The 121,896-nt window shown below is 48.5% G+C and overlaps 1 protein-coding gene and 2 pseudogenes across 3 annotated transcripts; all 3 read right to left on the reverse strand.

Moving 5' to 3' along the window:
- Positions 1-1,713: 1,713 nt before the first annotated feature.
- Positions 1,714-3,643, reverse strand: LOC149335347 (uncharacterized; annotated as a pseudogene).
- Positions 3,644-27,683: 24,040 nt separating this feature from the next.
- On the reverse strand, positions 27,684-120,720 carry LOC149335348 (uncharacterized). 3 transcript variants are annotated; one of them, XM_089552027.1, is made up of 5 exons: positions 120,630-120,720; positions 108,691-108,830; positions 74,226-74,342; positions 73,307-73,419; positions 27,684-27,854 (listed from the first exon to the last, which is right to left on the reverse strand). In XM_089552027.1, the coding sequence occupies exons 3-5, from the start codon at positions 74,311-74,313 to the stop codon at positions 27,714-27,716; spliced, it is 342 nt and encodes a 113-aa protein (XP_089408153.1). In that variant the 5' UTR covers positions 74,314-74,342; positions 108,691-108,830; positions 120,630-120,720; the 3' UTR covers positions 27,684-27,713. The 3 variants fall into 3 exon arrangements, with proteins under 3 accessions (XP_089408153.1, XP_089408152.1, XP_089408154.1); XM_089552026.1 differs by lacking the exons at positions 108,691-108,830; positions 120,630-120,720 and adding an exon at positions 97,659-97,921; XM_089552028.1 differs by lacking the exons at positions 27,684-27,854; positions 108,691-108,830; positions 120,630-120,720 and adding exons at positions 45,727-45,903; positions 97,659-97,921.
- Positions 101,677-102,233, reverse strand: LOC149335349 (mitotic checkpoint protein BUB3 pseudogene; annotated as a pseudogene).
- Positions 120,721-121,896: the final 1,176 nt, after the last annotated feature.

Genomic DNA, 121,896 nt, shown 5'->3' on the forward strand with positions numbered 1-121,896 from the left:
TACTGCTGCCGTCAGCCAAACCCTGCCGTGCCTCGTTGGATGCTGCCAAACAACGTTCGGCGGACTGTGCCTTCGATTGCGTCGGTTTTTGCTTCAAAGCAGGCGTTTGTGCGTTGTAAATGTAGTGATACCTTCGATGACGTCATCATGCCCCCCCCCCTCTTTCCCCTCCCCCATTTGGCGTTGTGCGCTGCGGAGAAGCTTTAAGGCTGTCGCTGTTTGAATCGTCGATGACGAAACCACTTCAAATGCTACCCCCAAAAGGACTTCGCATGCTTTACCTGCAAGTTTCGCACATTCGACCCTCTTAATCTCGTCGATTTCTAAAACCTCTGTAGTTGCCCTTTAAGGACCAGCGGTTATCTCGCCTACGTGGACGACGCCCACGAGCACACCGAATCTCGGCTCCTTACTGCTGCTGAGACAATTTGTCTCGCATCTGCCATGGCGAAGGAGCTTCACGCCACCCACCGCGCAACCTCTGCTCTGAACCGCAAAGACGAAGCAGCCACGTACTCGTGAGGAGTGTATCGTCCTTGAGTGGGACAAGAATGAACAGCCAGGTTGCCAAAAAACAGTGAACCCCCTCATTTATTGTTCGGTGTTATTTATACCCGAAGGTGGAAGGCGGTTAGTGCACGCAGAGGGCGAGGAAAACACGTGGCACTGCACAGTACTGTAATGATCGGAGGCCCAGCCAGCGGAGAATGGCGAGCCAGTCAGGCGCCGTCAGGTAAACGGCCGAAAGCGCTGCTGTTCGGAGGAGACGAAAGAGACACTGCCTGGGGGCGGCTTCTGGCGACGGTGTTGGCGTGGACAAAGGCTCTAATCCCCTTCGCCGGCGATGCTGAATGCGGTTCTGGTGCCGGACTGCGCTCCTGGGGACTGGCAGCGGAAACAGGCGAGCCAATCGGGCGCCATCAGGCCACTTTGGCCGAAGCGCTGCTGCTCGGGGAAGACAAAAGAGACACTGCGTGGGGCAGCTACTGGCAACGGCGTCGGCGTACACAAAGGCGTCTAATCCCCTTCGCCGGGGAGGCTGAGTGGGCGCTTCTCCCGGATTGCCGTGGACCGACGGACGAGACCCAGTGGAGACGACGGCGGGGCGACGGCGCCGCCAACTCGGGCCCCGCGTGCGCCCTGAGGAGCCGACAAAGCGGAGAGGCGACACGGCTGATTTGTCCCTCCCACCGAACTGAAGAGGTCACCGGTGAGCGGTCAGCGCTCGCGTCCCCATCAATCAAGGTCATCACACAGCAGCAACGACCTTTGGGCCTGGTCGGCCCGCGGAAAACCAACAGTTCGCGACTGAGAGACGCCAAGTTCCTCCTTGCCTGTGTGTGTGTGTGTGTGTCTGTGCGGTGTGCGCGGCCACGTGAGGAGGGCGGAGCCTAGGAAGACGCTGGCGGCCCATTGGACGCTCAACCAGACATCAGATTCCCTAGCCGGGTGCCTGGGGAATGTGAACTGCATTTAAGTAGCAATCTGTGGGGTGCCAGGGATCCTCCCCCATTTTCTGACTTTGGTCTCCTTGCTACTGTACATGATGTAAAATAAACCTTCAAGCTTGCTATTCCTCCCGAAGGCTTCTCTCCGTAGTCTGCTTGCTTCGCCCTAATGCGGTGAAGGCCCTGGACCCGATCCCCGAGCACATCAGTACCCAGATAACTTGCAGACCACGATCTGGTATGATACATCCTCCGGCTCAACTGTTCAGCGCCAAACTCGACATCGTTGGCTTGTCTGCCGGAATCGCTGGTAGTAACGCAGACGCTCCGGTGGCCGCATTTGTTGTGTCGTCCTTCGCGGTGGTTGGACCGATGGCCGCTGAGTTATTTAAGCCGGATTGCCCGTTGCCAATGCCTCTTTGTGCTGCAACGAGAGCGTCGGTGTTGTCGGTGTAGGCGCAGTGACTGTTGTCTCCAGCCCTTGTGACGAACTGATATTACACCGTTCCCTCGTTGCCAAAAGGTGCCGCCGGTTGCGCCGAAGAGCAGCACCGTTTTCTGTGCGCACATAAAAGGCTCGTGGCCGGACCGGTCCATTCACGTTTTCTTTCCGTGCCCAGGACTTTCCATTCAAACGCACCAAGTCGTTGCTGAGGCGAGGTACAGCGCACTCCTTGCGACTTATCCGGCTGCGTGTCTTCACCTGTATCACCGGCATGGGATTGAAGTCCGGCACTGGTGTGCGCAGCCGCCTCCCTTGCAGCAGCTCGCCTGGAGACCGGCCATCTTCGGTGGGACTGGCCCTGTAATTCAACATGTCCATCCAGAAACACTCATTTGCCGCTTTCGATTTCATCAGAATCCGCTTCACGATTTGCACACCCTTTTCTGCAAGCCCGTTAGGTTGGGGATATTCCTGGCTAAATTTAACATGCTTGCAATCATAAAGCCGTGCAAAAAGAAAAAAACTCGTCAATGCTGAACTGTGGGAAAAATTAACATGCAGAAAACGAAAGTAATGTTCAACAGTCTAGCAAGAGAGCAGCAGTTCGCATTGGGTGGCGTGGTGCTAGAAGTAGTAAGGGATTATGCCTATGTAGGGCAGGTAGTGACAGCTGCTCTGGATCATGAGAGGGAAATAATCAGAAAAATAAGAATGGGGCGGAGAGCATATGGCAGGTTCTCTCAGATCATGGATGGCAGTTTACCCATATCCCCCAAAAGAAAAGTTTACAACCGCTGTATCTTACCGGTATTCACCTATGGGGCAGAAACGGGGACGCTAACAAAAAGGGTTCAGCTTAAGCTAAGGACAACGCAGCGAGCTAATAAAGGAAAATGATTGGTGTAACGTTAAGAGATCGGAAGCGGGCGGAGTGGATGAGGGAACAAACGCGGGTTAATGACATCCTATATGAAATCAAGAGGAAGAAGTGGGCTTGGGCAAGGCATGTAATGCGAAGGGAAGATAACCGCTGGTAGCTAATATATCTGTGGCATTCGGTTTGCAGCCTTCGGGCTGCGGCCGTGTATCTGTATTTTTCAGCCAGCGTCCGTTCCGGCGGACGCGGTTGTTGCGACGCGCGTCTTTGCTCTGTCCTCTTATCTTTCAACTCTCTTCTATCTGCACGTGGCAGCGGTGGTGGCTCGGCTTGAGCCAGTTGGCAGGCCCGTGCACTTTCCTTTTCATCCTTCTCTCAGTCGCAACCAACTAACCAACCCTAAGGGTAACTGAGTGGATACCAAGAGAAGGCAAGCATAGCAGGGGGCGGCAGAAAGTTAGGTGGGCGGATAAGATCAAGAAGGTGCCGGGGATACGGTGGCCGCAACTGGCGAAGGGCAGGGTTAATGGAGAGGCCTTTGCCCTGCAGTGGGCGTAGTCAGGCTGATGATGAATCTCTCGATCACCGAACTGGCTGTCATGTCGGGCAACAACTTAACACTTCTAACTTTGAAATCACGGTAGCGCAGTCTTCCTCGCTTTCTTCTCGTGTGAACACGAAGTTGTTGAAAACGTCCAAGCCTTCCTCACCCGCAACGCTGAGCAGCAGGACCGTCTTTGACGCCTCTGATCTTGGTTTGTCATCGCATGCCATGGCTCGAAGAAAAAATTCGTACTTCCGACGAAATAGCTTCCAACTCCGTCCTCCGTCCGTTGTCAAACGCAGGGGTTCCGACTGCCTTACTTGCTCCATTGCATCCCACTTCTGGCGCCATGTATCGTCCTTGAGTGGAACGACAAAAGTGAACAGCCAGGTTGTCAAGAAACAGTGAACGCCCTGATCTATTGATCGGAGTTATTTATACCCGAAGGTGGAAAGGGGTCAGTGCACGCAGATGGCATGGGAAAAGCACGTGGCAATGCATAGCACCCAGATGATTTGCAGGCCACGATTTACGATCTGATATGATACAAGGAGTGCTCCAGCTGGTGCTGTGACGGTAAGCTAAATTAAGTCCATAGCGGGTAATCTCAATGTAACGGCTTTTCGTGTAATGTGATCTTTCTGACGGTGTCAGTCCGACTATATCAAGTCGACGAGGGCTGCGTCACCGCCGGAAGCGGTCTTGCTGGAGCCAGGGTGAAAAAAAAAAAATGCCCGTGGACCTATTTACCTATTACATTTACCTATTATTATTAACCAATTTACATGGTTAGCAATGCGATAGCATTAAAAGCTGGTGGCGTGTTTACTGAAAGTGAAGTAACTTCTGGCTGGGGACGTCACTTCTGTCCAGTGGAAATGTTCCCGTCTTGTGAAGTCAGTTTCCTCCAGCCAATAGGAATGCTGCTGTAGAAGCAGCACTGGTCTCGCGCAGCACCGGTGGCAGCGGCCGTCCATGAAGACAACACCTAGCAGCATCCTGCCTGGGCTCCCTCCTCGCGCTGGACCCTCGCGTATGTTCCTGCTGGCTCAAGGCAGCGCATTGAACCGCGACACTACTGCCACTAAATCAGTCCATGTTTTCCTCATCACGGCCTCATACTTGTTGACGCGACTCTCCCCTATGGTGACGTCAGTTCCTTCCAGCCAATTGGAATGCTGCCGTCTTATGAAGTCGGTTCCCTCCAGCCAATGGGAATGCTCCCGTCTGGTGACGCCACTTCCCTCCAGCCAATGGAAACGCTATGGTCTTGTGAAGTCACTTCTCTGCAGCCAGTGAGAATCTTCATCATCATCAACCTTAATACGCCTACTGCAGGGCAAAGGCCTCTCCAATGTCAGTGGAAATGCTCCCGTCTTGTCACGTCGGTTCCCTGTAGCCAATGGAAATGCTCCCTTCTGACGACTTCACTTACCTCCAGCCAATGGGCATAATCCCGTCTTGTGACGTCACCTCCTTCCAGCCAATAGCAATGTTCCGGTCAGGTGATTTCAGTTCGATCTCAAAATAGGAGAATTTTTTTACCAGCGAAGCATTTTAAAACTCGCGGGCGATCATACGATGTGACGCTGAAAATGGGCGTTCGCAGTATTGTTTGTACATTTCATTTTTACATTGCCGCCTTCACATTGCGTCTTTGAACTTGACTTCGCCTCCGTTTTCGTTCCGCTTCTGCGTGAGCTTCTGGTGGGTGAAGGTTTTTCTGACCGCTCACCCACCGGCGGATGTTGGTGAGATCCATTTACTTTTAACGCTAACGCTCCTGTTTTGTAGAAAATCCGGCTTCGTCGTTGGTGTCCTCGTCGGCACCACTTTTTCGCCCAGGCCCACGCCGTTGGGTGGGTGGGTGGGTGGCGCTTCTGGAAGGTGGCGATTTCTCACCCCGAGGCTTCAGCCCACCACCGTTTCGCAGGGAATGTCGCAAAGCAGTGGCGTCCCTTCCGGCCGAAGAGTTCTTCATAAACGTCTTCATGGACAACATACATACAGTATTTCTCAAAAATATGCAGCCCATCACCGCGAAGCGGCTGCTTGAGCCGATGGTGGCGCCCGTCTCCCACGCGCACTTGGCACCTGGGTATGGAGCGTGAGGGTGAAAGACTTCCGCGCTCTTGGGCGGGCGAGGAAGTCTGAGTCGCGCTGGCTGGACGACAGTAAGTGCGGCGTTCGCGTTATTACTTCGTTCGCAGCGCCTGTGCGGGGGCACTTGCACTGGTGCACAGTGGAGACTGACCTTCGGGCCGCGCTTCCAAGCGGGCGCGCGCGGTGTGAGTGGCGAATCTGTTCCGGGCGCTCAAAGATAAGCCGTGGCTTCGACTTCGTGCTAGTGCCGACTATGCCTGAAGAAACTACGAAGATCGAGAATATTCCACGCGTGCTTCGCCAGCGAAAAAAACGAACCAGGGTTCAAGCCCACTTAGCAAATGTCAGCCGTCCATGCGCTGCACTCGATTTCTTTCAGGCTCCTTTTCTGTGGTTTGCGTCAGTTGTCGTGAACTTTTCATATCTTAGCTTCCCGCAGTAATCCTTTCCAACTTACTCTGGTCATGCCCATGTGCACTGCACGCAATACAATCAGTTACTGCCGGCAGCCCGCTGAAACCAATGAGTGCGAAACTCCTTATTTTCACATATCGAATAAACAGTGGCCACACTCCGTTAACGTAGTTGGGAACTCTCGTGCCATTTTTGCCGCGAAGATGAATGAGAACCTTGGAAGGAAAAGCGTGGGCGTAAGGCACAAGCGGAGACTGGTTGCCACGGGAACCGCCTGGAAGGCAGTTACTCCGAAAGAAGGGGGAGAAGGATGGTTACCGTAGAAGGATAGAGGGTAGTGTGGCGAGAGGGGATGAATGTAGCACGGTCCTGCTGCTAAACCAACACCCTCTTGTCAAAATTCTTCAGAGGGTGTTGGCTAAACGCGCCGCCTGAGGAGAAGGTCACTGGTGACGCCGAGCGCCTATATAGCGGCGGACTGGACAGGACCGCTAGTCGAACAGGGAGTATGCGTAATAAACATAAAAGAGCGCTCTGGAGCAATACAGATATATGAAGTCACTCTCGTATTCTCTACCTCAACATATCGTAAAATATACCATCGTGCGAGTTTTCTTCTCCGTCTCTCTCCTAATGTAGTTTTTGCATTTGGAGGCTGCTTACTTAGAATCTCGGGGCGCGTAATTAACGCTAATGAGATATTTGCGAATACAGGACCTATCTGCCCAACGAACGTTGTGGAAAGCGGGAATGCGCTCAGACTGCACACGCAGTATTGTCGCCTCTGCATGCAGAACAGCGCCGATAACAAGAGACGATGATTATAAGTTTACAGCTTCGTGACTATTGCGCAGAATACGGTATACAGCCGCGTTTGGGCCGTGCGTGTAAATGCTGTTCCCCCCAAAATGGCACCCGGGCAACTGAAAGAAAGCAGGCATACAGCGCTGACATTGTGTATGATTTTCCTCGTCAAGCACATTCCGCATGGAGCAACAAACAACGCACTCTTCATAATATGATGAAGATGCCATATTTCCTGAGTTCCTTCATCAGCGAGCGGAAAACAGGGCCAGATGAGAGCCTCCTCTCACCTACGGCCGTGGGTCCCACGAGCGAAGCACCGATTCGAACCGTCAGCCAAACCGTGATTATGGTCCAACGACAAATCCCACCACTATACGCATATGCCTTCGCTTTAATTCTAAGTGAGAACAACTTGAGGTGACGCGACCTTCGGCAATAAAGGGATCTACCAGTCTGGTAAATTTATTGGAAGCAGTTCTGGCTGGACGTCGCACATAATCCATAATTTCAATGGGCTCTCTCCGTAAAGGGTCCCCCAGACCCACGCTGAATTGTTTTAAAACAAGGGTGGCCGCACAAACAGTATACACATGCATAATCTCGCCTACACTGTAATCGCTAAAAATGAGTAGAAAAATTACGCTTTCTTGCAAGAACAGCACCCCGTCAGAATCCCGAAAAAAAAAAGTGCGGCCTCCACGCACGTGTCTACACACGCTTTACTCAAGGTTTGGTGCTGCTGGCAGTAATGTTCTTTCTCTTTTTTTTTGGGGGGGGGGGGTTAACATATTCAAATGCTCTGCCGCAATTCATTTCCGCAAGAAGAGCGGAAAAATATATGCGCATAGCTGGCCCCTAACCTTCTTTGCACTGTTTAAGGAAAGTGATCTTCACTCTAGAAAATAGTAGTTCGACCGCTAGAGGTCTGCCAAAGGTCGAAATGGATATTTTTCAACCTTCCTGCCACTGTTCTCGTGATAGTATGGTAACGCTACGGAATCCCCAGTCAAGCGGACTAGCAGTTTCGGCGACAGCCAAGCATGCTCTGTTGCCGTCTTTCCAATCGCGGCGGAAAGGTTACGTGGCACTGGTATGCTCCCGTCTGCTAAAAAGCAAAGCAGTCGAGCGCGACTGAACGTGAGCTTCAAACCGAGATAAAACAGTGCAGTCTGAAAACTAAAAAACACGAAAACAAAAGAGTCGCTGCGGCCTCAGCTGCAGCACGCGCTATCAACTCTGCTATCAGGCCTCCCGCTTGTTCCCGCCCGGCGGACGAGAATTAGCGAGACTAGGCCTAAGCCTACCTGGCCGAGACAAGGCGGCGGTTCGCCGTTACAGCGGTGTTCGGATGTCATTTCGTTAATTACTTGTGACGTAGTTCGAAACTGGCATTAATTATTGGACTAATGCGCCCTTTATGCATCTCGTCGTAATGTGACCCCAGCCCCTGTTTGTCATTTCTGTCAAGTTGTGGCTTGAAAAATTCTGAAGCTCCAGCTACCACCGGCGCCTGACAACGTCGTGTTCGTGTGAGCTGTTCGCCTGACCGTCGCCATTCACGGTGGATATTCTGTTCTGCGGCGGAAGAAAGAACTCTTGCCAACGTGCCAGTGCCGGCTTGTCTTCGAAGTGCGGTGTTGTTGGCGTGATATCTTCAATGTGTGAACACGATCGGTTTGCGTGAACTAAGCCTTCCCCAAAGCTTCAACCTCAGCAGCAAGAGTGGTAAGTGCGATGGCATCTGGTCAGTTCTGTAATTGGCATTGCTGAATACGCGAGTCTTGCAACAATCGAGAATTTTATTAGCGTAGAAAGTGCTTTTAGTGCTCACGCGAAGAACCCGTAACGACCTATATTTACTCCGTGAGATTTGTTGCCCAAATCGCAGAAGCACTGGTGAAAGAAAGTGACAGATACAGTCATATACCGCTGAGGGTGGTCGCGTGGCTGTGGCCGATGTAGAAGTGAAACTCAGGCCTTGACGCGATCACGGCTGGCCTCTTCTAGAAAGCACGGATGGAAGTAAGCGCCGTAGTTCTTCACTCAGCGAGTACTGCAGGTTTTCAATTTAGAAGCACTGTTCTTGCCGGTGTTAACACCGGGAAGGTTAAGGATGTTTCAAGCGAATGAGTGGCGCGACGCCGCGAAAACTTTCGTACTTCTCGGAACATCGTCACATTGGCCCCTGTAGCTGTCGCGGCCGCTCGGAACACGTTTTTCTGCTTCGGGGACAGAAATTGCAAGCGTTTTCGCTTGCATGCATGTGAAACAGGCTTTAACTGTGTGAAGAAGTCATTTTGTTACCCGGTGCTGAGGGAGAAAAGATTGTGTTTTCGAAAGCCATTTTCATCCACATCGAAGAAGCCTTCAATTTTAAGTTCAACCACCGGCGCTCGCTTGAGTCGCATCTGCATGCGTTCTGTTACTCACTCTTGCATATCGCTCGCAATAGCGCGCATATGTTGAGAAGCAGGGTCTTTGTTTCGCCGAGACTTGAGCGCACTGATGTTACTGCTGACTACCTGCCTAAATCTGATGTTTCATTCTAAGTGCACGCCACTGAGCACGCATCGCAATTATCATCCAATAATTAGTATGCGCACGCAGAGAGCCTTCGCGACGTTGTCCCAGTTAAGTCCTTGTCGTGAAATTTCCAAGAGTTTGGCGATTGCACACATGACCGTATCCTATGTCGCGCAAGGTGGCATTGAATCGTCGCGTTAGAAAAGATTTTTGGACTCGTAATTTTTTTTTATTCCTTTTGAGTTCGGTCGCCTCAAGAAGCAGAACTGCATTCATGCATGTTATCGTAGATGCGATGGACTGCCAACGCTGTTGGGAATCATAAGATTACAGAGAAGCTTAGTGGCGTTTATCTTCACCCTCGGCATTCCTATTCATCGCTGCCAACGTGCGGCCTTTGCGTTGTCATTCTGCCACGCCTTTCATGCACCCGCCAGAAGAAACCAGGAGGCTGGCAAGGTATCGCAGTTCTTCGCAGGTGATTACGCTTTTTTCGGGACTGTTCGCGAAGGTGTAGAGCCTTTGTCAAAAATGCACACCCCAACGAGTTTGCTTCCTTGCCACGCAGTATGGATCGCTCGTGCAATCCAAATCTTTCTTGGGCAAGGAGGAATCTCGCCTTCGTCTACCCGAATTTCTGGTTTTCCTGGAATGCCAGGGGGTCCACTACTCGGCTTAGAAGCGCACCTTTCCTGCTGGATATTCATCGGCGTCGGCTGTACAGTATAACGAAACATGAGGGTTCGCTGTCGTTTAGGCCAAACTGCACCAAATTATTTCTGCTTTCATGTTCACTTAAGCTCTTCAGTGAAAATTACCGACGATTACGTTACTTCCTAATGTGAAATTTGAGCGCAGCAAATAAGCTGTTTCACCTTTTCGATAGATTGAGGCAAAGAAATCGAGCAACACATGTATGCGCTATCACAGAATTTTTTTTTTTAGCAGACGGAGGACTTCCATCGGTCGTCTCGCTCATGGCTCAGAAAGAATTGGCAGATAATTTCGCAGTGGCGAACGGCAGCGGCAATTTCTACTCGGGCGGTGCACATATACAGATCCGCCGCCACCGATCTGGCTCTCTGATTGCCACCGCACAGGGCGAACGGCAGCGGCAATTTCGGCTCGGGCGGTGCACATATACAGATCCGCCGCCACCGATCTGGCTCTCTGATTGCCACCGCACAGGGGTTGCATTGGAGGAGGAGCGAAGAAAGGAATTAAGTTCGAGCCGGCGCTTTGACAACCGGAGACTCGCAGGAAGAGGGGGGAGGGGGGCGGCGTGTACACCCAGCGGCAAACGATGGGGGCAGAAGCGCGCGCAGCAAGCGGACAACACGATAAAGGGAGGAGGGAAGAGATAGGAGCGACTGACTGATGCCGCTGACGCCGATAGTGAGTCAACCCCAGCTGCGGATGAAAGGGGGGCGGAGCTGGTTACGAGGCCGACGCCGACGACAACGCCGACGACGACGCGAAACCCAGGAACGGACGCCAAAGAGCTGCGCTCTAAAATGGCGCGGCAGAATAGTGCGGACCGTGGGGTGATGGTCCAGCGTCTAGCTAAGCTCCCGCGTATTGGTCAGTCTTCCTGCGATATTGAACCGCGTTAGAGTACTTTAGATTAGGCCTCGAGCAATCATCTTCGGACTGTGTACAACATTGTGTTCGGCGCGTGCATTCGGCGTCGCCACCATGCAGTGGCATGCGCTTGGTTGGTTCGCTTTTCGGGAAAGGAAATGGCGCAGTGCTTTTCTCACATCTCGGTGGACACCCGAACCGTGCCGTAAGGTATGCGGGTCGTATGCAGTCCAAGTGAACGGACTTAAGGATGTTTCAGGCCGCTCTGAATGGGCCACAAGCAGCTCCGGCGGATACTGCCGCTCGCTTGCGCCGAGGATAGAGGGCGAGAAATCGATGCCGCTCGCCCTCGGGTGGTCAGCGGTAACCAGTGAACACCAGTGTTGTCGGTAACGCGTTACAAGTAACGGCGTTACCGGTAACGCGTTACTTTTTTCGGTAACTTAGTAACGTACTCGTTGCCATTTCGGACCTGTAACGGGCAACGTACTTACGTTAACATTTTTCGGTAACGTGACGTGTCACGTTACTAGTTACTTTTTATTTCAATTGTTCCCCTCCGCCTCTTTTTCAAAAAAAAAAACGCCGAAAATGATGGTGCAAATAAACAAAATCTACCGGTGCTCTCGACGACCCTTGTTGCGGCTAGCATGCATGCCAGAAAACACCTGCCCTTGACGACGCACTCAACCAAAAAAGAAAGCACGAACACGCAGTCACCCACTTGTATTCACCCCCAAACCACCCACACACACAACTCTCTAAAGAGTGGACGCATGCCAAGCCACCAATGAACCATTTGGAGAAATCTTTAAGTGAGTTTCTGCGTAAGCTTGTTTTTCAACCAAAATGTATCGTTCCCAGGCGACACTCTCGCATTCTTGGTGGAAGCAGTTCCCTCTTGTGAGCAAGCTCATGAATGTCGCCAGTTCACTTCAAGTTGGCCCCAAGAGAGCCATAGAAAGAGTACAATGATACAGCACAGAAAAGGGGATTGCAGTCAACCATTTGTTTCTATCTGCAACTGCGGCTAAGTTTTGCGAGCGAAGCTGACCTTGAACACCTTGACGCAAACACTCAGCATTTTTGCAATAATTATGCAGGTTCAAGTAAAAAAAAATTGTTTATGTGCGCAAATATATTTTTCTGAACTATGACATTTAAGCATTTCGTTATTGCTACACAATTTCCGCGTAATTTCGTAAGCAGAAGCACACCAGAATTACTGTAAATTTGTTCAGTTCAGCTATGTTTTCTTTGTGAAGTTGGAATTATATGAAGTATCAGCTTTATAAAATTGTTATCTTGAGTTCTTACAGCGAGGAACCACTGATTAAAATTTATGGCCATGGAGTAACGGCAAAGTAACGTGAGATCCTTTTTTCGGTAACGGTAAAGGAAATGCGTTACCTTTTTTTTGTAGGTAACGTAGGGCGGTAACGCGTTCTTTTTTTGTTAGTGTAACGAGTAACGCATTTAGTTACTTTTTTCGGTAACGCCTACAACACTGGTGAACACCTAGTGCGGCGTTCGCTTTGCCCGCTGCGTCCATGTCTTGCGGCCGCCGCGCTACGGCGCTTTGCGCGAGTGAACGCAGTGGCCAGGGCGATGCTGCCCGGCGCTGTAATGATTTCTAGCGGCCGTGAACATCCACGTAGCCGCTGCAGCACAGATCATCGGAGCGCTATTTCATTACCTTCTCATTTTTGCATTCCGGGCTCATTCACATGGCTCGTCTACTTTTATACACTTTTTTGTTTTTCAAAAGAACGGAAAGGAAAAATTTAACGTCCATTACCTCGCTAACAGGGACGCGTTCATCACCTCGCATCTCGTGGCCGTGGCCTTTACGCGATTCCGACTTAGCGGTTAATGTTAAGGGTGATAACTTTCACGTTACCGTGGACCCTAATGAGGACAGTATCCACTTGTGCCTCGACAGTGTGTACATTGAAGTTGGCACTAACGGGCATGAGACAGCATTGTCGACATCATCAAAAGAGGCCGATGCTGTGGCGCCATATGCTCTGTGTCGCTCCGCTCCCGCGTAACATGGACATGACTTCACATAAAGGCATAAAGGCCCGGGTTCGCACGCTTGAGAGGCAATATGGATCTAAACAGGGCGTCTACTACGCAGACATCACAGGGCCGTCGGCCGCGGGATTCTGCACGGCTGTCGTAGTCCCCCGGGGAGTGAATGTCGATGGCCTATCGTTTAGGGCCCCGAATTCAACGCGAGCGGAGGAAATAGCAATAGCTCTCGCTGCCACCGATCCAAAATCGAGAACGGTTAGCACAGACATTCGCCGGGCCTGTGAACGCTACCTTGCAGTGGAAATATCACCTCTTGCCTCCCAAATTGTAAGACGGGCTCTCGCCGATCCAACTCGTTCAAATGTAATCTGGGCTCCTGGCCACCAGGGTCTACGAGACATTGAGGCCGCTGATGCGGCCGCCCGAGCGATCACACACCGGGCTCCTCATTCTAGCTCTCCTGGCTGAGTAGCTCATAAACCGCTTCTGCGGTCCCGCGAAATCTTAATTCATTACTGCGACAGCCACCGTCTCTACCCAACACCTGCCAAGGGGCTGAGCAAAGCGGAGGAGCGAACTCCACGGCACCTGCAGTGCAGACAGGAACTCTTCTCTGTTCTGCCATCGCCAAACACTGATCCATACATAGATGGGCGCTGCCCGCACTGTGGGGAGATATACGATAGCTTTGACATGGTGTGGCCATGTGCTCAGAATCCTCACCTTCCCCCACACCCACATGAGAGGCATGGGAGACTGCCCTGCGTTTAAACGTGTCAAACTGCTCAGAGTGGAAAGCCTAACACACTACGGTATGGCGTCGTACACTTTTTTGCTAAGGATCCGTCGGATAAGGTGTGTGAGATCTCGGCAGTCTTTTATAACAAAAGCTTAACGGCGCCGGAGCCTCGAGAGGAGTAGCAGGCGGTTAGCAACGGCGTGCCTAGAAAACGGATATGCGTCTGGAAACAGGTGGTCGCAGCGCCGAGCTCCGCGCTTGGCCGCGGAGTAGCGCCGCAGGATCGCTAGTCTTATTGCATCTAGGCGTGTACTAGTTACTGTGGTGGACCATGATGACGTCATAGTATAGTAATGACAATACATTGGAGTAAACAATGTCCACATGTAATGCATCATTGTAAAGATGAAGTTTTGCCTAATTAACATTAATTATACAATTTAATTGCAACAATTAATGAGTTGATATGTTTCTATAGCAGTGGATAACTACAAGTGCTAAACACGATGTGACCTTCTGCTTGACTTTGAAAAATTTAGCAAAATGTAAGAATAACAATGGGTGAATGGATGACGTCATATACCCTATAACAGAGTGCAAGTCACGTGACCTAGCATAACGTCACTCTGCGCGTTGAAAAGGTGCCTAACGGGACTGATCTCGCCGCAGACGGCGCTGACGTGGAAGGGAACGAAGACGCAGCCTCTTCGACGAGCTCCCGTGCTGGTAGTTGTCCGGAACGTTCTCAGCGTTACTGACGCCAAGCCGCTTCTAGTTACTCGATACACTAGAGCTTTCACTCTCTAACTAGGTTGAGCAGTAGTTAAACCACAGCTAATTTACTTTTTTCACTCCCACCTTCCCCTACGGCGTGGTTGAGGTGTCCATCGAGGCGTGAGACAATGACCGCGGCTTTCACTTCCTGATAACCAGTCATTAGCCTGGAGCTGCATAGGCATGATGCCACTCGCGGTCACTGAATTTCCGTTCGCAGCGCAGTAGCCCTGGCTTCAACTGTCTTGCGTTCTCATCCTGTGAAGTTCATTGCTCGAGTATCGTTTCATAAGAAGTAGTTCGAAGAAGTGCGTTTGGGCGCTGCATCAACCGCACCGTATGGTTTGTTTTCCGTGACCCCAGGTGGTCGAAATTTCCGGAGCCCTCCACTACGGCGTCTCTCATAGCCTTAGTCGCTTTGGGACCTCAAACCCCATAAACCGTTGTTGTTAATGTTTCGTGCTCCTTCAGTCATGTGGCTCACGCACTGTGCGGTACGAATAGGAAAACTTTTTTGAAATTGTACAAGGTTGCAGTTTGTATTGTCGTAATCGTGTATTAGGAGTCCGAGTATTCTACACGCTGTCACCTTTGGTACCTGTCTGCCGAGTAGGGTGAGTTGTAACAGGGCGGTGGTTTTGTTTTGGTATTGCATTCGATTCATCAGGAGGAATTCCGACTATTCTGCTGACGGTTTGAATCCGGTTACGTGGAAGTGATCCACTATGGTGTGTATGCTTTCCTGGAGGGTCCTTTCAACGTCCCCTGGACATCCGGATTCGTTCCACAAGGTAACGGCGTAGAATGTGGGATGACGGTTTCAGATCGTGGATAGAGCTCTCAGGCATATATTAATGAGGGTTGGAGATATAATGGATCCTTGAGGTGGTCCACGGGTAATGTTGACTGGGGAGGAGAGAGAGACGGCGCTGCCTTGAAAAGGGCTACCCTACCTTTGAGAAAACTGCGTATGTAATTGTACATGTTGGGGCCGCATCGTGTGTCTTGAACGGACTTGAGTATGAGATCATGTGTAACATTACAGAGGGTCTTTTTTATGTCTGTTGCGAAAAGTGCCTGTGTCTGTGCTGTCTTTGGCTGCAGAAGCGTGCTTTGTAGTATGAGAAATACGTCCTGCGTGCCAGCATTATAGCGGTATGAGCTTGTGCGGAAAATGTTTCGTGTTTCCTAGGTGTTCTCCTTGCCTCTTTTGCGACTGAGAAATGTACGCCATGTTTTCGCAGCTAAAGTTTTCATTTGGGAGAAGGCGTTCAAGCATGCTCTGGCGTGTTTCGTTGCGTTCGTTGGCTGAGTCAAGTTTCTTTGCAGTGTCAGTCAGGCGGTGAAGTCTGTTCAGTCTTTTCAAAGCACGTTAACGGGATCTCTGTTTTGTTCATATCAGATTCTAGCATTGACGGTATGTGTTGGATATGTTGTTGATATTGTGGAGCTGCGTAAATGGTAGTAGTAGTGTGTGGTTGTAACATCGAAGAAGGAGTGCTTGGCTTACCAGTCGGCGTAGCTGTGTCAGTTTTTCTAGATGCTAGGCTGCGCACAGGGCCTTTACTCGAGGCACATCGTTGCAGGATGTCAGCAGCATTTGCCGATGCCATTGGCTACGACAGTGGTGCGTTAGGCTGCTTGTCCTGTGCTTCTGAGACTGCGGCGTCTTCGCTGTTTGCGATGGCTATTCTAGATGGTAATCGGGTGGCGTTGAGTTGCTGGGTGTGCTGCAATAAAGTGGAGTCTGGTGCTGGTTGCGCATTTTGATGCGTTGTATATAGATTCATTCAGTCTGCTTATGGTTTTTATGGATCGTTGGCTCTATGATCTCCGGGGCAGTGCAGGCAGAGGAGAAAGTACTGGGTCTTCAGAGTGGCCGAGTTAGATAAGTGAGACGTTACGAGAAAGAATATCGTTCAGGCGTGCTACTGGCATCATCATCATCATCAGCCTGACTACGCCCACTTCAGGACAAATGCCTCTGCTATGTCTCTACAGTTAACCCTGTCCTTTGCCAGCTGCGGCCACCGTATCCCCGCTAACTTATTTATCTGATCCGCCCACCTAACTTACTGCGTCCACTGCTACGCTTGCCGTCTCTTAGAATCCGCTCCGTTACCTTTAAGGACCAGCGATTATCTTCCATTTGCGTAACATGCCCTGCCCAAGCCCATTTCTTCCTCTCGATTTCGACTAGGATGTTATTAACCCGCATTTATCCCTTCACCCTCTCTGCCCACTTCCGGCCTCTTAACGTTACACTATAATTATTCTTTCCGTAGCTCACTGCGTTGTCCTCAACTTAAGCTGTACCCTTTTCGCTAGCCTCCGCGTTTCTGCCCCGCAGGTGAGTGCCGGTAAGATACAAGGGTTGTATACTTTTCTTTTGAGGGATATTTGTAAACTGCCATTCATGACCACAGAGAACCTGCCATATGCGCTCTGTCCCATTCTTATTCTTCTAGTTATTTCCCTCTCACGATCCCGATCTGCGGTTACTACCTGCCCTAAGTAGACGTATTCCCTTACTACTTCCAGCACCTCGCCACCAATTTCAAACCGCTGTTCCCTTGCTAGAGTGTTGAACATTCCTTTGGCTTTCTCGTTGTAATTTTTAGACCCGATTCGGGATACCGGCATGGATGTGGAAAAAAACAGAGGTGCCCAAATCTATATCTTCCCAATCGGAAGTTGAGGATAGCTTTGAATAGTTCGTACAAAGCAGGTTTTGAGACAGAAATGAGCTAGGCGAGCCTGAAGGCAGTCAGGAAGATGCGCCAACGGCAGAGGACAATCATCCAGCTTATATAATCGACATAAGCTAACATAATCAAGTTAATAAAGGAGTAATTACTCATTGACGTCCACCCGAGCGCAGCCACACGGCTACAAAGGAAAGCTATACAGCTTTCTCAGAAACTTCGTAGTTAAAGAAAAATTCGTCCTGGTCCGGGGTACGAACCCAGGACCACCGCTACACCGGAGCAGTCGCTCTACCAATTGAGCTAACCAGGACGGCAAGCTTGGACCTCAATGAGTAATTACTCCCTTATTACAAATCTACTCCACCTTGGGGGATTCTCCGAAACATTTGGTCATAATCAAGTTAAATTTGAGTAACTTCGTTCTGTTTCATTACCCTCACAAATTACTTCCTCGGTATTTTATGCTGCCGCTTCCAATCGCTTTTACGAGTGAAAGTTCCCATCTAGTTGTTCATCTTGCCTCATTCATACATTATTTTGTTTGTTTGTTGTTCTTTAACGTGCACGGGGCTTTAGCATCTCGCTTCCATCACCGCAACGGCACCTTGAGTCTCAAGGTGACGGTGCTTGGTGCCACCACGGACCCTTAGCCCCCTTATACGGAAGCTGTCAGCCGCACCGTGGCGTTAGTTTTTAAGGTGAATGTTAGAAACCATGAACGGCGGCGGTTGGAGCCATGGTCAAGTTCCGGCCGACGGGCTCCCCGTCTGTTTACGAGTCAGGGGCTCCGGGACCTTTCTGTAAATAAGAATGGGCAACACAGGCGACATTTCAGGAACCGTCAGCATACCTATATCGCATGAGTTCCTCTTCCTCCAAAAAGCCTGATGAATTCCTGAAAAGGAACTGCACCGTAGAAGGCTCCACTAGAAATCGACCGCACTGTGACTACTTTCCTCGTTTCCTGATATTTTTTAATTATTTATTGCAAGTACCTACAGCGCCCATGAGGCATTATTTATTTATTTGATTTTTTATTTATCAAATACTGCCAACTGCCTCTCGGCAGTCAAAGCATTAGTGGATACATTGTTCTTGAACAATTGCTAAAGTGAGTTTAACAGCGGCAAAGAAAGAAAACATGCTATTGGCAATCAGCCACGAAGGAATGTGCACAATCAAAAAACACCAAAAAAGAAAGAAGGAATACACTTCGAAAGGCGGACGGGAAAGCAAGAAGCGTTGCAAAGAAATACTTGCTGCATCATAGATAAGATGACACGGCCGTAACAAAAGATTCAACTGAGGGCATGTCAGCTACTTCATAGGGTAAGGCGTTCCACTCGGCTGTGGTTCGAGGAAAGAATGATGAACGGTAGGCGTTAGTTTTAACCTGCGGCATTACAATTGTTTTGCTGTGCTTGCCTCTCGTTTTCCTGGATTCGTTGAAGTGCATGTAAGTATGAAAATTTATTTTGACATATTACTACATACAATAACACATGCACAGAAGATATTGGGAAACATGTCAGCAAGGATAACACAGCATACTAAGAGAAGACTAAAGGAGTTCACAAGTAGTATGAATGGTAACACATCGGCAAAGCGCTGGTAAACGCACGAGACCTGGAAGAAATACATCAGGTTATCATTTCAACAGCACTTTGGAAACCAGGTGAACAAACCACATCAATCGGAAGCTTATTCCAGTCCAGAATTGGGGTAGGAAAAACGAATACTTAAATACATTAATGCGGCATTGATAACTCTTCATCTTTTTCGTGTTGTCTAGTCTCTCCGAAATGTAATACGGCTGCTTTAGATAAGTGTTTTTATCAATACCGGTGCAATCATTGTAAACGCGGTTATTCTCACTCCCTAGTAGATAACGACAAAGTTCCTGCAGTGTCTGTTTTTGTTATTGCTAGAACCCTTGAGAGAATGATAGGAAAAAATTACAAAGCAAAAACACTTTCATCCGATGACCTTCTGGTTGAAGTTTCGCAGGAAGATCACTCTGACATCCTCTCAAGCAAAAGCAGTTTGCTCACCTTCTGGTGACAGTCACCCCTCAAACGGAATCTAAACACTGTACAAGGTGGTATATCAGAATGCGGTCTGATCCCCTGAAATGCTTCCGAGATCAAGGTGCCCTTCGCCGCATCACTATGAGGCGAAACGAGGAAGAGGCATCCGATATCGCCTTAACATTTGAACGGTGCCGTCTACCAGATACTGTGAAATCGGAATCATCCACTGTAAAATCTGTCCCTATATCCCAAACCCGAGAAGATTTTTCAACTACGGACACGGATCCAAAACATGCCGTGGAAATCTCATCAATGCGAAGAGCGGTGCCCATGAGCGCCTGACTGATAACTGCAGTGCCGGTCAAGCAGAATGTCCCAACTGTCACAGGACACACGCTGCGCATTCACGAACACGTCAGGCGTTCCAGAAAGAGAAAAAAAAGTAATCCAAATAAAGGTTACAGAAAATAACGTTTTCTGAAGCCCGGACGAAGCTCTAGCTTCTCTCCGGAAGATTCTACGCTGACGCAGCGTGCAGAGACGGGCGCCGTCTGGGCACGCATTACACCATCGCCAACATTCCCTGTCCCAGAGGTCAACTTTTCACAGAGCTCTGAGAAAATACAGGCACGCGAGAGAGAGTCTCTCCCTCTTGACGAATCCACATCTGCTTCCGCGTCTCCAGTGGAGGTAATACCAGGCTTCTCAGCGTCGGAGACGCTGAAGGAGTCCCCCAAATAGAGGCGGATTTTCCAAGACCCTCTCAAACCGAAGACATCTGTCAATTTAGCAGGATAATAAATGCGGCTATATGTGAATAACTCCGGCTAGTTTTCGCGTCCTCGCTTACAACTGTGGCTGTCGAAAGCATTATGCACTGGAACTGCCGAGGGCTACAAAGAAGCTGGTTGGCATCGAAATACTCGCGCAGTATCAACCAAACATAGTTTGCCTACGGTAAACTCAACGAAACTTTCTGGAGAAATATGTAGTGTACCGGAAGGACTGGCAAGGAAGTACCTCCTCATCAGGTGTCGTTGCTGTTGTTTTTCAGAATTCAATTGCCTCTCAGATTTAGAGGCAGTGGCAATACGAGCACTAACATGTAGTAGAGTAATAACCGTATGTTGCCTATACATACCACCACATCATCAACTTTCCATTGACTAACTTGAAAAACTCATTTACCAGCTTCCGGAGCCGTTCCTGTTGGTCGGTGATATTGACGCACACCACCCATTGTGGGGAGGTATTAGAACCGATTCTCGAGTTGCGCTAGTCGAAAAATTCATATTGTTATCTGGGTCATGCATATTCTATAGAAGAGAACCAACATGCTTTAATGCAGCACACAGCTAACGCGCTGCGATAGACCTTGCTATTGGCAGCTACTGTGAGGGCTGTTGTAGATAATCTCTATAGAAGTGACTTCTTTCCCATATCTCTAAAATGCACATAAAATATAAACCCGAAGGTAAATAATCCTAGTAAGTTTAAAGAACGGATTGCTGATCGAAAGATGCTCCATTGTCATCTTCATCAATTTCATAACTAGGTATAGATGAATTTCAATTCTTGGTCGCACTGCGTATTATAGGCGCTGCACAGAAATCCATCTCAAAGACACCAGTTGAAATACAAAGCAAACGTAGAGCAGGGCAGGATGCACACTGCAGAAGAGCTCGTGAGAACGAAAATAATTCGTTGTAAAAGTTTCGTTATAATTCTACGGTTGGCAACTTGAACTTTAAGCGAGCTAAAGCAAATGCAAGCGTACTCGATGTATCCAAGCGGGAAAGTTAGCAGTCGTTTCTCTCCTGTGTAAATTCTTACGCAGATACGCATAAAGTGTACTGTACACTAAAAGCACTTCGAGGGCATAGTGCACGTACATTACCTCTTGTTATCACTGCTGGCGGTACATTTCGGCACCAAGCAGATGCACTAGGCAAACACTTCTAGCCCAGTGCATTATGCAGAAAAAAACAGGGGGCACTTTGGCTCACTAAAGTGCTGCAAGGCGAAAGCGTTTCCTGGCCACTGTTTGTTTTTATTTACTTTTTTATTTTTCATATCTTGTTTTTTATTTATTTTTGCTCCTATTCTTAATTTTATTGTTTTTATTTTTATTTTCACATCTTATTTTTAGTTTTTATTTTCCTTTCCTTGACTTTACTCCTTTTATTTTATTTATAAAGCCCATGCATTCACTAGATGCGCCTTTATTAATGCTGGAACCTTGAGCCTATTAAGCAGTGACGCCGAAAGGCGGACGAATCTGCCGACGCGTCTGTCGACATTCCTGCCGACGCGTCTGTCGACACGGCTGCCGACGCGTCTGCTAACAACAGTATGGGGCATTAAAGGCTTTCGCCTTAATAGCCGAGCGTTCGTTATATCTGTCGCAGTTATACGTGTAAATCAAACGTGTGTTGAATCGGTAAAAATGAAAGTGCTCGTAGGTTGGACAAGTCCAGATCTTGCAGAGATCGTCCTTCGATTAATATTTTCGCTTCCTACGCTGAAAAGCAGATTTTAAGGATTGCTAATTAACAAAAAGAAAGCAAAGTTAGCATTTAAGAGGATTGTTGGGAAGGGGTACGCAAGGAAAAATAAAGTGTAGGGAGTTTCGCGAAAATCAGTGTCGAAGAAGTCAATCTCACGCACGATGCTTCATAAACGGCAAGAAATACGTGTACCACGGTAATAAAAGCCAGGTCGCACCGGTCATGTGAAAGTCAGCATAATGAAGCGGCGATTTCTTTTCTCAAAATTAATTTCCGATGCATTAAAAAAAAGGTTTATGAAATTGGTGTATTCGTTGATATGGTTAGGCCGTCCGTTAATCTGGTCACGGGATAATGGTTAGGTAGTGAAGTTGCTGATTAAGTATAGTCAGATCGCTTTCAATGTTACAGAAAGCATAAAAACTTGTATGGCAGAGGTGCGTTCAAGATGTGTTGTGGGTTACATGAAATAATGCTTTCTTGTCACTCTTGTGAAGCTGCACTCTTTTTTTTTTTTTGTTTCCTGTAGCCCCACTATAATGCCTTTGGCGCTATGGGTTTCTGGAAAAAAAAACCCTAGATGCCCTACAGGTGCGTCAACGTAGACGTGCTGGACCAAAACTGCTGAAGCGAGCATAACGCATTAAAAGGACTTACCGAGCGCTAAAACTTGTATTGGGAAATTGAAAGCAAGTTCCGGCATTGGCGTCGTGGCATTCGTTGGTCGCTCCGTTCGCACAGAGAACAACCGTGGATGTTTAAATCGCGACGAAAAGGAATATAAATAGGCACCCTACGTCACGTAGAAAGCACAAACAACGTATACTAGTGCACGGAGTCAGAAACTAGCCAGCTGATGTCCACGGACGTAATGCAAAATATGCTACGTTTTATGCGCAACAGGAGCTCTGTTATTGGTAAGCGCAACATGCGTTGATGAGGAATTTTATGAATGGCATCTTCTATTAATTTCCTGAACATGGTCGTCTTAGTAAATTACAAACGCTACTGAAGTTTCTTTCTCAGTCTCCAGCCAGCAGTAGGAAGTTCTTTTCTCATTTTTCAATTTCTGTTGTTTGCAGTCTATTAACCAATGAGTTTTATTTCATCATCAGGTGTCAGTGTGGTGCTAGGTTCGGAGACATTCTCGCAGAAAAAGACGTTGCCTGCTACAAAGAGTAACTGAAAGTACAAAGCGTCACTACGAGCTATGCGTGCTTAACAAAGCACCCTCCGTTACAGCTGTACTGTCTGAATCGGGAAATAGTGGAACTTGAATACTTACAGTTGACGTATTACTGCCCTGCAGCCTTGGGCAGCGGGAAATGCTTTGGTATATTAATCAAGACAACGACAATATGCAGCGCATACTTCTATTTATTTGTGCACATGCCAAGAGGGAAACACTATTACACGAATGCAGGCACTGTTGCTTCTTCCGTTGCTGGGTTCATAGGGTCTTCCAGCAGCTGCTCGAGGGCTTGCATACCAAAAAGAATGGACCGCCAGATTGCGCGCAAAGAGGGAAACTGTAAACATTTGAAAAAGTCCTAATTTGTAAATAAAAAACTTTATTCCGTTATTCCAAACCCCAAACCTAACTCTGACACTGAAATGAAAGTATAGGTTGCAGCAAGACAAAGCACGTTTCATTTATTGCCCCTTCAGTCCTTCGAACACTTTGCCTCAGACAGGATCCCCGTCAGAAAATCGACAAAAGAGAAGAAAAGCAGCTCGGAATGTTGCAACGGTAGCTGTGTGCACCGCGCTGGAAACTGCGGTTTCACCCTGCTGAAAAAAAATCTATGATGCAATAACCTCATAGAGGCTACCTCATAAAATAGTACACAATTCGTATAATATTCTGTGACATCTTTTTGATGATTGCACGACTTTACAGAAATGTATGACATTTGTATGATAATTTTCTATGATTTGTATGATAATTCTATGATATTTGTGTGACGAACTCTATGAGCTTATTGCATCGTACAACTTTTTTCAGCAGGGCAAATCATCAGTGGCCAACGCTTCCATAACTGGCGAAATGCTGGACACCAATCAAAGTTTGTGTTTAGATGTGGTGACAGGCCAACCATTGGCCATTCTAAGGAAGGCCAAGCATGGGCAACAATTGGAAATGCCTTGACCATCATAAGGCCTTCACTCTAACACCACGTAAAATCCAAGCAGTTTCTTTGATTGTAGGCCAATCATTTGGTCAATTAGTATTTTAGCTTTTTCCTAGAACCATTTTTTTCACTAGCTGCAGCTGCTTCTAGATCCCTGGACCCTTCTGTGAGATTTATTAACTGTACACATTAATTTTGGGGCCACCACTTACCAAACGCCTCAAATATATACAATCCCTTCTAGAAGATCTCAGTCTCAAAAAACACCAATATCACCACATGACCGGCTGGTGTGAAATGCAGCAGTCAGCAGCTGACAGCATTGCTGCAAAAAGACTTCTGTAAAGAAAGGTGCAAAGTACTATTTGAGCCAAGCACCTAAAGAAGTACACATATTTGTAAATTTGCCAAAGGCTACACGCATGTCTTTTTTTTTTTGCTTCGCATTTACAGCACATTTCAATTATGGTGAGGCACCGTAAATTCAAGGACTGTTAGATCACTTAGTTAAATCACTTAATTTCACAAAAGCCACGATGACGGTAACGCTACCAAGGCATTCAAAAATCTTACCCGAGTATAAACACTGCTAATGAGTTATCTCGGAAATGTCGTTCAAATGCAATATAAATATTATTTTACGGAAAATACCGCTTCTCTTGCTTGACAAACCGAAAAAGTAGCCGTAAACTCGCGTGTCAGCATACAAGCCGAGAGTATCTGTCAGAAGTGCTGGTAAAAATTTTTTTACTTATTTTACAGGCCTAAGATACAGGACTTAGGCAGGAGTGGACAATACAAATCAACAAATTCAGAAACAGCAAACAATTAGATACAGGACGTTGAATGATAAATCAGAACAAAGACACAAGATACTGTTTACAACATGAATGCATTTTGATGGGGGGAGGCACAAGGGCGCAGAGGAATCACGAAACCGTTGTACAGTTGACCGTATCGGCGGATAACAATTCCAATCGCAAATAGTGCGCAAGGAAAGGAATTTTTAAATGCGTTAGTCCTGCACGAAAAATCTAGGACTATTTTGGTGTGATAGAGCGCGTAGAGCGGCGGCGCAGGCTGCCGAGATTTCGGCTTCTACCCGACGCGCTGCCACAGCTAGCTCGTTCAAGTCGCCGCAGTGACTTCTTCCGCAGATAGAGAGCAAACGTGGGGTGGCTCTGTCGGACAATCCTTTCCACTCGCTCCGCATTCGAAGCTCCGGGATCGGCGTAGACGTATTGCTCCTGCATCGCCCTGACGTTCTGGACCAGTTCCAACTCCCTCTGCATCCGCAGCATCCGCACACGAGCGGACCGGATCGCGGATGGTCCGGGCGCGTCAGCGCTGTCCGCGTGCCACGTAACGTGAACGTCCCTGCTCTGAGCGACCTTGAGCCGGCGGCGTGCACTTTTCTGGGCCCGGACCGCGGACCGAATGAAAAAGGCCAGAGCCTTTTTCAGTCCGAGGGCTTGTCGGCGGACCGGGATTGTTTTTGCTTCTAGGTGCGCTCGTCTGGCTAGCTAACCTGAATGAAGTCGGCTTTGCTCCGTGCTGGCGCCTTTCGTTTTGGCGCGCTTTTCGCCGCATTTGCAGCTCGAGTGCAGCATTGTGTGTCCTCCTTTTCGTATTTCTCTCACTGCGTCGTACTGTGTATTTGAGCGTGTGCGTAAATACCCGCTTAGCTTTGTTGTTTCTGCTTATTTGAGTGAATATGGAGAGAAGGAGCTCTGTGAGCCAGTATCTGGTAAAACTGCTCTGGACTAAGCCGCAGCAAGCGTTTGTACTCTCCGGGTCGCATTCAAGTAGGTCCTCGTACAGCAGGTCCTGCATGGCCAAACACTGTTTTTCCAACCTTGACTTTGTCCAACATAACCGTTTTAGACGCGAAACCTTCCTTCTCGCCCTCAGACGCTTTAATGGCGACAACCAGTGCGGCGAGACGACGTTTTCGTTCGGCGTTCATGTTTAAACTCTCGGCAGCTGAGTTTTCGGAGCCACGCTAACAGCGCAAGCCCGCTGTGGGCGAGAGTATGCGCGGATTGTCCGCTGCGTTCGTGTGAATGCCCGACGTTCAGACCGACTCCCGGATGCACGTGTCACGATAACCGCGCTGACGCGCGCGTACCATCCGCGATTCGGTCCGCACGTCTGGACCCACCTTCATGGAGATACGATCACGTGGTGGGTACACCAGTAATGGCAAGGCTTTGGGTTCGGTTCAGCTATGGTTTCGGGTGAAAATTCGGGTTCTGTTCCTGTTTCGGGTTCAGGTTCGGTTCCGGTTCGACACTATGCTTTAGACAGTCAAAGTGCCCCTGAATTATTTGCTGTCCTTTTCGCCAAAGGTAGCTTCATATTCGCTACTGAGAGCATAATTAGCATTCGACTCGAAGAATTTTTTCTACTGCTAATTGCAACGAAAAATTTAGCGGCAACAACGCGGCACATAAGAGAGCGCGAAGAGTGAAAGAACATCTGGCGAGCGCGGCGCCTTGGCTTTCATGCTCATTGATGGCAAAATCACCGTCCTGACGTACTTCCATCTCTTGGGGACACAGCTGGAACACCTTGGTTACTCTACTGTTGACTCCGTAAATGCATCTCTCAGTCAGACCGCTATCTCATATGCGGATCTGTCACGCAATTAATGTCACAACTTCGGCTTCAGTGCCCATGGGGATTCTAGAGCACGTCAGAATTAAGCGCTCGCCGTCAAAAACGTGACCGCTTTCCACAAACCAGCGCGAATTTCATCGCAAGCCAGGAACAGCAATACATTTTCAAAGCGACCAGTTATATGCATGGACACATCCACAGACCACGTACGGACCTTTGCAAATACATCATCTTGCCCAGTGTAGCAATATATTTATGATGACGATGATCACGTCCACGTTCACACCCTTTTTCAACGGGCTGTCACTTTGTTGTGAGCCGCCAGACATCACAGTGCCCCCTTACGCTGAGTTTGCTCGCGAATAGAGGGCAGCGCGAGATGAGCGAAGAGGACAGCAGTTCCTAGAATTTTCCTTCCCTCGGTGTGTTGTCGCACTCGGCACATCACTCACGTGACCTTTTCTCCCGTGCTCCGGTCCGTCGTGTGGACACTGACGTTCTAGAAGACCGTGGTTACCGCTCCAAACAGTGCACATCTCGGAGATACGGTCACGTGGTGGGTACACCAATAATGGAAAGGCTTCATCGCTCTTAGGCGTTTTTCAATGCCAAATTAAAATTATATATTTTTGTTTCCTCCGATATGGCACTGCTCCACTCTTACATCATGGTACTTTTTTTTCGAATATAATCTCATGACACGTGTTTCAGTCAGTAATTAATATACTGTCTCTTTAATGAGCACAGACCTCGATGTTTCATAAATGCTGCACTTACCTCCCAGTATCCAGCGACCTAGTACCAAGCACCCATTGCCAGTAACCCTGCGTTATTCCCAACACTGCTTCGTTATCAGATATGGCAGCTGGTGACTGAGTTCCAGTTGCTCTGGGAATGGGTATTCTAGCCAATATCGATGAGCAGTGCCAGAAAGGAGACAAATGCAAAACAAACCTGTTCATTTTGGCGAAAATGGTGGAGCGAGAGCTGACACGCTGCATGAGACACATTCACTCAAGGCGCAACGCTGACACAGTGCAAATGGTGAGAATTTTGTAGCCCTCCAATCTCCGAGATTAGACATGAAGGCATGCTGATGTCCTGCTGCATCCCAGTCTCCATGGGTCACACATGAAGTATTGCTGATGTCCTGCTCCATAAGGTCGGTGGTCATGTCTTCATGCAGATGATGTTAAACTAGTCGCGAAACCTATGCCGGGTTTTCTATCAGTGACCTCACCACATTGCATACCTTGAGAGCCATCCCTAAGCTCCACCCATGACATTTGTTAGGTAGTCCTCAGTAAACATAAACAAACCTTCCCTGTCAGTTAGCTGTGCAGTGAATTCTTCGACGCATCCTGTGCAGCTTGGAATTTCCGCGATGTAGGAATAGCCTCCGGAACCGTCCAGCCACGAGGGCTTTCAGACCAGCAACGCCAGATGCTCCAGCAGGTTTTCCACTTTCTCTTCGTCAACCATGTTCCACTGAGGATCATAGTCAGCAGTCGTGTTGTCCGGGATCCAGGCAGCAGGCGGGGTAGGGGTCCTGAAGCCAGTGTACTCCTGCGTAGAGTAAATATGCCGACTCTAGATCGAGAGCTCCACATTCTTGGAACTGCTGTCGCAGCCTTTATGGCAACACATCTTAGCCAAATTATAGTGGCAATGTATTCTAGACACAATGAACAAATATTACTATGCAGACCAAATACAGCGCGTCCTCAGTAGTGTTCTCCAAATTATAGTACCAGTATAATGTAAGCACTTTGAACAAATTTTACTGCACACAAAATGCTGAGCGTACTCAGCAGCGTCCTGCCCCACCGCGGTGGCTCAGTGGTTACGGCGCTCAGCTGCTGGCCCGAATGACGCGGGTTCGATCCCGGCCGCGGCGGCTGAATTTCGATGGAGGCGAAATTCTAGAGGCCTGTGTGCTGTGCGATGTCAGTGCACGCTAAAGAACCCCAGGTGGTCGCAATTTCCGGAGCCCTTCACTACGGCATCCCCCATAGCCTGAGTCGCTTTGGGACGTTGAACCCCATAAAACCAAATCATAAACCAATCAGCAGCGTCCTGCTCCGTTGATGTGATCACGTTATCTAACTATTTCCGTGATAGCAGGACTGCGACGCTTTTAAGTCCTCAAATAGGTAAAAAATATTCTCCTTAATAATACTTAACTGGGAACGCGGGCAGAAAATTTTTTACTGGGGAGGAGCGGAGAATTAATTTTTACGTAGGCATGGTGCCTGCGTGACTGTTTTTGCCGCTGCCCGTCGCGTACCCTTGGCGCCGTCACTGATTTTCAAGCTTGTTGAGCCTCGTTTTGAGCAAGCATCGCAGGAGTTAACTAACACGACTTCCCCTCAGCGCTTTGCCACCCTTCTTCCTGGAGCACAGCCAGTAATTTTTTCTAGGGCTATCTTTTTTTTCAATACATAATGACATGACCATCGACCCGCAAGCGCTAGATTGATTTGTGATTTTGTGACTTGTGATTTTTTTTTCCTTTCAAGAACGCTTGCAACATCGAATGGCGATTCATTCCCGCCACCTGCATAGAGGCGATTACAAACCCCGCCAGCCCAGGAGAAATAAGCCGGGTGCCGCTTCCAAACCTGTCTTCTAGCTTAAAATAAATAGAATTTGCACATGGCATGTTTACACGGAGAAAAATTTGGGATTTACCTTTCTCAGCTCGAGCAGAATACGCCAACGCTTTTTCGAGGTGGTGACCCTGCTAAAAACAATCGCCGCGAGAGGCGTCAATCGTCGAAAGCACGTTGTGGGCATTTAAAGCACTGCATCCAACGCAAAACTGTCGCAAAAGTAGGCCCTCACAGCATACATGTATATTTAGCCGGGGTATGTTGCGTATTTAGCGAATGGAACATATGTGATCGTGCACGGTGGCCAAAGAGTTGCGAAGTCATCTGACCAATGGTCGTCCTATTTAGTTTCATTAGCATGGTATGCAAACCATTTCCTATCAAGGAAGTAGGCTGCTAGCCAAGTGTGATGGACATTGAGAGGATTCCGAGACGTGTCCAATGATAAATCATCGGCCACTGCAGTGTCCCCTGCGGGAGAGGAATCAACGCTGGTTCACGGGGCTTTCGCTTGTACCCCACTAATGGATGAAATAGCATGCACTTCTTTCCATATATTCTTCCGAAGCGTACAACTAGTCGAATATTCTTGAGAAATTGGAAGGCCCAGCATCAGGTTTGAAGTGCTCTCGTTTCAATTATGTTTTCCGAGGGTCCTCAACAGTGTGAGACTTGTCCTGCAGCCGACGTTGACGAAATGGTCCGAGCAAAGAAAGTCGTTTTCGGAAAGTGTCTTATGTCGATCGAGATAGCTGTGCCGCACTGACCCATGCCCTCTAGAGATTGCTATCCTTTCGAAAGGGTATCACAGCTCGTCAGCGCCACACACGATGTGTTACACGGTGGAGGCACACTCTAACTTTTGCAACAATTTTTATCCGAGCAAATACCCCCTGCGTCCTGTTTCGCCGGTCACAAAACTACATATTGCAATGCAGCAGATTGAAGTGGCCAGCTACCTTATAGTACACCAGGTGACTGTGCTATCCGTGCTTCCGCTACTTGAAGGACGCATCGATGCAGCTGCAGCAGGGGCGCGCCGTAGGTGACACCGGACTAACCGCGTGCTGTGAAAAAGTGTGACGTCATGGCTGCCAAGAGGCTGCTGTGTCAAGCCCCCCTAATGAACTTGCGCAGGTCACGACTGTACGCAAAAGCGGCGTTGGATGACTGAAGGTGCTGGACGCGTTCTCTAAGTGCGGCTTCGGACGGCACAGAGCTCACCGTCGCCGAGGACAGGCACACGGTGAGCAGCTCACTCATTTCAGCCCGCGCGAGAATGCCGCACCCACAGCTATACGGTCTGTAGACGAAGCACGAGCACGTACAGTCGGACGAGTAAAAGCAGGACAGCGTAGAGTGAAATTTTAGTGCGAAACACCGACTAAAAAATTTGGCTGTGGCTTAGCTAAGGTTAAGCCTGGATATCTCAAAGCGAAAAGCTCTCGCTGCTTTTCAGCCAACTCCCAAGCTACCACTTCTGGATCGGTGTTGATGATGATGACGATGTCCTCAGGCTTAATGGCACATACCCATGGCGGGGGATTGGCCAGGATGTTTCTGCGCCGTCCGACTGTTGCTTTTTCTTCTCCTTCTATGGCGAGTGTCTGCGCCTGTTCTATGGGGAAGCGCGCCTTATGCACCCCTCCTTACAAATGCGCACTGCGCACGGATGTGGCGAAAGGTCAAACGCTTAACAGAGCGTATTTCTCTTTGACCAAAAATGCCCTACATGAGGCACACACCCTGCCCACGGTTTCACTCAACTTTGTACCAAAATCTATGTCCAACCATAATTGACCAAGCCAAACACGATGGCGACCTCCAAATTTGAATTGAGGCATTTCCAAAGTATGACCCGGGCCACACCCGAAATTTGACCTTAGCCTATTGGGACCAAAGAATACTTGGTATAGGAAAAAACTAGAGCTTTCGCACTAGTAGGTTGAACCAAGTTAAAACCCTGACATCTTTTCTTGGATGCGTTTAGCATGCGCTCCCCGTACTGTCACACTTGTGTTGTAACCATATGTTTATGAACTTTCACAAGGCAACCATTTTTGGTGTATTAATGATGGACCAATCAAGCTCTTCAGTGTGATCTTTGCAATGGAATGACTAATTTTCACAAAACTACCTGGGGCAGTGAGACGACGACAGAACGAGCGTTTTCTCTCAAGTGCTACTCATAGTATACAAGCCACGAAGCTATCCAAACTTGCATTACTGGAAAGACGCGCCGACGCAGCTGCAGTAGGGGCTCGCCGTTGCTCTCACCGCGCTAACCATGTGCTCTGGAAAAGTGTGACATCAGGGCTGCTGTTTGAAGCCCCCGTAACGAATTTGCGCAGGACACGACTGTTTACGAGCGCGGCGTTGGATAGGTGCTGGACGTGTTCTCCACGTAGCTCCAAGTGCAGCTTCGGATGGCAGAGCTCACCGAAGACAAGCACACGGTGAGCACATCATTCATTTCAGGCCGCGCAAGAATGCAGCACAGTTTACTGAATGGTCTGTAGACGAAGCACAAACTCTGACAGTGGGGCAAGTAGCAACAGGACTGCGGAAAGCGCAGTTTTTTTATATGTCTATAGTATGTGCTCCTCATGCATACAGCGACAGCGGTGTTGCAGCCGTGATATTTATGAAGTATCACAAGGAAACCTGTTTTTGGTATACTGAGAGAGCAATCATGCTTGTGTGTGATTCTTGAAGTGAAGCGATAACCTTGACAGGAAGGCCTGAAGCAGAGAGACGACAAACAGAACGAGCGATTACTTTCAACCGTTTTATTTTTTTTTTTTTGGCAGCCGCCGCGGTGGCTCAGCGGCTATGGTGCTCGGCTGCTGACCCAAAAGACGCGGGTTCGATCCCGGCCGCGGCGGCTAGAATTTCTTTGGAGGAGAAATTCTAGAGGCCCGTGTACTGTGCGATGTCAGTGCACGTTAAAGAACCCCAGGTGGTCGAAATTTCCGGAGCCCTTCACTACGGCGTCTCTCATAGCCTTAGCCGCTTTGGGACGTTAAACCCCATAAACCAAACCAAACCATAAACCAATTTTTTTGGCGGGAAAAGCTTTTCTAGGAATGGCGGAGGGTGGGCACACACAGTTATGCCTGTGCTGTCTTGGTGAGCTTGACGGATAGGCTGCTCACATAGTCATCCGTCAGTGCATGTCAGTAGGACACGCACGAAGGTATACGTCGTCCAGAAAGCGTAACCCCCCCCCCAAGAGGCCATTCACAACCAACAGGCTCATCTCCACCGTCACGTACACCATATACCACTCACCAAGGAGTCGAACAATACATTCAGACAGAAGAATTCCACACCAAACGCAGTTACGCAGGAACAAGCAACCTGTACATTAAAGGGGTCATTTATGATCTCCCAACAAATCGTGGCGTTCTAGCCACGACCGTTGTTATGCATACTTAAAAAAAGAAGCAGGGCTCTACGTGGACATTTTAGCTAAAAATTGCAATTTGAAGTTGACTCTAAGCCCCTCCCCCGACAGCGCCGCCGTCTGGTGGAAAACCGATCCAAAATCACCTTGACACATTACAGTTAAGCCGCCGAGATCGGCAGTAGACAGAAAAGGGAAGGACACGGACCTCTGTTGCCTTTGTCCCCCTGCCGTCACTCCCCCCCCCCCCCCCCCCCCCTTTACCCTCAGCACTCCTATCCCGAACAGCGAGCCACCCACTCCCCTACGCTCGTTACGAGGAGTGCGCAGTTCACTCGTTCAGTTGAGAGAAAGCACGTGTGCGTTGGTTCACGGCGTCATGAATCGCGAGCGCGTTAGTCTTACCTGACTACCACACGGTACAGCACAAGTTTTAAAAATTCAATTACAAATTACTCGTTGCACCAAATGACCTCATTCCCAGTTGTTCCGAGAGTCATAGCGAACAAAATGAGTCAGAAAAACGCAGTCATAACCCATTTAAATGTTATTCGGTGACAGCGCCCACACATCACACAGCCATCCTCACTCCTTAAACCTTACCAGTTATCAACAGTACACCGACACAAACCTAAACACACCCGCAAGAATCGGCACGTGTTACATGCGGGCCCTCGGTGACCTTGCTTACATATGCAAGCCCGCACGTCTTGGTTAAGCCACAGGGTGTCTTAGCAGATTATCTCGGCAGCAACCTCCCCATCTTTATCACTACCCATACATTCAAAACCAAAATATTTCTTCCTCACTCTTCTCTTCCGTGATATGTCAGTGCACATTAAAGAACCCCAGGTGGTCGAAATTTCCGGAGCCCTTCACTACGGCGTCCCTCATAGCCTGAGTCGCTTTGGCACGTTAAACTCCAATAACCCAAAGCACTCAACTCCTCTGAGAGCGAGACAAACTTGGCTCTCATCTTGCGCCAGAACCAGCTCCCTGGGCGAGTAGGATTGAGCAAGCTTTACACACCCCCAGCAAACGAGTCAAGAAGATTATTCAATTTGATCTACAAAAGACACAAAGTGAACAAGGAAGGGGAAGGGGGCTTCTGTTCACCTGGGCCATACGAAGTCTTCTTGCCGAAACGCTGGCAAGCACCCTGAGGCTTTCCTCTTCCTTGTTCTCTTTGTGATTGCGAGAACCGTCTCGCTACCTTGATCTACAAAAAGGGCACTGACATCAACCGAACTCTACAAGACATATGCACTGCGAAAACAATTCTATCGATTGGGACGGAATCACTTACCATACGCCGCCCAACAGCCCCCGGACCAGACCACATGACACACAAGGTCCTCCGCAACCTTGACGACACCTCACTTTAGGAACTGATGGAGCGCTGCCCTCCACCTGGAAACATGCACACATCACTTTTATTCCCAAACCCAGCAAGGCAGTCATCCTCCGAAACCTTTGCCCTGTCTCCCTCATCAGTTGCGTGAAAAAACTGTTTGAACATGTTTTCCAGCCAGCACTATACCATCTGTCCCCATCCAGGTCAGGTATGTTGGTGAGTTGTTTAGCCAGGAACTGCACCTTGTGGAGTGTTCTGGATTGGGAGGGTTAATAAAGGTGACACTCCACAAGGTGCAGTTCTCTGCTCCCTCCTACTGAAAATAGCGTTAGCCCACTATCATACCTGACCTCCGCGCGGCACTATACACCTACGACACCACTTCATGGACGACAAAAGGCTCCATAGGAGAGCAATAAAATACTTTACAATATACAATTGATATTATCACTTCGAAACTGACCTTTATGGGCCTTAAGTGTTTTCCATTCAAATGATCACTCTACGTGATCAGACAACTTCCTCGGGTTCTACGCATACACTGCGACACACCCCTGGCCAACAGACTCGGAATCCTTGGCCTCTATATATACAAGACACTTTGGGTGCCACCCTCATATAGAACTCCTAGACAAGGAAACCGAAATTAACGGCAGGCTTAATTCGCAGATTTGCTATATGCAATCACGGCCTGTCGAAGAGGGGAACCCTTAACATGACAGACGCCCGAATCACCAGCCGATTGAGTTATCACCTTTCCTACCACTTTCTCATCAAAACACAACAAGCTAAAGCTGATGTCCTTATCATAAATGCGATCGCCTGAGCACTCCGCCTGCAACTGTCAGTTTGGTACTTTCCTTATTAGATTATGGGTTCACTGTACGGTTGGGCAGGTCTGTCATGCCGTAAAAATTGGATCGAGTACAAAACTGAGGCCTAGCGCTCTCATGTGGCGCATACAGAACAACTCCCATAGTCAACCTCTGTGCAGAAATAAATGAAACCTCCCTTGAATACAGAAGAATCGCTACCAAAACATATATACTATCCAGTTGTGGCGAAATGTCGTTGTTGAATATTATTTACCCACAAACCGCAAGCTACCTGGCCACTGGTATTGCGATTCGAAGAGATATGCCAGAATCTCAATATACAGGACACATTACCTGACAAATAGATTCACAACAGCGCTACGGAACGAGGACAGAAGGAACACGAAAAACACAGGACGGGCGCTGTCCTGACATTTGTGCAGCTGCAGGAAAAATAGTAAACGAGAATCTCACGAACAGTATTATTTACACAGGCCCCCTAATGGTACTGACATCTCTTCACTCTAGAAGTGCAATCACTCCGTCACTGGGTGACACCATTCACAGCATAGCAAAATACAAAATTATGCTGGGTCCCCAGTCATGTCAGAATGAAAGGCAACGACAGAGCAGATTTGTGCGCTGCTGAAGCTTGTGGGTAGACAAAATAAACAATGTATACCATTTAAGGATTGCACGAATTTAGTACAACGTAAATTTAAAAAAAAAAGGGCAATAGCCTTGGAAAAACGAAGTAAATAGCAAACTGCGCTTGGTAAAGATAGCTTTAGGGTGAATGGAAGTCATGTGTGCAGCAGGAACGTTTCAAGAAAGTGGTTCTCTGTCATCTCCGAATAGGCCACACACACCTTACGGACCAATTCCTGCTAACAAAACAAGACAACAAGGATAGCTGCTGAGGTGTCCAACCCCCTTTAAAGGTTTTAATATTAGCCATTTCTAGAAATTCTTTCCTATGTGATCACTAGGTCGCACTAACGTTTTAGGCCCCCTACACCACCGATGATTCTTCACTTTTCTATAAAATTCAGCGGAAAAATTTTCGTAACACCGTATGCTTGGCGCATGATGGCCTTAGTTGCCTGTGCGCCATAAAACACTACACACACACCAACCGCCCGATGCATCCCGAGGTCTGATGGCAACATCAGACAAACCGTTGCATCTCCCCCTCCGTCCCAAAGCAGAAGAAGCCCCAGCTTGTTCATCCTCAACACGTACAGCGCGCCAAAAAGCAGCGGAACCCCCCCCTCCCCCTTCGCCCCCTCCGCTTGCGGTTATTACAAAAGTGCTAAACAACCGCGCGAAGAACCCGAGGAGATTTTTAACGCAAGAAACGTAAGCTGGGGTTACAAGCAAAAGTGCAGAAAAGAATCGCAACACTGGACATTAATGCAAAATGAGGCCTTAACCCGTTAACGATACACAACAGCGCGCAGCTAAACACCAACCCAATCCCACGATCACCAAAAACATCGCACAGTGTTTGTGAACCAACACGCAGACCTCCCTAGGCAGCGACGACTACAACATTCAAACAACTTCCGCACTGAAGTCAATCTCTCCCTCTGTAAAAAGGACACTAAAAATCAGAGACTGGGATAAAATCAGGAATCTCCGGAAGAAATCCACTACTGAGATAGAGAACCTTGCAAACTGGGTGAATGCACTCACATAGGACGTCGGAAGTGCCACATCCCGAGCAATCGGGAAACGAAAATCGTGGACAGCAGACTTGTCCACATGTGGGAAACACACTCCAGTATGCAAAAAAGATGGCTGAAAAACAAACACGGCCTCTTAAACTAAGGATAGCAGCCTTAGGAAAAAGATTGAAGCACACGCAGTACACCTAACCCGTCAACAGTGGGACCAGATTTGCAACTGCATGGAAGCAAATCTGGATTTGCTTCCATGCGGTTGCAAATCTGGGACTGAAAAACACGTGGAAGCTTCTACGTTGCCTCTTAGAAGCATAAAACACTAAAGACTCCCAACAACGTAACGTAAATCGCTGCGCCAAGAAATTAAATGTGGAAAACAGCGCTTTGATCCAAAACTTAAAAGACGGGTATCTCACAACCACAGCTAGAAGCCTACCCCTCAAATACTCAAGCCCTCTGAACCCCGTGTTTGACGAAGACATATCGACAAGGGAAGTGAGAGTAGGTATGCACAAGCTGCGCACCATGTCGGCGCCGGGCGCGGATAAAATCACCAACAAAACATTACTGAACCTGGACGAAAATTTGGTTCAAGCCGTAACCAAGCTTTTCGATGAACACTGGAGAGGGGCACCCCCTCCCGGAATGGACCTACGCTAAGGTCACCTTTATTCTAAAACCAGGTAAACCAGTTCAATTGGCAAGCCTCCGTTCCATGTCGGTCACCTCGTGCCTAGGAAAACTGTACGAACACGCTATCCTCGGCCGTTTCCAAACCCCCATGCAAAAGCACGGCCTCTTCCCCCATGCGAGGCTGGGATTTAGAAGCAAACTGTAAACGACGCAGGACGTGATGCTTCAAATCTCAGAAGTAGGGGTGTGCGAATATCAAATTTTTCGAATACGAATAATCAAGGACAGACATATTTAACCACTACAAAACATTTATTTGAGCACCCAAGAACATCACAGTTCAACTATCAGTGATGAATTGAGCACGAAAGGTGCGTGTGGCTGCACAAAAAGTATCAGTCTCGAGCACTGTTCTAGAAGAGTGAAAATATCAGAGAAGGTGGCTAGGACACAGCATTGATCAAGGCTAGCTTGCCATAAGCACAAAAACGCGTTGCTGGGATGAACATAAAAGGTTGTCGGCTGCTCTACTTGGTCAGGCAGAAGTAGTTCCCTTCTAGCTGAAACAACTTCTCCAGCTACAGAAAATGCCCTCTCAATTGGCACTGAACTGGCTCGTATTGCGAGGTATTTCGTGCACTGCTCTGACTGTACCAGCTTCGCAGGTATAGCCACAAAAAAGTTCACCAATGCAGTCAGCTACTGCATGGCCCAACTGTAGTGCCTAGAACCCAACGTTACGCATTGCTCGGGGCGCCGCCATGTTGTTATGTCTCTGTCGATAGTACTTGCGGACCGAAATGAACGCCGGTGCTCGCAGTAGAATATTCGGCTAGATACGAATATTCGCGTCGTGTCGAATAATCGAAACAACACGAATATGTGGATTTCGAATCGAACACGATTAATAAAAAAATAATATTTGAATTATATTCGAAAATTTCGAATATTCGCACACCCCTACTCAGAAGAAATTCTACACCTGAGACACGGCAGACGCACGAAACCAAACTAAACGCACTATCTTACTGAGGTGTAGGGGCTAGAACACACGCGTATTTAACCGCCTTTATGAGTAACAGGACGGCGGAGATATGGTTTGGGTCCACACAATCCCCCTCGTTAGCTCTAGAAAGCAGGGGCACATCTCAAGGCTGAGTTTTATCTCCACTACTCTTCGACACCACTTCCATACCCATGGGCCGAAAATTAGTCATGACACATCAAAGCATCAGGCTAATCAAAAAAATACCAAACAAGCATTCGTGATTAGCAGAATGGTATACTCACTGCCCTATATTCCACCTCACAAAGATAGAAGAGGAAAGAGTTGTGGGTTTCTAAGTGGACACAGGCCACCACCCACCGCGGGTTCGAGCTTCGCGCGAGCCAAGGGCCCCGATCAGCCGTCACCACACACACACTGGGACACCGATGCGGCGCACTCAACCTCCGCTGGGAGGAGAGCGATTCGCCGCAAAGAAATAGGCCTCCAAGTTCACAAAGGAGACGTTTATTCACGTCGTCCTTCAGCAGGTACACAAACACTCAATAGTCACCCCGTCCCGGGGGCGCGCGAGGAGCAAGGCTCCGCGGCGCGCACGAAGCGACTCGAGTAATGCGCGCCGCTAGCACGCCGCTGCAGGAGAATGTCCCCGCGGCAGTGCTGTGATCTCCCTCTCGTGTCGACCGTTGGGCCGGTTGCGAGAGAGAGTGGGCAATAAACGCAAGGTACGCCTGTCTGAGGTCGCTGGACCCCGCTGGACAGGCTCGAGCCGCTGCAGGTCAGAGGACACGTGCGGGCAGCTCGAGTAAGCACTGGTCCGAGCGGCAAAGGCCGGCAGGGACAAACAGTAACGTACGCACCTTTCGCTGTCTCGGAGGGATCTCTCTCTCGGCCCCGCTCGGACGGTCGCGCGGCGCGCGGCCGCCCAAAGCGGTTCCCGAATTCCCGCCAAAAGGCGCCAATGGCAAAGGCCCTTGGCGAGCCGGGGCGGAGCTGTGGCTAAATGACAGTGATTAGTCACCCAGCCGCCTCTCCACCGCCTGAGGCGGGAGCAAGGGAAAGAGGAGAAACAACGCGGGAGGCCGGCACAGCCGCGCAAAGGCGAAGGCAGAAAGCCAGGATTCCCACATCGTAAACGTGCTAATAAGACAGGGAGAGACGATCTCGCCTATGCTATTAGCCGCATGTTTACAGGAGGTATTCCGGGGCCCGGAATGTGAACAGATGGGGATAAGATTTAGCGGAGAATACCTTAGTAATCTGCGATTCGCTGATGATATTGCCTTGCTAAGTCGATCAGGGTATGAACTGCAAAGTATGATCAATGAGTTATACTCAACCATCTAGGAAGAAAATATGGCTGTTTAGGACAGGTAGTGACAGCTGATCATGATCATGAGAGGGAACTAACTAGAAGAATAAGAATGAGGTGAAGCGCATATGGCAGTTTACCAATACCCCTCAAGAGAGAAGTCTACAACCAATGTATCTTACCGGTACTCACCTATGGGGCAGAAGCGTGGAGGGTAACAAAGAGGGTTCAGCATAAAGACAACGCAGCGAGCTATGCAAAGAAAAATAATAGGCGTGACGTTAACAAATCGGAGCGGGCGAGGGAACAAACGCGGGTTAATGACATTCTAGTCGAAATCAAGAGGAAGAAGTGGGCATGTAATGCGAAGGCAAGATAACCGCTGGCCCTGATGGGTAACGGAGTGGATTCTAAGAGAAGGCAAGCTCAGCAGGGGGTTGCAGAAAGTTAAGTGGGAGGATGAGATCAAGAAATGTGTAGTAATACGGTGGCCGCAGCTGGGAAAGGACAGGGTAAATTGGAGAGACATGGGAGCGGCCTTTGTCCTGCAGTGGGCGTAGTCAGGCTGATGCTGATGACAAATCGGGCCTAAATCCGCCTCAAGGGACTTCAACCAACAGGCTCCTCCGCATGTGTGTCCGTAACACTCTACAAGAACTGTCTGAAGCCCGTTGTACTGCTGGCTATCCTCCACAAACACAGGCAGATACATCCCAAGCCCCCCCCCCCTCTAGACAACACCCTCAGCAAATCACGGAAAACCTAATCGTCCACCCAACCAACAACCGGGAAAGAGCTGATTTCACTTCATTTTTCGCTTGAAAGTAAAGTTGTTACTAACACCATGCTACAAATGCTTTTCCCGCCTGAAGAATAAGTAATGGAAACCGAGTGCTCGTTCTGTCAAAGGTAACGTTTACATTTCGAAAATGCTATAGCAACTGGCCCGAATAATCGGGTAAGTGTAAGTGTCAGCTCCGAACTGAATTCTCGAAAACTGCACAAGTGTGCTTTCGGTGAAGAGTGAGTGTTATGAAAAGTACGAGAGACTGATGTTATATTCCGAGGGTTGCCTTGCGTGAGCAATTCGAAGTCGAAGGCAGGATGAACGTTATAATTGTCATAAAAAAAGAAAAAGAAATGAGCACAGTTTTTGCATTGACTGCTGCGCAGACATACAGGCCGGAATGTATTGCGAAACCTCCCTCGGTCTGGTTCCGGTCCTAGGCCCGAGCTAAATGATGCAAGTGCTCTCAGCAGGTGTGTGGACGACCGTACGCAGAAAATGTTTCAGAAGGCTAGGCCATTAGGGTGTGTCCCCGAAGACAGTACAGGATTTCTTAAAAATAAAAGTAATGAGTTAGAACACTTTTTTTCGGCTTAGAATTGTCAGCTGAGTATTACATCAGAATACATCTAACACATTCTAAATAGCAGGCTGATTAGCAAATACTCATTAGCTGTCTTTTTAACTATTACTAGTAGGCTGCTTAGTTATTGAGACCCCTGTAGCCTATCGTAATTTCTACATCAGTTTTTATAATTTCGAAAATACGCTTACCCTCGACGGTGTGGGCCAACAAATCTTGGCTATTTCGACGAGTTACGTGGCTACATCGAGGCAAAATGCACGCTCTTTCAAGAAGCTTGGAGGCACAGCAAACTCCCTAGTGCATGTAAGACGTCGAAACAGGCAACGTTTGTTGTGCCACAGCGCTGAGGGTAGCCGTTATTATTGTAAAAACTTTGGATGCTACTGTGGGCTGCAGGCCTCTTAAAGGTGCAGTGAAGCGAAATCCGAACTCGTCTTTTTGCCGCGGAAACTCAATCTACACGTTTCTCGCATTCTTAGAAACTGCGATTGCCCTGAGTGGTCGATTTCCCTAATTAAATCAAATTAACGTCCGGCTCCCACCTTTTTTTTTTTTGTTTTCAATTCTCCCCGTACGGTAGGCGGAGTCAACCAACGCGCCACCCAGTGCCGTGGCGGCTTGCCGCTGTGCCATCGGCGGAGTAATACGTATGCTTCGTCTCACAAGATGTTTGCAGCACTACGGAAGGCAGAGGACTCTCGTCCAATCAGGGCTGCAGGAACACAAAAAATAGTCCCTCGAATATTTGAGCAGTGTAGGACTATTAATCAAACAATGAGCACAGCAATTGAAAGCATAATGTGGACTAAGCCGCCGCGGTGGCTCAGTGGCTATGGTGCTCGGCTGCTGGCCCGAAAGACGTGGGTTCGATCCCGGCCGCGGCGGCTGAATTTCTTTGGAGGAGAAATTCGAGGCCCGTGTACTGTGCTATGTCAGTGCACGTTAAAGAACCCCAGGTGGTCGAAATTTCCGGAGCCCTCCACTACGGAGTCTCTCACAGCCTTAGTCGCTTTGGGACGTTAAACCCCATAAACCAAACCAAACCATAATGTGGACTGGTAGATTTAGGTGGTGTAGAGTGCTTCAATCACTGGTGAAATTAACAAAGCCCGTACGAACACAGCTCTGCGGAGGCTTGCTGCGAGGTAGTGATGCATCGCCATTTTCCAACATGGCGCCGGACGAGTCAGTTGTGTCGTCAGTGTGCCCTACACCGACAGTGCGCTGTTTTTCTAAACAGACCATCGCAGTTGGCTTCTTGAAGTGCTTCGTGTCGAGAACGGGGGCAGTTCAAGTACGAATGCGCGCACCAAGAGGAGGGTAAAACGCACTCAGGTGAGCGAGCGAACGCTTTACCAGTGGACAACGCAGACGTTGAAGGCGGGCCGAATGTTGTCCCTGAAGAAGCCGGCTGCGGTACAGCGATGGACAACGCGCCATATCATTCTGTGAAGCAGGATAAAGTGCGGCGGATGAGTAGCCTCAAAAAAAGACATAGACCTGGAAAACGGGTCGCGTGGAGTAGCGACATGGTGAAGGCCGAGCTCATGAAGCTTGGCAACAACGTGAACACAGGTGGGGACCGATACCGTGTGGACTGCAGCGCCGAAGCTGCTGGCCGTCTCGATGTGCGCCTGCCACCCTACCACTGCCAATCGAACACGAAAGAGTTTGTTTGGAGCGATGTCAAGGGCTTCGTCGCCAGTCAAAACAAGACGCTTAAGCTCTAAGACGTGGAGCCTCTGGTTTGGCAAGGCATCATGCAAGTGACTACTGAGAAATGGAAGAATTACGTGCAGCATGCTATTAGTGAGGAAGATGGGATGAGGAAACTGGACCATGTCATTGACGATGCTGTTGACCAAGGACCATCTGTTGTTGTCAACCTGGACGACGACACAAACCAGCAGAGTTGAGTGGAGTTGTGATGAGCCCCATTAATGTGCTAACGTACGCGCGAAAGTCGGAGTACCCTCGCAGCGTCTCTCATGAGATATTGCAGACACCGTCGCAGACGGCTCCGGATTAATTTTGACCGCTTGTGCGTTGACTTTAACGCAGCGCATGGGGTTTTGCATTTCGCCAACATCGACATTCGGCTGCCCCGGCCTGCATTTGACCCTTGCATTTGCTTAATAGTGTAGTGGCCATGCTGGAATAAATAAATTCATTTAAACATAGCAGGAACATTGAAAATAACTGTGACGTGACAACAGAGGAAATGATACAAACAGGTGGCGACAGAAAAAAAATAAAAAGTGGGGCCAGTGCGTCTGGAACGGGCGTCTGCCTGTACAAAAATAAACAGACATCAAGCGTCCCCTGCTAGATGTAGAAAGAAGCTAATTAGCAGTACGCCTTATTTTATATGGAACGAGCCACCTGATGTCCAGTCAGGTGGATCGAGCAACAGGCGCGTAGGAACACACTAATGTAGTGCGCGCCATCCTGATTGGACGAGAGAGCTCTACCTTTCGTAGTGCTGCAAACATGTAGTGAGACGGAGTATAGTAGCAAATAGTCCGCGCGTATTTTGCGACTATATTATCTGCGAATGAAACTATTTATTCGCGGAAACCAAAGCTTCCACGGGACTGGCTGAAGGCACTCCACGCATTGGTCGACTACGCCCACCGTACGGGGGAGAAGTCAAAAAATAATGGCGGGAGCCGGACGTTAATTCGATTGAATTAGAGAAATCGGCCACACAAGGCAATAAGTCGCAGCTTCTAACAATGCTCGGAACGTGTTCAGATTTTTCTTCACTGCACCTTTAATAATCAAGGTTCGTAACAGTAACAGCTTAGAAGATAGCTATTGAATATTGGTTTATCGTCTTGCTAGATAGCACGTAGTAGCTGCATTCTGATGTACTACACCGCCGACAGTGCGAAAAAAGTGCTTTTTGAACACAGAAAGCCTATTTTAGAAGAAAAAAAGATGTGTACAGTCTGAAGTTGAACACTCACTATATACATCCTTCGCGGTCGCGTTTTGCTAGTTTCCCGGCAGCTGCGCACCACTGCCTGCAGGCTTCTCTAGAGCGAAGGAGTTGCTATGAAGGTTAAAACATGCAGAAAGTGCAAAATCGAAGCGGCGGAATGTCGGCGCGAGAAAAACGGGTTTCCACGGGCCAAACCAAAGATACGGTGTACGCGAGACGACTGCGCTGCATGAGTAAATTCAGCGGGGAACCACTGATTGGCACGGTGCTGGAGGTGCCGTGGAGGACAGCTGCGAGCGTACATCGACCGGACATCCGGAAACGCGACGTACGCGTCTGGTTTTTTGTTCCTGGATAATTGTTTTAGCATCCTCTCATATCCTGATGTCCCGTAAAAAAAAAAAAAAAAGGTCTGCCTAGTGTCTTTCTGATGTGTGCTCGCTGCGGTCTATTATGGTATTTGCAGCGGCATGCCTATTAGTATAACGATATAAAATGATCATCATAAAAGGAAATTGTTTACAGTGGCTGCGGTCCTCATCGACTCTCTCTGCACTTTCCCCATGTTTGTGACATGAAATATTGCTGTAGCACCGCGTGAACTGCACAATGTAGAACTACGTAGCGCATTCAAGACGGAGGCCAGTAATTAGAGAAGACTCACTAAGTGTTAACGGTTCCACTGACCGGATTCTCGCAGACTTTTGTGGCAAGTGGCCATCAATTCGGCAGTTGCAACGGACTGTGATAATTGGAAATGGTGAGCCATTCGCACAAAGAGAGTAAATTTCAATGATTGTCTGCAGCCTGCACCTTACGTTGCTCAGTTGTAGCAAGGCGATATGGACCAGCTGGCAAAGCAATAACTAGAGCTAGTGAATTTTACGTTGTGCAGTGCGCGCGCTAATACAGCAACAATACAAGACACGAAGATGTTGACAGTGCAGAGAGAGACAATGAGGAGTGCAGCCGCTGTATTGTGCGTACTTTCATGAATGTGCTAGATATTATGATACGAAAGGGCACGCTGCTGCAGGTGCCTGAAAGACCGCAGCAAGCACACACTGGGCAGAAATACGAACCACACTGCGTACGCCCTTTTTCTCTTTTTTTTTTATGGAACATCAGGATATGAGTGCATTAAAAAAACCGTACGTAGCGTTTTCGGATGCATTTCAGTATCAACATGCTGCTGCAGGTACCGTAGAAGTCCGCAATAGCAACCAAACACCGGCCAGACATCCGAAAGGCATCACGTACCCTTCTTTTTTTGTTTGCTGGACGTTTTGTTTTTCATGAACGTTCATGGAACAAAACGTCCAGTAAAAAAAAAAGAGCGTGTGTACGTGGTGTCTCTCGGACGTCTCGTCAGTGTGTGGTTGCTGCGGACTTCTGCGGTGCCTGCAGCAGCGTGCGCACTCCTCCCTCGAATTCGGAACGATGGGAAAGAAAAAAAGAAACATCCTACCCCGGGGAAACCTCCGCAGGAGCAACGGGCATCCGCCCTCTGGATACCCGGGGGACAGCGAGAAGAAGAGCTGTGCGAAAAAGCACAGATCCTCCCCTTGTCCTCCACACACGGCGGCCGAGCTGTGACGCTGGTGGGACCACCAGCCGCAGTTTTTTCGACAGCGATCCGCTGTGCCTGCGCTGGGAATCGAACCAAGGTCGGTGGGGATATTCGCCCAAGCATTGCCAACTGGCGCGCTAACCACTCGGCTACCGTGCGGCTCTGGTTCTTGTCGGCGTCCGCGAGTGCTGATAGAAGGGAAGCGAGCATGCGGTTATCTCGCCATCGGGCGTGGAGCGGCCGCACTAGGGCGGAAGTGCGATAGCGCGTGGGGCACCATCCCCGTCATGGTGGTTCGTCCGTGCAGATAAAAGAAAGGTCGGAATGCCAAAGCCGCAACTTGAAACACGATCGGTGCGATTGTTCGGCGGTGAAAAAGGTAGCCGCGCGGCGAGGCAAGATGGCCGGGAACCTTTTGAACGGGCATGGCTTTGTTGCAGGTGTAGAAGCGCAAGCCAAAAACTTGTGGGATGCTTTAGCGTACGTATACAGTAGCACGCAAAAGCGTTGGAGGGTTGTTACATTTGGGATTCCTGGTGCCCCGTATCGGTGAGATTGACAGGTCGGGAAGGGACCTGTCGGTAATGGCGCGCGCAAAGGAGCGTTGTTTCTGTGAGCGAAACGTATGCAACCTCCTGGTAATTAATGATTCGTGAATGGCACACATTTTCTGGCATGTGCGTGGCCTACCGCACAGAGATGCTGCCGTACTAATAATGGCAGTGTCACGTGCATTGAATGAGGAATGCGTCATCGGAGTTGTAACGACCATATGTAATCTCCACCCTCGCAGGCAGTGGCACGGATGGGAGGAGCGGAGATTTCAGTCCCAGGCCGAGGACAAGGAGGTGCGTGGACATTGGTCGTGGTGGGGCCACTACCCAGCGTGGAGTGCTCTTTCACACCTGCACGAAGGGACAGCAGGATATAAGTTACTGCAAGAAATACAAGGTTGCAACGGCAGTGCCATCGCGAGAGACCACTTCAAATTCGCAGGAGTTCGTAGGATTTCAGGTGCTAGACAGAGTGTGATGCGTTTCATTTATTCATTATACACTGTTCACTTTCCATTTGAGACACTAGACTGTGTAACTGGTCTCTTTCGTTCAGTATACACTGTTCACTTTCCATTTGAGACACTAGACTGTGTAACTGGTCTCTCTCGTTCAGTATACACTGTTCATTTTCCATTTCAGGTACTAGACAGTGTGACGGGTTTCATGTATTCCGTATTCACTGTTCATTTTCCATTTCAGGTACTAGACAGTGTGACGGGTTTCATGTATTCCGTATTCACTGTTCATTTTCCATTTCAGGTACTAGACAGTGTGACGGGTTTCATGTATTCCGTATTCACTGTTCATTTTCCATTTCAGGTACTAGACAGTGTGACGGGTTTCATGTATTCCGTATTCACTGTTCATTTTCCATTTCAGGTACTAGACAGTGTGACGGGTTTCATGTATTCCGTATTCACTGTTCATTTTCCATTTCAGGTACTAGACAGTGTGACGGGTTTCATGTATTCCGTATTCACTGTTCATTTTCCATTTCAGGTACTAGACAGTGTGACGGGTTTCATGTATTCCGTATTCACTGTTCATTTTCCATTTCAGGTACTAGACAGTGTGACGGGTTTCATGTATTCCGTATTCACTGTTCATTTTCCATTTCAGGTACTAGACTGTGTGACGGGTTTCATGTATTCCGTATTCACTGTTCATTTTCCATTTCAGGTACTAGACTGTGTGACGGGTTTCATGTATTCCGTATTCACTGTTCATTTTCCATTTCAGACACTAGACTGTGTGACTGGTCTCTTTCGTTCAGTATTCACTGTTCATTTTCCATTTCAGACACTAGACTGTGTGACTGGTCTCTTTCGTTCAGTATTCACTGTTCATTTTCCATTTCAGACACTAGACTGTGTGACTGGTCTCTTTCGTTCAGTATTCACTGTTCATTTTCCATTTCAGACACTAGACTGTGTGACTGGTCTCTTTCGTTCAGTATTCACTGTTCATTTTCCATTTCAGACACTAGACTGTGTGACTGGTCTCTTTCGTTCAGTATTCACTGTTCATTTTCCATTTCAGACACTAGACTGTGTGACTGGTCTCTTTCGTTCAGTATTCACTGTTCATTTTCCATTTCAGACACTAGACTGTGTGACTGGTCTCTTTCGTTCAGTATTCACTGTTCATTTTCCATTTCAGACACTAGACTGTGTGACTGGTCTCTTTCGTTCAGTATTCACTGTTCATTTTCCATTTCAGACACTAGACTGTGTGACTGGTCTCTTTCGTTCAGTATTCACTGTTCATTTTCCATTTCAGACACTAGACTGTGTGACTGGTCTCTTTCGTTCAGTATTCACTGTTCATTTTCCATTTCAGACACTAGACTGTGTGACTGGTCTCTTTCGTTCAGTATTCACTGTTCATTTTCCATTTCAGACACTAGACTGTGTGACTGGTCTCTTTCGTTCAGTATTCACTGTTCATTTTCCATTTCAGACACCAGACTGTGTGACTGGTCTCTTTCGTTCAGTATACACTGTTCATTTTCCATTTCAGACACCAGACTGTGTGACTGGTCTCTTTCGTTCAGTATACACTGTTCATTTTCCATTTCAGACACCAGACTGTGTGACTGGTCTCTTTCGTTCAGTATACACTGTTCATTTTCCATTTCAGACACCAGACTGTGTGACTGGTCTCTTTCGTTCAGTATACACTGTTCATTTTCCATTTCAGACACCAGACTGTGTGACTGGTCTCTTTCGTTCAGTATACACTGTTCATTTTCCATTTCAGACACCAGACTGTGTGACTGGTCTCTTTCGTTCAGTATACACTGTTCATTTTCCATTTCAGACACCAGACTGTGTGACTGGTCTCTTTCGTTCAGTATACACTGTTCATTTTCCATTTCAGACACCAGACTGTGTGACTGGTCTCTTTCGTTCAGTATACACTGTTCATTTTCCATTTCAGACACCAGACTGTGTGACTGGTCTCTTTCGTTCAGTATACACTGTTCATTTTCCATTTCAGACACCAGACTGTGTGACTGGTCTCTTTCGTTCAGTATACACTGTTCATTTTCCATTTCAGACACCAGACTGTGTGACTGGTCTCTTTCGTTCAGTATACACTGTTCATTTTCCATTTCAGACACCAGACTGTGTGACTGGTCTCTTTCGTTCAGTATACACTGTTCATTTTCCATTTCAGACACCAGACTGTGTGACTGGTCTCTTTCGTTCAGTATACACTGTTCATTTTCCATTTCAGACACCAGACTGTGTGACTGGTCTCTTTCGTTCAGTATACACTGTTCATTTTCCATTCCAGACACCAGACTGTGTGACTGGTCTCTTTCGTTCAGTATACACTGTTCATTTTCCATTCCAGACACCAGACTGTGTGACTGGTCTCTTTCGTTCAGTATACACTGTTCATTTTCCATTCCAGACACTAGACTGTGTGACTGGTCTCTTTCGTTCAGTATACACTGTTCATTTTCCATTCCAGACACTAGACTGTGTGACTGGTCTCTTTCGTTCAGTATACACTGTTCATTTTCCATTCCAGACACTAGACTGTGTGACTGGTCTCTTTCGTTCAGTATACACTGTTCATTTTCCATTTCAGACACTAGACTGTGTGACTGGTCTCTTTCGTTCAGTATACACTGTTCATTTTCCATTTCAGACACTAGACTGTGTGACTGGTCTCTTTCGTTCAGTATACACTGTTCATTTTCCATTTCAGACACTAGACTGTGTGACTGGTCTCTTTCGTTCAGTATACACTGTTCATTTTCCATTTCAGACACTAGACTGTGTGACTGGTCTCTTTCGTTCAGTATACACTGTTCATTTTCCATTTCAGACACTAGACTGTGTGACTGGTCTCTTTCGTTCAGTATACGTTGTTCATTTTCCATTTTAGACACTAGACAGTGTAACTGGTCTCTTTCAATCAGTATACGTTGTTCATTTTCCATTTCAGACACTGGACAGTGTAACTGGTCTCTTTCGACCACTTTGCCCTTTTCCTGTTTTGTTGCCTCTTTGGATTAGTGCAACACGATTACGTGTGAGCGTTCATTTCTCGCGATGTTTTTTCCGCTTCGGTCCGGCTGCAAGGGCCAGAAATCTGTATTATATTTAATAAACAGTACACAGTGCTTCAACGCTTTGGCTGAATGTGTACAGCGATGTACTTCGTGCCATGTTGGTCCCATCAACGCTTACATGGCACCAATCGAGTTTCAGGTTGCGGCTTTCGCATTCCCAACTCTCTTTCATCTGCACGGACGAACTACCATGACGGGGCTGGTAACCCACGCGGTATCGCACTTCCACATTAGTGCGGCCGCTCCACGTTCGACGCGTAGCATGTTTCTGCTGGCACGCCCGATCTCGAGATAACCGCATCCCCCCGCGCATGCTCAGTTTCGGCCTGCTTCGCTTCCCTTCTATCAGCACTCGCCGACGCCGTCAAAAGCCAGAGCCGCACGGTAGCCGAGTGGTTAGCGCGCCAGTTGGCAATGCTTGGGCGAATATCCCCACCGACGTTGGTTCGATTCCCAGCGCCGGCACAGCAGATCGCTGTAGAAAAAAAACGGTGCCTGGTGGTCCCACCAGCGTCACAGCTCGGCCGCCGTGTGAGGAGGACAAGGGGAGGATCTGTGCTTAAAAGCACAGCTCTTCTTCTCGCTGTCCCCCGGGTATCCAGAGGGCGGATGCCCGTTGCTCCTGCGGAGGTGTTCCCGTGGGAGGACGGTTCTTTTTTTTTTTCCTCTCATCATTCCGCATTCGCGGGAGGAGTGCGCACGCTGCTGCAGGCACCGCAGAAGTCCACAGCAACCACACACTGATGAGACGTCCGAGAGACACCACGTACACACGCTCTTTTTTTTTTTTTACTGGACGTTTCATTCCATGAACGTCCAATAAAAAAAAGTGTTCGTGGTGCCTTTCGGATTTCTTGTCAGTGTTTGGTTGCTATTGCGGACTTCTACGGTACCTGCAGCAGCATGCTGGTTGATACTGAAAGCTAACACTCCGATGCCGAATAAAATATTGCAGAGGACACTTGAGCTCCACCTTGCAGGTGGCGCGATAGCATACCGGGTGTTTTTTTTAGAGGTTCAAAATTTTTAAAGAAAGGTAATTTCCTTTAGATTTATTTTAACCCTGGGGCTATACCGAGGGCTACGGCGGACAGCAGGTAAGAGGCAAGCTACTTTAATTAGTTCGCTGACTAACTGAATACGCTAATTAACTTTTATTTTAGGGGATATGTTGTATTAGCAGAATTGTAGATCGTCTTCCAAACAGTCCAGCCAAGAAAAAAGATTTTCATGCAAAAATTTTTTGCGCGCGTAACGAAGCGAGAAAAAGTCACCCTGGTAGGCAGCTTCACACTGTAACACAGCGTCTGTGACGTAGTCGCTCCGCCCTGCACTTTGTGTCGCGTTTTTGTTCCAGCGCGGCATTCCGAGAGGCCGCGGAGCGAAGCGAGATAAGCAGCGATAGCGCAGGGCGCAGTGAACTACGTCAGAGGCGCTCCCGCCGCTGCGTTACGGTGTGAAGATGCCTACCAGGCTGAATTTTTCGCGCCTCTTAACGTGCGTGTAAAATTTTTAATTGAAATTGTTTTTTCTCGGTTCGACTGTTCAGAGGACGATCTCCAATTCTGCGAATACAACATAGCCCCTAAAACAAAAATTAGAAATGTTAATTAACATATTTAGTTAATCAGCGAACTAATTAAAGCAGTTTTCCTCTTGCCTGGCGCCCGCCGTAGCCTCCAGTATAGCCCCAGTGCTAAAATAAATCTAAAGCAATTTACCTTTTTTTAAATTTTGGGCCTTCTGAAAAAAACACCCGGTATAGTTGGTTAGGCTTTCCATTCTGGTCAGTTTGGCACCTTTGAACAGATTTTGCATTTTTTTTTAAATTGTTTCAACTGCTTAATCGATCAATACTGATAGTAATAATAGTGAGTTTATGCTGCACGACGCGCTGAATCCTATGACACCATCCGGAACATTCCGCGGCAAACGGCTGGCATGACACGATTTCTTTTTTTTTTATGCTACCCCCAATTATTGCCGGCACGAGGTGCTGTCGGGTAGAAGCCCCCCTCTAGCTTAGAGCATATTCTTAAAAACTGTGCAGAGTCTTAGGTGAAATACCCTTGTTCACAATCTGCAAGAATGGCGGCCACGCCTCCGAAGACAAGATTGAGCGATGATGATGATGAGAGGGAAACGTACCAAACGGTTTGCGGTTGCAACTAACCCCGCTCTTAATGCCGACGAGAAGCCTGAGTGGAGAGGTATTCTACGCAACCGTTCAGTATGCATTGCAGACCTACTTATACGGCACAGTCAACGAAAAACAATCGAATTGGAGCATACCCGTCGCTAACCGGATCTCACGGCGACAGAAATAATTAAGGAAAAGAAATTCGAAGAACGAAAGTACTTAGGAAACCCAGGCAGGCTGGTGTCACAACAGTGCCCCGTTCCCTGCCTCCTACTAGAAACACGTCAGCCCTGAGAAGAACTGCGCGACTATTAATAGCGAGTCTTCCATTAGATCTGATAACATGGTGAACGTATCCAGCCTGGCACTCAAATCATCGGAATGAGTTCCTCTCTACGTGTCTAACCTTCTACCCCATGACGGGAGAAATTTAGTCAGTTCCAATTATACCAGGATCCAGATAAGTTCGCATGGAACTTACGCCTGCGTGAGTGTTTGCAGAACCGCGAAACAGACCGTGAAATGAACGTACCAGGGACACCCGGCAAATCATGGATTCCAGCCAAACACAGAGGTAAACATTTACATATGTATACATCACTGGTATTCAATAGCATTTCCTATCATCATATTCAAAATCTAAACCAAAAGCAGCCCACAACAACCCCTTAAGTCATCAAGCCTGTGGACCAAGGCGACGCTATCGTTGTTAAGGACAAGACCGATTACTTAAAGGAAGGTTTCTGACAATTCCAAAATAAACACTTTTACACTGAACTCACTGGCGACCCCATAGGAGACTTCGAAGTCGAAGTTAACAATCAGATAACATCTCTCCTTCAAAAACAAAAGATGTCCCAGGATATGTTTAAAGCAATGACACCGGCCAGACCAGTCCCCGCACGGTTCTACCTCCTCTCGAAAATTCACAAACCAAACCGTCCCGACCGTCCCATTGTCTCAAGTAACAGCGAAAGAAGCTCCGAGGAATATGCACTCGTCCCACTATGACCAGCGATGGCACTCCATCGAGCGTACGGCTCCGAGCCAGACGCCGTGTGGGTGGACGCTGCCTGCACGGATGATGAAGCGACAGCGGGTGTGGTGGCCTCCTCACACTACCTCTCCCTCCAGACACTTCCCCAGAGGCTGCAGAGGAAGCAGCCACTGCGCTTGATATCACCAGCACGGAAGCCCGGTACATTTTAAGTGACTCTAAAACTGCGATTCTAAATTTTGCTCGATACCGAGTCTAAGTCCCTGCTTTTGGCATACTGGACTCGCCCGATGCACCCCCACCCCGCCAAATGGAGCTGATATGGGTGCCTGCGTACTCCGGGAATCCCGGATACGAGGCCGCCAACCTTTTAGCCCGAGGTTCTTTAGACCGGGCTCAGGTGGTCTCGGATCGGGGATTCACGGAGAAGCGCATGCACTCGTTCAGCGTGCTGACGTAGGCCTACAGGGCCTCACGCCAGTTCTGCCCCCTCCCCACCCCTCCCTAGATAACAAACAAACAACACTCTGGTACAGACTACACACTCTCTCCCTTCGCCTCTGCCCGGCGGACCCTCCCCCGCGGGACCTAGAGAACCTCAAGACATGGGAGGACTGGGAGACCCGGCTGGGCTGCCAGTGTTATCGACCTTAGGATCATAACACTTGAGTGCAGTGGTGTCGTGCGGGGACCCTGGGGCGTGCCCCGAATTTCTCTTACAATAAAGTTTTTTTCTTTTTTCATTTAACCCCCCCCCCCCCCCCCTTGTCCGTGTTCGTTCTTCGTTCATCCTGTCCACCCTTGCGCCTTGTACCAATTGGGATATTCGTAAACCGCCATTCATAATCTGAGAAAACCTGCCATAAGCGCTCCACCCCATTCTTATTCTTCTAGTTATTATCCACTCATGACCCGTTCTACACTGACTGTCTAACTCATTGATCATGCTTTTCACTTCATCTCCTGGGTGACTTAGGAAGGCAGTGACATCTGTGGATCGGATACTACTTGCATACACTCCACTCAAGGTTACCGCTTCTCAGTCGCAAGCTCCCAAATGCAAAATGCAGTTAGTGTGAACGTCTCTAAAACAGCTTATCTCTTTCCACAATCATTTGAAAAAAGTTTAACTCTTCCACTACTGTTGCACTCGCTCGCTGGTTCCGTATGGCTCATCTTTTAAATGTTCGGATGCCTTACTTGACACTGAGTTCGCCTGGAATGACCGCCTGATTTATGTATGCTAATGACTTACGATTCTCGAATTTTAACTTCCTGCTCACAGAACCGTATTCTGAGCCATTTTTGGTCTCATACATCCTCATCATCAACCTGACTACGCCTACTGCAAGGCAAAGGCCTCTGCCATGTCCCTCAAATTAACCCTGTCTTATCCCCAACTGTTCCCAAATCAGGCATCGGAATACCTCGTGCAAACAGGCGGTGAATAGCATTTGCGGAATCGTGTCTCCCTGCCTTACACACTTCCTTATTGGAATTTTATTGCTGACCTTATAGAGGAATGCGGTAGCTGTGCAGCTGTTATAGATATCTTCCAATATTTTCACATAACACTCTTCTACACCCTTAATCCACAATTGCTGCACGACAGCTGAGATTTCCACTCAGTCAAACGCTTTCTCGTAATCAATTAACGCGATATACCAGATGTCCCAGCTAAATGTAACCAAGCTTTTTAAAAACACACGGTGGCCTAGCCGTCTGAAACCAAATGAGGGTTGTTTATAGTCGCGTGACCTAGTCTGCAGTATTTTTTCGTTCTTCAAGGTTGACGAATTAGTTAAGCTTAATTAACTAACTTTTTAATTATTGACTTGAGGAACACGGTGTCAATGGAGAAGTTCTAGATCGCTTTGAGAAACAGCTTACTGAGACATTTGCAGCAAAGTAATATTTACGTAAAGCAGTTTTTTTACCAGCCTTTAACCATAACCCGCACAATAAGGAAAAGCTTCCACATGACAACTGTGCCACTTCAACGTCCCAAGACGCGCCTTAAAGAATAAAATCCATTTTTTCTGAAGTCCTCTCCTCGATGAGACTTTGGGTGCACATTGGGGCAGAGAAGTGAGCGAGCAGCTGGTCACGTGACAACTTTCTTTTAATGCCAATAAATGAATCTACGTAAATCGTAACTTGACAGAAACAGCACTACTAGCGGTTTTTCGAGGTGATCTAAAACTTTTGTATTGACACTTTCTTCTTGAAGTCAATAATTAAAAAGTTAGCTAATTAAACTTATCTAATTAATTAACTTTGAAGGGCGAAGAAATACTCAAGACTAGGCCACGCGACTTATGAACAACTCTCAGTTGGTTTCACTAGACTATGACACTTCGCCTTTTTTAAAAGTTTGGTTACATTTAGCTGGGACACCCGGTATATATAGGGTTTGGTTATATTCTGCTCATTTCTCTATCACCTGATCAATAGTATGAATATGGTCTGTGTGAAGTGTTCTTTTCAAAAGCCTGCTTGATCATTCAGTTGACTGAAATCTAAGGTTATACCTACTATTAGCGATTACTTCAGTAAATACCTTATAGGCAACGGACAGTAAACTGACCAGCCTGTAATTTTTCAAGTCCTTGACGTCTCCTTTTCTATGAATTAATGTTCGCGTTCTTTCAAGCTTCTGTTTTGACGCTACCCTATTCTTCTTGCCATTGTTGGGAGTTTTCGTACCATGTGCCACTGCACACACACTAATGCATTTCTATACATTACCGACTTCCCTAAAAATGTAACATCTTCAATAGGACTCTTTGCAGACGACGTTCCATCACTCCAGGCAAAGCTAATACCTATCTCTAATTGGTGTTCGCAATGGCAAATGACGCTTAACGCGGCTATGTGTAATGTAATGCACATTTGCGTCGCAGAAATTCATGCTACGTTTCCTATTTTATTTCTTTTTCTATTCTGACACCCCTAACATCTTACAAACATCTCGGCGTCATTCTAACCGCATGCTTGGACATCTGAAATTTAATTTTTATTTAGCACCGGCACCTGCCAAGCTTCTTGTGTACAAGTCACGTGTCCGCGCTAAATTCGAATATGCTAACTCTGTTATGCTAATAGGGTCAGGACAACCATAGACTTACATCAACCAAATTGTTGGTTTGGTTTATTGGGATTTGACGTCCCAAAGCGACTCAGGCTATGAGGGACGCCGTAGTGAAGGGCTCCGGAGATCTCGATCACCTGGGGTTCTTTAATGTGCTGTGACATCGCACGGTACACGCGCCTCTAGAATTTCGCCTTCATCGAAATTCGAACCCGCGTCTTTCGGGTCAGCAGTCGAGCGCCGTAACCACTGAGCCACCGCGGCGGGGCCAATCAACCAAATGATCAGGCAGGCTTTCGTAAAGGATACTGGACGGTAGACCATATTCACGCTCTCAATCAGGTGATAGAGAAATGCGCAGAATATAACCAGCCCCTATATATAGCGTTCATCGATTACGAGAAAGCATTCGACTCGGTAGAAAACTCAGCTGTCATTCAGGCATTGCGGATTAAGGGTGTAGAAGAGTTTTATGTGAAAACATTGGAAGATAATTATAACGATTGCACATCTACCATAGTCCTCCATAAAGTCAGCAATAAAATTCCAATACGGAAGGGTGTCCGGCAGGGAGACATGATCTCGCCTTTGCTATTCACTGCCTGTTTACAGGAGGTATTCTGGGGCCTGAAGTGGGAGCAGTTGGGGATAAGAGTTAATGGAGAATACCTAAGTAATTTATGATTATTTGAATTAATTGGAGAGACATGGGAGAGGCCTTTTCCCTGCAGTGGCCGTAGTCAGGCTGATGATGTTATTGATGACCTGGAAGCAGTACAGAGCCGAGCTGCCCGTCTTATCACCCGTAACTATGACGGGCTGTCGAGGGTCAATGAAATAAAAAAAATAATTGTCCCTAACCCCTCTTTTCCTTAGCAGGGCAGTATCACTCATGTGTCTGTTTCTTCAAAATTTACAGGATGAATTGAATTCTTCGAGATGCACTGACGACGCACATATGGTTCACCCCACATTGATCGATCATGCAAAGTTGGCGTTCCCCGGTGCTGTACAACAATATGCATTAATTCTTTCATTCCAAATGCATCGTCGGCGTGGAACCACCTTCCACCACAAGTTTTACTCGGAAATGAGATTGAAGAGTTCAAGAGGAAGATGTCAGTATATGATTGCTTACCATAGTCATTTTTGAATTTTTCTATTCTGCGTTTCATTTGGTTGTACCCATGCATTCTGTTACATTATAGCCTTCTATAACGTGCCCATCTGAGTGTTCAACATTTGCACAAATGGCGTTATTATATTTCTCATATCAATTTGCCTCCTTGTGTGAATTTTTTCCTCTTGGCATATGTATTCATTCTCATGCTTCGGTTTATCGACTGACATATTTCCGCCAGTTCATCATCAGCCTGACTACACCCACTGCAGGGCAAAGGCCTCTGCCATGTCTCTCCAATTAACCCTGTCGTTTGTCAGTTGGCGCCACTGTATCCCCGCAAACTTCTTAATCTCATCCGCCCACCTAACTTTCTGCCGTCCCCTGCTACGTTTGCTTTCTGTTGGAATCCACTCCGTTACCCTTAAGAACCAGCGGTTATCTTGCCTTCGCATTACATGCCCTGCCCAAGCCCATTTCTTCCTCTTGATTATCTTTCATTGTGTCACAGTAGTGGTTTTTTTTTTTTTTTTGCTGTATGCGTTATGCCCTCCTGTAACCAATGAATTTTTTGTTTCTATGTATCGCTCAAATCAATAATGCCCTGTGGGCCATGGGAGTATCGGAACTGAATAAAAAAATATACGCCGCCCGTTTTTATCGTAATTGAGCTAGTAAGGCTTTCGATTGAAAGGTTCCTCGCGCTAAGCTGGCCGGCTTAGCGCATTAATCTGCGAAAGCTGATTGGCATTAGCGGATTTGTGCTCAAGTGCACACTCGGCCTTCTGCCGCTCGCGGATTTCCCAGCACACTTCACGGACTCAAGGGCCAGCTTACACGAAAAAACTGCCTAGTTTCCAGTGTTACCTTTTCCGCAGCATAAAAACATTCGTTTTTGAGGAACGGAAATGCCGCTCTAACTTCCTGACGTCTCGATAGACACCCGAACCTCGCCGAAATAGAAGTAATAAAGGAGGGAAGAAACGTGTACTCTGGTAAGGCAATACGTCTACCTAGGTCACGTAGTGACCGCTATTCCGGATCATGAAAGGGAAGACAAATTTTTATCTCCTGGCTTGTTATATCTATTCTCAGAACAAATCCCATCAAATTCTGGTGTATCCTCTACCCTATAGACATAAATCTAATCGGCTCGATTAGATTTATTAGATTAGATTAGACGTTTAATATCTACCCCATCATTGCACACGGGAAGTATTCCTGATGATCGTACGATAGCCCAAATTGTTCCCATCTTCAAAACAGGTGATTGCGCATGCCCAGCTATCATATAATATCCCCTACTAGCATAAATTCTAAACTTCTAGGGAACATTATAGCATCAAACTCAATGTCCCACCTAGATTCAATTAACCTCTTTTATCCGCATCAGCATAGCTTCAGGAAATCGCTTTCACGTGAAACACAGCTGGCCGTGTTCACCCAACACATACTTAAGGACATGGACCATAACCTCCAGACAGATGCAATCTTTTTAGACTTTTTCAAAGGCATTCGAATGCGTATCTCATCATCGTCTGTTTGCGAAACTTTCGTGCCTCGGGATTCCTACCAATCTAATTATGCTGGCTTGAACATTTTTTTAAAAGAGCGCTCGAAGTTCAAATCCGCAAATGACATCTACAGGTTTTCCCACTGAATTTAATCCTAGTGCCAGCAGAAATAATCTGAGCGCCGACAGATATAATCTGCCTGCTATGTAATTTAATCTCAGTGTCATGCACTTAATCTAAGCGCCAGCGTATTTAATCCAAGCGCCAACTCGAACAAATCCAGCGCCAACCAATTTAATCCCAGTGCCAACGCAAATAATACAAGCGCCAGCTGTTTTAATCCAGGTGCCAACCAATTTAATCCGCATGCGAATAAATGCGAACAGAGAATAAATAAAGCGAAGTTAAGATAATTTCTGAGACCATGCAAGCCTGTGAGTCACATTCTCATGCACTATTTCGTTTTCTTCGCATACCTTGCAACATCAAAGAGCCATTAGCAGCTGTTAAACCTCAGTATTTTATGCAACTCTTGAGGCTTGTGACTGTCGTGTATTAATTAGTTGGGTAAGCACTGCTGATTATGGGTTGTCTTATGCGCTGAATCTGCATGCTAGTTACAATTCCGGCCTTTATACTGTTTTCATGCAACCGGTGCAGAATTTTTTCGGGAGGCTGTGATAAAGATTCAACACCACTAGCAGAAACAAAGGTAGCAGTGTAATGCAGAGTTCTTCTAGGTGGGACGAGTCACAGAACCGGAGGAACGGTTCTTCACTTCAAGGTTTATTTAGTTTTAGAACGGAAAGTGAGAGAAGCTACACCGGAGCTTACAGCCTAGGTCAAGAATAGCTACTGGCGGCTGCCTTATAGCGGTGTTAACAATCTAGGTTTATACAAGCACAGAAGGGGCCGTCTTTGAAATGCAGTTTTATTTTCTGTAGGACATTAGGTGGCGCAAAGTGTGATCTCACATTTTACATGTCATCTTCACGCAAAGCTGCTGGTATAAAAGAAAAGTTATGGCGGTCGAAAGCAGCGCATTCTACTCGCTGTACTTGCTGCATACAGTGTGGAGCAGCGTCGAGCAATAAACTGCGCCGATGCTCCCTTTTAGTCAGTCCGGGCGGAGTGGTGAGCGCCAAGTCTCTCCGCTCGCTGAGGAAAGCTTTGACTTCAGACTTGAACTTCGAAAACACTTCCTCTATAGGGTTAAAAAATGGGCTGTAAGGAGGCAACCTCTTGATTAAGTGCAGCTGACTGGCCAGGATTGCCTGTTCCGCTTGGCTGTGAGCGGGAGCATTATCAAAAATAAAAACGGCTTCTGAACCAGGCTCTTCACTTTCGACACGGGCTGATATATCGCTCAAAAATTCGTTAAACATGACCCAGTGAACCTTGTCGACAGCCGTCCAATGTATGACACCATTTGCTGACATACAGGCGATAATGTTAAGGTTTGCGCCTCTGGTGCCAGTCGTCGTCTGCACCGCAGGTTGCCCCTTAATCGCACGGCCGAAGCTCCTTGAACACCATATGTTATAGTTGGTCTCATCAACGTAAAACCTGCACAAGCGGGGTCCTTCACACTGCAGCCACTGCGCATATGTTTTGCGGGTGCGTTTCACGTCATCTCTGTTGCGGTCGATCGGCCTCTGAGTCACCAACTTCATAGAGTAGCCGTGCGCATCCAGTAGGCGATCGATGCTACTTGTGCTGATGGCAATTCCGGGCAATTCTTCTTCCGCCGCCTGCTTTATTTGCTTTAGAGTGAAAGCAGGGTTGTTGTCCATAATAATTTTGAGAGCCGCTACAACCTCATTTCCGAATTTCTTCGACGTTCCGCCTTTCTTCAACACCTCTCTATCGGTAGCTGCAATTGATCTTGCTGTCTTTAAATTGATGCCCAGCGTGTCTGCCATTTTTTTTTCACATCTCCTCCACGCCTTGACACATCGAGAATTCTGGCCCTGTCATGTTCAGAGACTTTGCTGTTCTTTCTTCTTGGTGCATCTGGGAGCTTGAACGGCGGTCCTCGTTTTCGGTGTCCAATTAGGACCTAAGAGCACGGCTCATCGGCTTCCATGGAAGAAAATACTGCGCGTTAATGTCCATGCGAGATGTAAGAAAAGTGGTACACTATCACCTGCTTATAGTATACGAGTGCGTACCACCACCGTCCGGCTCTACTCCGTTGTGCAAATGCAGCCACAATGCGGCACACACAAAGCCGTCTGCTTTGAAACTTCCTTTTCTTCTGTGTTTTTAACAATGCTTTTTTACGTGCCTGAGAAATAAATCTTATTTCTTGAAAAAGAAAGTTCACAGATTTCTATAACGAGTGCACATATCTATGTCTTTTTCTGTTGTCCTAGCATATTTTGCAAAAACAGACGACAATCCACAAGAAATGGAGGCGCAAAACTTGCCTTTTGCTTTGGAACTTTCCATCATTGGCTGTGTACCTTTTTTTTTCACACGAAACTACGTAGGGCTAATCTAAAGTACGGTTTATTAACACTTTCTTTGACTATCTGACAAAATAATCCCATCTTTTATTGAAGACAGTGGATTCAATGTTACATTATAAACAGTGTGTGCATTTGTGCCCTCCTCCGTTCTATGGTCGTAATAAAGAGCCAGTAAGCCATAGCACTGAGCCCCTGTGCAGCTATTTAATGCTGATATTGTGCGCTTTAAACGGCGCTTTAAAACACTTGTATCAAAGTAGTGTTGGTTATAATATTGATGAAAGCTATGCAATATGTGGACACTTCGTTTAGGCATCGCATGGTTTGAAAAATTATCTAATCTTTATTCCTGGTATTCGTGTTCTATGCTTTGGAGTCTTCTACAGCATTCGTTTTTCGAGTGTGGATTAAATTGGTTGGCACCTGGATTAAAACAGCTGGCGCACGTATTATTTGCGTTGGCACTAGGATTAAATTGGTTGGCGCTCGCATTGTTTGAGTTGGCGCTTGGATTAAATGTTTTGCACTCAGATTAAATTCATGGCACGCAGATTATATCAGTCAGCGCGTAGATTATTTCCACTGGCACTAGGATCAAATTCAGTAAGAAAACCTGTAGTCACCCTTACGAGATGTAACATCACGTGTCCCTCAAGGGGCCGGCCTATCACCATTACTTTTCTTAATATACATTAACGACCTACCCTCTAACATTCAATGCAAATTACGAGTCTTCGCGCATGATTCGCCATTTATAATGCAATAAATATCCCGACTGATAACCTTGTTTTGCAACAGGACCTTGACGTTATTGCATCATGGTGCGAAAAATGGCGAGCGCCATTACATCTATCTGAATGCACATCATTTTCCTTCACTCACAAACCCACCATATCGCATGTGCACACTAACAGTATCTCATCAGTGCCGATCACCGCTGCAATATCTTATAATCACCTAGGTGTACATCTCGCACCATCATTTTCATGGGTCACCCACATTACAACTATTTGCTCCGATACTTCACTCACACTTGGCTGCCAGAGAAGTAATCTGAAATCTGCATCCCTTAACATAAAACAGCTGGCGTACGAAACATTTGTACGGCCAAAATTATAGTGTGCATCATCCATCTGGCACCCATGGCAATCATATCTCACCGTCGATTTGGAATCGATCCAAAATCGTGCAGCTCGGTTCATTACTTCATGTTACTCAAGAGAAACCGGCGTCACCGCCCTCAAGCAGTCCCTCCGAGTCACGCCCTGTCGTTTCCCGCCTATGATTACTCAATACATTTGTCATAGCACGAGAACACGACACACTCTATTAACCACGTCACTACGAACGTCCTTACGGCTCAGTCACGGAAACCCGATAGCACGCATAGGGTGCCCGCACGAATGCTTACAACAACCCATTCTTTGCCAACGCGAGAACACTCGAATTCACAGCCTAACGACATCGTTTCATGCACTGATCACAAAACATTCCGGGAGAAAATAAAAATTCATCTCATACAGATCCTGGTCGCATAAGCGCACTTTGCAGCAAATATTGTTTAATCTGTCTTTCAAGAGTGGTGTATCACCTGTTGTCGAATCCTGTCATGGTTGGAGCCTTTGCCATGTGAGTGTGCACGTTTGATTTCCTGTTTGTTATGCATGTTCACATCGCCTTACGCCGTTTCAACAATACGTCCCCCCTTATGTAATGCCTTCAGGTGTTTAAGAAAACAATAAATGAAATGAATTAACTGAAAGAATAAGAATGGGGTGGACCGCATATGACAGGCTCTCTCAGATATCATGAATGGTAGTTTACCAATATCCCTCAAGAGAAAAGTATACAACGGATGTATATTACAGGTACTCACCTATGAGGCAGAAACATGGAGGCTAACGAAAAGGGTTCAGCTTAAGCTAAGGACGACGAATCGAGCTATGGAAAGAAAAATCATAGGTGTAACGTTAAGAGATCGGAAGCGGGCGTAGTGGGTGAAAGAACAAACGCTGGTTAAGGACATCCCAGTCGAAATCAAGAGGAGAAAATGGCCTTCGGCACGGCATGTAATACGAAAGCAAAATAACCGGTTGTCGTTAAAGGGCAACTGCATTGGTTTCAGAAATCGATGAGCTTAAATGGGTCGGATGTGTGAAACTTGCAGGTAAAGCATGCGTAGTCCTTTTGGGCTAGCATTTGAAATGGTGAAGTAATCGCCGATTAAAATCGCGACGGCCTTCGGGCTTCTCCGCAGAGCACAACGCCAAGGGGGGGGGGGGCATGATGACGTCATCGAAGGTATCGGTACATTTACAATGCATACACGCCCAATTTGAAGGAAAAACCAACGTCGCCAAAGGCAATGCCCTCCGAACGTTGTTAGGCAGCATTCAACAAGGAACGCTAGTGTGTGGCTGACGGCAGCGGTAACTTGAAATCATACCTTCTGTGACGTCACGCTAAACTTCCCCGCACTCCTTTGGTGCTTTGAGGAGAAGCGCAAAATTCAATCGTCGATTACGTGACCATTTAAATGCTAGTGCAAAAAAACTTGGCATGTTTTACCTACAGCCTATATAGATTTGAATCCTTGAACATTGCGAAATTCTCAAAAAGTGGTGCAGCTGCCCTTTAAGCTTACGTTACGTTATATGGGGTTTTATGGCGCATAAGCAACTATGGCTATCATGCGCCAAACACAAGGTTAGATGATGTTATGTCAAGTGTACAGAGGTTACATTATAATAGATTTAAAACATTGGCTTTCTTTAGAAACTTACAAACAAGTGAAAACTCGACAAGTGTTTGCTCGCCTAAAAGCAATGCGGGATGAAATGGAATGTGTTCATTGTAAAATGCCGTAAAAAACTTTTTTCTAAGTACTTCGAGATGCGAACAAGAAATTAAAATGTGATTTACTGTGAGCTCCTCACCACACATTTCACACAGAGGTCTGTCTTTTTTTGTTAATAAGAAGTTATGGGTGATGTGTGTGTGACCTATGCGTAAACGACATAAAATTACTTCGATAAAACGCTCTTTATGGCGGCATGATTTCCATTCTTTTAAAATGGGCTTTACAGTATGCAGCTTGTTGTTTCCTTCATTTTCCCAAGAGGCTTGCCATTTGGCTCTTAGTTTGCTCTTCATGTAATCCCTAGGAGGCAAAATCACATGTTTTATTTCCATGGTTCCGGCTTGTGCAGCACACATGTCGGCTCTCTCATTATCCCTAATGCCAACGTGACTGGGAACCCAGCAGAATTTTATAACATGTTTTTGTGTTGTGATCTTTACTATGTTGTGTATGATGCTTCCTATCAGTGACTCCGTGGCATTTTTGGATTTTAATGATGTAAGAACGCTCAGTGAATCTGTATAAATGATGCTGTTTTTGATGTTTTCATTTGTTATTTTCTGTACCGCAACACAAATGGCATAACACTCAGCGGTGAAAACTGTAGCACAAGACGGCAGTCGTACTGCATTTTTTTTTTCTCCTTGTATTACTGCGCTTCCTACATGAGCATGAATTTTTGACCCGTCAGTATAAAATGACGTGTAATTTCTGTATTTTTCTTGTAGTGCTAGATATTCTTGTATTATATGGTCGTGTGGTGTAGAGGTTTTCCTGAGGCGTGTTAGTGTGACGTCACACACTGTGGGGAGAGTGTACCACGGTGGTAGCGCTTCGTGTCTTGGGGCAATATTTTTGATTTCGTTTAGTATGTTCAGAGTTTGACATTTTTCTTCGAAGCGCAAGAGCAACGGCTTAATCGCATGGGGCTTGTTGTTGAAGAGTATTCGGGATGGGCATTTCGTGACAATTGGGTAACAGAGATGTTTGGGCTGAGAAAGGATTTTGAGGATGTATGTACAAGTTAGTGCTGTTCTTCGATCTTCTAAGGAAGGTTCATTAGTTTCCACATACAGACTTGCTATTGGTGAAGTTCTGTAAGCACCGGAAGACAACCTTAAACCAAAATTGTGGACAGGATCCAGTCGTTTTATGTAGGACGGTCTTGCTGAGCCATATACTATGGACCCATAGTCTAACTTAGAGCGAACCAGAGAACGATATATATGTAACAGGGAAGCTCTATCAGACCCCCAGCGTTTTCTTGATAGTATTTTCAGCACATTGAGGGCCAGGGAAGCTTTTTTCTTTAAGCTGTTTATATGTGGCAAGAAAGTGCGCTTTTTATCGAAAGTTATCCCTAGGAATTTATGCTCTTGTTTGACAGGTAGTGGGGTTTGGTTTAAATATAGTGTGGGGTCGGCCTGTAGACCTCGTCTCAAAGAGAACAGAACCGCTACTGTTTTCTGAGGGGAAAATCTAAATCCGTTTCTATCTGCCCAGGTAGCCAGTTTATTTATTGTTATTTGTATTTGCCGCTCACAGGTAGGTATGCTGGAAGACGTGCATGCTATTTGGAGGTCGTCTACGTAAACTGAGTACATTATCGATTTTGGGATTACTTTTCCTATGGAGTTCATTTTGATGACAAATAAGGTCGTGCTGAGGATGCACCCTTGGGGCACACCAGTTTCTTGGATAAAAGTCTTGGAGAAGGTTGCGCCTAGGCGTACTCTGAACGTTCGATTGGTCAGGAAGTCGCTCAAACAGCTCAGCATCCTGCCGCGGATACCTAGGTCCGCTAGGTCACGGAGAATACCGAACCTCCACGTGGTATCGTAAGCCTTCTCCAGATCAAAGAAGACTCCGATACAGTGTTGGCTGTGGATGAACGCTTCCCGGACTGTGTTCTCAAAGCGTACAAGGTGATCGGTTGTGGAACATGTCTTTTTAAAACCGCACTGGTGTATATCTAAAAGTTGCTGGGACTGAAGTATGAAGGTTAGTCTGATGTTTAGAATGATTTCGAATGATTTTGCTATACAGCTAGTTAGTGCTATTTGCCTGTAACTGGTGGGACTAGTTTGTGGTTTGCCAGGTTTTAGAAAGGGTACTATGATTGCTTTTTTCCATGCTTGGGGGATTTCTCCACTCATCCATATTTTATTGAAACATTTTAGGAGAGCCTCTATGGCAGCCTCAGAGAGGTGAGCAAGCATGGATAATGTATATTGTCTGGGCCTGGTGCTGTCATTTTACCGGATGTTAGTACTGTGTTTAGTTCCTGCATGGTAATAAGCTGATTGTAGTCTTCATGTATGCATGTTCCAAAGGGCAGGCTTTGTTTTTCTACTATTGTTTTGTGCTTTTGAAATGTGTGTGTGTAGTTGGATGCGCTTGAAACTGTGGAAAAATGCTCACCCAATATGTTGGCCTGCTCTTCTAATGTTGTTTGAGTACCGGGTGTTGTTAGCATTGGAAATGTGAACGCAGTAAAATTTCCTGTGAATTTCCGCACCTGCTCCCACATTTTCTTTGATGATATTGAGCTGTTTATGGAGGATATGTACTCTTGCCATGATGCCCTTTCTGCGCTGCGTCTAATGTATCGTGCTTTGGCTCTAGCCCTTTTGAACATGAGCAAGTTTCCTGCAGTGGGATATCTGCGAAGGTTGCCCCAAGCCTTGTTTTGCTGCTTTTTAGCCATTGAGCATTCATTGACCACCAAACTTTATGTGTTTTTCGTGAAATTTCAGATGTTTGTGGGGTGGCTTCTATTGCTGCAGATATTAAGCATGTGACAAATTTTTCATTTAGTTCTTCTATAGTAAGGGTTTCGGCATATTCTTCTTCTAGTGTGGCCTTCGTTCTGAAAAGTGCCCAATCGGCGAGGTGAATTTTCCATCGCCGTGGCTTCGTAGGGAGGACGAATGTAGCTGATGTTAGTTTTAAAACCGTAGGTAAGTGATCACTTCCCCGGGAGTCATCTAAAACATCCCAAATAAAATCATTAAAAACAGATGGTGATGCAAATGCTAAATCGAGGCAGGTCATTTTTCCAGAGCTGGGGCAGCAGTACGTGGCTTTTCCCGTATTCATTAAACATACGTTATTCGAAAGAATAAAATCCTCGATGAGCTGACCCCTGGAATCAGTATGCTCACTTCCCCAGAATGAGGAGTGTGCGTTAAAATCCCCTATTATTACATATGGCTCTGGCAACTGTTCCAGAAGTTCTTCTATGTCATGCATGGCTATTGTGTTGTGTGGTGGTATGTACACAGAGCATATTGTTATTGTTTTATGGCTAATGATGTTTACTGCGACCGCTTCTAAGTTCGTCTTTAATGATACCTCTCTTGCAGGGACATCGCTTTGCGTTATGATAGCGACGCCTCCTGAGAGTCGGCTAGCTTGTACTCGGTCTTTCCGGAAAATATTATATTTTTTTAAGATGTTTGTGTGCTGTGGCCCAAGGTTCGTTTCTTGCAGGCACACAGCTGTAGGTGCCATTGTTTTGAGCATATCGGTTATGTCTGTGTAGTTTCTGAGTAGACCTCTACAGTTCCATTGTATTAGATACGCCATTGTGATAAGTTGGGGATTGGGGAAAGTTACTTATTCTCAGGGGCAGTGATTCGTGGTTTCCCTTTTTTCTCTAGGGAGTCTTTCGTGGCGCCGGATTTCCGCGGAGAATCCGCGGATACGTGTGTTTTAGATGTCAGCGGACTTTCGCTGAAATCCATCTCCTCCACGGTGGACGTGGAGGATGTTTCTTGTTTGCGATGGCCCGTGGCCTTCGCATTCGTCTTTTTTGTTGGCAATAGTGAATCATGCTCTGCTCCAGGGGCAGAGTCTCTTGGGTCAGCAGTTGCCTTCTTAGAGGGGTGGGGCAACAGGTCCAGTTCAGCAGAGCTGTTCTGGGTGTCTGTCGCCGAGGATGCCGCTGCTGAAAGTGGGGCCTGAGGGCCTCCGGCGAGGATCGCGTGGTCTTCCCGCGAAATTTTCAGCCCTGTGGACTGTGTCACCGACTTCTGTGGTGGGGACTTGGTTGTCGTCCCCAGGTCCTTCGGATCGACCTGTGTGCCGACAGAAATTGAAGGCGGCGGCGGTCCCCGCGTCACCGCTTCAGAGTATGTCCCTTTCTGTTGGAAAGAGACGTGTTTTTTTGCTTCAAGGTAGGACAGGTTTTCTGTGGACTTCAAAGTTATGATTTGTTTTTCTGTTTTCCAGACTGGGCACGACCTGGAGTACGCGCCATGTGCGCCATTGCAGTTGATGCACTTTGGTGTGCGTTCGCATCTTTCTTCTGTATGTGCGTCTTCTGCGCATGTGACACAAGTGGGTTTGCCTCGGCAGGCCAACATGCTGTGTCCAAAGCGCTGGCACTTGAAACATCGTCTCGGATTCGGTATGTATGGGCGGAGGTATGCGGCATGGATGGAGTCAGGCAGAGTTGTGCTATTGAAAGTTAGTACAATATGTTTGGTCTTGATTTCAGCATTGTTTCTCCGGATGGTTATTCGTCGGGCTGCTATTACTCCCTGTTCGGCTAGTTCTTCCATTTCCGCATCGGTACTCTGTAGGAGTTCATATTCAAATATGACGCCCTTTGAGTGGTTCAGGGTGCGGTACGGGGTTACCTGTATGCTCATTTCTCCAAGATTCTGTAATGACATCAGTTTGGTGCTCTGTTATTTTGTGTTTATTTCTACAAGGAGGTCTCCGGTTCGTTGCTTTTTTGCTTTGTAGTCTTTGCCTACACAACTTTTTAGGGTGTTGGCGATGACAAATGCAGATAGGTTGGCTACCGGTACATTAGTGTTTGAGTGCAGCATAAAAAACTTCGCAAACGTTTCTGGCTTCTGTGGACTCAGTTTCTTCACATCGGTGCGACCCCTTTTCGTGGGTCGATCAGATTTTTTTGCCGATTTTTCCATACGGCATGTATAAACTAAGGGTTCCTGATACTTTGTCGCCTCTGATTCACCCTTATACACAGAGGAAGGTCCCGGGACTCCCCGCCTGGTAGACAGACGAGGAGCCCATCGGCCGAGGATTGACCACTTCCTCGACCGCCACCGTTCAAGGTTTCTTCCCTCCACCTTTCAACCTATCGCCACGGTACGGATGACAGCTTCGGTATGGGGACTAAGGGTCCGTGGTGGCGCCAAGCACCAACACCTCGTTACACAAGGTGCCCTTGCGGGCTGCCATTTAAGGGTAACGGAGTGGATTCCAAGAGAAGGCAAACGTAGCAGGGGGCGGCAGAAAGTTAGGTGGGCGGATGAGATTAAGAAGCTTGCGGGGATACGGTGGCCGCAACTGGCAAAGGACATCGTAGATGAAATCAAGAGGAATAAATGGGGCCTAAGCGGAGCCGCGGTGGCTCAGTGGCCCTCCCTTGCCTGGCGCATACTGCAATTTAGCTGCCGATGCGAAGATCCAGCTTCACGCAACCTGATTTGGGCATACGGTCACCAGGGACTCCAGGGAAACGAACAGGCCGATCAGGCCGCTCGCGCACTCTCTCCCCGGGCTATCTCCCTGTCCTTGGAAGCCTACTCCGAATCAGACAATCTGGCCTTTACATTCAAACAAATCACCGATTACTACAAGGAGGAGCACCGGCACTACCCGACCCCTTATAAGAGACTGGACGCGCTGACGAGCGCCTCCTCATCAAAACTCTAACACTGTACTGTGCCCGGCGGGGCTTTAAGTATTTCAACACATCCTTTGACGGCGCGTGCCAGCTCTGTGGGGAGGTGGTTGACACCTCCCGCATGGTTTGGGAGTGCCCATCTATCAACCCCCCCCCCCCCCCCCCCGCCCCCCGCCTCAACCCCACCAGAGAGGACTGGGAGGCGGTCCTGTTCGGCTGTCAAGACCTCAAGACCCAAAAAAGGTCTCGGTTCAACGGACGAGGATGGCGTTGCTTGCCAATGCGATTACGGAATAGGGGCTTCACCTAGGGGAAGGTGCCAATAGGGCCCTACCCCAATCACATCTCTTTAATTGTTTAATTGTTGATAAATGTTTTTCGCCACCGCCACGACGGCCCCTCTTCCTTTCTTCTACCAAATTCTTCACCATAGTACTCGCGACGGCGATCCAACTCATCGCTCAATCATATGGGTCCCCGGCCACCAAGGCATGCCATGTAACGAAGCCGCCCATGAGGTAGCCCGCGCACTCACTCACCGGGCACCAGGCATTCCTTCGGAGGACCTTAACCCAGATCACAGCCCTCTTATTTCTTCTCAAGACTTTGCTGAGCACTAACGTGCCGCACGCCGGCGCTACCCGGTTCCTATGAAGGGACTGGGTAAAGCTGGCGAACGAACTCTCCTCAGGCTCTTTACAAACATTAAAAACACCCTGCTGTGTCCGGCGGTTCTCAAGCACTTTAATCCTTTTTGGAAGGCCGCTGCTCATTTTGTGAGGAGGTGGCCGACACCTTCCACATGGTTTGGGCATGCATGAAAAATCCTTCTCTCCCCCCCACCACCCCTTCCCCTACCCGCGAGGACTGGGGGGCGGCCCTGCCCGGCTGCCAGGAACTATCCGCCCAACAGGGCCTGGTTCGGAGGACGTGCGCAGTGGTCATGACCAACGAGATCCCGGAATGAGGGAGTCCGCCAAGTATTGCAAGGGGCGAGACCCACTAGGGGCCTCTCAGGGGCAAGCACCTCTCTGTAAATATTGTAAGGGAAGACTTCACGTAAGACGTTTATTCTAGCCCTTTCGCCAGAGACGTCTTCCAAGCGAACAGCCTCAAGCGATGACGATGGGAATCATCAGGTGAAAGAGAATGAAGTCGCAGCCAGAGAGGCGACGACGACGAAGGCGAATAAATTGCTTACAATATAGCCGAATAAATGCTTTTCACCACCACCACCCCCTTTCTTTTTTCACTCCCTCCTTTATCCCTTTCCCTACGGCGCGGTTAGGGTGTCCACCGAGATATGTGCGACAATTACTGCGTCATTTCCTTTCCTCAAAACCAATTTTCATTTTCAGGGAATGTAATGCGAAGGCAAGATAACCACTGATCTTTCAGGGTAACGGAGCGGATTCCAAGAGAAGGCAAACGTAGTAGGGGGAGGGGGGGGGGGGCATAAAGTTGGGTGAGAGGATGAGATTAAGAAGATTGCGGGGATACGGGTGCCGCAGCTGGCAAAAAGAAAGGGTTATTAGATAGAGAGACACGGGAGAGGTCTTTGCCCAGCAGTTGGCGTAGTCAGGCTGATGATGATCAGGAGGAAGTACGTTGCTACAAAAAACTGAATCGATTCGTTCTAAACCCCCTCTACACACTTAACAGAACGCACGTGCCTCTAAAGTGAGTATTAGGAAACTTGCTTAATTTGATGCTTAACTAATTAAACAGAATTTTAAAGGTACACTGAGGAGCGCCACACGACGGGAAACAATATGTCTTTGGTTGCACCCAAATCCGATTCACCACTTTTTTTAATCACTGGTTCAAGTTACGTGAAACACCCTGTACAGCAAGCTTTCCAAAATGTAAATAGACGAGGAGGGAGAGTATAGCCTAGGATGTGATCATAGATGTATTATTCTGCATATGCGTGCCCTGATCAAAAGAGAAATGTATAAAACACAAAAAAAAAACGAAAGCAAAATTCAACGTCCAACAAATAGCGCTAATAGCAGCAGGCGTTGAGAAAGCATAAGATTAACGCCCCATGGAAAAGTGGGATTGTAATTAGAACTACTCAGCAGTATGGAAATGGAACAAGCAAAGTTACAAACCGCTGGGAAGGAAACCACGAGGCTGACGCAATAAGGAATTTAAGGAGGTCATTGAACAACTACGGGTGGCTTCAGGGAAACAGAGAGGAAGGAATAGACCGAAAATGGGAATCTTATCGATGATAGAAACTGCTTGTATAGGTCCTCGTCCAGAGTAAAATAAAGTAATCCCCTGATCACGCAGCTAAAGGTGGGCCAAGGAAATTTTGGAACCATATAAGTTGTTTGGGTAAAAAAAAGCGAAGCGCAAGAGGAGGGTGCACGCTGCTGCAGGTACCGCAGAAGCCCGCAGCAACCACACAGACTTTTTTTTTTTATACTGGACGTTTTGTTCCATGAACGTTTATGAAACAAAACGTCCAGTAAAAAAAAAAAAAGCGTGCGTGGTATCTTTCGGATGTCTTGTCCACGTGTCCTTGCTGTGGCCTTCCTCGGTACCTACAGCAGTGTGCCGATCGATATAGAAATATAAAGGTACAGTCGGGGACAAAAGTCTCCGGACCACGTGTTCCTCAAACAAAGCTTATAGCTCTACTATCAGACAGCAGCTGGAGACCACACTTGTGGAGATGAAAGAACAAAAATTTAACTTTTGCCTCCACAAGGGTGGTCCCCAGCCGCCGACTATTAGCAAAGCTATCGGCTTCGTTAGAGGAACACGTGGTCCGGAGACTTTTGTCCCCGACTGTACCTTCATTAAACAAAGTTATAAGTCGGAGTCCCTCCTGTCTTCATGTTCACGATATGGGCTATGCCTTAGTTAATGTCTCCGAAGGTTTTAATCGCCTGAGGTTCTTTAACGTGCACTGACATCGCACAGCACATGGGCCTCTAGCATGTCGCCTCCGTGGAAACGTGATCGCCGCGGGATCGAACCAGCGTCTTTTGGGCCCAGCGGCCACAGCGCCGGCTTTCGTCATGTTGATGTCTTGTAATTTTGCAGTAGAAGCGTGTGAACTAAACAGTGCAGAACGAATTGGTGGTAAGTGCTGCTTCGCTAGCCAGTTAAAAATTACTGTGGGCACTTCGTTTTCGCAGTTTGTACGTGTCTTCGTCTATGGTCCCCAAAGCGACAAAGCGAATAATTTGTTCCAGTGAACCATGCCGGCAGCCGCCGAACAACGTGCAAAACCCAACCGAAAAGGCGGGGAGAACACGATACCAGGAACCACCCTGATGGCCACCATTGGACGCTAGGGCCTAACCTTCTTGTAAGCTTTCCGCGTATAATGAGGCCATTACGTTCATTCACTTCATAAGCGGTTACAAGCCACATTATTTTTTTTAGCCTCCAGCAGCAAGGAATTCTTGTTCCGCGGAATCAATGCAAAGATGAGCCTGATTCATAGTGATGGATGATAGTGATAGGATAGTGATAGTGATAGGATGAGCCTGATTGTAAGGGAAAACGTTTCCGTGGGGCCGTCGCTATCTCCAAACGATTCTGCAATGTCTCTGCGCGTCGTCAACAGTCCGCGCGAAATCCGCGTTCCTTTCCACCCCCCCCCCCCCCCCCCCCCCCCCCCCCCTCTCTGATTATGATGTTCATCCTGTCTCACAAAAGTAACTGCTCGGGCGCTGTCACCCTCGAAAGAGAAGCTAGGCCTCTTTCTCCTCACATCATGGCGCCTTGTGTTTCGCAATACACTCCAGAATGCGTGTGGTGCGGAGAGATAGCCACCCTCTACCATTCCACATGGGGCTGTCGGGTGAGTCCGATAGAGCCCAAAATTACAAACCCGTCAGTCGAGCAGCGGGAGGAGCTTCTGTCCAGCTCCGACCCGCAAGATCAGCTTGCGCTGGTTGAGCGGGCCGAGGAGGCAGCAAGAACCAATGGGGCCCTGTACCTAGGAACACCACCTGCTGCTCAAGACCCCAACCCCTAAACCCCGTCCCATTTTGCGGAATGAAGTTTATACTACTACTCCATAATGCTCACAGTTGAGCAGTCATAGAAAATGCAGTTCGAAATTCCCACTGACGAGCATGATTGGTCCGTTCATATACCGAACATCATTGCCTTGAGATATATTATAAACACCCAGGCTACAACACAACTGTGGGAGTGTGGGGAGCGCAGGTACTTTGTGCAGCCAAGTCAAGTTTGCAATTTCCACAATCCTGCTGCTTCTACAGACCATCTCGTTGACGCTGCGGCATTGTCGCGCGGAATGCAATAAGTGACGTGCTCACCGTGTGCCGGTCCTCGGAGACGGTGAGCTCTGCCGTCCAAAGATTCTCGTGTACGTAGAAAACGTGTCCTGCACCTCCAGTCATCCAACCACGTGTCTGCCTACAGTCGTGACCTGCGCAAATTCGTTATGGGGGTTTGAAACTGTAGCCCATTGTCAACTTTCGTCACGGTTAGCCCGGTGCCTGCTACGGTTCTCTTCAGGTATTTTCTTTGTTCTTTTCTGTTTCTGGAATTTTTTTCTCTTTTTATACATGCGATCAATTAGCATGCCACTATAGGGACCTTAGAAGACAGGAGTAGTGCGATGTTTAGGGAAATCCCCCACGGTGAAGTAAATTTATAATAAGGAAGTAATTACTAAATAGCAGCCATACGGCGTCACTGCTGAATTGCAGTGACGCCTGACATCGCACCCAATTACTCAATCATTCTCAGCATTTTCGCAGCGTATCCGTGACTCACGCATCATTCCAATGTGTCATCACTAATTTCACTTGCAACTAGTTCAGCAGGCCCCGGGGTTCCAAATACTCACACAGCACCCAGTCGTCCGCGTAGTTCATGTATATGTAGTTTCGCACACGGATCCTCGCCTTTTTTTTTCCCCTGATTTGTCACCTCCTTGCTTTTGCACTGCGCGTATATCTTCTACTATAGCGCGCTTGCAGCAGTGCACAGGTGCCAAACAACATGTAAAGCAAGACTGCAAGCATGACCAGTCCTTCAAATATACCAAACGCAACTGATATTTTATAATTCATGAACATCATGGCCACAATACAACTGTGACAGTAAGGGGAGTTCATATACTCTAGACATCCAAAAAAAGTTCGCTTTCCTTAGTCCTGCTCCTGCGGACTATGCATTTAGATGGTTCCGCAGCATTTTAGCTTTGGCTGAATTGCGCGATGTGCTCACCGTGTGCAGGTTCTCGGAGACGGTGAGCTCTGCCGCCCAAGGCTTCAGGCGCAGCAACGTGGACAACTTCTCCTGTTCCTCCGGTCATCCAGCCCCGCGCTCGGGTACAGCACGGACCTGCACAAATTTGTTACCAGGGTGGGGGGGGGGGGGGGAGTAAGGGAATTAAGGGCAAGATAAGAAAAGATCCAGGCAACCCCTGGATCAGCTTCAGCTTTTATAAGGTGACAGTGCTACATGCTGTGCTCAGTTTAACGTTCCCAAACTGCTCATGAGCTATGAAGGACACCGCAGTGAAGATCTTCACAATAGTCTGGACCACCCGACGTTTTAACGCGCCCGGACAGTGCACAGCCCATGGCTGCTGTTGCATTTTGCCTTAGCCCTGTGGTAAGGGTGTTCGGCTACTGAGCCGGAGGACTGGGGTTCAATGCCGAAGAATGCCACTGTCTTCACACTAGAACAGCTTATGAAGGGAATATTGGAAGCCATCATATTGCTGAATTATTGTAATGAAAATCATGGTGGCGGATGGAAAAGCATGGTGGAGGGTAGAGCAGCACGACATTGGGAGAGCGCCCAGGGCTACTTAGTCGGCCAGCTGTGCCGATCCCAGCCAGGCACGCTAGGTGGATTTTGAGAGAAGTATAGGTATTGGGAGGGCGATAAGACAATGGAAGTGGCATTGTCCTAGGTCGGCGTATGGAAGGGGGCAGTTTCTATAGGACGAGTCGGAACGCGCCCGAAAAAACTACAACGGGACTCCAGAGAGCAGTGGGCCCAAATTAATTTTTCGGGGGATGGGGATGCGAGTAACGGAGGGGATGAGGTCGAGAGAAGGAAGTGTGTGCAAGCGAGAGTAGCACATGTTCCGTGATTTGCTTGTTTTAGAGGAGGGCTTCGCCCTCCGAGGGTGCACTTGACTAGAGGATCGCAGGTGTCCTCCATAACCACCGCAATAAAATTGCAGTACGGAAGGATGTCAGACAGGGAGGCACTATATTTCCAATGCTATTCACCGCCTAGTTGCTGGAGGTATTCGGAGACCTAGATTGGGAACGGTTGGGGATAACAGTTGCGAGCATCCAGTCTACCCTTCGACCGCCATAGGCGGCGCATATCCTGCCGAACTCTCTCAAGTGGCCTACAGCGACCCTTACCCTCCCGGCTCTCTCGGGGTTGGCAGAGAAGAAAGCTGGGAAGCAGCATCCACATCGTCACGTGGGCGACCCTCCTTTCCCCCTCGTGTATTCGGTGGCCGCACGGGCAGCCCACCACGGGGAGAGAGTTGAAGGAGCCATGAGACAACGCGTGACGGGATGGACGGGATGGACGGAGCCATGAGACAAACGCGGCTTTTCCAGGTGACATCGAGCTTTCCCCGTGCCCGTTTCCTGCTGCCTGCGCTACCGAGGGCGGTTATCGTATTTTGGAATCACCCCAAATAAACGATTTGCCTGCGGACTATACCTCGGTGTGTTGGTCCTGTCGACCTCCACAGTGTAATCGGGGCTAGCGGAGTGGCATTGGTCCTGAGTGCTCGCTGTGTCGTCCTTAACATAAGCAGAACCCTTTTCGTTAGCCTCCTCGTTTCTGCCTCGTATGTGACTACTGGTGGGATACAGCTGCTGTACAGTTATCTCTTCAGGTATAATAATGGGTGGAAAATGATCCATTCCGCGTGGGTTGTCCAGAAGATCTCATTTAACATCATTAAAAGGTGATGGTGAACTAAACGATAAATCTAAACTGCTAATTTTTGCAGTTTTTAGGGAGCAGTACATGGGCTTTCCTGAATTCAGTAAGCACACATTACTGCACAGAATAAAATCTTCTAAAATGCGACCTCTGGGATTAGTTTCTCCACTTCCCCAGAAAGAGGAGTTCTCCGACTAACAGATATGGCTCTGGTAGCTTTTCTAGAAGTGTTTCTAAGCATCTGAGGTTGAGGTTTCCATTAGCGACCTCAAGGTCGGATACCGGCTTCAAAAAAATCAAAAATAAATAGAACAAATTTGAGTAGGCAAATAAAAATCTATCGACCGAGAATCATGTGAGAAGCTTGGTAACAACTAGTTACGGCACCTTAGATATGTGGTGTACTGTGATCGAAGGAGACCGTTTTGATCCAGAGGCAAGTCATTTTGCTCGTTTCGATGAGTGGCGCTCCAGCTTGGCCTAAATGCCGAAAATGGCCGCAAAAGCAGCAAGCCATACAACCTCTAATGTTGCGTACCACTTTTTGCACCCGACATTGCATACACTATCCAAAGTATACGCAAGAAGAAAAGCCGGTATTCTGGCATGAGAGCTCGGAGCGTTTATGTATGGCTTCTATGTCGACAGCAACTAATACCGCTTTTTAAGGTCGCTTTTGAGGGATATTTGATGATACGTGTTATATTACCGGTTTGATAAAAAACACAATCATGAGCAAACATACAAATTTTGCAGGACACACGCGACAGGAATAACGCTCATTAAGGCACGACAGAACCAAGTTGTATTCATTTATATGTATTTGTAAGCGGCTTCGTTGTATATTTGGCTGTTATTTTTTATTATTTATCACAAATGTCCACTTTCTTTAAATTACACTCGTGAAAACAGGTAGGCCACAACGGCGCATAGGTTGGAATGCGCGTTTTTTACATCGGCTCGCCCGTCAAAGTCCACCTGAGCGAAACCTCTCGCTTCTCTGCAAGGCATCTGAAGCCCCTGCAAAACGCCTGAAGAAAAGTGTAGTGTGCTGCCGACCCTTACGAAAACAGCTCGCCAACCTAACTTATGTCCTATGATAGCAGCAAAAGGAAAAGAAAAGAATGATGACGAAGCCATGCCCACGAGAATCGCAAACTAAAAACAGGACTGGTGCCGGAGAAATTAAAAAGGAGAGGACAACTGCGCGCCTATGCACTCCATAACGCCTCTTTGTAATCGATTCGATTCACTAACTGTGAATGAAAAGAATAAATTGAGTGAATAGATTTGTGCGACACCGACCACGAATTTTTCACCATGATCAGCCCAATGCAAAATGTGGCGAAAAAAACACGTGGTAGGTGAACTATTCGTGATGTAGCATCTGGAATATATTTGTTCAGCGTCTAAATAATAGTTCCCAACGCAAATGGTCCGGGAAAAAGTGACGCTGCTTACGAAGCAACCGAATCAGTCAAAGCTTATGCATTCGACGTGTATGTCAGTCGCATGGTATTGGCTAGACCGTCCCTTCATTCCTTCTTTATTCATTTGAGTTGTTTTCCCACTAGCCTATTTTAGCACAACGCTATACTATGTATTCATCAAACATGGCACGGCGTTTCACCCTCATCGTGGTTCGGAATTATATATAGTCGTACCTCGCTAGTACGGACTTCGTCATGTATACGTGGAGAATTTTCGCAAGGACCTAACTTTCTCAGTGTGTTTACGTCTTCTTTGCATGAAAACAAACTTTGGGCAATGGAATAACAAAGCTAAGAACCTCACAGCGGCGTTCATAACGCTGTACTTATCCGCCGCATCAGCACCCGCCGCAGAGGTATGAAGGAGGATGACCTCTGTCGGCTCACGCAAGCTTTCCTCATTAGCAGGATAGTCTACTCCTACCCCTACTATCACCTCCGCCGGAAGGACGAGGAAGCTGTGAACAGCATTATACGTTCAGCGTACAAAGCGGCACTGGGGCTACCTCAGTACGCCAGCACACAGCACCTCCTCCAACTCGGCATCTACAACACGCTCACAGAACTCATAGAGGCACACACGACCGCCCAAATCCACCGCCTCTCCCGCACTAAACACGGGCGGCTCATACTTGACCGTCTCAACATCAACCCCATAGGCGACGTCCACCCCACGACGCCCATTCCGATAGGGGTCTATAGCCGCCTAGTTATAAAACCAATCCCCAAAAACATGCTACCTGGCCGCCATGATACGCGCCGTCAGCTGAAAGCCCAAGCACTAGATGCCACATACCTTGCCGACGAACACGCAATATACGTAGATGCTGCACGGCAAAGTGCAAACACATACGTGGCTTGTGCAACCACGCCACAGTCTACTCTCGTCACCGCCGCCACAGTAGTAGCTCACTCCCCGACAGCGGCAGAAGAAACCGCCATCGCGCTGGCCATCGCTGACCCACGTACCCGCACAGTCCTCAGCGACTCCAAAAGAGCAATACAAAATTACTCGGCAGGTGTTATCTGCCACCCCGCTGCACGCATCCTTCGCGGCTGCACTCCCGACCATAAGACCAACCTGGTCTGGGCACCCGCCCACGCGGGAAACTCTGGAAACGAAGGGGTCGACCGACTAGCCCGAGGACTAACCAACCGGGCGGCCGGCCCCACGGACCCAGACGCTCTTGCCGAGGCTCCCCAGACCTTTGCCGAAATTACCAACCTCCACAGAGAGATGAGACGCCAGTTCCCGCCTCCACACCCCGACTTGAATCGAGCGCAAGCCATCTTGAGCGCAAGCCACCTTGCTCCGCAGGTTGCAGACACACTCCATCCTTAGCCATTCTAGGCTTTCACTCATCACAGACGGGGAATACGACCCCGTCTGCCAAAATTGTTACCAGGGAGAAATCGCCACCCAGGCGCACATCCTCTGGGGTTGCGCTCGAAATCCGCCCCCTAGAACATTACTGCCAGCTCCCTCCGAGGAAGGATGGAACCAACTCCTCAGAAGGCCAGACAAGAGCATCCAACTGGCACTCATTTCGTGGGCCCAGTCGCCCCCACCTGGGGGCCACACCAAGCCCACCTGCCCTAAATCCCGCCACTCTATGGCAATAAAGTTCAATAACACTTTTTGCTGGGCGAGTTGGTTCATTTTGCTTGAGTGGATGCTTGTAGCGCGACAAAAACAGACAAGGGAGAGAAGACGAACGGGACAAGCGCTAACGGGACAAGAACGGGAGCGCTTGTCCCGTTCGTTGGTTGGTTGGTTTATGGGGTTAAACGTCCCAAAGCGACTAAGGCTATGAGAGACGCCGTAGTGGAGGGCTCCGGAAATTTCGACCACCTGGGGTTCTTTAACGTGCACTGACATCGCACAGTACACGGGCCTCGAATTTCTCCTCCAAAGAAATTCAACCGCCGCGGCCGGGATCGAACCCGCGTCTTTGGGGCCAGCAGCCGAGCACCATAGCCACTGAGCCACCGCGGCGGCTGCTTGTCCCGTTCGTCTTCTGTCCCTTGTCTGTTTTTTGTCGCGCTACAAGCATCCACTCAAGCTATGGCAATAAAGTTGTTTCTCTCTCTCTCTCCTGCGTTTCAGTAAGCATTTCGACCAATGCAAAGCAGTAACCTCGTCTTTGTCGCAGCGCACGAGTAAATTTTTTTTTCTCTCGATCCCCTACTCTTAATTTTCCGGAGGCTGACGTGATTTGTGGCCGATGAATTTCCTCACCAGGGAGGGAGCTTGCTAGATAGAGGCAGAACGGTACTGGAGACCAAGAACTTAGGTTTACGTACAACCAATATAAAATATTCGAAAAAAAAACAATAGCAGTCACGTGGTTGGACCAAATGAGCAATCCGTTCGCTGCTGTCTCCCGTGCGGCGGTTCTTCCAAAAGCAAAAGGGAGAGAATGAACGCCTACAGCTTCCTTGCCTTCGGCTAGGCAGGAAACTACGACCGCGCCTTTGCCCTCTACTACATGCAGAACTCGGGAGAAGCGCTCAGTAATTTCTTCGAAAAGCGAGACAGCACTCGCCTCCAAGTCATAAGTATCAACAGAGCAGCATGGCTGTCTAAGCGTCTCTCGGGTTACTCGCACGGTCCACGGACCCGGAGCCCTCAAAGCACCCCGCTGCAGCCCGGCCGCGGCTCTGAAACCTTTAACGGCTCGTCAAGGAGACCTGAGCTGATCTGCTGATAACTTCACGCCTACTTGTGGGTTGCCCCTCCACTGTTCTGTTCTCCAGTCACCGCCCTAACAAGCGGAGGGCAGGCAAGAATGCACAAGGCGCGGGTATTCAAAGGCAGCAAGCTGTTACGTCGTCTCGTGGCCTGCTAAAGCGGCGTACAGCGCATTCCGTAGGTCGACGTGTCCACGCAGAAAATTTACAACAATGGTGAACAAACCTCAGAATACAGGCTGATGTGCTCGTTACTTGGGTCAACTGAGAATGCCGTTGGCACACTTTTGAAGTCAACAAGGCGGTACGAATGCGCGTGGCGATGATCTCGTGGCACTGAGCTCGTGGCTACGTAAACTCAGCACCTGTTTGTGCCCCGGCCACGGTCACATCTAGTATAGGGAGGTATACGGGGACACCGGAAACGAGCAGGGCGCGAACACTCGTCCAGGGAGTTGAACTCTGACGCCACCAACGCTAAAAACAACCTGCGGCATTCCTCGGAGGAAAAAGGAACGCAATCACTCGCCTAGACCAAGCTGCACAACTTCGTTTTTTTTGTTTATTTACAATATTGTAAGCTTATCTTGTGATGTTGCACTTCGACCCACTGATGCACATCGACGGTGTCAGTACACTAGCTACCACTCTTTCTGAACAGCCAGAACATCCTACATCTCAACCAAGCAAGCTGTTCATGAATATGTAGAAAATTCTTTGGAAGCTGTCTAGTGAAGGCGATGCGAATTCAGTCGAAAGCCTTACAATGGCCAGCATGAAGTTCGGAAGAATGGAACTGAATGTCCCCAGTGCCGCCGGATGCCCACCGGCGATACAATGGGCACAAGATTCCCCTGGCCTGGTGCTCGGCTTCTTTAGGGTGAAATACTTGGGAAATGGGTCTTTGACCCCACCTTGTGCAACGAAAAAACCTTGTGCCGTGTCGCTCTTTGACCTCTTATGGCCTTGCGCCATAAGAATTCATCGTCATCATCAAGAATGGAACTGAATGCTTCTATGAAGAGCAAGAGTGGCGAGTACACATGCGAATTTAGTGCGCTTATGAAGAAAACAAAAAACACTTGGATTAAATCTAGCCATCGAAGAGTGCTGCCATGGCTTGGGTCTCCACAGAAAACGCTTCAGTATCTTTGGGACAATGGTGACCGAGAGAACGCCCTTCACGTAGCTCAGCTTTGTCTGCATTGAATAATAATGCTCTCCTCGGTATGCACAGAGGCAAACTCTCGTCACCAACTTCTTTTCGTAATAAATTGGCTTGTTTTTCCCGGATATTCGTTTCTATGAATAATCAACTTTATGGACACATTCACGGGGACATTATCATCACTATCAGCATCAGCCTGACTGCGCCCACCGCAGGGAAAAGGCCTCTCCCATGTCTCTCCAATTAACTCTGTACTTTGCCCGCTGCAGCCATCGTATGCCCGCCCACCTAACTTTATGCCGCCCCCTGCTACGTTTGTCTTCTCCTGGAATACACTCCGTTACCCTTAAGGACCAGCGGTTATCTTGCCTTCGCATTACATGCCCTCCCAAGCCCACTTCTTCCTCTTCATTGCAACTAGGATATCATTAACGTCCGTTTTTTCTCTCACCCACTCCGCCCGCTTCCAATCTCTTAACGTCACACCTATCATTTCTCTTTCCCTAGCTCGCTGCGTTGTCCTTAACTTAAGCTGAACTCTCTTTGTTAGCCTCCACGTTTCTGCCCCATAGGTGAGTACCGGTAAGATACACTTGTTATATACATTTCTCTTGAGGGATAACGGCAAACTGCCATTCATGATCTGAGAGAACGTGCCATATGCGCTCCACCCCATTCTTATTCTTCTAGTTATTTCCCTCTCATGATCTGGATCAGCGGCCACTACCTGCCCTAAGTACAGCCATTCTCTTACCACTTCCAGCACCTCGCTACCAATTGCGAACTGCTGTTCCCTTGCCAGACTGTTGAACATTACTTTGGTTTTCTGCATGTTAATTTTAAGACCTACCGTTCTGCTTTGCAGCTCATCTCTTGAGAGACTGAGCAAGGCAATGTCATCAGTGAATCGCAGATTACTCAGGTATTCTCCATTAACTCTTCTCCCCAACTGTTCTCATTCCAGTCCCCGGAATACCTCCTGTAAGCAGGCAGTGAAGAGCATTGGCGAGATCGTATCTCCCTGCCTGACACCTTTCCTTATTAGAATTTCATTGCTGACCTTATGGAGAACTATGGTAGGTGTGCAATCGTTATAAATATCTTCCAATATTTTCACACAACACTTTTCTACACCCTGATTCTGCAATGCCTGCATGATTACTGAGGTTTCTACTGAGTCGAATACTTTCTCCTAATCAATGAAGGCTATATATAGGGTTCATTATATTCTGCGCATTTATCTATCACCTGACTGATTGCGTGAATATGGTCTATTGTCGAGTATCCTTTACGAAAGCCTGCCTGATCATTTGGTTGATTGAAGACTAAGGTTGTCCTGACCCTATTAGCGATTACCTTAGTAAATACCTTGCAGGCAACCGACAATAAGCAGATCGGTCTGTAATTCTTTAAGTCCCTGACGTCTCCTTTCTTATTAATTAAGATAATGTTAGCGTTTTTCCAAGCTCTAGGTACGCTCGAAGTCACAAGGCATTGAGTATACTGGGTGGCTAGTTTTTCGAGCACAATCTCTCCTCCATCCTTCAACAAATCTGCTGTTATCTGATCCTCACCAGCTGCTTTTCCTCTTGGCATTGCTCCTAAGGCTTTCTACTTCCTCCTTTGTTACTGATGGGATGTCCCATTGGTGTGCTCTGCTGCCTCTCTCAGTAACATTCTGATTGCAATCGCTACTGTATAGGTTTGTGAAGAACTGTTTGGCTACTTTAACTATCTTATCCATATTGCTAATGACATTGCCCTCTTTGTCTCTTATCGCATAAATCTGGTTTTTACCTATGCCTAGAATTTCTCTTCACTGCTTTTAGGCTACCTCCGCTCTTCAGAGCATGCTCGATTTTCTCCATGTTAAACTTCCTGATGTCGGCTACCTTGCGCTTATTTATTAACTTCGACAGCTCTATTAGTTCTATTCTATCTATGGAGTTAGACGTCCTCATGCTTTGCCGTTTCTTAATCAGATCTTTAGTCTCATGAGATAGCTTCCCGGAATTACGAGCCAGAACAAGGGAGAGGCCCCTCATCCATCGCTCACGGTGCCGGAGGCTGGCCTTCTTCGGCACATCCAAATGAATGCAGCTATCACCCCGTCTCGCCTCTTTCTCTATCGCTATCGATCAGACCCTTCCTGTCCCAACTGCCCCTGTATCTATGTGGACCTGGCTCATTGCCCTTCTATTGCCCGGCTGCTCAGCAGTCGGGTTCCTACCCCCCACCTTCTTTATCCATCACCACCTGGCTCGACTGGCTTGGCGCTGAAGGGGAGGCAGAACAGCGACTCCTGGTCGCCCAGGCGGTCGACATGCTCGGCCTGTAAATTTTGGCCGAATAAAGTTCTTGTACTACTACTACTACTACTAGGTTATGCGGGTGGAGATAAGAGTTCATTATATTTATATTTACTATTTATATGTATGAAACGAGAATACACGGAAATATTGTTCACGACTCGAAGGGAAGCACTCCGATTATACCTGAAAACCTGCGATTCTCTTGCTTTTTCGTTCTTTTTTTTTTTGTTAAATGAACGGCTGTATGTGTTAAAAGCTGCCGTAATTACGTCCCCCTGCTAATGTAGTCTGTGTAAATAATGCTATTTGTGAGGTTCTTGTTTAGTATTCTTTCAGTGGCTGCACAGATGGCGTAACATTCGGCAGTGAAGATGGAAGCACATTGCGGAAGCCTTACTATTTCATTCAAATTCCCTTGTGCCACTGTGCTTCCAACGTAAACATCTGTTTCTGAACCATCTGTACAAAAAGCTCTGAAAGTACTGTACTTTTCCCCGAGCGCAAGAAGTTCTTCTATTACATGTTGCTTTGTGGTTTGTTTTTTTACGGAACTCTGCAAGAGTGAAATCACAGATTGCACGAAAATTGTACCAAGGGCCGCAGTGGATCTCGTCTTCGATCAATGCCAGGTAATGTGTCTTCTACGAAGATGTTTTGGCACATCTCTTCAAAACGCAAAAGCATGTGGCCTGGTAGTTTGCGGTTTATTGTTAAAAAGTATTCTAGAAGGGCACATTGTAACTATTTGGTGACAGACGTGTTTAGGTTGTGAACGAATTTCTAGAATATATGAACACGTAAGCATGGTTCTTCTGTCTGTAAATGATGGTTGGTTAGTTCCTACATCAAGACTATTTATGAGCAACTACCTGTAGGCGCCAGTGGAAAGTTATGTAATGGATCCACTCGTTTATGATACGATGGTCTCGCTGACCATGCAACATACATCAATAAACTAGGACAAAGCGTTCAACAGAGTGGTATATTGCTAAAAGACATGTCCTATCTGCCCCCCAGTGTTTTCGTGAAGGTACTTTGTGTATGCTCAAGGATCGGAAGGCTTTCTTATTCAGCGCGTTTATGAGAGGCTGGCAAGGGAGCTTTATGTCATACGTTATGCCTAGAAATTTATGTTGATCTTTTACGGGTAGCTCAGTTTCGTTCAGGTGTAGGGTGGAATCTGCCTTTAAGCCTCGTTTCAGAGAGAAAAAAAATGGGCACTGTTTTCTCTAAAGAAAAGCGGAAACCATTTCTGTCTGTCCATGTTGTCAGTTTATTTCACTTGTTGGCACATTGGACGATGTGCAGCCCATCTGAAGAACGTCTACATAGAGTGAATACATAATGCACCTTGCAATTATTTTAATAACAGAGTTCTCCTTTACAACAAAAAGTGTTACGCTTAAAATACGCCCCTGTGGTAATCCATTTTACTTAATGAAATTCCTCGAAAGGGTTGAGCCTAGGTGTACATGGAATGAACGGTTAGATAAGAAGTCTTTTAGGCAGGTCAACATTCTGCCTCGGATGCCAAGCTCGGCAAGGTCTTGAATAATTCCGAACCTCTAGGTTGTGTCGTATGCCTTCTCTAAATCAAAAGAGACTGCAGTGTTGTTTGTGTACAAGAGCTTCCCGGACAGCATTTCAAGACGAACTAGGTGATCTGGAGTGGAGCATCCCTTTTTAAAACCACACTGACGGATGTCAAGAAGTTCGGAGGATAGAAGGACAAAAGTTTATCTCATATTCAGGACACTTTCAAAGTATTTTGAGAGGCAACCGGTAAGGGCTATGGGTCTATAATTATTAGGAGAGGTTGGTGGCTTTCCTGGTTTAAGAAACTGCACAATAATAGTTTTTCTCCAGGCTTCGGGTACTTTCCCCAATGCCCAAAATTTGTTACAAAAAAGTCTTCAAAGTGTATCTACGACATATCTGGAGAGATAGGCTAGCATTTGATAATGTACCGTCTTTGTCAAAAGTAACCAGGCTGCATGGTTTGCTTTTAGCTTGTATAGTGGAGCCCATGGGGCTTTCCTAAAGATCAAAAGAGGTTGGAAGGTAAGAAGACACCCAGTCCTTACCTTTAACGACCACTACAGCTTCAGGGAAGCCGTAAGGGCTCCACTGCACGAGCTAGAAGCAAACCATCCAGCCTGGTTACTTTTGACAAAGACGGTACTTCATATTCAATTCAATTCAAATTTTATTTGCCACCATGGTACAGATGATGGCGGGGACCCGTAGTAAAAGCTGCCGTTTGACAGTTTGACAAGGCCACGGGCCCCCACTTTGACAGCAATGCAGTGGTTTTTTTTTTTTTCACACACACACACACAAAAAAAGAAAATACAGGAAATACAGATAACAAAGGAAAAAAAATACATATAGCAGAGCTGTTATCAGGTTACAGTAGTCAGCATAAAATCAACAGCATTGTCCTGGCTGGAAAGAAAACTTACAATGATGGTGAAAGAAAGAATTAGGTAAACAAATCACAGAAAAAAAAAGGTTAGGTGTAGTGTAAAAAATATTCGAACAGTTTGTGGCGTGTTGTGTTTTGGAGATCAATATCGTTTTGTGCGAGTTTGTTAAGAAGTCGTGGTAGTTTATTTTCTAATGTTTGATTACCATAGAAAGTTCTGTATGTTTTTACGTTCCATTGTGCTATATTTCTTGTGTTGTACATTGCATCTCGTTTTTCTAAACCAGCTAATTTGGATAGAAAAGATATATTCTTCAACACCTCGTTTTTCACACACTTGCTCAGACGATAGTCATAAAGCTTAGTAATTGGAAGTAAGTTATACTTTAAGAAAAGTGCGGCCGTATGGTAGGTATGCGAAACATTTTCAACAATTCTTAGAAATTTTTTCTGTAACAAGTGTAGTTTCTGAAGATTGCCTGCTGTTGTTGCACCCCAGGTTAAATGGCAATAGCTGAAATGAGATTGTATCAATGAATTATATAGCATTAGCATTACATTTCGCGGCAGTATCTCACGGTTCTTGTAAAGAAGACCAATAATACGTGAACATTTATTTATTACAAAGCTATGGGTCGGGTGCAGCCTTTTTATCAGTGGAAATTAGTTCATGGATTTCTTGAAGCGTGATTGAACTATTGCAAGGTTCATTTGTGCTGCCACTTGTTGTCAGTGTGTTTTTCAGCTGTGTTTTTGTATTTTAGGACTGTTTCTGTGTACTGTGACGAACTGGAAACTGCAGAAAAGTATTCACCCGAAATGCTTTCCTGTTCTATATCTGTCTGTACAGCAGGGGCTGTCAGAAGGCGAACTGTGAATGGGGAATAGCTGCCATTTATCTTTGGAGCTTTCTCCCATATGTGTTTTAATGTTGTTGAGCTGTTTATGACGACACATAATTTTGCCGAGAAGTTTTTGCGGCACTGTGACGGATACATCGGTCTTTCGCTCTCGCCTTCTTAACAGACCCGTGTACTGTGCGATGTCAGTGCACGTTAAAGAACCCCAGGTGGTCCCAATTTCCGGAGCCCTCCACTACGGCGTCTCTCATAGCCTCAGTCGCTTTGGGACGTTAAACCCCATAAAAAAAACCAAACCAAAGTTTGTTCAATTATCCTGCGTTGCATACCTACGGGAAAATCCCCAAGCATTCTTTTCTATCTTTTTAGCTTCCCTACGTTCTTGTATGCAATACTTTTTTACTCTGTTTTACTACTCCAGAGGACTGAGGGATGACTAGGCGCGCAGCGGTAATAGTACACGTCGTGAAAAGTTCGTTAAGGTTGTCTAAAACTGAGGTTGTCGGTAACTATTTTTTTCTAGGCTGGCCTTTTCTCGGAACAGTGCCCTGTAGACGAGATGCAGCTTCCAACGTCATGATTTTGATGGAGTGACTTCTAGTGAAGATGTTGATTAGTATAGGCAGATGATCACTTCCATGTGGGTTATCTAGGTCATCAAATTTTGTATCTAAAAATAGATGGCGAACTAAAAGATAAATCTATACAGCTCATTTGTCCTGAGCTAGGAGAACAACAGGTTGGTTTTCCAGTGTTTAATAGATAGAGGTCATTACACAGTATAACATCCTGAATGAATTGTCCTCTAGTGTCAGTTTTGTCAGTACCCTGAAAGCTAGAGTGCGCGTTAAAATCTCCAGATATTAGATATGGCTCTGGGTGCTGCTCCAAAAGGTCTTTTAATTCATGATTGCTTAGATTAACATGTCGCTCCAGGTACACGCAGCATACCGTAAATGTTTTAAATGTTTGTAGGATGGCTGCCACAGTTTCTAATCTAGTTTTAAGCTTGTGTTCGCGAAATGCAACTCCATTTTTAACGATGATGGGAACGCCATCCGAACGTCTGCTAACCTGCTCTCGGTTGCGGCGGAAGATATTATAGTTTTTTTAGAATGTTTTCGTGCTTAGAGCCTAAGTTTCTACCTCGATCGCATGGCATTTGGAGAACGTTGGGACAGAGTAAAAGAAATAGAAAAGCGACAAGCTAGAACACACCAGGTTCTGGCACGCATCGTAGTTTCTTTGTATAGTGGACACCGTAGCGTAAAAGCCCATCGGCATTTCACTTTTCAAACGAAGCACAGCCGTTTTAACGAAACGCTGGGCCGCGGTTTCGTTTTCTGTACGGAACCAACACGGAGGACTTGGTTCTCGGAGCGGCGAGAGTTGGCGCTGCGTATTTCGCATATCGCTATTAGGCATGCACATGAGTACGTCGGATGGCTGCCCTCACGATTTACGTACAGATGTGGTTCAAGTGTACAGTTATCAGAATCATGTTCGTGTGAAGAATGCTTCGCGCAAGTCAGTTGGCTTCGGCAGCTCTGAGAGCTGTCGCCATACCGTTGGCACTGAAAGCAACGTCGTGGGTTTGGTATGTACTGCCCGAAGTGAAGTTTCATACAGCCGATTTCTACGGATTCTGGGAGTATATGCTTGATGCGAAAGTCAGGATGATGTGTTTCGTGGCTATTTCTTGGTCGCCTCTCCTCATTTTTATTCTCTACACGTTAGTCACGTTTTGTTCCTCTAGTCCTTCAAGAAGTACTTCTGTTACATGCCTAAGGCCGTCGTCTGCGTTAACTCCTCGCACTGTGTTCAAGGATCGGGGTGGGTTGAGTGTCACAGGTGTGTCTCCAAAAGAGGTGACTTCTGCTTACTTTTCGTGCTGGTGGTTGTACAGGATTACTAGTAGGAGGTCACCGTTTGCTGGTTTTTTTATCTTATAGCCCTGGCCTATGCTATCTGTGAAAGTTCTGGTGACAAGAAATGGTGTAATGCATCTAGCCGTTCTTCTCTGCGTGTTCAGAGTGCACTTCGTGGAACCGTTCTAAGCTGTTTTGGTTATTTGGGAAGAATTTTGCTGTCTCGGTGCGCCCTCTTTTGCAGCTGAGATCGGCGTTAAAAAATGAGAAGCCATAAAAAAGTTTTGGTGTTCAACAAAGGCGCCAGCCGCCCACCGCGGAGCCCAACATGGGGACTGGACAGGAGCCCTTAAAAAGCCCTACGCACGCCAACTGCGCACCACCACTGTAACCTAATATGGCGCGAAACAGGGTCGTCAGCCACACAATGTTAGCCCTCGCCGCCAGGAAAAAAGGAAAAACCAAGAAGAGAGTAGGAGATAGGACAGTTCTAAGAAAGAAGATCAGAACGGCAAGCGACAGCAGATCGCAAACGGCCAACTACAAATCGCCCCCCGCCCCCCCCCCCCCCCCCCCTTCCCCGCCCCCACTCCGAAGGGGAGATCGCACGACAGTGACCCTTCCGGTTTACGGCAACGTCTTAAGCGTGGGAAACGCTCGGGAGGTCATAATTGAATGTGTTCTAGGAAGGCGCCGGATAGACCCGTGTAGAACTCAACTCCGGGGTCAGTTTAGTTTGTTTTCTTTTTAATTTTAAGAGAGAGTGTAGTGTGCCCTATCAAAGTTGTAGGGCGGGACGCGCGCTTCGGAGAGCCAATCGCTTTTGTGGAGATCGCTCTGTGCATAGTATTTTGGAACTGATTTGATTACTTTTTTTAATGTGTTTTGAGGAAGAGTTAATAATACGATCAACATGGAAAGGGGCAGCACGCAACAAGGAATCAATCGTGTTGAGGCCGGCTGCTACTGGATGCTTCCTGTATTTGAAACGGACTTCGAGGTTTTAAGCCGAGCCCTGAAGAAAACAAAATTAGTTTGAGAATTGGTTCTAAGGAAAGGACATGATGCAGTAACTGCATCACACATCTCGGTGGACAACCCGAAAAGCGCCGCAAAGGAAGGAATAAAGGTAGGAGTGGAACGGAGGTAGCCTAAAAGCAGTGAAGAAAAAACTACTCATAGGTAGATACTAGATGTATGCGCTAAGAGACAAAGAGGGAAATGTCATTAGCAATATATATCTTTTAACCACTCAAAATGCCCTTCTGAAACTTGCATTTGTGACTATTTTAGATCTGACGAAGATGTATCTCGGAGTGCTTTTATAGCTGCATGCATGAATTTTAAACATATGTATGTACGTAAGCTGCATTTGTTCAATGCTCTGTAACAATTTCTTGTACAATTTGCTTTTGCCTTCCTGCTTGGACCAAAAAGGTCTCCAGTATCATGTAAATAAAATAAATAAAAATATGGATAAGATAGTTAAAGTAGCCAGAAACAATACTAGCCACGAACATAACCTTCGCAAATGTGGCGCTACATCCAAGCCTTCTTAATAAGACACAATCAACGGCCCAGATCCAACTCGGCACTATACCGTCACCTCCGTTCTCCCTGCCCAACCGGGGCACTCCACAAGGAGCTCTTCTCTCCCCCCTCTTATTTAATGTAACTCTAGCCCCGCTGGCCAAACAACTGACCAACATACCTGACCTCCACTCGGCAATATACGCCGACATCAACGACTGAAGGCTCCACAGGAGAGGCGCAAGACACCTTACAATTGGCAGTTGATATCATCACCTCGAACCTGACCAATATGGTCCTTATGTGCTCCCCGCTCAAATCGGAACTGCTGATGATCAGACCACTTCCCCGGGATCCACGCATGCACCTCCGAATGTACGACGACCACATACCGCTGGTCCCCTGGAGTTGGTCAATAGACTTTTTGGACTCCAACGTCCTTGACTCCATAGGTCCTTGGACTGCACATACAGGACGCTTTGGATGCAACCTTCACTGTAAAACTCCTATAGAAGCGAACCAAACAAATCGAGGGTCTTGTCCACAGTGTAGCCACATGCAACCATGGACTGTCGGAGAGGGAAACCTTTAATATGACAGACGCCCTCATCACCAGACACGACTTTTCACGTTCCTTACCGCTTTCTCACAAGACAAAGCTGATGCTTTTATTAGAAAGGCAATAATCTCAACGCTCCGCCTACCACAGTCGCTTAGCACAAATCACTACTCTCAACGGGCACCTACAAAACTATCTCGGAACTCCACGAAGCCAAACGAGACAACCAGATACTTCAACTAACCCGCACAGAAACCGGCCAACATCTCTTACGGCATCTTCGCCAGGCTCCAATCTACCTGCTCACCTGCCCCCAACTATCAAATCATTGCACCTGACATCCAGGGTCCAATGCGCATCAAACCTCTACCCAGAAATATGAGCCCCGAGCTACACGGGGCCAGACGCCAGGCACGAGCCTAGTATTACAACAAGCACTACAGAGGCAGACCCGACATGTATGTAAACGCGGCACAACGCACCCTACCGGGCTATTATGCCGCTGTCCCCGCCTACTATCGAGGATGGCACCATCGGGGCCGCAGCCACCTTCCCCACGGAGGCTGAAGGCGCGGCCATGGGCTTGGTGCTTATACACTATGCACAAGATCCCAACATCACGGATATCTCCACCGTCTCCAAAGCTGTGTACCGTCACTCAGCAAAGCGTTATCACGTCAATCGCCCGACGCATTCTCGCATCAGGACATACGCTTACCCTAGAGATAACCCTCACGTGGGTTCCTGGGTAAGTATCGATCCCCGGTAACCAGCGTGTTCATACGCTGACTCAAGAACTATCCTTCAGGCCCCAAGAAGATGGTACACCCAAACCCACGCAGGAATCCTCTCGGGCTCTTCTCACATACCATCGAAAAACCACTTATTACAAAAACAGGCGCTTACCCTCCCACCACCTCACCGTACACGAAATTCAAAATACAGTGCAGTCTGGCGGCAACTGCAGACATTCATCGCACCTCCTTCATCGCCACCACCCCACCTTGACCTCCCTACTCTGCTCAACATGTGGGGCGGCCAAGGCACCCTCATACACAACCTGTGGGGGACGTTTTATGGGGGTTTAACGTCCCAAAGCGACTCAGGCTATGAGGGACGCCGCAGTGGAGGGCTCCGGAAATTTCGACCACCTGGGGTTCTTTAACGCGCACTGACATCGCACAGTACACGGTGTGGGAATGCCCCCAACCGATGGCAGGTCCCCCATACCCAACCGGTCCGCCTCCTCATGGAATGACATTCTGCTAGTTGCTCAACCAGCTAGCCAATCATGGCAAGTGTACAGAGTTCTCAGTGAAGCACAGACGCCTGGACTCTTGGTCAATAACAAAGGATCCTTTTTGTTAAAATAAAGCTGTCCCTCCCACATCCCCACACGTGTCAAAGGCGATATGCTGGCCACGCCCAGGTAGCACGGAAAATTAGAACAATCTTATGAAAAATTTATGCAAGTTCAGTAACATTGTTACAGTGAAACGTTGCATTAACTGTTAGAAATTAATATTTAAGTTTATATGTTACACATAAAAATTAGTTTAACACTGAACATAAATATTATTCCAATCCTGGCTTTCAACTCTTGTTATAATGTTAAAAATGAACAAATGATGGTAAACGCTGCAGCATAAACATATATTTAACGTTCCAAGTCAGCAATGTCTCCTTATTGTTTATTAAACATTATTATATTTGAATCATAACTATAAAACACTGCAGATATATTTCTAGCACCGAGTCCCAGAACACTCTCCACTAATTTTACAGTAAACATGTTTTTAAACTAGCAGTGCTTCGCGCAACTAAATCTCTTAGATTGTGCCCGCCATAGGTAACATGCTCAAGCAGATTATTTTGTTAAACTGCTTATTATCCTTTCGCTACTACCACTCATGGGACACCTCTCAGTAATGGGCGTGTAAGCTTGACTCCACTGCATGCTTTCGGAGGTAAGTACATTCTAGTCGCATGTTGTGCTCTACTGTGGAGACGAAGTGTCGCCTTCGTTGCTGGTCCTTGCAAAGCGTTGATTAAATTGTCACAATGGTGGGCCTGCATACTAGTGCAGGGTTGCTTCATTATTTTCGACAATATTACATTTACGTTGTTATAATGTTTAATTAATGTTAGAAAAAGTTTACTAGGATGTTCATCTGTAACGTAAAGAAATTATTAAAAAAGGTCATTAAGAAAACTTAATTAACGTTTGACCAAAAGAAAAATGTCACATTGGTCTAATGCTTCGGTGCTACCTGGCAGGCAGAGGGAACTGAGGGTGATTTTTAGGACGCCATAGGTAATGACGATCAAGTGCCTCGGTACTGATCAGTCTACTGCCGAAGCACTAAAAAAAACTGACTTTGCGGTAAAGAGAAAACGTCACGGTCATTCACCAGAACTGACAAGCCCCTGCACGCCAGAAAACGTAGTAAAGTTTGCAACGTGGCTCAGCATAGAGTTACGTAACGGTTACCAAATGCAGGCAGGTCTGTAAATGTGACTTCCAAAGCAAACCATTTCTTGGGTGAATTAACTTTTGCCTGGGATCATCGAAAGAAAGTCGACATAGCAGCGACAGTGACTCGTGTACCATACAGTCGTGGGGATCCCACGCTGTTCAAGCGAAACTCTGAACACTGTTGCCACAGACGCCATGAACGGACACCATGGCGCTCACTATGTCTTGAAATACTCAAGTTATAGGCGGAGCTCCAATCACAAAGCAGCGGTCGCCCGGCGGTGTCGGAAAGTTATACACGCAGCTGGTACTAGAAAGTGCATGGTCTTCTGCAGTGTCCATCATGACACATTCAAGCGGTGTCTATCTAACAAAAGGTAAAAACAGGGCTAATTTAACACACAGCACACAGAAAGGCGGACAGGACGGGCGCTGTCGTTCGGAGCCCGTCCCGTCCCGTCAGTCTTTCTGTGTGGTGTGTGTTAAAGGTGCACCGAAGAGTAATCGAAGCTAGTCTTTTTAGCGCGGGAACTCGATCTACACGTTCCGAGCATTCATGGAAACTTCGAATTATTGTCCTGTGCGACCGATTTCCGTAATTTAAATCGGATTAAACGTCCCGGCTCCCACCTTTTTTTGAACTCGCCGCAGACGGTAGGAGGAGTCAACTAACGCGTGAAGTGCCTTTCAGGCGGTCGTGTGGCGGCTTCGCTTTCGCTTGTATTTTGTTTTTTAGGTTGCCGTGAATAAATTACTCCAGCCAGAGGCTACATAGCCGCAAATTAGGCCCACAGAAATAAAAATACGCGCGGACTCTTTGCTTTCGCCGACCGGTACGCATCATTCCGCCGATGGCAGAGCGGCAAGCCGCCACGGAACTGGTTGAAATATCGGTTGACTCCTCCTACCGTCTGCGGCGAGTTCAAAAAAAGGCGGGAGACGGAAGTTTAATTCGATTTAAATTGAGGAAATCGGTCGCACAGGACTATAATTCGAAATTTCTATGAATTCCTAGAACGTGTAGATCGAGTTCCCGCGGTAAAAAGACGAGTTCAGATTACTATTCAGTGTACGTTTAAATTACAGCTATATTTACTTTTTCCTAGACAACGCTCCACCAACTAACCTTGCGACCGCGTAGCGCATACCGCTGCATGGTCGACGTCGAATGCAGGCGCTGAACTGCATGCTGAGCACGATAATACGTAGTCTGGCGATTTGCAGGCGATCACTTCGGGCCTAATTCACCTAAAATAAAGTACTCTAACGCTGTGCAGTGCCTCAAGAAGGCTGAGTACAGCACACATCAGCACAGCTAGTCATTAGGTTTCTCAACACTGTACGCCATTTTTATTATTGGCTGGCGAGTAAACGAACCTTACACCAGTAAAAAGTTGTTGGTGCCTTTCGGCCTAAGCGACAGTGAACCTTCATGTTGCGCTGGACTATGCAACCGCTGTAGGAAAACAGCCAAAAAAAGTTTGTTTATATGTCATGTACTGGGGCTGTCTTGAGCACTCTGGGAAGTCCCGGACAGGTGAGCAACAGTTCGCCTCACAGCCGACAGATTTGGACCGCCAAAGCGAGCCACGGTGCATGGCCCGGATTCGAACTAGGCAGGCTGTACTACATACCGAGTTTTTCACTTAGGAAGACCTGCGAGTTTTGAAAATGGGCTTTTTGAGCTACACGAGCGCTTTTTCAGCACAGCATTGTCCGCAGTGTAGCGCATCAGAATACAGTTAAGAACTACTAACTAGTAGGATGGTAACTGATATAAAATAGTGAACTTTTAATTATTACTGTTAGTCTCCTTATTTACTGATAGGCATGTGGCCCAGCGCAAATAATATGAATATCAGTTTTTAGAATTGAAACGCAGCTGCTCTCCGCGCTATGGCCCAACATATTTTGGCTATTTGGACGAACACTGCAGGGGTTGCTTCGCCTGCAAGCTTTTCGAGAGCGCGTGTATTTTGACGCGACGTAGGCAAAATTGTTGGCACCGAAAGTAAATGCTTTTGGTTTGGTTTATTGGGGTTTAACGTCCCGAAGAAACTTAGGCTATGAGGGACGCCTTAGTGAAGGGCTCCGGAAATTTCGACCACCTGGGGTTCTTTAACGTGCACTGACATCGCACAGCACACGGACCTCTAGAATTTCGCCTTCATCGAAATTCGGCCTCCGCGGCCGGGATCGAACCCGCGTCTTTCGGGTCAGCAGCCGAGCGCCATAACCACTGAGCCACCGTGGCGGGGCGAAAGTAAATGCGTTTTCGAAATTCTAAAAACTGGCATGGATATTACTCACGAAGGATTTCACGCATCTCACTAAATAAAACTGAGCAACAACTGCAAAGTTTAGTTAACCAGCCTACAAGTTAGCATGTTTTAGCAGTACTCTGATGAGCTATACCGCTGACAATGCTATGCAGATAAAAAGCACTCTTCTAACTGAAGAAGCCCATATTAAAAAATTGCTGAACATCTTAGGTGAAACATATATGGTGTTTTTGGCAAAGCCTGTATACATACTTCTCTGCGAACAGTTTCTAACATTGCGAAATCATAAGTGAAAAAAAATGGCAGTGGCTTAGCTCTGGTTAAGCCTGGATATACAAGCGAAAAGCTGCAGTTATGCTTTGCTTGACGTCATGGCTGTCGCAGTTCGCGCACAATACGCTGGGAGCACCACGATAACGGTGTAGGCAAGCGCGATATATAGCCCTCCTTGCGCATACGTAGTAACTGTGGTAAACACGCGGCTGCAGCGAAAGGTCAAACGGTGTCGAGGAGGCGAGCGCGCAGTAGTAGCGGCGGTGAGGAGGCGGCGCACATGCGCAGTAGCGCGCGGCTGCGCCGAACGGTCAGGCGGCGGAGTCGGCGCGGCGGCGGCTGCGGCCACCTGCGCCGCGCGTGACGTCGCTCGGTTTCGCGCATGCGCAGCTGCGGCAAATCTTGGCTCCGACGGCTCACGCTAAGCGCGGCTGTAGTGCGGGTAGTGAAGCTTTTAGCTTCAAAACTGCGATATTTCGCCAGCCTTCTAATCACGTCTGGCGCGCATACGCGAGTCCTGGCGAAAGACGATTGCTAAGGCCGCGCGTCGGCGGTGATGAACCTGAATGGTGACTGTAAAGATAATCGCAACAAACCGCTACGTAGATAGGCGAACAAATCCCGATAGCATTGGAACTTGGCAGCGCATCGTGTCTGCGACAGCTTGGCATGAATCTGGTCCTACTTCTTGTTGTGGCCGATCAAAAGGTATCAAAAATAAAAGAACGCGACTAGTTAATGAAGATCTGTGCGATACGATCATGTATGCCGGAGCCGAATAGTTAGGAATTTCACGCCAAGGGCTTTTTTGCGACAACGTTGCGAAGGTTTTCTGCTTCTGCGTACACATTGTGGCTAATTACAGGGCCGCGTACTCTGTTGTGCGAACGCAGAGCGGCACATCAAGCTGAGGCAGGCAGCCGGCAGCACAATGCCCTCCACGCAGTTCAACAAAATGCCCACCCCCCTCCACACAGTGCCAACAAAATGCCCTCGACATAGTTCATAGTAGCGCAACTTGAGTGGGCTGAAGTCTCGGCGAAACTTCGGGCCCCCTCGTCAATATATTCGTGTCAGTGCAATCGATGCAAAAGACGGAGCATTCGGGCCGATGCTAGCCAATCTCGTGCCTTCCTATCACCTAAAAAATGAAGGCTTCTAAGGTGTTACGAAGTGGAACGGCTCTTTCATTCTTTAGAGAACAGCGCTTTACCGTTTCTCGTGCACCTTGACATCCTCTCATCCATTTCCCCCAGTGCAGGGTATCGATCCGGTGTCCTCTTCCAGCTAACCTCCCCACATTTCCTTTTCTCTCCTAAAGGAGAATGCTTAAACCCACTGGTACGAAAGTTCCATCCCTGCGGTACCGGGAAAAACAGTGCTTCTAATTCCTTAATCTGCAGTAATCGCTGAGCGACAACTTCGGTGCTTACTTCCCTCCCAGCTTTCTAGAAGAGACGCTCGTCTCAGGGCGTGCCTTTGACTTCTAGATCAGCGATCACCTCTCAGCTACACATCACTGCGTGCTGCCTATCGTTGCTTGCAGCTGTGCCCTAACTTCTAGACCAACAACAGACACGCGATCACCCCTCAGCTACACATGATCGCATGTGGCCTATCCCTGCTTACAGCTAGCTGTGCTTCTGCGACTGGCGCCAGAAATCACTCCGGATAAAAGTTGTTACGCTATCTTCGTAAGTGGGTTCAGCGCATTTTCTACGCTAACAGAAGCTCGAGTACTGCAAAACTCGCGAATCCAGCAGTGCGAGTAGCAGAACGGACCGATTGTAATCGCACTTACCGTTCTTGCTGCCGCGGATGAAGCTTTGGGAAGGCATCGTCCATGCAAGCCGAGTTCCCCCTTTGAAGGGGCGACGCCGAAAACACCGCACTTCGTTGACAGGCTGGCAGCAGTGGCACCTTTGCAGAAGTTCGTTGTTTCGTGATTGAAGAGGTTATCCGCCGTGTTTAGCGATGGACAGGCGAACAGGTGGCACAAACACGACGTTGTCAGGCGCCGCGGTAATAGCTGGGTTCTTCAATTCTGGTCCGACTCTAACTTGACAATAGTTTCAAGGCCTCAATTAATGCAGGGCTTCAGGAGACATCACAGTTCGACGAGCGAGGCAGGAAGGGTTTCATTAGTTCACTCAGTCAAGGTCAGTTTCCAACAACGTCACCAATAATTAAGATAATTACACCCGAGCACCACTGAAAGGGCGCGGCCATGCTGCCGCCGCATCGCTACTGCCCGGTAGACTTAGGCCTAATCTCGCGAATTCTCGCCCGCCGTGCCGAGAACAAGCGGGTGTGACCTTATCTTTTGCCTTACTTCGCACGTGTTCCATCTGAGGCTACAGCAAAAACCTTTGTTTCTTTTTTTTTTAGGCGGCGATCGCATTGTTTCACCTAAGTTTTAGGCTCTCGCCCTACCGCGCTCGACTGACTTTTTTCAGGCTGCTTCATGCAAGTGCAACGTCACCTATTCACCCCGATAGGAGAGACGGCAACGGAATAAGGCAGGTTATCGATGAAACCGCGCTCACTTGAACGGGCGCCTTGGAACGTTACCATTATATCACTAGAGCATAAACAGTGAAGGAAAGCACATTGCGAATATTGTGGATATTGCGAATGTTGCGAATGTTGCGAATATTGCACATTGCGGGGTCAGTGCCAGAGCACCCCTTCCCCCCCCCCCCCCCCCCGGAATTTTCTGAGTGCCGCATCTCCTCTCTCTCACACACCTTTCGGCCTTTTTATTTCGCCGATGCTATTTACACACCGCATCGATATATTAAAATGTAAAAGCAAAAATAAGAAGAGTGTCGGTTTATTCCTGAAAAGATCGATGTATGTACTACGTTGTCGTGGCTCTAGAATAGGAAGCGGAACTTATTGCTGAGAAGAATCACACCTCTTCGCTACCGCACGAAGTATGGCACTCCTTTTAACAGTAGGCACAGTTCACCCGATTAAACATACCTTTTCACGTCAGCCTACTTTTTCATCCTTTGCGTTGTCCTCAAATGATCATAAACTATTACGAAAATAAAAAGTGCTTTTTTTAAGCGCCTCTGCGGCCGGGCGCAGGTTTACATGCATGAAGTATAAATTTTGACAAGTACCATTCGTTCGCAGTTGCTGACTTTGCTATTGAGCAGAAGCTCTTGTGTTGTTGTAAATCACATGAAAATAGTTGAAACTGCCGCGACTTTTCGTTTTTTACGTATGTTCTCTGCGAATCAAGTTCACGCAATCCTGTGTGCACAAGTATTTTATGTAGAGATTAGAGTGAACGAAACGACGGACCCTTCGGCTTTATGAAAGCAATTAAAAGTATTTTAACTCTATGGACTACGATACTGTTTGGGCGCAGGCTTTCTTTTACTTTTCTACCGGCGGCGAATGACACCCTCGAAAATTATTTCTGGCTACCTCTTGCACTCTTGCCACGGCCTTGGACTGTACGCTTCCCATGCTTTTGAGGGAGCTATAACCAGGCCTGCTGGAGACAGATCCTCCGCGCAATCCCAAATTATGTGATCCAGCGTTGCTATTTCACCGCAACGCTGGCAGTAAGGATTTACTAGATCAGAAATATATTCGCACTGATCCATGAATTTGGCAGCGACCGTGTCTGCAGTCGCCTCCCCGTGGTGGCTTGATCTCGGCTCAGCGACGTATTCGGGGGAGGCAGACTCGCCCCTAAGATCTCTGTAATAACTCGCAATGGCCTGGCAGCTGTCCAGCGTCTCAATTCGCAAGGTCCCCGCGTCGGAGTCTTCCTCACCAGCACGGCTGACAAAACCTCGAGCGTACTGGTGAGCGGCCCCTTCATGAGCCGGGACCCAAACCAGGCCAATAACTTTCCTGCCTTTTGGCATCGTGGTACTCGGTGGCGGAGATTCGCCCTCGCGCAATGTTGCGGAGGACCGTCTTGTAATCGCAAAGGATGGTGCTGGCGCCTTCCTGAGTAATTCCTAGCGTTGTAGTATCCTCTTCAGCCATCCCAACTCTGCTCGCGTAACTGCCGAGGCTACTACCTTGCGGGAAATGCTCCCAGCGGAGACTCCACGGTGCTTCCATCCCCCGAGTATTTTTCTCTAAGGAGCTGCGCCTTGGCCCTCTCCGTCCATCGTGACGACCCACCAGCACATTCTTACCCGATGGGCACTGAACCTCCCATGGACGTCCTGCAGACATCCTAAACATCCGCAGGACATCCATGGGACTTCCAATGCCCATTGGGTAGGGGGCGCTCCGACTCTAATGCATTGACGGATTTCTACCGGCAAAACTACCCGGTCGAGGTAGTTTCCGTCCCTAATATCCTGAGACGAGTCCCGCCTACGTCGTCCGAAGCCTCTGTTCATGCGACGTCAGCTCAGTTACTACATGGTACTGTGCACCCGCGGTGCCGCAGTGGAGGTCTCCGGAATAATTTCGACCACCTGAGGATTTTTAACATGCAATAACATCGCAGAATACGGGCGCCTTCCGCATTTCGCCTCCATTGAGACGCTGCCGCCGCGGTCGGGTTCGCACCCAGGTACTGCGGCACAGTAGCCGAGCGCCTAACAATTGAGTCACCGCGGCGGGGGCAAAGCAGTCACCGACAAAGGCGTTCCAAACAGCGGACACGTAAACCGCGCTAAGCCTTCCCGCGCATGTGCAGCCCCTCGGCACTTTGTAGCAGCATGTATCAGATTTAATATAAAGGCGCAAGTTTGCGCAATCGCCGCAGCATTCCCACCACTGACTTTTTTGTTTGCCACTACAAGTAAATCGTTATATTTAGCTCTGATTTTCTAGATATGTTTTTTTTTAAGTTACGACTGCCACCACGGTAACAACGCAGTGACATCACGTCCACAACTGGGCGCCTCGATGGGGATTCGAGTCACCTTAGTCCAGGACCAGCAAAATAACAGTTGCCGATATTGGTGACAGAAATAAATAACATTGTTTCAGTGATAAACCACTCTAGTGGTTTAACCTGGCTGTGTATGTGATTTCAGCGCTAGTGACAGTCTTCACTCCTCTAATGTAAGACAATGTGCGAGGGTTTCCACAAAAGCCGCGGCAGAGTTTCGACGTACTCGCCGTCTGCTATCCCAGTGTTGCCATACTATTCTCACGAAACTCTGCCCAAAGCCGCTTACCAAGCGGAAAGGAACGTTCCTATGCCCAAAACATAGAATTTTAAAATGTTTTGCTACGTTTCTCAGCAGCACAGCTGGGCTTACGTTTATGTTCGCGAGGAGCTTTCGGTTGCCGCAAAGAAACCATGGCCAATTTCAGCGCAGCAGACTGCGCGTGGCAGCTTATGCAATCGTTCGCCGTGGTTCGCCGTGGTTACTCGTTCGCCGTGCTACCACTCAACTTCTGGCCTGCGGATGCCCGATGGCAAATCTCAGCTCAGACTGAGCGAATTAACAGTGGCACTCGCTCGTGCATTCAAATTAGTGGGCATTTTTTCTTACTGAGATACACGTAATTCAGACGCGGCCAATTCGTCAGTTCGAATGAACCAAAAGCTCGATTCTGGCGAGTTCGAATTTTCGATATTCTAATTTGAGTTCAGCTAATGCAAACAAGGAAAATATTGGATGAAAGTACTGTGAGCATTGAGCTCCACTTACTAACAACCAATTTTGCTTCTTGAAATCAACCAAGCTGTACACTTTCCATATGCAGCTAATGCCTGTTGCTTAAAAGCTTATAAGCTCAAAAGTCATCCAGCAAAATGAAAACGGAAAAAGAACAATTCACAAGGTCACTTCAAAAGGGGTGCTGAAGTGGAGACAGTACAGGTGTTCAGAGTTAAACATTCATGTTTATTGAATAAAATAAAGAAATAAAACAAAAACAAGTCAGTGATAATGGAGTTGTTTCGGCTTTGTCTCCTGATCAGTGACACGACGCACAAAGATGGCGTCGTGCGGTTTTTTATGAATCTCGCCCTGTTCACAGAGGAATGAATAGCCAACAGCGAGCCATCATGGCTAAAGGCCAGGGATGCAATGCTCGATGGGTACTTGTGGAACTGACAGAGACGCTTCTTGTTGAAGCCGTCCCAGATGTTCACGTGGCCGTCACTGTCTCCCGCCGCAAATGTGTTGTACAAGTTGTGGAATGCGTTCACAGTTGCGTTCACAGGGTAGATGAGCTCGATGCCATTGCTGTCTTTGGCACGGTGACACTTGAAGGCGTACTTCTTCTGCACTTCGGGGTTTGGATCCAAGTATTCAATAGCCACGTGCCCTGTGTAGAACCATACAATCAGCAACTTGATGCAACAAGTGAAGCCAGGACAGACAAGAGGGTCAACCACTGGAAGTACAGTGAGAAGTGCCCTTCCTGTTGTGTTCATTATTCTGACTGCTCTAAGTTCTCTCTCCAGTGGATAGACAACTTGGTCGAAATGAAACAGCCTAATACATCTTGCCACCAGAAAACAAAGTTAGGCAAGTTGATTACTAAGAGGCTTATTATACTTAGCTAGTACAAGCTAAGCGCCCTAATCCAATGTTTACACAAAAACTCAGTGGCTTAGGCACTTAGCTGACGAGCACCACACCACGGTTTCAATGCTCATATGCATTTAGCTAGGGACAAAAACCTGATGGAGCATTTAAGCCCCGCCTTCAGGGTATGATGTGATAGCGTAAATGGTCCCTTCAGTGGCCTAGGGTTTTCTTGGCATATCACTTCACAGCCATGGAAACTATTCGTTCCTTCGCCATCATGTAAAGCTTAACCTACACTTAAGAATTCCTACGCCATCATGTAACGCTTAACCTGAACTTAAGAATTACTTCGCCATCACGTAACGCTTAACCCACACTTAAGGATACAGTGCAATAGCATTACTGATACCTCTCGCACAAGTAGTCCTTCTCTGTCGCCTAGGTTTACCTACATGCCCAAGTATGCAATATTGGCCATTCCCTACTTTACATTTATTGAACGGAGGAAGTCCTCCTACCGATCCTGGCACAGTGGAGGAGCGGTTAAGTGATGTGCCACTGCCACAGAAGGTGGCTATGTTTGGAACAGCGGCTGTTTCAAACACAGCCACTGGTGGGGTTTCTGAGATCCAGGTTGTGATAACGTCACAAGGTCACGTGACTCAGTGACAGGAGGGCCACCGGAATTTTTTCTCTTAATGCCGACTACACTGACAGCAGCATTTATGCATTTTAACAATATTTTGTTAAAATGCATGAATGCCAGTACACATTACAAAACTGCCGGTGGTCAAAAGTAACCTGGACCCCGCAGCAGGGCATCCTTCAATGTCCTCTGTCTAGCTTTGGAGCATTAATTGGCAAGTATTATGTACTTTCCCACGACTTTTCTTTGAATAACAAATAAGGAGATCTGGTGCAAAGCCCACAGTTTGCATTTGTAACGCCTTGATGGATGCACAGTCTTTCTTTCTACTGTGTCAAGCTACAAATTTGCAAAGGACGTCGCCCGACAGTGAAGCAAGAGCATTACGTTTTGCCCCCAAAAATAATTCATTAGTACAAGAAAATGATAGCAGACTGCCAATAAATTTCGACCACCTGGGGTTCTTTAACGTGCACTTTTATCGCACAGTACATGGGCCTCTAGAATTTCGCCTCCATCGAAATTCGACCGCCGTGGCCGGGATCGAATCCGCATCTTTCGGGTCAGCAGCCGAGCGCCATGACCACTGATTCACCGCGGCAGCAAAAAAAAAAAAGAGGTGCCGTTTTGGAGCTCTCAGGAATAATTTCGACCACCTGGGGATCTTTAACGTGCTCTGAAATCGCACAGCATATGGGCGCATTTTTGCATTTCGCCTCCATCAAAACGCGGCCGCCGTGCGGCTGGATTTGAACCCGGATACTCGGCTCAGCGCCGAGCAGGCTCACCACTCATCCAGGACTTTAATTCTGCTATTCAAATGCGCCTCGTGAGGGCAGTAGTAAACGTTCATCGTGTAGTCAAGTAGTAGTAGTAGTAGTAGAAAACTTTTATTTAGATCTTTTAAGAGATTCGCGGATTCGAAGCCTCCGTCGTCTTTCGTGGCGCCGGCGACTTGAGGCTTCTCTTCAGCAAGGTTGGGCCCCTAGTCCAGGGCTCCACTGAGTCGCGCTGCATCAGTAGCGTGCCGCACTAAGGCCCTTTGGGCCGCGAGCTCGCTGCTGGTGAGCCGGTTCTCCCATTGCTCCGCACTCGGGAATTCGTGTTGGTGGAATGCTTTATTTCGTTCGCACTCCCATGTGATGTGGTATAGTGTGGGTGTGTCGCCGCACCAGGGGCAGTTTGCTTTGTATTGTGTTGGTGACATCTTGTTATAGATGTACAAGTTGGGGAAGGAGTTTGTTTGTAGCCTACGCCAGCCGACTGCTTCCTCCCTCGTGAGGGCTTTGTGTGGTGGTGGGTACTTGAATCTAGGCCCTCTGTATAGTTGTAATGTCTCTGTGTATCCCCCCTCGCATGCGAGTAGCTGAAGCTCCAGAGCATCTGACATGCCTGCTCGGTATGTAAGCCCTCGAGCTAGGCTGTCTGCTCTTTCGTTCCCCGCTACGCCTGCGTGGCCTGGGACCCAGATTATGTGTTGTATGGGTGTCTTCTCAGCAGAGGCTGCTGCCCCACTGATTATCCTGAGGGCCATGCCGCTAATTCTGCCCTTCGTATAGTTTTTACACGTGTCTTTCGAGTCTGTTAAGATGTTTAGGGATCGGCCTTTCCTATAGCCTTCTGCTACCGCCAGCGCGACGGCAATTTCCTCGGCCTCCGTTATGCCCACGACCTCCACTGAGGCGCATGTGGCCATGTCTCCTGTGCTATTAACTACCACCGTAGAGGCTAAGCGCTTCCCTGCATGTACGTACATGGAGGCGTCCGTATAGACTGTGTTCTCTGATCGGCCTAGCCTCCTTTCTATCTGCTCGGCCCTTGCTTTTCGTCTGTCCTCGTGTAGGTTAGGATCCATGTTTTTAGGCAGGGGTCCTACATTAAAGGTCTTTCTAAGGTCGTCCGGTACGTCCGCGTATCTGTCTATGAGTCCGCACGTGTTCCGACCCAACCTTCTCAGGAGCGCCCTTCCCGTAGAGGAGCCTCTGAGTCTGATGAGTTGTGCCCCCAATTGAGCCTCGGCAAGCTCATCGAAGGTATTGCTGATTCCGAGTTGGAGTAGCTTCTCGTTTGATGCGTTTCTGGGCAGGTGTAGAGCAATCTTGTATGCCTTCCTGAGAATACAGTCGGCTTGCTCTCGCTCCGCCTTTGTTGTTGCGTGGTAGGGCAAGGAGTACATAACTCTGCTAACGATTAGGCTGTTGACGAGTTTGAGGGTATCTTCTTCTTTCATCCCGTACCTTCTCTGAGAGACTCTACTGATCATTCTGCCAACCTGCTCCGCGGCTCTTCTCAACAGGCTGATGGTATGGCTGCATTTTCGGCTGCTCTGCAGCCACATGCCTAGGATTCGTAATATGTTCTGTTCTTGGATCAGTTGCCCCTCTAGAACTACTTCCAGCGAGGCTTTGGTAGGATTTCTTCCGATCCTGATGATTTCCGACTTCTCCGTCGAACATCTGAGGCCTCTCTCCCAGACGTAGGTCTCTACGCAGGTCGCAGCTTCTTGTAGTCTGTCTTGCTTCTCCCCTAACGATCCTTGGGTGACCCACACCGTGATGTCGTCGGCATATATCGCGTGTTGGATGCCCGGGATTTCCTTGAGTCGTCTTGCTAGCCCGATCATCGCCATATTGAACAGGACGGGCGATATCACGGAGCCTTGGGGTGTTCCTTTGCAAGGCGTGGTGAAGACGTCGCTTCTCAGCTCGCCTAGTCCCACGGTCGCTGTTCTGTCGCTCAGGAAGGCCCTGATGTAGTCGTGGGTTCTTCCCCCGCAGTTGGTGTTGTTGATGCCTTCCATGATGGCGGCGTGGCTCACGTTGTCGAAGGCTCCCTTTATGTCGAGGGCCATGACAACGTTTTCGCCACTTCTCGGCATTTTCTCGAGTACTTCCTCCTTGAGTTGGAGTAGTACGTCCTGCGTAGACAGGTGGGCTCTGAACCTGTACATGCTGTCTGGGTACAGTTGGTTCTTCTCTAGGTGCGACTGGATCCTTTTTGTGATTACTTTCTCGTACATCTTGCCCAGGCACGACGTGAGGGAGATCGGCCTGAGGTTCTCGACCTGGAGTTTCTTGCCTGGCTTCGGGATCATTACCACTACCGCGTGTTTCCACTCGGCCGGCACTGTTCCTTCTTGCCAGAGCTTGTTGAAGTAGGCTGTGAGCTGATCTATGGCTCCATCGCTGAGGTTTCTTATGAGCGAGTTCTTGATTCTGTCCGCCCCCGCTGCTGTGTTTTTTGTTGCCGACCTGATCGCCTCGACGACTTCCTCTCTCGTTATGGGCCGATCCATGGTTGGATTCTCTTCGCCCTGGTACTCTTCTTGGTAGCTTTCGACCTGGTCTCTGCCGTAGCATTTGACCCGGACTTCCTCGAGTAGCTGTTCGTCCGTGCCCGTGTACTGGTGCACCAGCCTCTGAATCGATTTGCCGCTTTCTGATTTGTTCTTGCTCGGGTCCATGAGGGACTTGAGGATCTGCCACGTCCTGGCCGTGCTGAGGGTGCCGTTCAGCGCGTTGCTGAATTGCTGCCATCCTTGCCTAGCCAGCTGCGTTGCATACTCCTCCGCTTGTTTAGTTATTTCGGCTATTTTAATCTTTAGCTTCCTATTGAACTTCTGTCTTTTCCAATGCTTGGTGAGCCCGCGTCTCGCCTCCCATAGCTTGAGGAGCCGCTTGTCCACCTCCGGAGTTTGTTCGGTTCTATCCACCTCTTTAGTATAGAGTTCTTGGATCTGTCTGAGTTGCTGGCTCCACTCCTCCGCAGATACAATGTCGCCCTTGATCTGCTTGCAGTGTGCTCTGAAGGCGTCCCAGTCCGTTAGGCGGACCTTGCCTATTTTCCGCTTGATATTGTTTGCGGTTGTGCTGATCCTTATTATGTGGTGGTCGCTTCCAAGGTTCTCGAGCAGGTTCTCCCATTCTGCTTGTCTGGCGCCCCTTACGAAGGTTAAGTCAGGGCACGTGTCTGGACTGACGCTGTTCCCCTGTCTAGTTGGGTGATGTTCGTCGGTTAGCAATTCGCACTCTGCCTGTTCTGCTGCAGCCCAAATGCCACGTCCCTTCTTGTCGTCTTTATTGTAGCCCCACCTCGGGCTCTTGGCGTTGAAATCACCTGCTATTACTAGGGTGTTGTTCCCCGCTAACTTTTTCGCCTCCGTAAAGAGCCTAATAAAGTCCCCATCTTTCTGTCTGGGCGGGCTGTATAGGTGGCGGCGACCACGTGGCGGCCACGAGAGACTGCAAACAGCGACTCAAGTTGGCGAGCGAGCTGCAGTGGGGCCCCCTGCAGATGCAGATGCAGCAGTTAAAAAGCGAAATCCAGCAGGGACAACAAAAGTTTGCCCTGTTAGAACAGAATGTCAGGACGCACATCAAGAGCCAAAACACACAGAGAATAACCAATGATGCTAGAGACAGACTACTTAACGAACGCAGGTTCGGCACAGAAACCCCCAACGCAAATAATGGTAACCCATCATGGCAGAACACCTCCAACAATTAGAGCTGTGGCAGTGGAACTGCAGGGGGTACAGGCAAAAACAAGGCCTCCTGCAGCAATTCGTCTATGCCAGAGGAACCCCACCAGACGTAATTATGCTACAGGAAACAAACTGCACCCCTACGCTTAGGGGCTACACGTGTCAGGAAAATGGCCGTACAGCAACTCTCATTAGCAAACAAGTAGTAGCCATAGCACATAACGAAATAGAGGACACCCGGATCGAACACGTGATCACGGAGATAATCCCCAAAAAGAAAGCACGATCTAAAAGCACTTATATTATAAACCTATACAGCTCGTGTAGTCAAATTAATTTTAACAACTTTTAATATTACCCTCTCGGGGCACTAATTAACTAGTGTTTCTATTTCGTAGTCGCTGCCGAAGCACCCAGCTCGACTGTAGGAAGCTAGCTCAGCCTGCTTTTCTTTAATGCGTTAGCATTAAAACAGTACTGCGAACAAAAACCTGTCTGTCGGCTTGTGCACGGTGTCAGTGAAAAAGGAGAGTAGGCGGCGCACGCAGCGCGCTGCAATTTAGCTGCAATGCAGCCTCGCATGATGTCGGTCGGCTCACGCGGCTCTTCCGTGGCGTTCGGCGCTCGGGCACCGACGGACACGTGTCGCGCGTTCCAAGAGTCCCGTAGTGTTTTGTGCGCAAAACTAATGCTACTGCGTTACTGTTACACGAATCCCATTGATCGCACTTCGTTCATTTTAATTAGGTGGAATTACAATGAAACGTGGGATACATTCCAGTAGTGGTTTGGTTTATGGGGATTTAACGTCCCAAAGCGACTCAGGCTATGAGAGACGCCGTAGTGAAGGGCTCCGGAAATTTCGACCACCGGGGTTCTTTAACGTGCACTGACATCGCACAGTACACGAGTCTCTAGAATTTCTCCCACAAAGAAATTCAACCGCCGCGGCCGGGATCGAACCGGCGTCTTTCGGGGCAGCAGCCGAGCGCCATAACCACTGAGCCACCGCGGCGGCTCGAGTAGTGCAGCAGGGGGCACGGGGATCAGTGGAGGAAAAGGGAGAGGGGGCCTAGATGCGCATTAGCCCAGGGCCCCCACTTTTCTTAATCCGGCCCTGCCCGGTGTTCACCAACGAGTATCAAGATCTGACAGCTCTAAGGAGTGCTTGAATTTGCTCTTGACCTACTCCCGCGGGGCTCTAACAGCGCATCGAGAACATGGAGCTTACCAGTCCGCGGGTGACGATGTATGTAGGAAGCCAGAGGATGGGCACCGTCATGAGGATCTCAATCTACACCTGCAGGGTGGGCGGGCTCGCCGAGAACACCAGCAGGTCCACCGCGGTGGCCACCAGGGCACCGATCACGCCTGCGTCATTCACGGCACCATGAAGGATAATTTTACCCGGCTCCCCACGAGTAAGCCTGGAGTGTTATTGCGATGGCAATAAAAGTGTCATCGGGGAAAAAAAATTGTGCCATCGGTCATAAAATTATACCGCTGGCCGCAGGAAAACGACGTCACCAGAGCGAATAATTCCCGTTGGCTGGGGGAAATGACGTCACCAGACCTGGTCATTCTCGTTAGCTGGTGGTAAGAGACCTCACCAGACCGGGTCATTGGCTGAAGGAAGGTGACGTCACAACACCTGATAATTCCCATTGGCTGGAGGGCAGGGACATCACTAGACCGGAAGTGACGTCACATCCCTAAATATATCAACAGCTTGGTTTGGTTTATTGGGGTTTAACGTCCCAAAGCAACTCAGGCTATGAGGGAGGCCGTAGTGAAGGGCTCCGGAAATTTCGACCACCTGGGGTTCTTTAACGTGCACTGACATCGCACAGCACACGGGCCTCTGGTATTTAGCCTCCATCGAAATTCAATCCCCGCGGCCGGAATCGAACAAGCGTCTTGGGTCAGCAGCCGAACACCATAACCGCTGAGCCACCGCGGCGGCCCTCAACAGCTTCTAATGCTATCGAATTAAAAGTCAATGTAATTGGGTGTTCCTGTGCATTTTTTGCCTTCGTGACAACATCTGACTGTGCGAGTATATAAACGGAAGTGCGGGGTGTCGAGTGCTATCACTTCACCGTAACGGACCACCCACATTACTTTTGCGGCGAATACTGCAAACTTATTATTCTATACCTCAAAGTCTTGCTAATGATTTCGCCGTTAGATTATTTCGCACGCACTAAATTTCGCAAACCGAAAATGCAGGTCTCTATAAGGCAGGTCTCTCTATAAGAGGAAGGAGCGCACAGAAGGGCACGTAAACCCCAAGTACATGGACTGTAGTAAGTGCCCGTGGTGTCCATGCGCCCACCTCGCATGGACACCACGGGCTGTGGTGTCCATGCGTTACCGTTTTAATGTAGAGTTGTCAACCGAGTACCGTGATCTAAGGGTGTACCTCCATTCTTAATCAACTTAAACGTTGGAATTTATTTCTCAGCAGGCTACAATGGGAAAGAAATGGTCGAAGTACTGTGGCCATCGCCTACGTGCACAACGCTCTCGCCATCTATTTAGAGCTGAGGAATGCCGGTAAGGTTTCTTCGAAGTTGAGCCTTTGGATGATGAGCTTTATAATGTATACTTTCAACCAACGTTTGGGGATGGAACTAGGCCGTTAATTCTGCCCAGAAATTCTCCCCTACAAAATTAGGATTTTCATGGGCCTGCCTATGGGTAAGAACTATCCTGCCTATGGGTGAGAACTATTCAGCAGCCTATAAACTTCTCTCTGGAGCACCGGCCAGTGGCAATTACCCGTGCATTTATGGAAGAGCTATAACAAACCGCCGTCCTGAAGATCGCTAGCCTAACCACCAGCGTCCATCCTGCACCCCGATTAGAAAGGTTATAAAGCTGGGCAAGTTGGTCAATTCACTGTGATATACAACGAGACAAGCCAGGAATAGAAAGGAAAAAAAAAGGACCACATGGTACTTCCGCTGTGACGTTTCCTATTCACTGCACCTGTGGTTTATCGCACCGCATCTCATATGAACGGCGGTCCTTGCGCAAGATTTCATCAACGTTGATAAACCCAGCTGCACATTACCCGTCACGGACGGTTTCCCCAAGGCGGGACCGAGAGTTGAAAGCGGTTTGAATGCGTGCGCACTTCGTAGTCCAGCTCCAGATTTAGGTCAATTACGGCCGCTCAGTGCAGATCGACCTGAGTTATACCCCCGTGACGTACAGTGCTTCCAGCCCGAATGCAAATATGGCAAGAGGTTGAAAACAAGAGCAAGAAGTGGGCTTGGGCAGGGCATGAAATGCGAAGGGAAGACAACCGCTGGTCCTTAAGGGTAACGGAGTGGATTCCAAGAGAAGGCAAACGTAGCAGGGGGCGGCAGAAAGTTAGGTGGGTCGGTGAGATAAAAAAGTTTGCGGGAATATGGTGGCCGCGGCTAGCGCAGGACAGGGTTATTGGAGAGACATGGGAGAGGCTTTTGCCCTGCAGTGGGCGTAGTCAGGCTGATGATGATGATGGTGGTGATGCTGTACACTTAGAGCAACGCCCAGTTAGTCCAGATCCGAGAAAGATGGCTGCTAGGGAAAGCGACCAGTCTTGTAGATGGCGACGTGGACTGCTGGCTCGTGCGGCATGGAACCATGAGTTGGTTGGACGGCCTCAAACAAAATGGCACATACCCACTACGGGGGAGTGGCCAAGGCACAGAAAAAAAATGAGCGCAGCCGCGAGCATGGCTTCTCGTCTTCCTCTTCTTAATGCAGAAGTAGGGGGCCAATCTACAGAAAAACAGCAATCTTTGTTTGGCTCTAACCACCTCTTTAATTTACGACAGTAGGATTTTTTTCCCTCTGCGCAAACATCATTGGGGCCGCATTTGGTCGAGGCATTATGTCGCGACAGAAAACTTATTCCACTGCAGCGAAAACGATCACGGATGCGGCAAGCGCGAGCTTTCGTCTTCACGGTCTGTCCTCCTTGGTGTTCGGTCCACAATCTGGAAGGGGTCGAAGATGCAGGACCGTAACTTGGTGAGCGTGAAAAATTAACGTGCTTTTTAGCCCCTCGCATAGCTGCCGTGATTAAACAGGACAAAAGAAGAGACGCGTTTCGACCCCTTTCCCAAACGTGAACTCCAGAGATCTCCGCGAACTCCACCGAACGAGCGGGGCTGACTTCTCGACATCTGCAACCATCGAAATACCAGACCCCTTACAGCGGCGCTTAGCTACAACCAGTCGTTGTGCGATCTTATTGCGGAAGTTCCCGCGCATTTCTTTTCTCAGGAGTCTAACCTTACATTCGATTAGCTATCCCAAAACGAGTGGGGTTCTTTAACGTGCACTGACATTACCGCAGGTGGTCGAAATTTCCCTTCACTACGGCGTCCCTAATAGCCTGAGTCGCTTTGGGACGTTAAACGCCATAAACCAAACCAAACCAAAACGAGTGGTTCCGCAGCGGCTCCAAAAGTGGTCCCTCAAAGAAGCTCCCTGCGGAATACCATACACAGCAGCTACCCTAGAGCGTCAAACGAATTCCCCAGTATCGCTTCAGAGCATCCCACGTGTCCCGTAGTGGGTCCCTAATTTTAACGCGATAGCTTTAAGGCTCCCGTTCCCCAGATAATTCGCCGCCGTCGTCGGCGTTGTGAGCGAAGAATCCCAAGAGAAGCCGCCTAGGTGGGCCGACTAGGTCACGTGACCGTGTGTCGTCATCCCAATCTGCCCACCGGATTATGAGCAGGCGGACCACAGTGGTAGGTGGCAGTTAAATTAATGATAGTTTGCGAGAGGTTGCTCGGGAAGAGCAACCTGGGTCGCACGATTGCCCCACCGGTGGCAGCACCTGCCATGGCAGGGCAGTGAAATAAAAGGTAGTGTAAACGTAGTAACGGCTGCTGTTGCAGGCTTTTTTTTAACCACCTGTGTACTATGTTCCTACGACCTTGTTCCTACCTCAAAAGAAAATTAAGTAGTAACAAGGTAGAGACTTCTGCTGTTACTACGTTTTTTGGCAGTCATTACACTTGTACTACCTCATTATAACCCTGGTAGTATCCATTACTACGTTGATCTGGAAATAGATGATAGGAATATGCACACGTATGTACACTAACATTCCTGGTGACATTGCTACTCAGTGCCCCATGTTTTTATATAATGAAAAGGGTTTCCTGAATGGCAGCAAATCTAACAATCTAGCAAATGTTACTGCAGGTAGTTACTGTTGCTACCTCTCCAGAGGTAGTAAATGTTACTACCTTCCAGTTACTACGCACAGTTACTACATAGGTAGTCATATATGTGACGGTTGTTGCTAGCCCAAAATGTAGTAACCTCAACTACCTTTTTTTTTTTAGAGTGTGGCGCATCGCTTAACCGTTGCACCACTGCACCAGGAGTGGTGAAAATCCAGAGTGACCAATTCCGCATATACGGGCATTCACTCATTAACGCTGTCGCATCATACCCTTAAAGGGATACTGAGGCGGTTTTCGAATTGGCTAACCTTCTAGGGTTTTGAAGTAGTGTCATTGCTGATCACGTCTGTGAAATTATTTTTTCGATTTTGGCTAAAACAGTGGCGCAATCGCCAATTAAAACGCGATGTTTAAATTTCCCGCGCCCCGCGCGAGCGCAGGAGAGGGGAACAGCGGAGAGGGAAACCTCGTCCATGTCGGCCTGCGTGACGTCATGTTGAGGAGCCGGGGATGCTTCGGCGCACCCGAGCGCGCTTTCAGCGCGCGTTGTTTCTCGTGCTGCATGCGTTGTTCCTCGTACTACGTGCGTTGCGATGTGCAAAGCGTGTCAGCCGACCTTGAGAATCAGATTCAACAGGTGCTACTCTGCGTTCGTGTCCACGAACAACTACGACCGCGACTGTGTCGTCTTCCACTGTTTTCCGCAAGACCACAAGCTCGCAGCGCAACCGCTCGCTGCTGTGACGAAGAGTTCAAGCCGACTAAAGCAAGCTTACTCTGCTCGAAACACTTTCGTAAGAGCGGCTACAGGCAGAGCTTGTCCTAGTGTGATCTCTGGAGATTTCTGTCGAAAAGGCGCGGCTGAACCATGACACAGTTCCATCGATTTCCTCGCGCATAAGAGGCGTGTCACCATTCTGAAGAAGCGCCTCTTTTAAAAGTAGAAACATGCTCACTTAGCCCCTGAAGAAACCTTATAGAGGCTTAAGCATGTGTCGCTCTCCTCAGCTTAGGTGCGGCCAGACCACCTGAGACGTGCTCAGCAAGGCTCGGTTGGTGATTTTATACTCGGTTCGACGTGTCCAAGCAAGCAAGCAAGCAAGCAAGCAGAGCAAATCACAATGAAGCAAAGCAAGCAAGCATCGAAGCTCTTCATATGCGGCATCTCGTTTAATCCTAGCTAAGCAATTAAAATGAAAGCGTTCGACGTTGATTTCGGATGCAAATTTATGAGAGAAATGAATGCCAACCGAGTTTTTGCAAAAAAACACCGCAACCTTACTCGGTTTCTTCATCAAGTTGTGGCAGCGGTCGAGTTGCAGCTAGCTTAGCTTTTAAACACACATATAGTTGGCAACTACTTCACTGAACCTAAACTGCAAATCTAGGAAGGGCGAACGTTTCCGAGGCAGCGATTAATATTTTCTGGCATCTGCTGAACGCGCCAGGAGTGAAGCGTATTTGTGCGCGTATTTGGCTTGGTTTCCAGCGCACCATGATTGCGTCACTATCTTGTGGTCGCATGCCTCGCAGTGCTTGGCCACTGCGCTTCGCTAATTTTGACACCAACTTTGTGCTCCTTCATCGTTCACTTGAAATACTTTCTTGCCCCAACCTGCAACGCCGGGTACTGAGAACAGGATTTACACAGTGCTTTGGGCCTTTCCTTTAGGATGACGCTCTTCCGGGCGAGCCAGGAGGCGTCCGGTGGTGGTAATTGACTTGAGTATTGTTCGCACCTCTTCCTTTCCGAGAGAGAGAGAGAGAGATAACTTTTATTTTTCAGCTCAAGTCCGAGCCTTCTTATCTGCCCGTTTGGTGGGCGTTATTTATCGGCGGTGGCGGAGTGGGGCTACGTGTCCCTTGGATGCGTCGGATGTGGGCGGCGAGGAGCGGCCAGAGAGTGGGCTGCAGAGAGGTTGGTGGAGCGGTCCATCGGGCCCACGTGAGGTGAAAGGGGGGAGGCAAGGTATGCGAGGAAGGTATGGTGGGAGAGTTAGTGGCGCGGGGGCATAACCAATATGTATGAATGTTTGAGGGGTGCTCTCCGCACACGAGACAGGCGGGTTTGCCCGGTTTATGAGGGATGTAGTGGGAATACAGTTCGCAGGGAAGGGAGTTAGTCTGTGCCTGTCGAATTAGAGTGGCGTCAGCACGGCAAAGGAAATGGGAGGGTGACGGAAGGGTTCGTCGCATGTGGCGCAAATTGCGAAGGTGTTCGCGGCGGTCCTGTCGGTGTGTAGCGCGGTCTGCCTTGGGATTATAATGGGCTGGCCAGGCAGTCGGAGGGCCCGGTGGTATTTTTTCACGGGCCAGAGCATGAGCAAGCTCATTCTCCGGTATACCTTTGTAGCGCCCGGCGACGCTATAAAGCGCCGGCGCTGAGATCGGCGTTACAGCGCGCGCTAGAGGAAAATAAAGACGGACAGCGCGTGCTCGTGGCGCACGCCCGGCACGGGCAGTCCGGAACTAGAAGCCTGCCACGCTGGTCGTCTCTCTCTTGTGCTCCGCTGCGACCCCGCTAATACCTCAACAGTGGTGACCTGGCGAACCGTGCCTTCTATCGCAGCAGCGTTCCAGCATGGCGTACTGGCAGCACCCAAGTTTCGACCCGCCGCTCCCGGCGTTCCGGCCTGCAGGCGTCGGCGGGTGGTTCGCCCAACTGGAGGCTGCGATGTACCTGAACGGCATCACCATCCAGCCGTTCAAACACGAAGTCCTTTGTGACATCCTTCCGGCCGACCTCATGCGTCGGCTCACCTACTCTGCTTTCGGCGGCCGGCCATACGATGAGCTGCGTGCGGCCGTCTTGGCGTACTTCGGCGCCTACTACGTTCCGACGCCGCTCTACGACGCAGCGGACCCGTTTTCGCCGCCGCCAGCCTCTGTCCCTGGACCGGCCTCGCTCGCGCCCACGCAGCCTTCATCAGAACCCGGCCCGCCTCAGCAGCTCCTCGCCGCATCGCCGCCACTCCCGTCCAGCGTCTCCAGCCCGGCTGTCTCTCTCGACGCCACACCAGGTGGGATCCGCACGAGCTCCGCCTCGCGTCCTGCTCCCACTCCTATCCGACCCGCGTCTCTGGCCCTGCCTCTTCGCGCTTCAGTGGCGTTGTCGCCAGAGCCTCCTGCAGCCAAAGACGACTCTGCGGCAGCAGCCGTGCCGAGGCTTCCGGCATCTCCATCTACCTCGTCACTACCGCCAACAGCTCTGCAGGCCTCTTCTGTGAGGTTGAAGCCGCCGCCCGCTGATGCTAAAGAGCTCTCGACCACGACCAAGCCTGCTTGTCACACTCCCAGCCCCTCAGAAGGTCCGCAGAGCACTAATCGTCATCAGGAGCAGGGTGAGAAGGCCAACCCGGTGACAGCAGTAACAGGCATGGCGGTTGCCACCAGCCCCACTTTGCCTGAAAAGGTTCCTGACCCGGTGTCAGCGCTTTCTCTCCAGCCCGACCAGTCCACTGATGTGGGCCCTTCTTGCTCCCCGCCGGTGTTTGCATCTTCAAAGCAGCTTGACACCGCTAGCTGGGCCGCCACCTCATGCCCATTCCCGGTGAGCCCATCTGTCCTTCCTATCGCGAGACGCGCCTGCAAGCCCCATCAGAGCCCTGTCGCTCACAATGCGCAACCCGCACCGCTTACCATGGCTCTCTGGCCATCTGCCAGCTTCGCAAGTGACTCTGCCTCCGCGACAGACGACACAGCCACCGAAGGTGGTGGCCTGCTTGCGGCATGGACGCGTTTGGGCGGGCCCCATCCAGCACTGCCTGTGGTCGGAGCACCAGCGCATCCCGTTCCTTTCGATGCTCATGTGCCGGACTTCTGCCCTACTTCTCCAACTAGTGCTACCAGTATCGAGTCGGCCATGGCTTTCCCGCCAGATGGCAGCCGCCCGTTGCTCACTCCGCCTACGCCTGCCTTGAAGTTGCTTCGCCGCCTCGAGCACCATCTGCCACACCCTCTGGGGCAACGCACTGCAAACGCTCGCAAGACTGGCCGCCGGTGTATCTTCAGGCTATCCTCGAGCGCACTGTCAGCCCTACCAGTTGCCGTCAATACTTGTTTCCGGCCATCCCGTCGACGTTTCCTGGGTGACTTTTCATGTCGGCTGCCGCTGTCATCACCATCCCCTTTCTGCATCTCTCGCCCGTTGCGAAGCAGCCAGGCTCGTCCACCTGAGCCCGTGCACTCCACCCGACAGCTCTTCCCGGCCCCCGACATGAACTTACCGGACCTTGTAGCGACCCCGTGGGGACACTGTTACTCCAGCTGCCTGCTTGCCTGCCGTGGCTACTCCATCTCTGCCCCGTCGGCGCGTATATTTCGACGTTCCGTCTAGGCGGGGGGCCCTGTAGCGCCCAGCGACGCTATAAAGCGGTTCCCGCGACAGAAGAAAATAAAGAACGACAGCGCGTGCTCGGAGCGCACGCCCGGCACGCGCAGTCCGGAACTAGAAGCCTGCCACGCTGGTCGTCTCTCTCTGGTGCTCCGCTGCGACCCCGCAAAATCTTCAACACCTTGATGACCAGGAATTCAGTCAAGGCGGACATGGAGCGTAGGGTGGGCTGTTAGGTATTGCAGCAAAGTGTCTAGGATATGGGGAGGGAGTTTTTGAGATTCGAATGAGCGTATGGCAGCCTGAGAGTCTGCACGTATGGTGATGGTGGAGGAAAGGTGGTCGTGAAGCGTAATCGCCTCTGCTATGGCCAGCGTTTTTGCGTCGGTTGAGGAGGGCACTCCTGTGTGGAGATGCGTGGAGGTGCTTCGAGGGCCGACTACTGCAGTAACTACTTGGTGCTCGAGGATATGGGCATCGGTATAGTAAGTGTCGTGGCCCAGTGCGGGTAAATGGTTCGCCAGTGCTTCACGCCGCCCGGGATTTATCGTTGGAGACATGTGGCGTGGAATGGGTTTTACAGTAAGACGCGGGAGGCTTTTCCACGGGGGAGCAGATGGTTGAAGCGAGGGTAGTTGGGAAATGGTGTGTCCGAAAAGGCTGAGGAGGTCTCTGCCTTGCTCGGAGGTAGAGAGACGGTGTATCTGGGCTCGGTGGTGTGCTGCTGCGCGTTCTTCGAGGGAGTTGAAAATGGCGGCGTCTGCGATCAGAGCATTTGCGGCGTAGATGGGAACTCCCATGGCTAATCGAGTGAAGCGACGCAGAGACGCTTCCAGTTTGCTTACTTGAGAGGATGTGAGGCGTTGATAGGGGTAGGCGTACATGACCCTCGAATAAGCGAGTGCTTCTATAACTCGACGGAGTTCGTGTTCTCTGAGTCCATGCTTTTGACGAGATATACGGGACAGCATGTGGCGAATTTGGTTCAGTTGTTGCAGGAGTTGGCTAAGCCACACGTTGCACTTGCCATCTTGTTGAAAAGTGAAGCCAAGGATCTTGATGTGGCTCCGTCGGGGAATAGGGGTTTGCGCGAGAGAGAGTTGAATGAGTTCGCGGTAGGAAGAAGCGGTTTTTTGAGGAGCGTTAGAAACCACGATGTATTCCGACTTTTCGGCGGAACAACTCATACCTATGCGGCGTGCATACTCCTGAACGACGTCGAGGCCTTGCTGCAAAGTGGATTCTAGTTCCCCGGCGTTTCCTGTGGTAGACTAGAGAGAGATGTCATCCGCATATATAGCGTGGCGTAGGCAGGAATTTCAGCGAGTTTTCGGGGCAGTTCTTTCATTGCCAAGTTGAAAAGCATAGGTGAAAGAATGGATCCCTGTGGTGTACCTGCGGTGAGGGGAAAGGGGGCGGAAGGTGTGCCGTCGGGGCCAATGATTCGGAGGGTCCTGTCTGTAAGAAAGTCTTTGATGTAGTTGAACATGCGGACCCCAGGCCGAGTGTCTGCCAGGTTGGTGAGAATTGCGGAGTGGGCGACATTATCAAAAGCCTTTTTGATATCCACGCCGGTCAAAACTCGAAGCTGTGCGCTCCTTGGGAAGGCGTACAAATCCTCATAGATTTGCCGTCCAATGTCTTGTGTGCATACGTGGGCGCGGAATCCGACCATAGTGGGAGCAAGACAGCGATTGGTATGCAGGTGCCATTCGAGGCGTGTAAGGGCCATCTTCTCCATCAGCTTCCCTAGGCAAGAAGTCATGGATATAGGTCGGAGGTTAGTGATAAGCGCAGAGGATTTTCCTGGTTTCGGAATCATAATTACGTGTGCCTCTTTCCACGCAGCGGGAATTTTCCCGGAGCGCCAAACAGTATTGATGATCTGAATAAGTTCGTCTAGTTTTGAATCGGGGAGGTTACGGAGTATACCATAGGTAATTTTATCTGGGCCGGGTGCTGTGTTTCGCTTAAGGGAGCGTAGAGCAGCCTGAAGTTCGGCGAATGTGAAGTCAGAATTCATTCCTTGCTCGTCTGCTTCTTCTTCGGTGTAAGGGTATGACGGGGAGCTGGCAGGAGAAGTAGAGGATGGGTAAAATTGATTTCGGATTTGCTCAGCCAGCTCTTCTTGTGAGACGGAGAGGGCCAACTGTAGCTTTTGAAGTGTGTTACGAGGTTTACCCTGTCCAAGTAGAGTGCGCATAATGTGCCAGACTTTTCGAGTGTGGAGTCTCTCGACCATGTCATCGCAGAGCTGAAGCCAGTTGTTCGTGGCTAGTTGGTCAGCGTATTCTTGGGCTGCTTGCGTTAGTTCAGCAACTTTTCTTTTCAGTGCGTGGCTAGATCTACAGTTGCGCCAAGCTTTTATGGCCCGGCGACGTTGTTTCCATAGCCCAAGTAGGTGTGTGTCAATGTATGGATAGTCGGGAGATCGGTGGATATGTTTGGTGTGTTGGGAGACGGTCTCCATAATGGCGCTACACCATTTTTCGGGGTCCTCGAGTGAGACTGATAAGGAGCCGAGGGCCGGCCGAGCCTTTGGCCAGTCTACGAGCATAGTGGGAGGTAGATGTGTTCCGGGTGGTCTGGAGGGTCGCTGGGACGTGAGCGTTATCTGAAGAATACAGTGATCACTCCCCATCGTGTCACCCGTATTACTCCAAGAAGCGCGGAGATCGCTGCGAATCCATGCAAGGTCGGGGTTTGTGTCGGATTGTGCTCCACATCCTAGACGTGTAGGCATGAACGTGTCATTCAGGAGGGTGAGGTGATGAATACTGGCGAAGCGGTCGAGTTTTCGTCCGGAGGCTGAAGTACGGTCGTATCCCCATGCAGGGTGTGGGCAGTTGAAGTCACCAAGAAGGACGAAAGTAGTAGGGACATTAGAGGCAGGGAGGGCCGTATGCAAAGGTGGGATGCTGGTTTTAGAGTCGGAGGGAGTCCAGTACCAGTTTAAAATCGTGATACGGTGACCCTGATAGGTGGAGTGTGTCAGGACATGCTCTTTCGTCCCGGAGTTGAGGTGGGATGTATCTTCCTGAATGGTGGGTATCGTGCGCCGTATGTATGTAACCGTCAAAATCGGCGGAGGAGGGGGCGTTTGATGTCCTTTTCATGACTATGCTTGGCTTAGTAAAATGGTCGTAACCTGGAAGAGAAAAGGCACCGTGCGTTTCTTGCAGTGCGATGACGTCTGGGTTAACGCCAGTAATCCGCATGTGTTGCAAGAGGGCATTTTTCTTGCGACGAAAACCGCGGCAGTTCCACTGCCAAATAATTAGAGGGTTTTGGGGTGGAGATGTGTGTCGCATGATATCACTCATCATGCGGGTCTTCCTCCATGGTGTCGAGGTTAGGCACAGGAGGGGCGCTTGCGCGCTTTCGAGGGGGAGCATTGGAGTCTGTGTCGGGAGAGCATGGGGCAGAGGACGCGAGGGAGAGGAGATGGTGCTCTAGTTGCTCGACGCGAGCCGTCAGTTGTTGTAAGGCCAATAGGACGGGAGCAAGGGATTGCTGCATGAGAGCAATAGCGTTGTCGGTAGGGAGGGGTGAAAGTGGAGTAGGTGTGGAGGGACGTGAGTAAAACCGGTGTTGGAAGGACGGGGGAGGGGGTGCGATGGATGTGGGAGATGGACCGCTCACCTGGTGACTTGGTGGAGTCTGTGACTGCATCACGGAAGCTTGCGGTTTAGTAGAGGAGGTGGAGGTGCTGGTTGCCGCACCAGAAGTGGTGGACAGTGGCCGCTTGGCAGAGGGCTTGGTTCGAGATTGACTTCTTTGCGCGGTCTCGTGCCCCGGGCTGTTGCTGCTGCTGTTTCTGCTGCAGGAGAGCTGAAGGGCCTCGTAGCGGTTCGAGGTAGGCAGGGGCGGCCAGATGGTCGCGTCGGCTTTAGGGGGTGGAGGGGCGGCGCGGGCGCGATGGCGTCGTTGGGCGCGGTGCCACTTTAGGACTGCAGCGTCGGCGTCTTTCCTTGCGGGGCACTCAGGATGAGACGGTGTGTGGTCGCCCTTGCAGTTCCAGCAGTGTGGTTCACATTCATGTGGGGTAGTCGTTGGGTCTTGGTCAGGAGGAAACGGTTGGCTGCAAATCGAGCACCGAACAAGGCTAGGCTTGTTAGGACAGACGTCGGCACGGTGCCCTATGGCGTGACAATGCGTGCATTGTTTGCTGTGGGGCTTTTGCGGGTAGACGCGGTACACTCCGCTGTAGAAGACGGCATAGCGTGGTAGACGGGGCCCTTCGACGGTGAGCAGAAGTGTGTTGGTACGACCGAGACGGCGGGCGCTTAGTAGTCGGGTGCCGTCAACACGAAGGTTAGCGGCAAAGTCGTCTTCGGTAAAGTCCATGGTGATGCCGTGTATAACACCACGGGCGTTAAGGGGGTCGTTAGCTACGTACGAGGTGACTTCGTACTGGGTGTTGTTCAGTGAAACTTGCTTGAGTTGGAGCAGCTTGTCAGCAGCGGCTGGGCGGTGGGTATCGATGGCCAGGATGTTTTGCGAGGTGCGGAGTTTGATGTAGGTATTGTCACGTTCAGTCTTGGTTAGGCGGGCGGAATCCATGACGGACCGACAGAGCACAGGGAATAAAGTGTTGCCGAGATTGAGGTGGTTCGAAAATTTCATGACGATCGTGGCTGCGGTGGCTTGCCGGGGCGCCGCGGGAGCACAGTGCTTGTGATTCAGCGCCTGGGCTGCTGACTGGCTAGGCGAGCTCCCCGCCGTTCCGGCTGCGAGCATGCTGGCGAGCGCGGGGGGCGTTGCCCCGGCGGTGCAGATGTAGGCTTGGCTTAGCGCGACCGGCGTGGGCGGCCAGCCAGATGCTGATGTGCCAGAAAACGGCGCAGAACGCTTGGAATTTTGATTACCAGGCGTACAGGCGATGAAGTAGCACTCCTATAGACCGGTT

Source organism: Amblyomma mixtum, chromosome 7 (genome assembly GCF_055824585.1).
Source record: "Amblyomma mixtum isolate Tamu chromosome 7, ASM5582458v1, whole genome shotgun sequence".
NCBI lineage: Eukaryota > Metazoa > Arthropoda > Arachnida > Ixodida > Ixodidae > Amblyomma > Amblyomma mixtum.

Excerpts from the sequence above, each read along its gene's own strand:
- LOC149335348 (XM_089552026.1), bottom strand. The coding sequence starts at position 97,695 with ATGCCTTCCCAAAGCTTCATCCGCGGCAGCAAGAACG. Across the intron at positions 73,420-74,225 it reads TCTCCGAGAACCTGCACACG|GTCACGACTGTAGGCAGACA; the intron begins GTGAGCACATCG and ends GAATTTGCGCAG. Across the intron at positions 27,855-73,306 it reads TCTCCGAGGACCGGCACACG|GAGTACACTGGCTTCAGGAC; the intron begins GTGAGCACGTCA and ends TACTCTACGCAG.